This window comes from Punica granatum, chromosome 1 (genome assembly GCF_007655135.1).
Source record: "Punica granatum isolate Tunisia-2019 chromosome 1, ASM765513v2, whole genome shotgun sequence".
Taxonomy (NCBI): domain Eukaryota; kingdom Viridiplantae; phylum Streptophyta; class Magnoliopsida; order Myrtales; family Lythraceae; genus Punica; species Punica granatum.
The window spans coordinates 4,929,832-5,051,727 of record NC_045127.1 but is presented as its reverse complement, the minus strand read 5'-3'; the positions used below and the strand labels follow the sequence as shown (position 1 = coordinate 5,051,727).

Genomic DNA, 121,896 nt, shown 5'->3' with positions numbered 1-121,896 from the left:
ACACGATTAGGATAGAAGGGGAATATCACCCAAAAAGGAAATAATTTTGTGAAAATTGTAATCAACTCCAAAAATGGTAAGAAAAAGAAAATGAGTAGGTTTCCCCCTTTTTTCTTCTTTTTTTTTCCCAACCTTTTCCACCTAATCCTCTTTGTGGCAAATTTAAGTGAAATTGCACAAGCACCCCTCACTTTTTAAAATTACATTTTTTGGGGTGAATATTTTTTTTTTCTATGTAAACCATGGTATTGAAAGTCCTATTGGGCCACGACTAATTCAATCGAACCGTGTCGACTTCTGTGGGGTAAATCTCTTCCAGCGTGGATTTTCTTCATCTTTTTTTGTTTGAACATGTTATATTACTTTTTATTTTTAGAGTCGATTACCATTGTCGCCATCTATTTATTCATTAGCAACCGTTTTTGCTAATGACATATTTTTGCCATCAATTAGCCCAAACGTTGGCATTCCGTCTATCATTTATACCATTCCGTAACGGAAAAGTGACGGAAAAGGTAACGTCGTCCATGAATTTTCCGTCACGAAAGTTAACGAATGGTATAAATGGTGGACGGAATGCCAATGTTTGGGGGCTAATTGATGAGAAAAATATGTCAGAGACAAAACGATTGCTAATGAATAAGTGGATGGCGACAATGATATTCTACTTTTATTTTTATAATTACATCACATGTTTCCCAAGTAACATACTAATATTTTGTTTGGTAATAACTCATTATAATTTTTATTCATCTAAAACATTATCTAGAAAATAGAGGTGCAATTTCGGTAAAACTCGAAACATTATTTGTTTAATCATGTTATATTCAAAATTTACTATCTTTTTTATATATATAAATTCAGCGAACGAGTAATTTGTTCAATAACTTCTAAAACTCATGATTATCGACAAAGCTATTAGGATAGTTATCATGTTTGCATAAATAGAGAGAGATATTTCGATGTTTTTTGCATTTACATATCAAATTTCAAGTACAAACAAATTCTCATAATTTGTTGAAGAAAAATCATGCTGGTGATCCTGTCGTCCAATTACTCTTTTTTTCCTTTTAATTTCAGAAACAAAGAGAAAAACTTCTTTTTTTCTAAAAAAGAAAAGAACTTCTTAATCAGGGGTTGACCTGCAAATTAATGAAATATGAGGGGCGTACGACAATCAAAGTTATTTGCCCATTGCTTTATTTCTAACCAGATCCATAAATCAATTTTTTTTTTTAATTTCCCAAAAGAAAACGTTTTTTTTATAATTTTCTTTTTCGTTTTGTGGGAGAATAATCGCCACCTTACCTTAAAAATTTTGAAATTTTTTTTGGTCTGTAACGGAACAGAAGAGAAGCTTTGAAGCAGCGACAACAACAAAAACCAACAACTCTCTTACATCCGAAGGTTGTTTGTTTTTTTTTTTTGGGGGGGGGGGGGGGCAACCTTTCACTTCTCTTCTCATATCTCATCATCGTCTCTCTCCGCTTCGTTAATCTCTGCGATGTTGATCTTCCAGGAGGAGGGCTTCTCTCTTCTAACAACCTTAACCTCTTCTCGTCACTCCTAACCTCGTAACTCTCGCTCTTCAGTTGCAGAAAAAACCTAACACCAATAATCCTCGTTCTCGGCAAATGCCCGGTTCTCAGCTTCCCCCCCTCCCCCACCCTTCTTCCCTGCTGAGGTTTCTCGGAATCGTGAATTATTGAAGCCGAAGCTTTCCCTCAGCTCCCTCCGTGCATCTTTCTAGGTCGAAGATTTTCAGCTTTATTCCTCTCTGCTGTAAGGAAAGCCATTTCCCGGTAATTAAAGCGAAGCGCTGCTGCGATTCCTGACTTGATTTGGGGTTTTTGTGGCTCCGAGTTCTGAGCAATGCGGGCTCGGATTTGCTGAAATTGAGGTGAGGTGTCCGGGTTGCGAGCACTGGGAGTCACTTCCTCCCCGGAAGCTCGAGTCTTTGGAGGAAGGAACAGGAGTTTCGATCGGAGTCTTCTTCTTATTTTTTTTTTGGGTTTCGAGCAGTGCGGCTCTGAATTCGTTGGGATTTCGATAAGGAGCTGCCGTTCCGAGATTTGGGAGTCAGTCGTTCTCCGAAAGTTGGAGCCTTTGGAGGCAAAACTTTCACCGGAAGTTTCTGATCGGGGGATTGTAAGGGTTTTTGAGCCAGGATGATGTTGTCGGCGTCTCCCACGTCGATGGCGCGGAGCTCCCTGGAGGAAATGCTTGATTCGCTCCGCCGCCGAGATGAGGCCGAAAAGCCTAAAGACTTGCCGCCTGCCTTGCCCGCGAGGCCCACTTCGAAGGCCCGCCTTCCCTCGTCCAGGCAGCGGTCCTTGCCGATGAACTTCAAGGTTGAGAATGGTAATAGCAATAATCCCATGAACACTAATAATCAGCTTGATTTTACTTCGAGCGAGGTGAATAAAGCAAAGGAAGATTCCAAGAGGAAAGAGAAAGAATTGGGTAGCAGTAGGAGCAGTTTTGGGAGCAAGAAAATGAAGAAAGATCCGAATGTGGAGTCCCCTTACGGAATTGATGTAGACGAGAGAAAAGGGGGGATCGGTTGTCACACAGTTGGGTCAGATGCAGATTCGGGTTTGGCTCCGAGGATAAAGGAGCCGGACTGGGAAGATAACATTGGCTACTTTATCAAGAAGGTAACTTGTCTGGCGATCACTTTGATTTTACCTTCTTTTGCTCATGTTGATTTGTTGCATAAATAGTTGAGTTCAAAGGAAAATAAGGTACTATGGACAATCAGAAGGTCTGCAATGTTGTTCTTGGTGTTTGTTTGTAAGGAAAGGCGTGTTCTTAACAATCATACATGCCATGTCACTTTTCAAGAAGTTGCATTCGTTATATTGCAGTTTTATGTTTCAACTCCAAATTATCTAGTGGTTTGTGTTTTATTTGATTGTGCAATGGTTCAGAAACTCTCTATTTGGTGCCGATTAGCTAGCGGCCAGTGGGAGTTGGGAACGATATTATCAACTTCAGGAGAAGAAGCTTGTGTTTTGCTTTCAAACAGAAATGTAAGTTCCCTAGTTTGCTGTTTCCAAAAAGTTGCATGACCAATCTTATAATCCTTTTTTACTTGCCTTTATTTGAACTTATACGGAGTAACTGCCTTAGAATATTAAAGTGCCAACGGGAGAACTTCTACCTGCAAACCCTGATCTCCTTGAGGGTGTAGAGGATCTTATACAGCTTAGTTATTTGAATGAGCCATCTGTACTTCACAACCTCCTGTACAGATACTCCCGGGATATGATTTATGTGAGTACACTCTTCTTAATTTAAATCGATCTTGCAAAAGTAGCATTTCATTTTACCATTGATTTCTTTTCTTACGCTTGTCCTTTTATGTGGAATAGAGTAAAGCAGGGCCGGTATTGATCGCAATTAACCCGTTTAAAGATACACAAATTTATGGGAGAGATGTCATTGCATCTTATAGACAGAAAACTGCTGGTAGCCCTCATGTTTACACCATAGCAGACACTGCTTATAATGAGATGATGAGAGGTAGACGGTGCCTTTCATACTGTTGTTTACTGGCTTCCTCTTGTTTTTCTTATTTGCTTGATAAAATTCTCCATTGACTTGTTTCTGATACATTTTCTACTCTTCCCCCCCCCCCCCCCCCCCCCCCCCCCCCTTTTGTTTTGACCTTGCAGATGAAGTAAATCAGTCTATCATCATAAGGTCAGTAGAAATCTTCCCTGACGGTTGTCAAGCTTCTCTTCGTGAAATTGTGCGAAACAGCCTGTGTGACTAATATAATTTGTCTCGCAGTGGTGAAAGTGGAGCAGGAAAGACAGAAACAGCCAAAATCGCAATGCAATATTTGGCTGCTCTTGGAGGTGGCAGTAATGCTGGGATAGAGCACGAGATCCTTCAGACAAGCTGTATACTGGAAGCATTTGGAAATTCAAAAACGTCCAGAAATGACAATTCTAGCAGATTCGTATGTTCTCTCTCAATTTCTTAGAGGAATTTTAAAAAATATTTACTGATTGTCTGGCTCTTACTTTAAATCAATTGGACTTATGAACCTTTTGCGGAATTATTATGTCGATTATTAGACTGACTATTTGAAACTGGTGCAGGGAAAGTTCATTGAAATCCACTTTAGCACATCGGGCAAGATTTGCGGTGCTAAAATCCAAACTTGTAAGGAATCTGAAGATGGCTTTCCATATGATTACACATTTAATATGCCTGCCTGAACTCTATGGACTGATCATTTTACTTTTATCTCTTGTGTGCATCTCTAATGTTGAACCTCCCCATATTTGCTGTGGATAGTTTTGCTAGAAAAGGTAATATACTTTTTTGCGGTTGAAGGCTTATCCACTCTGTTTTTATACTACCATCTTCTGAGAATATTATGCCCTGAGTTGCTCTCCACATAGTTATACCAGTCATCTGAAAATGTTCACTTTTAATTGAGCAGTCTAGAGTTGTTCAATTGGCTAAAGGAGAAAGATCGTACCACATATTTTACCAACTCTGTGCTGGTGCTCCTTCATCTCTTAAAGGTTTGGTTCTACTGCACATTTCTTTCTTAAATAATTCCTACGAACACAGTTGCTTCTTTTTTGGTCTACCCAGCAGCTTATTTTGATCTAATCTTGCAGAAAGACTACACTTAAAATTAGCACATGAGTACAACTACCTACATCAAAGCGGCTGTTTGACGATTGATGGGGTTGATGATGCAAAAAGATTTCATGACCTTTTGGTAATTATAGATAATGAGATTACTCCCTTTTGTACTTACTTAAGCCTCAGTATAGGTCAGTAAATTTTTTCCTGATATTTATATTTGATTATCTCCAGAAAGCATTGGATATAGTGCGGATACCAAGAGAAGATCAGGAACAGGCGTTTGCAATCCTCGCTACAGTTTTATGGCTTGGGAATGTATCATTTCAAGTAATTGATAATGAAAATCATGTGGATGTGGTAGCTGATGAAGGTAACAATGTACTTTCTTAGGAGTGATTGGGTTTGATGGAGTTCTAAACTTCAGGGGATAGGACTAGATTATAAATTGAATTTCATCGAAAAGTCTGAATCTGATTCGTTTGTTTTTTGTAATTTTCTTAATCTCACTAAATTGTTGCAATTTTCCTGATGTCACTAAATGGTTGCAATTTTCTTTTTCTGGCTAGATAATTGCAATGTTCTGGTCCTCACTGAATATTGCTCATTTAAATCTTTGAAAATATTAATGGAGAATAAGTTTTTGATGTTTCCCCATTTGACAGCTGTCACCATTGCTGCAAGCTTGATGGGCTGCAGAGCTGAAGATTTGATGTTGGCTTTATCTACCCGTAAAATTGTAGCTGGGAAAGATAGCATTTCTAAGAAGTTGACTCTGCAGCAGGTAGGCCCAGGTTCCATGAGGTCATTGATCTTTACATTCTCAGTCATCCATAAAATATTGTTGGATAGCTTTACTATAGTTCTTGCAACCATAAATGAGTAATTCGGACCTCAACCTTTGAAATTTTCAGGCAAACGATACGAGAGATGCATTGGCAAAGTTTCTCTATGCTGGCTTGTTCGACTGGCTCGTGGAACAAATAAACAAGTCACTTGCAGTGGGGAAACAATGTACTGGAAGGTCCATAAATCTCTTAGATATTTATGGGTTCGAGTCCTTTAAGGTATGCAGATTAAATTTGTATGCAATACTAGATTTTTGCTTTATATAACATAGCATGCAATTAGTTTTCTAACCATAATTTAAAACATTTTCCAGAAAAACAGCTTTGAGCAATTCTGTATTAATTATGCAAACGAGAGGCTGCAACAGCATTTTAACCGACATTTGTTCAAGCTGGAGCAGGAGGTTCTATTCTCACTGTTGCTTTAATTGATGAGGTGTTTCCATGTCCGGTTTTATTGACCAATGATACAAGCATCACTGATAATCTGTTTTTTCTGCACTCAGGATTATGAAGTGGACGGAATAGATTGGACTAAAGTTGATTTCGAAGATAATGAGGACTGTTTGAACCTGATTGAAAAGGTATATTAGGTTAATGGAGTAATATATCCTTATTAAGAATTCTCATGATCCACATTTTATGTAACATTACTGTTGTTTCTTGAGTATATTGTGTCTGGATCGAGTAAGGTATTCTTTAGTTTTTCATTCCTATTGCTTGAGGTTCCTCTGTTAGCTGTTATAGAAACTAAATTTAGGTACTTGTTGCTCATCTTAACTTGTATGGCGGATTCTGCAGAAACCATTGGGTATTCTATCTTTGTTGGACGAGGAATCAAATTTTCCCAAAGCCACTGATTTGACCTTTGCAGACAAACTCAAGCGGCATCTAAAAGATAATCCTTGCTTTAAAGGCGAAAGAGATGGGGCTTTCTGCCTTCGTCACTATGCTGGAGAGGTATGCTATATACCTTTCCCGTAATATTTATCTTTCTGTAGTTGAAGTATATTACAACAAACATAAATTTTTGTTCAAATGGGGTTTAAATCAAAGATCGACCTGCCATTTCATTATAAGGTTACTAAACCATGGAGCTCTTTTAGGTTCTATATGATACGAGTGGTTTCTTGGAGAAGAACAGAGACTCCGTGCTTGTTGATTTAATTCAATTCCTCTCTTCGAGCACTTGCCAATTGCCACTGTTATTTGCATCAAGAGTATTCGGTCAATCCCCTACAGCAGGAAGCCCATTGAAACACCCGAGTTCAATTGATTCTCAGAAACAGAGCGTTGGTATGAAGTTCAAGGTAAATGTAGTGTGGCAACGGTACACTGATACGATATTAAATACTTAAAAAACAATCCTTCATGTAGAGCAGTTCGCTTTTTCCGGAAGGTAAGTTGCATTGTTTGTGTTCCTGCAGGGTCAACTTTTTAAGCTTATGCATCAGCTGGAGACTACGAAGCCTCATTTTATACGTTGCATAAAACCGAATACGAAACAGCTTCCAGGTCTCTATGAGAAGGACCTTGTCTTACAACAGCTCAGGTGTTGCGGAGTTCTAGAGGTTGTCAGAATATCGAGATCGGGATACCCAACTCGAATTCCTCATCAGGAATTTGCTGAAAGGTATAGTTTTTTTAAATGTCTCCAATCTTTTTTATTTTCTTATGAATTGTAGGTTACTTCATTCCTGCTGTACTGTGGTTGTCATTTAGGTATGGGTGTCTACTTTTGGATACAAATGTTTCGAAGGATCCATTGAGTGTATCAGTGGCAGTCTTGCAACAGTTCAACATCCTTCCTGAAATGTATCAAGTTGGTTACACCAAGTTGTATCTTCGAACAGGGCAGGTGAGTTTTTTATTTCAGTATGGGAAACCATTTAATTTAAACATAAGATTATGCACCGTGTTTTGCTGATGTTTAATTTTGCTGAATGTAGATTGCTGCACTGGAGGACAAGCGGAGACAATTTCTGCAGGGAATAGTTGGTGTGCAGAAATGTTTCCGAGGTTGCCAAGCTCGTCATCATTTCAGCGAACTTAAAAACGGGGTGACTGCTCTTCAATCATGTAATGCATTGACAAGCTTTTATTCTCTGACTCTTACGATTTTTGCAGTTGTCGTTGTTGTACTGAAGGATAACATTAATAATATTTTAAATTGCAGTTGTCCGTGGAGAAATTGCACGAAGGAAATTCCAGGCTTTGAAAAAGAAAGGCAGAACTTCTGCTCCTGAAACATCACTTGAGGCGCCACAGAAGGAAATAATATACATACAGTCCGGTAGGCATTTTAGACTTTTGATGAGTAAGGTTGTGACTGTCTGATCATTTCGTCTTATGTTGAGGTTGTTGTCCTGCAGCAATACGTGGATGTTTAGCTCGTAAACAATTGGATCACTTGCGCAAGATGAACACATTAGGTTCCGAGACTTGGAAGCCTAAAGCCAAGTCTAGCAAGAAAACGTCAGAACTGAAGGTATTTTGTTTTGCTTCTGATTTCCTGAGTAAAACTTTCTCCACGTCAGAACTGAAGGTACTTTTTGGGAAGGTTTTTGCATGTACCAGTCATCTAAAGACTGGGTTAAATCTTAATCATTGATCACCGTGGGTCCTGCAGCAATCAATGTGGGACCTAGAGCGTGCAATGCTTATGATTGACTTCACAATCTATAGAAATTTTTTTTGGAGTTGCCTTGGCAAGAATTTCAGGCATGTAGAAATTGGCTTGCCCTTCCGCATTGGTGGACTTTAAGGTATGGTCAGTTCATGCAGGATGCAACAAAGGAACAGGTTCAGGTGCTTCCGACTGCATTAGCGGAGCTTCAGAGGCGAGTCCTTAAGGCAGAAGCAACTCTTGAACAAAAAGAAGAGGAGAATGCTGCATTGAGAGAGCAACTCCGACAGTATGAGACAAAATGGTCGGATTACGAGGCGAGGATGAAATCTATGGAGGAAACGTGGCAAAAGCAGATGGCGTCCTTGCAGGTGAGCGAGAACATTATTGCTTCTTTTTTCCTTTTTATTTTTTAACGAGTGAATGAATTATCTTAAAATTTTTTTTTTCGCATAGTTTCCCAACTGCCTAGTAAATTATTGGACCTAGGATTACTAGATCCAGACAATGCTGTACGCTGTCCAATAGGGTAATCATAGATTTGCTCAAGTGTGTGGTTTGATTTATTTGCAGATGAGTCTAGCTGCTGCAAGAAAGAGTCTCATAACCGAAGATCATAATTCAGTCCCGACGAGAAAATTCGAGGCTCCCAATTCCCCTCGTGATTACGACTCCGAAGATACCGCCTCCATGGGATCTCGGACTCCAGTAGGAACTGGAAGCATGCCACTCAAGTTTTCCGCTGCTATTCCCGACATCCGATCTGGTCGGGAGACCAACACCAATGGAACCTTAACTGCTGTCAATGATCTCATCAAGGAGTTCGAGCTAAGGAAGCAGACATTCGATGAGGACGCCCGATCTCTGGGCCAGGAGGGACATAAACCCTCAGAGCTTTTGGCCTATAATGCTAATCCCGAGGAGGAGCTCAGGAAGCTGAAGGCGAGATTCGAGTCTTGGAAGAAGGACTACAAGGTGCGGCTGAGGGAGACCAAGGTGCGGCTCCACAAGCTCGGGCACTCTGACGCTGATAAACGCCGTAAGTGGTGGGGGAAGATGAGATAATTACCATTGTCTTGCATGTGCTCATGCCCGTCTGTAACTCGTAGTACTGACCGCGGTTTCCCTTTGGGTGGCTTAGAGAGGTGGAAGATAACTGACCCAAAAAGGGCTTGCTTCGGTCCCACTCTTCCCATTCTAAGCATCCCGGCCGGGGTTTGTAGGGATAGTTTTTAGAGGAGGGTGGATAGAGAGGTGTGTGTCCCTACACCTCCCGATCTTCGACAATCGGGAAGTGATGGCGATGAGAGTTTTGTGTATAGCAAAAATAGTTTATTGTTTATGTAGGTTGTAAATTCTGTTGTTTGTTAAATTAATGTTACTAAGCCTTCTGTATCTTTTTCGAGCTTATATGCTCACCGACTGTAGAACTCGTAAGTCTTCATACTCACCTCACAGAAAACGCATTTATCGACGATAATCGAACCACCATAATCTGTTGGAATTCTGCTTTATACTGCAGCTATGATATTGCATAATGTACACGATACATACACAACCGTTAATATCATCGATCAATCCACGAATTAGGTTTCTTCTTTCTCATCCAATATGATTGAAAATTTCCAGAAACTTACGAACCAGGAACAAATTTGGTGGCGTAGACCCAAGCATTGTTAGCTACCGGGTTGTCGAGGTGGTCCAACAGGTTCTCGAGTGGGCCCTTCCCGGTCACAATGGCTTGAACGAAGAACCCGAACATCGAGAACATGGCAAGTCTCCCATTCTTGATCTCCTTCACCTTGAGCTCGGCAAAGGTGACGGGGTCATCAGCAAGGCCTAGCGGGTCGAAGTACTGTCCACCGGGGTAGAGGTCGTTGCCCTCTCCGACCCCAGGGAGCCCGTTGATCCGGAAGCCCTCGACGAGGCCCATGAGGATGACCTGGAAGCCGAGCACCGCCAGGATGCTCTGGGCGTGGACCAGGTTCGGGTTACCCAGGTAGTCGAGCCCTCCCTCCGAGAAGATCTGGGCTCCAGCCTTGAACCAGACCGGCTCCTTGAAGTCAACCTTGACCCACTTCTCGAGCACCTCAGGGGTGATGCAGCCGAGCGCCCCGAGCATGGCCCACCGCCCGTGGATCACTTCGAGGGCCCTGTTGCGAGCGAAGGCCTCGGGGTCAGCGGAAAGTCCGGCAGTGTCCCACCCGTAGTCGCCGGGGAACTCTCCGGTCAGGTAGGAGGGAGTCTGGGCCGAGAATGGGCCCAAGTACTTCACTCTGTCTGGCCCGTACCACAACTCATTCCCCTGATAAAGAGAGAGCCAGAAATCGATGAAAATCCTCTCTATGTAAATTCTACTAAAATTAAAATTTTCCCATTTGCGTCCTAAGTAGTAAGTCCATTATCATGTCTAATGAGACCATATCATTTTTCATGCCCCAACATTGTCCCAACTAATTTCTCGAGCCACCCTTAGAATAGTTGGCACGCCGTAGAGTCGGTTTAAGTCATTGTACCATGGCTCGTACATACAACTATACATGCAGAATCAGATTGGACGAAACGGCACTATCTACGGTCAGTTTCTTCTACGCGACCCATACATGGGAACATTTGTACATAAAACCATTCAAACATATCTCGACACGCTACATCGGCCTTCGTGTCTCGTGATTTGGCATCTCCTATCTAACAGATCAATTAAGAACTAGGAGGAGGGAGGGAGGGACAGAGCGAGTGCACCATACATACCATGGTGTATTTGCCGGACCCCATAGAGACGCCATCCCTAAGAGGGTTAATGTTGGACCGGCCTTGGCCGAGGAACGGGGTGGTCGGCTTAAGGAGGGAAGTCCCAGAAGCAGCAGCTGCCACCATCGAAGCCATTGATGATCTCTTTTTATCTGTGTCTTCTCGAGCTTCCTCTGGTTCAACTCTGTACTTCAGACACCGGTCAGTGTAATATATGGGGGGTGAGGGAGAGGAAGGTTGAAGACAAAGGGACACGTGGATGGCTTTGAAGGGGGGATGGGAATCTATGGTAGGGAATGTGCAGCGTGGAATGCACCAATCAGAGGGCTCCAAAGGATTTTAATGATCTACTCCCTTGATATCCTTCTATCCACATTCTATCTTTTGTCTTCCCATAGATATTTGAACAAGTTTAATTTAATCTAGGATGCTGTTTTTTCTTGTCGGTTTATTTCGATATTCGGAGGGCCGGCCCTCTGTGGCCGTTAGATCAATTTTCTGTTCCACGACATAAGGTCGATGCGATAGTCGAAGTCCCCCGAACCGGTTCTCTCTTTTGTTGGGCCTTGTCTTAGCTAGTTCAGATCGGTCCATTCAAGAAAAGAGAGTTCGGTATCAGCATCGTACAGGCCCAGCCCATTTATGAGGGATTTTCCCCCCAAAAAAACAAAAAAGAATCAAATGCCTCATCGAGGTCTCCATTGCGATTGGCCTCGCGTGGCCTAATGGTGGCACCATCAAAGGTTAATTCCGGCATAGAAAGGCTACATTCTAACTCGATTCCGGCCTATAAGGGCCGTTTTTGCCAAAGCTGACATGCCAAACTCGGGTCAATGTTTAAGGACAAGTGTATAAGAATGTACGTACATATGAGAAGAACTGATACAGGATTCGCAATTATAAATTTTAAGAAGGAAAACTTTTATGTGACTCTTCTAGAAATTATTTTTATTCGACTTTGGGACATGATGTATTCATAAAATGCAAACTGTTTCGATAAAGTTTGTCCTAACTTCTAGAGTTCAGATCGAAATGATTGTAATAAATAGTATATATTTTTGAAAATTACAATATACAGACTGTAAGAAGTAAAAAAAAAAGAAAAATGGAAAAATAATAACAACTAATGTTATATTTCGTTTAAATAAAGTTTCAAGGTTGATTATTATGAATAAAAAAAATTCAGGGTTAGAAGTGTTTTATTGTTAAATGAACCGACTCTGGCTCAAATCTAGATTCGCTGGAGCTAATTCATATATATATATATATATATATATATTATTGAACGAGGATTTATTCAAATAAATGGAGCCAACAATACCATTGCTAGTGACTCGACTGTATTTGTGCTCAACGTACAAATTCTTACAGTATATCTTCAACCGCAGGCTCCTGTAGGAGCCGAGAAGTCAGTCGCCATGAATATGATGTCTACCGAGCTTCATCAATCTGGGTGAGCTGAGAAATTCGCAGCTAGAGCAGAGCAGCAATGCCGCCCAAGAAGGCCGATGATCACTGGTCCTTCCTGGTAATCTCCTCCTTCCCCTATCGATACACGCAGTGGATTCCGCGAGTTCATGCATTCGCTATTGATGTCCTAGAAGGAGGAGAGTTAAATAATCTCCATTTCTCTACATCCGTGTTTTGCTGGAGTGTTCGGTTAGGGATTTACGTGCTGTGTATGAATGAGATCGGCTCATTTGTGGCTTTGGATTTCATTGAATGAGCTCTACTTTATGAGCTATGGACGATTTACTGCTTTTTTGCTCTCTGTGGTGATGATTACACTAGTGAGAGTTGAGGAAGATTAAATTCCGCCATTTTTATGTCTGTCAGCACCTCTGGTTGTGGTTGTGGATACTGAGCCTAGTTGGATTGATAACGTAACGTGACACGATGTCATGGCTTTTCTATACCACTGTTATGTTGATCAGACGATTTGATTGGTGTGCAGGAAGAAATTGAAGCGCCGATGTGGGCGGATCTCACATTAGAGGCTGAGTACAGTGGTCAGGATGTGTAAGGATTCCTCAAGTTGTTTCTCCTCTATTGTCATTGTAGATTGTGGATTCACTCACTAGTAAAACAATTGTTCTTGTTGCTGCAGCGCAGAGGAGTGGTTCAATACAACTCACCTGTGAGACTATCCTGTCCTATACTCGGCATTAACTTTATTAAATTCGTCTTTCGAGGTACAGATTTATTGGTGTTGCATATGTTTTATTTTTTTTAAATTTTTGTTCTTATTTTTTTTTCAGGTTTCACCAATGTTCGTCTTGCCAGTTAAAGTCTGGTTTCTCTCGTCATTCTAAGGGGAGGCCAACCATGGACTTTGACCTTGAGGGACCACTTTCACCTAAGCTGGCATCCTCAGTTTCACGATCGAGGGGAAAAGATTACAGGGAAAAAAAACTGGGACGTGATAATTGCGAATGGATGTTTCTGAAAACTCACCCTTTGAAGGACATAGGTAGTAAATCTTCACACCAAAGACTGGGTTCTTGTCAAGGAAAAAAACCGAGAGTAACCCTGACGAAACCAAAGGGATCTTCCATCTCGAGGACAGCTTTTGTTCGTGAAAATGGAGAGTCCCATTCTCTGAATGCTAAGTTCACTTCCAAGAGTTCAGTGAGTGGCGTGCTTACAAGTTCTACATCAACCAAGACAAGTGGAATGGATAGTCAAAGCGGAATTACATTTGAGAGCATTCAGATGCAGCAGCAAAATGTACTAGATGTTTCAAGTCAAGCATTTAATAACTCAAGTGGGCTTTTGTCTATCGTGAGAAGAGGTCTCAGGAAAAGCTGTGTCACAAGACAAGCATCAAGAATAGAGATCAGAAATGATTCAGATCAAACAAGGGGATATGGATCTTCATCTGGAAAATCCAGCGTGAGTTCATCATCATTTCCTGGTTGTGATGTGAGAACTGCAAGCTCAACATCAGCTGAGGGCAAGGAGACTACCCCAGATAGCAGACATGTGGCTAGGATGGGCCAAAAAGATAGGTGTGGATCAAAGTCCTCCAATATCTCCAAGATGCCACCTGTTTTTGTACTAAAAGGAACATCTAATTCTGGCCGAAGAGGTATAACTGATTTTGCAAAACCAACTTGCGAGAAAGCTGCAAATGTAAAGGTGAACATCACTTTAAGTAATTTTGTTTGTGTTGTCTTTTGTCTTTGTTTTCGTGTAATACTTGTGCTTCCAATTCAGTGAAATTTTTTTAGCTGGACTGAGTGTGATATGATGAAGTGAATAGGTGGCTTTATTATCAGCCTACTGTATTTAGATGTCCTGTACTTTACATTGATTAAACTTCAAAATCCTGATGATATATGCATTACTGAAATCTCAGGTGCAACAGTCCCTTTCTAGAAAAGCTCTGCACCCTCTTGGAGTTAAGGGCCAAGAGGTTTCAATTAGCTCTAGGAAAGATAAGGAACCTGCGAAAATTTCCAGTTCCAAACGGCTAATGGGCAATGGTAAAGAGAATGCAAGAGGTAAAATGGCTTTGACTGATAGATTCAATGGCAAAAAAGGAGGCAATGGAGGGGTCAACTGGGGACAGAAAGAGAAAAAACAGGATTTACAAACTTGTGGCGGGAGAGCGTTGGCTGATTCAAAGGTATGACGTCTTTCAGTATGTGAATTCTTGGTTTGAGGAAACTTCTGTTGTATTATGTTGCACTAAAGATATTGGTTTCCTGCTCTGGCATCTCTTTTATACATCTTGTTTTAGAAGATAAAACTCCTCTATATAGTCGAACTCATGAAATGATCGATATGAGGGGAACTTTTGTCTGTTAAGAAGTGAAAAATGATCCGTGCCTCATCTAACAACCTTAATGATAAACCATGCCTCATCTGACCTGCTGAATTCTGAATTACACCTCTACTAAGAGCTTAAGCTTGCTGCATATTGCATGTCTTACATTTTATTTCCTCAAAAGATTCGTTGTTAGATGAAAGTGGATATATTTCTTGGAGACTGGACATGTAGAAAGGAACAATTAGTTTTATCCTTCTCGTCCCAATCCAGTTCATAAATTTGCCATTATATTTTCGAAATCTCAGTGCTCTTCACTATATTATGTGTAAACTAGCTTATTAAAATATAGCAAGAGCGCCATAAAGCTTATTTACCCATTGAAAAATATCCGGGGCTCATTGCTAGAGCTTCTACATCATCATCCTAATGGTAATGGATCAGTTTTTTGTGGTCACTACGCGACGACATGAAGACATCATACACTCTGAGAATAATAGGGCATATGTCTCACCCTTACGAATGAATATGCATCCTGTCCTTGTAACTGAAGACATTGTATTTGAAAATGGTCTCATAGATAGATGCCTTTCCCTTATATATCACAGGGGGGTGAAATCAGCCACTGTTAGGTACCCAGTTGTTTAGATTACCACCGTAAGATACAAAATTTGTACAGACAAGCCACCAAATATGTTGATATCTCAAGTTTTCTGTACTATCGAATCTGTATCATCCATTGATTGTACCAGTTGTTGAAGGGATGTATTAAGTCAGGCTGTGATGGTAGAGCTTTTCTTTTCAGGACAAGCTCAAAGCTCAAGTTGGAAGGAAGATTAGCAAGATTGCAACTCAAGAGGTGTACGTTCGTTGATGGGCAATCTGTAAATGCCATATCTAATGTTAACTTGACTGAAGGTAATATGGATGATAGTAACAGAACTAAATGCTTTCTCTTCCCAATTTTGGATGCAAAGCATTCTCTTCCCCTTCTTTTACTGATCTCACTAGCTACGGTAGATGTAGGTTGGTTTTCTGATGATTGAATTGAAGCTTATTAGAGCTTGGGAGGGGAAAATGGAAAAAAGTTATGGAAAAGCCAAATTGCATTGCCAAGAAAGAAATTTTCATTAGTATTTAATTTATTTTGCAACATGTGTCAGGCTGCAGGTTTCTTACTGTGGCAAACTTGCTACTCTAGAATGTTTCATTTGGATGGGAGGGAGATGAGGGAGAGGTCCTGTCCCTTCCTCTCCGATCCAACCATAGGATTAAGGAGGGGATAAAGGAGAGGAGCTATTACATGTTGTCTTGACCAATATCTCAATAGTGAAGGAATACTAGTAGAAGTTTTTAAGTCATAGATGGAATCGCTTGAGCTAAATATAAGTCAGTTTTGCACTGGGTGCTTATGGGTCATTTAAGGGGCTGATACTCGGGTTAAAAGCTGTGCACTAAAGCACCCTCAAAGAACGGTATGATTTTCATGGGGGCATGTTCGAATTCTTAAATCCTAAGGTAGGTGCACATGCTATGTCGGTAAGTCCTCTAATAGTCTGATGCCGAGCATTGACAACATTTGGTTCCATTTCTGTGCAAAACAAGTTCCTGTTTGGTCCATCAAACCTTGCATTGTCTTTTAATTATATCTATAAAAATATGGAAAGTCTATAAGTTTTCTTCCACAAATAGCACATTTACTATACTCTATTACTAGATCCGAGCTGCATGAGCCCACCACAGAGCATCTATCTGTTGGTCTTTCATCTTTTCTGAATCATGATGCCATCCTATGAAGGAACCTCTTTCATGTCTTATATTAGGGCGAAGAAAGGAGGGTTCAAGTTGAATTAAACTTACAAATGTATCTATCGAGAAAAAAAAAAGAAAGAAAGAAAAAACTTACAAATGTTCCTTTTCTAGTCCTCATGATGTTTTCTTACCGATGAAATAATCATTATGGGTATGCAGGGCAGCAGCATAATCACGTGTGCTGCCAAACGAGCGTTCGACAAATCCAGCAAAAGAATTCTAGACTTGCCCGTACAGTCCCTTTGTCATGGAGCAACAAGTCGCTTTCGCGGGGGTTAGTGCCGGCCTGAGGTAAGCCGTTGTTCTCGAGCACCCACTTCCTGGAAGCGAATCTTGTTTTGTTGCAATAGGATCGCAAAAACAAAACTTGCTTTCCCTCCCCTGTTTTGGTTTGGATTAAGGAGAGGGTGAACGAAAAGTTCTAAGGAGAGGCCGAAGCCGCGTGATGGAGAAAAATAAGATTCCTGATTACGAGCTTGCGTTCTCTCTTTCTCTTCCTCGTTGCCTGTTGGTAGAATTATTGAAAGGTTCCGAAAGACACCAAGTGCTTGAGAGGAAACAACAGCTTTTCTTAGGAAAACACCAATGTGGATGCAGCCAAAAGAAGGCATTGGCTACAATACAAAGGAAACACCGACCCGGACTTTCTCATCTTCCCTGCTGACCCCAGACTAACCCTGCATTTCCTCCCGCGCTCGGGGCCCACCGATGTGCGAGAGTCGTGGTGCAATGGTATACTTTAGCGAGGTGAGGCAACCTTACATCAACTGCCGATCATCGTGGGTGTCGTAGTATCAGCTAATGTGGCGCCTCACCTGGTCTGTTTAGATCGCATATGATCCCTGTTCAATGGCAGGCGTGATATATGAGCATTGATGGGGTGCAAACATATGCATATATATCCTGTGGCTGTGGGGTCCCCAACCATGCGTTAGCGGATTCCCAGCCTGCAGAAGTAGGCGGGGTGTCCATTTCGAAAGATGTCGTATAGCTTGGCCTGATATCATAGGAGAAGCCGAGAAGGGATGTTTGCAACTCTGCTGAACCCATTAAAAGTCGAGGGGGGAAATACCCGACGTGGCATTGTGATGGCCATCCGATCGATCGATGTCCGAAATCTCGCTCGATCATGTGGGTCCCACCCTAGAGAGCGTGGTCGCTCTCCATATAATATCATCCTGTTTCGCATCTCCATCTACATGGTCACTCGTACGAGTAAATTGATTGATGTGCGAGGAGGAAACATCCAGCATTTTCATGACTCTGCGGACCGATAATCGATTGGATAACGTGGATTCACAGGACTACGAAATTAGGTGATGGTTGCAGGGTCATGATGGCGAAATCGATGGCTGAAGAAACTAAACCGCTCGCGGTACGGCCTTTTCTATTCTTGGTTGTCTGCGTCCATGCATGTTGATGTGGGGCAGGAACCCGAACCAAACGTGGAATGCCAATCTCTTTTACAGTTATGCATCATAGAATGATACTATGAATGTGGGCCTCGAAGAATAAATCGATGATGGTAAATTGGAATTTACCCATATTGCACCAAATGAGTAACACTGAGGGGACGTGTCTGTCTAACGTCAAATTTTATCGGCTCTTTCTCCTCATGTAAGATAAAACCATTCAATACTATTGCATGGTCAGTCCAATGAACGATAGAGGTGCATGTAAACCTCTCGAGACACGAGAGGTAGTTGCAATCGCATTCATCTCTCTGCAGAGGTTACGATCGGCACATGTGCGGTCGATTTATATATATATATATATATATATTCCGATGTCCGGATAGATATAGCTTCAATCCTTCAAAGAGAAGTCATATTCACCAGTGATAAGATGCAAAACAGGTTAGAGAGATGTGTATAGAATGATGAGAAGAGGTCGATTGAAGTTGATAGATTTCCTTTTTCTTTTTATCCTTTTTTTAAAAATAAATAGATTTTGGAATAGGAGAAATTGATTGATGAGGAAGCAAACAAAGAGAGGAAGCTGCAGGGAACCTGTGTCGTTCGAACTTACTCCAAAAACACATATACACATATATATACACGCATTATATGTATATATATTTTCCGATCATATCATATCATCATCGGTCCGTCCGGCTGACCATCTCTCTCCTCTGCGTCTCTCTCTTCTTTTTTTTCCTTTTCGTTATAACCATCCAAATTTTCATCTCTTTCTTCCCCACCTCGATTTGCCCGTTTTGCCCTTCACCCTAACTTTTTTTCGGTGTGTGCCATGATATCTTAAATTCCTTAACCGGTTAACCTAACTAGCTTAGCTATATCATGATATATACATTATATATATATATATATAATTAATCAATGGATCCATGGATGACAATATTTGTCATGAATAAGAGCCGAAGTTAGAATTAGATAGAACGAGGGGGGGCCCTTAGGTTGAACTTTGAAGATTAAGGGTTCTTTGCACCCCTTTTCATGTTAAAAATGTGCTAATTCATTCACATCTTGAAATATTAGATTCCGAAGGAAGATTGCCCTCAGATCTGTTTAATCATCCACATGATTATTCTTCATGCATGCACGCGTTCAATATATGTGTGTGTGTATGTGCATGTGACACAACAATTAATCTCGAGGTCATCATTCATGAGTTAATGTTCTTTCATGCACGCATGGGATTAATATCATAAGGCTAAATACCAAATTAAAACGAGTCGACTAATTAATTAGAATGAATGATTGCCCTTCAAAGTTCTGAGCCCCCTCTTCGTTTCTCGTTCTCCATTAGTCATTTATGCAAATGATGACAAACTAATGAAGAATATCATCATGAGATATAGCTATCAGGGCATATATATATATATATAGGGCTTCTTTACTATAGCTTCTTTATAATTTAATTATTATTTGCTGATGATTCTTGTTTCTTTAATTAGTGAGAACACGTTATCTATTGTTGTAACACACACGCTTTGCGGAATATTTAATGATATATGGTGCCACGTTTTGTGGCACTGAAACTGGAAAAATATTAAATATATGCTTATAATGATCAAAACCATAATCAGTTAATCTGGTCAGGTAATTTCTTCTTTATTCATCTTTTTTTTTCCCACTTCTCATGAAAAGAAGACTTTTGATTCACGGAGTAATATGTGAATCGACTATGCATGTATATATGTACTAGTGGAACTATGGCTTGCATTGATTTAGATATTGAAGTCAGCATATTGTTCCAAATCTTACTAAAAGCAAAAATAAATGGGTTAATTCATTCACCAAAACTAAAGAAAGGGAAAGAATCAACAAATTGGTCACGTATATATACACACACCCGCACCAAAAAAAATAAAATAAAAAATTGACTGATCGTGCAAGGCAGTCAAAATCGAGTTTCTAAGTAGAGACGGTTGAAGGTCCACAAAATTGAAACGTAAATCGAATCATAGAATCATAAGTTTTTATGGATAATGAATATAGTGTATTGAAAATAATTCCATACATATTTTCATGAATTATAACCTTATTTGAGGTAAAATTGAGTATCATTTTTCATTTCTACTAATATCCTATGAAACAAACCAAATATTTTATTTTTGTTATAATTTCTGAACATCAATTTTGAACAAAGAGTGAGGGTACAAGAAGTTATAAATTAGTTCTCCATTTCTAAGTTGTGAGAGCTAAGAAATCAATCTATCCCCTTACATTGGGATGAAAATAATAATAAATTAGTTCAATAATTGAATTGGTAGAATCGAGTTTCTACTGATTTTACTGAACATACTCGTATTTCTACACGATTATACTAAATTTAAGTTTCTATGGCAAGTTGACTTGCTATGGAAAGTAAAAACGTAAAATCATAGGTTTTTAAAGGTCAGAATCGAGTTTTTGATAGCATTGCAGCTGTGTATCTATTATTAGGAAGACAAATTATGGTGCTTGTAGTAATTAATGAGAGGCATAATCTATATATAATATATAACTATAAGATTGTAAGGAGAATTAATGTCGTGGCTCCAAATTTGTCATGTTCCACGCTCCTGAGGGTGGCGGCGCAACAACCGCCGGTTCCTGAGCTGGGAGACAACTACATCTCTTGGGCACTTGAACCCTCGGGCATATTCTCGGTGAAAACAGCTTATTCCTTGCTTGCAGAACCATTGTGGAGTATGAAAGAGCCTATTTGGCGACTGGTATGGCAATGGCGAGGCCCCCAAAGGATCCGAATATTTTTGTGGCTTGTGGCTCATGAGAAACTACTGACAAATAGCCTGCGAGTATCACGACATCTAGCAGTCTCAGGGCTGTGTGACTTCTGCTCCTCTACTGCAGAAACAATCCTACATGTGCTAAGGGATTGTCCAGGTACACGCTCAGCATGGTACAGACTAGTCCCGAGGAATATTCGTGATCGGTTTTTCTCAGAACCCCTTAAGCCTTGGTTGATGTTGAATCTGGGGAGTTGTGACGAGAAATGGTCAACTCTGTTTGGTGTGGCATGCTGGTTGTTATGGGGATGGCGTAACAAAGGCCTCTTCGAACAGGACTTCGTTCGACCAAGGGATGAAGTTCGAGCTATTCGTGCAACAGCGCACAACTTCGAACACGCAAGGGATCTGCGGTCCAACACCTCTCAGCCGAGGAGGGAGTGGAGGTGGATTCAATGGAGGCGGCCTCCCCCAGGGTGGGTTAAGGTCAATACGGACGGTGCATCGCGAGGTAATCCGGGAATTGCAGGGGCTGGAGGTCTACTACGGAATGATGACGGGCACTGGATTTGTGGATTTTTGCACAATGTCGGCTTTGCAACCTCGACGATAGCTGAACTCTGGGGTGCTCTGGTGGGACTACAGTTGGCTTGGGACCGTGGCTACCGGCACGTAGTCTTGGAACTCGACTCCCAAGTGGTTCAGCGACTGCTATCAGATGGTTCTACCCATAATCAATGTCTCGAACCGCTAGTGAGCAGCATTAGCGATATTCTCCACCGTGACTGGCATCTAGAAGTTAGTCATACGTACCGCGAGGGCAACGCATGCGCTGATTGGATGGCTCGATGGGCGGTTTCCTTCTCATTGGGTTCACATTTCTTAGTTGCTCCCCCAATTGGTCTTCACGCTCTCCTTGAGGGCGATCTTGCAGGGGCTTCCTTACCCCGTTATTGTGTAGCGTAGTTTCTTTTTGTAAGGGCTTTCGCCCTCCACTATCACCGAAAAAAAAAAAAACTACTCATTGCTCAGCTCTTCATGTATCCCTTGACCTTAATTAAGCAACTTCATTTAGTTCATTGTTAACATTAATTAACCAACAACACTAATTAACTCATAAAAAATCCAAATAAATAATCAAATGTTAATTAAACCATAATATTAATTTAATTCATGTACAAATTAATTTTGAATTATTATCTGATATAAAATATATAAGAAAATATAAAATAATCGAAACATTCACTAGAATATGTCAATTTGCTTAGACATTAAATATCAGCTTTTCATTAAAAAAACTATAGACTATGGATTCTAAGGCATGTCTTTTAGGAGGATTTAGCTTTTTTGTCGGCTAATATAGCTAATCAAATTATTCCTAACTAGAAAACGTGAATGGCAAGCTCAGAATATTAAGTGAAACTAAATATTACAAATAATTCCAATAAATGGAAGTAAATTCAAGGAAAGAGTCAATGGAGAATTGGAAAGGGGAAAATAGTAATTGCAAGCTCAGCAAATTATTTCTTACTTCCAGTGCCCTCTTTTTTTTTTATTTGATAACTCCAACTCCTTTTCTTAAATTGCAAAATAACTACGCTGCACAAGTACTACAAAATTCTGAAGACGAATAATTTTTTTTTTTCGGTGATATTTAAAAAAATTTCGGTGATAGAAGACGAATAAATTTAAATTTAAATTAGAAATAGCGAAAATTCAATTATTATTTGCTTAAAATAAGTTAGATACAACAATAATGCAAATCTAATATAACGTTATAGATATTAAGAATGAACTTTGATCAAGAATGACGAATAATAATCAAGGGCAACGTGCATGTGAAGTGACTAGATTCATTTATGGCAAGCTTGTGTGGAACCACCTCTTAATTTTTTTACGTGTTTCATTAAGTTAATTACATAATTAAGTTAAAAGAATTCCTTTAAATTGAACCAAATCTCTCAAAATTCACTTGAAATATTTTGGTATGCACCCCCAGTATACAAAGCTAAATAGACTTCGACTAATTGAGGTTCGAGCAAGATGGCCAATAAGAGATAAAATTCTTATAATAGTAGATTTTCTCTATTAACAAAACTCGAAAGCGCGACTTTGTTTAAAAGAAATAGATATTGAACTATCTGAATTTATTTCAGCTCAAATTTTTATCTCAAACTTGAACTAAAACAAGAATTTCTAAACTCAAAAATTAAAGTAAGCAATTAGTTGACGCCAACGGACATATAAAACCCTCTAAGGAGAATTTAATTTCTGCAAGTGAAGACCCTATTGATATATTTACTAATCACAGGGGAAAAAAATAAATATCGAAGGGGGTAATATGGTCCATTCACAAGCTTGTTTGTCGCCACATACAGCATATATTTTGATATTGCCACACCAATTATTGCCCTTTTCTCATGTATGCAACATTTATGATTCTTCCTCTCTCCGACCTCCTAAAACCTTAGAGGACATATATTCCCTCCTCAGTAGAAAAGGAATAATTAATATATATGCATATACTGTATATGTAACTATCTATATAATATTCATCAGCATTCTCCCTCTTACTCGCTTATCATGGCCAGCGCCGAGCAAGAGCTCTCACGCACATCTCACGTGAGATACTTCACAGATGACGGCGACGACACCGACGACTATGAGGACGACGATGAGGAGGAGCTAGAGGAAGAATCATGGAGAGATCGACGGCAGGACAACGTTGGTGATGAAATGGCAGAAGGGCGAGAGGGCTTGGGGATGATGGGTTGCGGTGCTTGCTTCTCCTTCCCGAGCGGGAGGAGGAGGAGGAGAGCGTCGGGGTGGGGGTGGTGGTTGGGGCAGGTGCTGGACCCGAGGGCAAAGTGGGTCCAGGAATGGAACAGGGTGTTCCTGCTGGTCTGCGCGACGGGGCTGTTCGTGGATCCACTCTTTTTCTACGCGCTCTCGGTGAGCGACACGTGCATGTGCCTCTTTGTCGACGGCTGGTTCGCCATCACCGTCACAGTCCTCCGGTGCATGACCGACGCCCTCCACGTCTGGAACATGTGGCTCCAGCTCAAGATGACCAAGCGCTGCGGCCACTCCTTCTCCTCCTTCATGGCCAAGGAGGCTGGCGGTGGGGATGACGCGGCGAAGGGGGGAGGCATGGCCGCTCGCGCGGTGGCACTCCAATACCTTAAGGCGAAGAAGGGGTTCTTCTTTGATCTCTTCGTCATCCTCCCTATACCTCAGGTTGGCGTTCTTCCTGACCTTTTCCACCACTTTTCTTTGATAATTACAAACCTAGACTAATTTTAAATCATTCTTTTTAATTTATTTAATTTTTTAAGATCACGCATTTCTCCTATAAAATGACCAGTCAAATGGAGTCCAAAATTTAAGGAATATATATATATATATATATATAAAAACACTCGCGCAAACATAGATCTTCTGTTTCTCATAATAAATTAATAATACTCATTAAAATTAATTCTGTCCTTTCTATCTTTGAATCTTCGATGCTATAAGTATCGTTTCTAATAGAGGCATGCCTCTGCTGAGTAGTGCAAAATGGAGGAATCACGAGTTGTCCCATGCACAAATGAGGAAACTAAGTTAACGAAAACAATGCACAGAAGGAATGCGTCGCAACGTATTAACCTGTGTATCTATATATGACGAGTATTTCACGAGCTAGTCTAGCTCTAAATCCAATTGTAAGCTATGGATCTTATCATGAAACACATGTAGGTTGATGATGACCATATCATTCAAAATAGCTCCTTTTTTTTAGATAGTCCGTAAATGATATTATTTATCAGATCATGGGCCATGACGAAAATTACGATTTTTTTTAAGAAGTTTGTATGTAAATTTAATAAATTAATTAAATGTGACCTGGTGAACAGCTAATGCAACATTTATATTACAATATGTGATCTCTAGTTAGGGTAAGTAGTGAGTGGTCACTTAATAGCCAAGATGGTCTCATTATGCATCACTTTTGTCGTCCTCGTCATATGTACCATAATTGATCAAATAATTAATAATAATTCCCTAAAGAAAATAAAGGAGAGACATAAAATATCAGACTCTACCGTTGGGCAAGGGGTAAAATATCAGACACTACTCAACCATAAGTGAATGATGCAGGAAATGACGGATGCAATACATGGGAGGGATTGCATGCAGTTAGAAAGAACATGCACTGCATGTGACACAACCATTGTCTTCTTCTTCTCCTTGTTGCGAAACCTCTGCTGGAAACTAGGGACATAACGGGCCCTTCACAAATCCTTTGTTACATTCTGAAAGTGAAAAGTAAATATAATATATATAGTGAGGAATAAATAAATAAATATAGTTATATAAAATATACGTGTATATACATATATATAAATATAAATATATATATCAAACCATTTATATATATATATAGACACAGTGGAAATAATAAAAATGGCATTACATTTGTATGGAAGGTTTTTCTCTGGCACTGGGAAGACACAGAAGTTTTGCTGGGTAGGGAAACAATTGTCCTATATTTCCATATAATTTATTAATTTCTGATCAAGTGACTTTTTTTTGGTGGAATTATTGATCAAGTGCTACCAACGTGAGTTAGTTCAAGTAGTTTGGTGTTTGTTCACGTTAAGTATTAGTCGGGGTCCAACTGAGTTTTCAGATACAGAGCTCGTACCGAAAAAATTATTGATCAAGTGCTTTATTATTTTTGACATCAATTATTAAATTTTTATTTGAAAAATGTGAACTTTGACAAAAGCTCACAAAGCCGGGGACATTGATGTCATTCCATATTATTTTTCATCCGAAAATATATAAAATTATCATTATCTTTATCATTAGTGGTATTTTACGTGTATACTTCAATTATGCCTCATTAATTTGTACATTTTCAATAGTTTTTTATGTTCTAATGGGCAAACATATTATATGTTTATTTGTGTAAATTCATGCAAGCTTCTACGAATTCATACCCATAGTAAAAGGAAAATTGTGTATATCTTCACGCATTTCGTATAGAAAAATCGTTTAGGGGAAAAGTCCACAGTCATTAACAGATACAATAAGGATAAATGTCATCTAGTCAGTAATAGATGAGATCAGATGGCTTCTGGATCTGCCACAGTCATTGTCGTCTACAACTGAAATGAAATGTTCAGGTACGTAGGGCAATGGGAACTGTTGATGGATGTATTGTATTGTCCATTACTGTACCGAATGCGGTATGAATTAAGTTTCCCAAATACAAAAAGTCACAATGACCACTGTGACCAAACTTACGGCATTTGTGTTTCCGATCTACAAATCAAGGAGTGGCTAGTTCGGGTCGTCTAGAAGGTTTCGTGCTTCTCTCCCTATGGTCCTTAGAAGCATACTTTGGCACTGGGAAGCAATTTTTAAGAAAACATTAAGTACACATACGATGTATATGCTATGCTTGAATTGGTCTGGATTAGATGGCTTAACCCTAGTGCAAAAAAGCCAATAGGTACACCTCGACCACCACAGAAGGGGAAATACGATGTAGCTCAATTGGTTAGCAAATCATGTAATGCAGGTGGTGCTGTGGGTGGTGATACCTAGGTTGCTGGATCGAGGGTCGACGACGGTGGTGATGACGGTGTTCCTGATAATGTTCCTCTTCCAATACCTCCCCAAGATCTACCACTCCGTCCGCCTCCTCCGCCGCATGCAGAGCCTCTCCGGCTACATCTTCGGTACTGTCTGGTGGGGCATCGCCCTCAACATGATCGCCTACTTCGTCGCCTCCCACGTAAGTCATGGCACTTTATCACGTACATATATATCTTTTTTAATTGAAAAGGGTGTGAGGAATCAGGTTGTTCTTGATCAACTTCAAAGTTTATGCTCTTTATTTCAAGGTCTCATGTCCAATTGAAATGTGGGACTTGAACTCACTATAGATGACAAGCTCAGTCACATGATATCCGGCAGAAAAAAGAGAGACACAAAAGCTAGGTAAAGAAATCCATAAACGGCGGTAGATTCATCTTCCATTCCCACACACAGATTTTTTGGGTGGTGAAAAATACAATATTAACTTTCCCCTAATTAATTAATTGATTATTTATGCATTATATATATTGGCGATCCATTTGTGATGATGGCGATGACAATTTCATAAGTTGAAGTTATTGTACTGATTAGTTATCCCATGTAGTAATTTAAATATGTATATGTGATAAAATTTTGAAGCTTCCTCTGTAGAAATCAAAAGGACAGTCGTGTCTTGTAGTAAAGTACTAATTTGGCTTTTCTTAATTAATATGTCTCTTTTTCATCAATCGAAAGGTGAATGTTCCTTTCACTTTTGCCCTCTTTTTTTTTACTTGTTGAGAGAGACTGCCTACATATGCATTTTTAAAAAAGTAATAATAATTTCTGTATATATATTCGATGCAATTAAACAACTAAATATTTATGTCAAATATAATTAGACTGCAAGATATAAGGAGGCATGTTAATTAATTGCATTATGGCTACGTATATTAATGCCGATGAATTCCTGCACATTTTCGCAGGCCGCAGGAGCGTGCTGGTACTTGCTCGGGATACAGAGGGCTGCTAAGTGCATGAGGGAGCAGTGCCGGCTAACGCAAGGGTGCTGGCCGAGGATCCTGTCCTGCAAAGAACCGATCTACTATGGAACCACGAGCATGGTGACCGAGAAGGCGAGGCTTGCCTGGGGAGAGAACAAGCTGGTGAGGTCGATGTGCATCGAGAGCCCCAACAACTACGACTATGGGGCTTATAAGTGGACCGTCCAGCTGGTCACCAACGATAGTCGGCTCGAGAAGATCCTCTTCCCGATCTTTTGGGGACTCATGACTCTTAGGTATGTACCTATATTAGTTCCCTTGTACATACATCAGCATGCTCTCATCAACATGCATATGACTCATCTAGCTCTATCACTGTCCCGTATTAAATCATAGACGATCTTTCATCGATACTAAAGTCCATGTGTTAAACATGTGTTCAGCACTTTTGGGAACTTGGAAAGCACGACCGAGTGGCTAGAAGTTGTCTTCAATATCATTGTCCTCACCAGCGGGCTCCTTTTGGTCACCATGTTGATCGGTAACATCAAGGTATATTATCGACTGTTTTTTTAGTTTCTGCCCATCTGTTCGGCCATAACTAGCTCGCACTTCTTGGAATACTGGAGTCATTGTGTCAATGACGATGAGGAATAGATTAGCCCTTGAGCAACCGTATATACCTGCTCCTAATAGACATATTAAACTCTTTTAGGGCATCTATATGCTAGCTAGGGATCATTCATATTATTCATATATTGAATGGGCCCCCCCAGCTATTAGGATTTGGAAAATTGGATAAGTACAGGACCAATTTCACACTGAAAAGAAGAATATTTAGCTCCCAATATTCCAAGCAAGGATTGGACTTGACTTTCAAATCACTTGTACGTGCCTCCAACAGAGAGCTATTAATTACTAGCTCCAAGCAGATAGAGCTCAGTAAGTGAATTTTTTTCTGAGCTTAGGTTAAAGAATGACTAATGATGGCATTCAAATAATTTATAGCCTTTCACTATATATAATTGCTTTTTGTTGGGCAATTCAGTCATTCAATCTCAGAATTTTTCCGGTGTTTTCCCTTAACACTTACTCATCTCTGGTCAATTTTACCGAGACATTATATATGTTAGTCTTTACATTTCTTTCGATATATCCCGGCAAGCAACTATATATTTGTTAGCGATGAAGCGAAATTGTGACGTTTTCAGGACCTCGTTGATGTTAACATATTGGTGAATGAGTTTTGAAATTTTGTCCAACCTTAAGATCATTTCACTTCTCTATATTTTCATAATATAGAAAATTAATTAGACTATAATTTGTAAACAATTATTGAAATATGTGAATATAAAATGTTTATATATTCATTATTTTTTTCGATTGCAAGAGAGATAATCTAATAAAAGAAAATAAAAAATTTAATAAATAGGAATGGATAATTATACGGTAAGAAATCTTAGAATCCATAAATTATAAGGATCTACACTACACCCCTATCATATATATATTCATAATTTAACATAGTCTAATACTGATATTGTGATCCGTTGCAATCAAAGAAACAATAATTGCAGGAACCTCATTTGTTTATAATTCCATGACATGATGCCTAGAATCTTGTGCCCTTAAAACCTTTTCCCTGTGGGAATGAAGAAAAATTGTGAGATTGATAGGCTGAATTGCCAAGCACTAAGCAAACGGTGACTATTGCTTATTTGAATGCCATCATTAGTTATTCTACCCTAGATAGGTAGATGTGTCAGGTACAGATTGGATATTGTTAACTGATAAATTATAGTTCAGAATTCATGCTAGACTTAAAATATATAATGATTTTATCATTTTGAAAAAAATGCGATAGATAATCGAAGAATATTTATGTCATACGTAAATGATTTGCTGATTCCATATAGCTCTTGCTCATATATTTGCTAAGAGGGCTAGTATGTATCTCGTGGAAACGTGCAAGAATATTTGAAATCATAATCCATTCAAACCCTTGAGTTATTGCCATTGTGGGTGAGGTTTCATTCACTCTAACAAAGATTAATCATCACTTTGTATCAACGACCTAGTTCTTTAGTATAATGGAATGGCCAACGCTTTTACGTGATAATCAAGAGATTTCAAACTCAGTACTCATTGGGGAATTGCCCCTTGCCCTTTTATTATCTATTTAATTATCTATTTCATTATTATTGGAGTATTTGTTGAGAGTAAGAATCCCACACGGAAAAATTAAGAGTAATTCAATGGGTTTATACGAGACTAGAGCCGTATAAGCCCAATGAATTTTCAAAAGTATCAACCTCCCTTGTAACCGAAAAAAAACTAATCCTTTAGTTAATCTCAAATTTTGTCAAGGACAATATTACTGCGATTGCAATACCTACATCGTGTCATGCAGGTGTTCTTACATGCGACAACCTCGAAGAAGCAAGCGATGCAGTTGAAGATGAGGAACATCGAGTGGTGGATGAGGAAGAGACACCTGCCCCCAGGGTTCCAGCAGAGGGTCCGTAACTACGAGCGCCAGCGCTGGGCGGCGATGCGAGGGGTCGACGAGTGCGAGATGATAAGGAACCTGCCCGAGGGCCTCCGGAGAGACATCAAGTACCACCTCTGCCTAGATCTCGTCAGACAGGTATGTATACGATAAATTGAGAGAAGATTTTCTCTACAGTCTTATGTTATTCATCAACCACTCCTAGGAAAGAGCCGATTCATCGTAAATGTGCCGGTGCAAGGTCTCCCGAGCAGTTTGCGTCGTGGGGACCAAAGGAACTTGGACTTATTATATGTGTGTCCTATCAACTTTAAGTTTCCCTACAGAAGCATGCATAAACGTTTTGCTTTCAAATGATGATTCTGAGGCTCCCTTTTGAACTTCTTTAAGCATTCTCAAGAATCCCACGTGAAGCTGTAAATTCTCCTTTCTCTGTAGGAAAGCGAATGTTGTCCGTTATCCTGAAAAAGGTGACAGTTCCGGTCGGGGAAAGGGTCTTTTTTTTTTTTTCTTTTCTTTTTTACGGTCGTAAGCTCCAATTCTTATCATAAACATGTCCATCTGTTTGAAATTACAGCATACGCCCGGTTTTGATAGGTAAAAAACAAACAAACAAACGTAGTCATAATAGAATCATTACTCAGCATATCTTATTGGAAGGGCATCGGATAGAAAAAACCCAACAAACGAATATTTGAATTTACGTGGCCCACTAGATATGAGCCTAGGCCCACTAAAGATGGGCCCAGGTCCACTAGAGTTGTGGACTGATGGGATACTTTCCTTTTGTTTTCAGGTGCCTCTGTTCCAACATATGGACGACTTGGTGCTCGAGAACATCTGCGATCGTGTGAAATCTCTCATCTTCACGAAGGGAGAAACCGTAAGCTCCAAACAAAGTTTATTCGATTTCCTTCTTGCAATGATCGCACATGTGATTGTGCATCGATCGATCGTGCAGATAACGAGAGAAGGCGATCCAGTTCAGAGGATGCTATTCGTGGTGAGGGGCCACCTCCAGAGCAGCCAGGTCCTAAGAGACGGAGTGAAGAGTTGCTGTATGCTGGGGCCTGGAAACTTCAGCGGCGACGAGCTCCTCTCATGGTGCCTCCGACGGCCATTTATTGAAAGGCTGCCACCATCCTCGTCGACCCTTGTGACTCTTGAAACCACGGAGGCATTCGGCTTAGAAGCAGAAGATGTGAAGTATGTGACCCAACATTTCAGGTATGAGCAGAAACACTGACACCCACAATAATGAATAGAGTCTATCAAATCTATACCAGGGCTTGGGCCCAAATTGACCACCTCAGTAAAATTACTCTCGACTCGGAGCTCGGGCTGATCCGCAAAAATCTGCATGATTGCCGACGATATGAGTTGTCTCTATGGTCAATGTTTCTATCAGGTAATAGTATGTTTTCGGTTACTGTAGATATACGTTCGTGAATGAGCGCGTGAAGCGAAGTGCAAGGTACTACTCGCCGGGGTGGAGGACGTGGGCAGCGGTGGCGATCCAGCTGGCATGGCGGCGTTACAAGCACCGGCTCACCCTCACCTCCCTCTCCTTCATAAGGCCGAGGAGGCCGCTGTCACGGTGCTCGTCTCTCGGGGAGGACCGGCTCCGCCTCTACACGGCCCTGCTGACTTCTCCTAAGCCAAACCAAGAGGATTTTGACTTCTGAAATATTCCAAAAAGCATAAATATGTCCATAAACAAAAAAAACTCTTGCAGGCGTGGAATTTTACTCTATTTATTTATTCCTTTGCTTCTTTATCTATTTTTTCAATCAAATTATCGAGTGTGGGTTGTTTGGACAAGGCGAGAAAGTAAAATAAAAATGTTCTATCTATATCGTAGAAAGGATAAATATGTTTGTTTATTCCTCGTGTACACCATAAGATTCTTCAATATTGAGAATATGCGGGCAGACTAGATATCGAGCACGATAAGAACATGAACAATTTCCAAACACCTCAACCACCCATCGATGTTCTTTCTACGTACATATTTGTATGCTCGATTTTCAAGCACTCTAAAAGTTAGAGACACGGATAGAAACCCGAACACGTTCTATACCGCTCTGGTAATCTGATGCATGCCTACTGATATGAAGAAGCAGGCAAGGCATCTGCAATGAAATGCAATATAATGGAGGAATATTAACTCGAAACCGAACCTTAACGATCGAGCCGCGCAGCAAGAACATATACTAGGGAATTGATCATCTATAAAGAGGTAAAACTAGCATTGGAATGGACTCAAGAGTTCAAGAACAGGGCTGGAGTTTGCCATATCATCTCAAGAGTAAAAGTGGTGGAAGGCATGCTGATCATGAAAGCTCAAAACCGCTCTTTCAAATCTAACATCAAATTTTACATGATACTAGCATCCACCGAAGCAAAGTCGAATCAAAATCCTCCCAACCCCAGCCATACAGAATTATTCTCCTAATGATCAGTAATAAGCACAAATACCTGGATAGCTCATTTCTGACCAACTGGAGGAGTACCGAGGAGGCTGGCCTGCTGGAGCTCTAGATCGTTCAGCTGCTGCTCGCGGTCCATCTCGATTATCAGAGGTACGACCAGGACAAGGAATGTAGTTCCGGCGATCCAGGCAGCCTTGCCTGTGGACTTGAGGAGTTTCTTGGCGACGACCGCAGAATCGCCCGCAGCTTGCCTGCCTCGGGACACAATCTCTGACTGGGAGATCCTCGAGATGATGCTAGCAGCTCCGCCTCCACCAGACCTGGGGTTCCGCCGCTCAGGAAGGGAGACTCCGCCTCTTCGGGATTGGGATGCCATGAGTCACACCTTTATTAATCACCAAAGCAAGACAACCAACTTAGGTTCTAGCAAAGCCGCAAGTATGCTGACATAAGCTTCCGAATACCGCTCTCTGATCCAACTAAACGAAAGCTCACACAATCAGCAACTAAGAAGGTCACAGAATCAGTATTGATCCCTATATAAAGACCGAGCAGAAGAATCCAGGTTTATACATCACGACATGTTATGAGGCTCTAAAGCAAAATTGCCAATATAACTTTCGGCAAAACACTTGATACCGCCATGAGAATCTCAAAGGAAGTCACGGAACAATAACGGGCGCGACCATCTCAGGCAGGCGCATATACATCCTCTTTCAACGTCATCCCACCGGCGTCCAAACAAAGAATCAGTCGAACAGAAAGCATACGAATGAGAATCACATCAATCGAAGAACAGAAATCGAGCTCGAGATGAAGAGAGCAGTATTCAGATCTACAAGTTAGCATAAATCGAAGCACGACAGCATGAACAGCATAGAATCAAGCTGATTGAGCTCGAGATCTCACCTGGAAATGGCGATTCTGAAGCGCCAGAATGTAGAGCGAGCGAGAGAGAGAGCAGAGAAGGAAGTGAATGTGGAAAGGAGAAGGGTTTAGGGTTTGCAAATTCCAGGGCGCTTCCCACTTTTTCCCGAGATTGCCCCTCTCTGCGTCGTCACGGGTGGGTCCTCCTCTGATCCGGCCCGGTAGGATCTTTCCGGTTCGACTAAATACATTACAATTTTTTTGGATTACAGTATAGGCGCATTGACGAATAATAAAATAGAAATTCTAATAATATTATATTTTATTTCTGGGGCCGATAACATTAGCAAATAGGAATGCGCCGGTGAGGGCCCCCGTATTATTTGTGATTGGCTGAGGCATCTTATGAGACCATGATCGTCTATTTTGATGCTTTCATAGTCTAGTTCGAATCACGTTCCATCGATAGCTGAGAAGAATTATGTATAATTTTTCACATTAAAGAATGTCCTCGGTTGTTGTAGACACACGTTTGGAATCATCAATCGAGAAGCTCGAGTTGATAAGTAGTAGAGTCAAAATCTCATATAAATTAAATCTATGATTTTTTTTCTTCCTTGGTCAGTTTGGATTTGTTATTGTTCATCTCTCAACACTTGTTCTGATGTGATAATGTGTAGTCTCGAGTTTTTATTAACTAATGAGCCGGACTTCCTCCTTTATGGTAGGGTAAGGGAATAACATCAGGCGCTTGCATCAGATACTGGACTTAACGTGATAAGCACTGCATGGACATACAACCTTACTTGGGTACTATTTTAAATTTCTACTGGACTTTCATAAATTTCGACCCATCTCCAAGTCAAAAAGATATTTTTAGGTCCATCTCCAATTGAATATTCAATCCAAAATCGGGTTGTAAACGAGCTGGGCTCGAATCTACAAGGCTCAAGCTCGACTTGTCACTTAAATTGAAGACTCGGGCTCGTCAAATTATATCTACTTCATTCAAAATAACAAACAAAATAATAATAATAATATTGGTCTGGTTAGTAATAGTATATATGTATATTAAAAAAGTTCATTTAGATTCTCAAATTTTTCAAGCCGAATACTATTGAACTCAGCTCATTTGCTTGGCGAGCCGAGCTGACTCAATAAGATTGAGTTGAATTCGGATTTTTATCAAGTCGAGGTCGAATTGTTCGCAAATCGTCTCATCTCGCTTACATCCTTTATTGATAGGGTTGAATTGATAGAGGGTAGTATTCAAATTGAAATTTAACATAAGCCTAGATAGCAGGACTTTTGTCTTTCTTGTCCACCGTGGGATATCGCCATCTCGGGAATTCCAAGGTTAGTTGAAACTCAAACAACATCCAACCAAAAAAATTTGGTCCAATGTCATAATTTCACGTAGTTGTTTTCTCACAAACATTACCCAATCTGCAGCCGACAAATCTTAGAAGTCTCGCCGACATCAGGAAGCGAACCGCGTGACTTTGATCTGATCTTTCTTTCCAAATCCATTTTCTATCCGCTGGATTTTTTCACCTTGACCTTTTGGTTATAATATGAGGGTCACAGCTTAATACAAAATTTTTTTAGAAAAATTTAAATAAAGGGACATGAATAGTCTCATCAATAAAAATCAAATCTAAAATTTCTAAATTACTAGGTGAGTGCGTTAATCACTGAACTACGTCACCTTTCTCTTTTAGGTTGGACTTTGAATCATCAAAAGAGGTGAACATTCTTCCTTGCCAAAATCCATCTCCTCTTCCAAACGGAAAACATGGCGTTGGAGCTGCCATGGCGCTGATGTTATACTAAACACTGACAGCTAACGTGCCACCGACCTTCCCCCCGCCCCTCTCACCTATTTATTTATTTATTTTTAATATACAGAAAAGCAAACATCAACGGTGATGGTTATGGAAGATGATGATGAATAAGCAAGCCATGGACGACGCAGAGGTGTAACTAAGCAGAGACAGACAGAGGGAACCTCTTCGTTGGAGCCTCCTTCGCCACCTTTGTCTCTGTACCTCCCACTTTAATCCACCCCCCCCCCCCCCCCCCCCCCCCCCCTCTCTCTCTCTCTCTCTGCGATTCCATTCCTTCTTCCTCTCTCTTTCCTCCTCTCTGTTAGATTCTCTCTCTCTCTTTCTCTCTCTTGTAAATTCTTTAATTTCTGGGTTTTTGTTGAATCTCCATTTTCCTCCGCTCTCTGATCTCTGCGGCAGAGATCAGAGACAGAGACGTTAACAAAGACAGCTACCGGGGTAGTGCCCAATATGGTTCGGGGCCTCCTCTCCTGCTTTGGCCGGGGCCACCCCTCAGCCTCGTCCTCCTCCTCCAAGACGTCCCCCGCCGGCGACCACCACACCGTGGCGGCGGAGGAGGCGCCAGGGGCGGGGGCAGTGCTGGTGGAGCTGTTCTCTTCGCAGGGCTGTGCCACCTCGCCGGCCGCGGAGATGCTGATCTCGAGGCTCGGTAGGGGGGACTTCGAGCAGGCGCTGGGCGGCCGGAAGGTGGTGGTGCTGGCCTTCCACGTCGACTACTGGGACTACATGGGGTGGAAGGACCCTTACGGCTCCAGCATCGCTACCGTGAGGCAGAAGGCCTATGTGGAGGCTCTGGGACTCGACACCATGTTCACGCCCCAGGTGGTGGTCCAGGGCCGGGCCCAGTGTATGGGCAACGACGAGGACGCCCTGTTGGCCGCAATCAACAGCGCCCCAAGGTTCCCTGCTCCGCCGTTCCAGGTTGGCATCCCTCCTTCGAACTGCTGTTTCAAGCTTTCTCCAGCCTTTTTTTATCTAAACAACTGAATAGGTCTTATTTTTTTTTTTTAGATAAATGGTAGAGACTTTCATTAATCAAAAGGATTTATATCAAGACCATTTACCCTGTACATCATCAATAACATCAAAGAACTCCCAGTTTACATTCCAAAAGAAAATTGATTAACTATTAGCACTATCAAGAGGGTAAAAGATGTGATGGACTATGACAGAATTTACAATTTTGTGGGAGAATCGGAGGAGCACATATAACTTTGCTTTTACGTCTGCAAAGATCTTTCGAACCATAGCCGCTGTAGATGAGGTTTGTCCTTAATAGATTCTAGCGTTCCTCTCTAGGTCTTATTTTCCTATCTGCGTGGAAGAAAGAATCTCGATATGATAGTGCGGTCGAGATGATTGTTTCATGGAAAATGGTAAATTGGAACCCTGGAGAAAGCTGTCGGTTTTAAGACCAAAATCTAGATCCATCCGTATCAATCGGTTTTAAGCCGGAATCTAGAATGATGCCAGCTCTTTTTCCATATCAGAGCTTGAAACTTTTCGTTGTACATGAGACCGGCTCAATAGTAATGCATGTGTGACTTCCAAGAAGATCACAGTACTGGAAAAATAACTAGATCGGAGTCATTCCTTTCAGTCAATGGGAGATGTTACGTGATAGGGAACCCATACTCAATTGTTTGCCCTTCTCTGTTGAGATGTAGAAACTGCAATGTCAATGCATATAAAATATATTTAAACATGTATTTTAGGCTTCTGATGGATCGTGCCTGCAGAAGAAACAAGCAAGAACATGATGTGGTTCAGTTTAGAAAGTTTTTAATTGTTCGTCCTAGCTTTTGTCCAATTGAAAATTGGGTGGTTGAGATGGGTTGAATGTGGCCAGCAGAACCAACAGAGATTTAGACCCTTTCGGTTACTAATGTTAATGATACAAAAACAGCTAGTAGAATGACACCATTTCTCGTAACGATTCATTAGATGACTTGAAATTCTCATGGAGACGTAGAACCACATGCAGTACATTTAGTTAGAATAGCCCGGAGTACTTTGCAAGATTGCTCATCGTCTGTAGCGGAGGACTAGGATTCGGGTTTTAGTTTTCTTGACAGCACGTCTGGTTACCTTCACTCGAAAGCATGTACATGTACTGCGTTGGACAGATCTAAGATGGCAATGAAACATAACTAAAATAAAGGAGAGATGTTGAAGCGGTTGGGTGGAGCCTACCTAGCAAAGCTGAAAGGCATAGTCGATCTGTAAAAAAGTTACTATAGGTAGACCTTTGCTTGAGAGTGGAGAAAATAATCGAACATACATACAAACTCTTCGAGATCGAGGAAGCTCTGCCCGGTGACTCGTCCGAGAGATGATTAATAGTTTACCTTGGAAGATCCGAACATTCTTAGCTGTTATGATGTTACTGATCATATGTAATTTTCATTTTCAGGCTACTTTCCAGAGGCCTTCACCGGACTCCTTGCAAGTCAACCTGACCGGATCCTTGCGGACCAAGGTGGACAGCAACGGTGTCAATATAATGGTGGCTCTGTACGAGAGCGGATTGGTCACGGATTGCCCAGCTGGAGAGAACAAAGGGCGAGTCCTGTCGAATGATTTTGTGGTCAGGAAGCTCGAGAAGCTCTGCTCCGTGAAGGACATCTCGCCCAAGAAGACGGTCTCAGGAACCGTTAACTTCTCACTGTGGGATGGTTTCAACTGCGCGAAATCTGGGATCGCCATCTTCGTTCAGAACAACTCTCATCAGATATTCGGTTCCCAGAGCTTCCCCCTGCCGCAAAATATATGAAAAGGATTAAAGATTACGACATCTGTGTACAGTGTTATCCGGCTTGGGTTAGGATTATTAATGTGTTGCTTTCATTCTTCCTCTTGGACAACTCGTTCTTTTTCTTTTATCCGGACATGATGTATTGTAGGAGAGAGGAATTTGCGTTTCTTGTGATCTATTTTTTAGCTGGCCTGGAAATGGTTTTCTAGTTTGGGATCGAGTGATTGACTATGCCTATGCTAAGCATCCCGGTTGGGTTTTCTCGATCGGATCTTCTCCCTGTCAATCCGGGGTTCGAAATACATTCTATGAATGTACTCATCTAGGTCATGAATACTGGTTCCAGGACGGACACCGGACATTTCCGGGACGGTTCCAGGGCAAACCAAAAAGGCTTGTTCCGAGGAACTATAGGGGAATGTCCTAATAGGTAGGGTTCTTCGAGGTGCAGTTTGTCGAATTCAGGATGCTTGCCCTGTTCCAAGGATTTCGCCCGGCACACAAAACATTCCAATCGGTTCGGATTCACGAAAGCTTACAATTCCTTTTTCCGACATGAATTTTATTTTTTTATGGAAGTCGACTTCAGATCTAATCATATAACTAATAGACAAATAATAGTTTTACAAAGAGGTCAGTACAAAAATGTCAATAATCTTTCCATCACTCGTAAGATTTTCCCTACTCCGATTCGCTTCAGCAGCCCAAAGTACACAGCGAAGGATTCTGGAATCCGAAGCGCCCTAAAACCGGGTGGACTCGGGGCCCCAGCAGCTGAGTTCCATGACCTTACGGTGCGATTCCTCCGGCCGTCTCATCCTCCGCTGCGCCTTCACCGCGTCGGACACGACCCCGGAGGACGCGGAGAGCTTGGTAGCGGCCTGGGAGTAGGAACTGGAGATTTTGGACTTGGTGTGCTGGTGAAGGGACCGGAGGGTGTAGTTCCAGCGGCAGAAGCCCTGGTCCTTGAGGGCCTCCACGGCAGCTATGCTCGCCGCCACGATCCACGCCCTCGCGGCCGCAGCCGAAGCTGATGATCTGCTCATATCTTTCTTCTTTATTCTGCTTCTGACGATGTCGTAACCGATTACCGATGCGAAAGAGAAAGGAGGAGGAGATTGTTGATGTGAAATGCTGCAGGCAGCTGATGAGGAGTGAATGGTGTGGCGATAGCTTCTTATACGGCGGGGGGAGGAAAGTGCGGCAGTGGGCAGGCAAAACAACCGGCGGAGCCTCAATGGGGCGCGTCTGGTTTTTGCAAATTGCAACTTGGAACGGCCGCGGTATTATTAAAATTCCATCAAATTAATGCTAAGGCTAAAATTGTCATTTTCCCTAATCAGCGCATCTAATTCCGCATTGTTAATCCGTTTGATTTTACAATCATATTTTTTAAATTTTAACTTTAACTCTACTTACTATACAATAAAAATCAATAAGATAATTATTACTTTTTTCTATTTTCTTTAATTTTTTAACCATTCCATTCAATTTTTAATATTAAATTCTCTCAATTATCTATTACTTTTTCCACAATTTCATTACTTTTTTTTCAACTATTCATTACTTTTTCACAGTTTTTTTTCATAATTCAACAACGCAATTATTACAATTCAATTAAAATCAAAACTCAACTCTACATCACTCTAAAATCAAACGCACAATTACCATCCTTGAAGTTTCTAAGGAAATATCCAAGATTACTGCGGTTGACTGAAAAGTAACTACGGTGGTTTTTTTTTTTTTGGTCAACGGTCATAGAATTTCCAACGGTTTTGGAACAGGTCCTACACAGGGAATTGGGATAAACTCCCAATAGTGCAAATGTGGTTATTTCCAGCGTTTCACGGATAAAGTTCAGGTCGAGTGGCAATGTGCTCATAAGCTTTAATTTTGGCTACAGCATAAGTTTATGACAATCTATGGATCTTTCCAGTAAGATTTATTCGTAATATTTGGTACTAGTTTATCAATACAATACATAGCGAGGGGAAGGAATTTTGGATCGTTTAGATTTCGAGAAGGCAAAATTAGAATAATCAGATTTCGATCATATCAAGGACGGATTCTTGTGATTGGAAAGGGAAGATGAGATACTTTGATCGGTAAATTAGGAACTTGAGAGATTTTTTTCAGTGTGAACCTTAATATTTAAAAGCTCAATTAGACCCTAACTAATCCAGTTGAGCCGGATCGATTCACTAAATAGTAAAACTCTTACGGCGTGAATTTTCTACATTCACAAGGATTCGAATCCGAGAGCTTACTTAAGCAGAACAAACGTCGAACCGCTTGAACCAATTCTCGTTGGTGTGAGAGATTTAAATTAGGTTAATAAATTTTATATGGATAGGAAAATATTAATGAGATATTGGTTGGAAATATTTAGAATATTTAGGCTTTGTTTTTGAAGTGTTATTTTTAGGATTCAACTTTCTTATTTCTTATTTTCAGTCGTATTAGGATTCTGGTTTTGAATTTATTTGTCTTGTAGGACTATGTTCATTAGGGGAAAATCAAGATCAATGATATTTTTTTTTGAGAGTTTTTTCTTCTATCATGACCCGCTTGAGTGTTCTTTTTAGGGTTAGCCGAAATCTATTTCCTTCAGGTCTAATTTAGATTTGAGAAACCGTGATCCAAAACTGATATTGATTCACTCTTCGAGCTCACTCAAATAAAGAAAGAACCCAGCCAGGCGACAAGTGGAATGACCTCGCCTAGAAATGGTCATCGTTGACAGTGAATCAAAGATTTAAGATAGGGATCAAATTTCCAGATTGATGTGATAATGATCCATTCCTCTCTATGGCTCAAGAAGAAGATGGAAATTAATGACATGTTTGTTTTCAAGGTTAAAATCACAAAAATTTTAACTTTAATTTTAACTCAACACACTACACAATATTTGTCATTTTCCATAATTAAAATCAAAATTACTTTAACTCTGAAACCAAACGCACTATAAGAATCTACAGATTCGGGAAAACAGATGGCTGCGAAGTGGCTTTGCTCGTAATATAATATACAGCCTTCCTTATTCATCTGGCTCAAAACCGGACTGTGTTAGGACCCCAGCAGCTCAATTCCAAGACTCTTCTCATGGAGTCCTGGGATCTTCTCACCTTCTCTCCTCTCGCTGTAGTATCTAGGAATTCATCGGAAGAGGACAACCACGACGACCGTGAGGTAGGAGAACAAGTATTGAAGAGCAGTCTCTGGGTCCAGTACAAGAACTGAATTGCGCGGTTCTCGGCGTGCCGATGAAGTATCCTGAGAGGGTAATTCCATCGGCAGAACCCAGCCTGATCCTTCATTGCTTCGACTGTCCCGATGCTAACTGCTATAGTCCACACCTTCCCTACCGGATTCATTTCTTCTCAGTTCTCGCTATTTCCCCTGAGACTGGAAAGGAACCGAATTCCGGCTTTCCTTTTCCTCAATGTTAAGGTGCGAGGTGCTTATGTGATCAGGGGAAAACTACGAGACAGAGCTGTTTGAATTTAAAAGAAAACCAGGGAAAGTGACAATCCGGAGTTTTATGAAACATCTTATGGTTTTTAGGATTAGAATATTTTACTTCGTGGAGTACAATGTGCTGTTTAATTATGTAACGTAGGCGAGACAAAATCTAGACGTTGTGCACTATAATAATAGGACAATTTCTTGTGCTCTGAACACGTAAAATATACGTATTCTATAGTAGGTTTGATTTCCCAAGTATGAGGATGGATCCTTGTATCCGTCTTTCCCTCGTGGGACAAATTCAATGACAGGCTACATTTTTATTAATAGGATTCATTAATTACTTCTCCGGAATGTCGTGAATGAAGGACCGGAAGCGGAATCGGGAGCCTGCGGAATGGTGAAATCCAGTGGGTTCTCGGGTATAGACATGCCCCTGATACGTGTGAAGGCCGTTTTTGTAATGTTGTGCTCCTTCAGTCACACCGAGAATTGGGGTAACCTAATCAAGCAATCTACATTTAGCATATTGGTACGGGACGGTTTCTACAATCGTGGGCAAGCTAAGCTAACCTTGCCATCGTGCCAGCAATAGCAACGATCACGGAGTCAGCTTGTCCAATCTTCGCCAATAACAGACACTCAACTAGCTAGGATCACTTTACAGCATCAAATTGATAAATAGATCACATCATGCAGAAAACTGTAAAATTTTCCAGCAAGAACAGGTGGAAATATGCCTTGTCGCTGCACGGCTTGATGAAGAGGTCTCCCTAAATCGTCCCTCTGTATGCTAGATTTGCTGTTTCTCGTGGTCGTCTTCATCAGGGTAGGTGATGGGTGAAGAAGGGTCAGATGCACTCTCGCAATGGGAGAGGTGGGTAGCTAGCATCTTCACTTGTCCACAATGGGAAATGTCCACGATAACAATATCATGGTCCACGGGCAGGGGCTGTTTCCATGGTTCCCCATCGATCCTCATGTATGTATGATCTCTCGCGCCCTTTCTGACCTCGAACTGAACTCTACTCGTCTGCATTGGAATAAGGTGGAAGAAAAGGCTCTTATTGCGTGAGCGAGGTGAACACTATTCAATTCCAAGATTCGTTAATGTTGACCTGGGCAAGACGAGTCCCATGTCCTTTTGGAGCAAGCAATATAAGCCCATGCCAAGCATCTCTAAAACCGACAATCTCGATAAGGCCATCATCAACAAATGGAGGAGTCAAGTCCCTCTGTGTGGATAGTAATATGAACAAAGCGGTTAAGTCGTGTCATTAGGAAGATATGATGGCTAATTTGTGCAACCATATTCTTCCCATGCTCCACATTTCAAATGAACAAACCTCACGCGATTTCTTGGGGTCCGGTGTTCCCCACGGATTGAGCCCGCCAGAAAAACTCGGCAGGTTGAGACAAACAATGGACCTGATGCTGTGAAACAGAGAAGATGTTTTCTTTTCAGACAAAATCAGGCATTAAAAGTTAAACCAAGTCACTTTATGCAAGATGCTGCCAAGTACAATGTTTGAATGCAAATACCACCATAACAAGATCATAAAAAAATTCACGAGAAGAAAATTTCATCATGTCCAAGAAAAGGATGCACAAGTAAAACCTCTGAGGGATGTGCAGATACTCCCAGAGGCCATTTCTTCTCAGTATCCTGACTTTTGCCAGCTTCGCTATGTTCCTGCATCGAATTAAGATAATCGGCAGAGTTTCAAACATAAGGCTTTCAATTCCAAAAGATATGCACTAAATTTTATGTTAGGTATAAAAACCAATTGAATTGTCAAGAGATGTGCAAACAGGAGCACGTATGGAGTACTAAGAACATATGAGGAAACTATACACAGCTGCTGGTTAAGGACTGAAAATAGACTCACTGTGACGAAGGATGGAAAATGGAAGCGCAAAACCATCCTTGAGTACATCCAAGCTTCAAGTAAGTACTCTGAGATTTGAAAAGAGAAGAGGCTAAGGGTGAGAGTTGACCATTACACAATCCCTTTGTCTAGGCCCCAGGTCGGTAACAAGAGAAAATCTCCAAGAAAGCTTGATTGGCGTACAGTAACGTGATACTTGAGTTACATCTGACATGAAAGTGTGTCTAAATTCAGCAGTCGAACTAAATAGATGTGCATCGCTGAACAGAAAGGAGTCGGAACAGTGAAAAAAAACCAGCAAGGTTGAGTATTTTCTTTTTATCTGTTACAGTGAGCATGTGGGCTCATGAATTTTCTGGGAGAGTTACTTGTGATCTTCTAAAAACGTCACGGCTTACCTTCTGACTGTATTCATTAAGACTATCTCCGGCAAATTGGACCATTTTAATGTATGAATTATTAAAGTTACTATGGTAGAGAACATACTTGATTAACCAATTGCTTCTTGTACTTTTCTGGATGAAGTTCTCGCTTCGAGTGAAATGCATATGACACTTGAGCATCCATTCCTGGTAAGAATAACATTTAGCTAACCGAAATAAGCAGCAACATTTACATTAAACAGAATATGATCCCACAGCTAAATATGGACAAATTAAAGTTTGCAAAAACAGCAGATTTCATTTTTGTATCTAAATTACATTCATCTTCACTTCTGTAAATTTACCAACCGTTTGAAAAATTTTCTGCTTTTGCCATCTCTCCCTGGCAGCTTATGAGGTCAAGCCTATATCACACCACAAAAAGTCACAGAGCTCAAATCCCCTAAGGCCCACGATTCACACATACAAGAATATTTGTGCCATTGCGAAGCATCGGGCCACGGTTTTGCTCACCTATGGTAAAGTAGTTCCAAAATCTGCCTTGAAATGTGTGGAATCCGTCCTGATGATCATAAACAAAGACCAGAAAGCAGTTATAACAGCCAGCCTTAAATTAATCCTAAGAATCAACGGAAAGAAGGTACAAAAAGCTCCCTGGGTATCCAGTGAACATACTTTTAAAACTTCAAAGAACTGCAGGGATTCTACATGCACCATCACTATAAAGATTGAATTTAGAATACGCGCTCAACAGAAGAGACCATGTTGACGATGCCTACGAATGGAAGAAAGTAGTCACACATGTTAGATGAATGAACTTGCCATGTTTAACTTATCTGCGTCGGGGACCCTCTTGAATGCGTGCAATGAACTGATCTTTTCACCTGGCGCAATGGGGTCATAAGAACCTTGTTCAGGGGTTTTCATTCTCATAATGATTCGCCAGCTGAAATGTACCACGAACCATCACCATCTCAACAAGGCATTGTATGAAGTTAGTTTTTTTTCTTTTTTTAATATGTAAAATTGAAATTCGGTATTGGTGGAAAAAGAACCGCTACAAGCGCATAAATTTACCCATCAAGTTTCATCTTCTTTGCAGTTTTCACTTGATTCAAGAATGACATCGCGGATTGCTTATTGGTGGCTTGGTTTTTCTTCCCCTGCAAAACCATTATAGTTGATAATGATGAAACGATACCAGGTTCTTATTGTCCTAGAGCGCTTTCAAGTAAACAAGGGAAGTTCAATGCTTCTTTCGTTGTACCCATCCAAATGAAAACGGAAGGTTATTTCCAGTTCCCAAAGGCACGGTGGCAATCGGAGGTGGCTGAGGAAGTCTGAGATCAGAAACCACTCCAAGAAGCCAGTTCGCTGTACCATCCCCACCTGCAACCTGCAATTTCAGCACATACAGCAATATATATTTCAGTGAAGCAGGCCAAGGGGTACATCAAATTTTCGCTTATGCAGGCAATCTACATATTAAAAGGACAAGGGACCCTACGATAATTCTCAGTCTCCTCTGGATTTCACCCGCCAAGGCATCTCCGTCATGCTTTAGCCTCTCCAGAGTCAAGTATAGATGCTGTAACACCTCATCAGGAGCCCTTTCCCCCAAATCGAAAACCTGATCAATCAGACACCTCCACATAATTCTAAGACTTGCAATGTCAAAGTTTGCTGTCGATATTTTTATTATAGATTGTACAATTGTATATATTAGGAACTCGTATATTCGGTATTTGATATAATTTTCGTGATAAAATGATACCTGATTCTTATTAAGAAGGGATCGGCAACTAGCAAGAAGATCTCCACCTAGCTGTCCACCGCTTTTTGAGTTAATAAACACAATCACCGGACAGGCAGGCAAATGGGATCCATTCTCGGCAACTGGTCCTGCCAGTCCAAGCACATAATCAGGTATCCAGTAGTCCTTCAGGAAGTCCTCTGATTCAGATGAACCGCCCATGATGAACTCTCAGCTGCATAATAAATGAACGGAAAGATATGTACCGTCAAAAACTTATGACAACTACCGCGAACATTTCTTGCCAAAAGGTTTTGCAACCTAGAAATCTACCCACACAGATGAGATCCTCCAGCTTTTTCCTCCGCAACCCGGGATGGGCTGGAAGCTACAGCTATGATCACAGCAATCAATTCAACATAGATCATATCCAAAAGATACCTTAACCAAAGGTGGCTCGGTGACTACAGCCTGAGTGAGTAGATTCATATACCAAGCAGCGCGCCAATCACTGGCCCAACGCAACACTAGGACCTTAACAGAGCAAGCACGTATCCTTTCTCAACGGACCGGGAGTTCTTCGAAACCAAGAGGTGAAACCGAATTAGATATAGCAAGAAAAAGATGATACCTTGCTTGAAGGCGTCCCCTACTTCACTGGTAACCAAACAGAACAGGACACGATCGCGAGTACGACGAGCTCAAGCAACCCTTTTGAGCCCCTCAGCTCCCTTCATCTCTTCCGGGAGCAGAAGCAGCATTCAGTGAAAAGAGAGACAGACGTTCGAAGGTTCTGGCACCTGTCTTTGCGGCCGGACAAGGACAAGAAGAATGGAGTGTCAGCAGGGAGAGTCAGCAGACTGGCTGCTGTCGTTTTCAGAGATTGCTTGTAACGTGCGCCTGGCGCACGTGAGCGCAGGCTGATCGAGTGGGTCCCGCGTACCCTTTGGTGCGGTCCCTTTACCTGCAGTTGGTGCACCGGGAGCTTCTACGGTAGAGTGCATACTAAGCGGGAGCTTAACTGAATTATGAAGATAATTACTATTTGGCCTCCAAAGTTATGAGGTTTTCTTATTAGGTCTCTTGACTAGTTACTGCTTCAATCAAGCCCTCATAGTTTACTAAAATTCCAGTGGGGTCCCTAGTTAAGGCCCCTCTGCGTTTTGATTAGTCTTGCCCGGTCGGAGGCTCGGAGCCGAGAGCAAGCTCAGCAAAAATGGCGGCTAAGCTGTTCCTCAGACCTCACTGTCTCTCTCTTCCCATTCTCCTCCACGCTAGACCCCTCTTATCCCCTCTACCCGCACTCCGACCCTCCCTCACAGCCGCCGCGACCTCGGCCAGGGCGGCCTCCTCTGCCCATACTCAGGCAAGGATCCCTTACGGACCCTCTCTCTACAAAGGCGCGAGGCCCCACCCAACAGATGAGGAGCAACGAGAGCGGGAAGAGGAGGACGAGGAAGAGGAAGAAGGGAAGCAACCCTTCGACGAACAGAGCTTCACTCGGGTTTTCAACGTGGCGGCCCTTCGAGTCCCCTCGAAGGACTGCTTCGCCCTGGAGAGCCGCCTCCGAGGTCACCTCCTCAACTGGCCGCGCGTCCACAATATCGCCCGAGTCACTGGAGATGAAGTCGATCCCGATATCGTGAAACTCGTCGGGCAGCGGAACGGTGATGAGGGCAATTTGGAGGCTTTGGAGAGGAGGGTTTATGGGAAAGCCGAGGGGGATGGGGAGGAACTGGGCCGGGTCTTATACAGGGAGAAGCTCACGAGGACATTCAATTCGCAGGGGTTCGCGAACTTTGGGAATTTGGCGAGGATCACAAGGCCGAAGAAGAGGAAGAAGAGGGAGGATGATGGGAATGGAACAAGGCAGAGGGACAGGAGTATTGGGAGAAATGAGGCTGCAATGGTGGAGGTCGTGGAGGATGAAGGGGAAGGAGATGATCTAAGGGGTTTATTAGGGGAGGGATTTAAGAGAAGTAAATGGAGGGGTTCGACGAGATTGCTGCTACTTGATGAGCGATACGCGAATGAGGGGTTGGAGGACTTGCCTGAAGCGATCGAGGTGGTGGATGTTCCATTTCTTTTAATCTGATGCTCAAAGTAGTTTGGACATTAGAATTTCCGAGCTCTATGTTGTTACTTGTTAGTGATTCTTGCTATTGCTGAGCAGTGAGCTTATGTTTGAGCCATATATAGTCTGCGAAAGAACTCTTATGATCAAGCATGCTCGTAACATTCCCATTATGCACAAAGCAGACCTAACATGGAGAAATTCCTTAGATTCTGTGGGGCGAATTCATTAGAGTTTAGGGGCGGAAAATAAGAATGTAGGAGAAATTTGCATGTACAAAGTCGAATATAGGAAGTTCAATGGATGGCTGTCCCCGTATGCTCCCTCTAGATAAATTCCTGGTTATGAGGACTTTAAATTTTATATGATTTTCATAATGTGGAATGAAGATGTAGAAGTTTTCTTTTTGGAAACGTGTTGTAAAGTTGTGGAGCTCCTGAATAGATTGTAACGTATATCTCACTAGCCCATGGTATTATTGTCAAGTATGTTCTATCTTACAGTAGCTTTTTTCTGGGGCTACGTTTCAGGTTATGTTTAGAGAAGATACAACCGATGCACCCCATCCAAATCTTGAGCTCGTGTCCTGCAAGCTGACGTTATTCTATGATTACTGGTCTATGAATGAGGTAAGTAAACCGTCTTTAAGGTTCTTTGAGGTCTGCATATTTTTGTAACTAGAAAACCCTCTTCAGAAATAGGTCTGAGAAAATGTATTACTGTTAAAATTATTAAAATTTATAAGAAGGAAGATGATACTGCTGGAAATCATTATTCTCGACAATTTTTGTCTCTTCAAGGTTTTGGAGGTATTGTTACCCAAGGGCATGATAGTTCCTTCAGCATTTGAGACTGTGGGGCATATTGCCCACCTGAACCTCAGGGATGAGCATCTACCCTATAAGAAACTCATTGCAAAGGTGCTCAGCTGTAGAACTTAATTTTCTAGTCAACTGTCCACAATCTGAAGATTATTTGATGAGAGTGGCGTATTGTCTTGCAGGTGGTTCTGGACAAGAACAAACCAAAGATCCGAACTGTTGTCAACAAGATAGATGCAATTCATAGTGATTATCGGACGATGCAGCTCGAGGTTTTAGCTGGAAATAAATCCCTTGTCACTACTGTAGTTGAGAATGGATTGAAATTCACAGTTGATTTAGCCACAGTGTATGTTCTCATAACCTTATACGTATATAAGTAAGATCTCTTGAATTTTAGAATTTTGTTGCTAAGTTAGCACATCAAGAAATGGTATTACTTGCACTAGTATTTTATTGAAGCTTAAAATTTCTTCTCTTGCACCTCATCATATATATTCCTTAGGAAAGAAGTATCTGATATTATGACACTGGCGTATCAATTTTGTAAATTGTGTTTTAGGCTTGATGGTGTCCTTGGGCAGGTACTGGAATTCCAGACTTGCGATGGAAAGGCTACGGCTTGTCAGCGGCTTTACTCACGATGATGTTGTTTGTATGTCCATGCTGTAGTTACATTCATTTGTGCTCATTCTGTCGTTTGTATAATAATGCGAGTGAGAGTTTTGGATTTTATTGTTGTAAATTTGTGTTCTGTAGGACCAGGTAGGGATTCATGTCACTGGTTTCAATTAGATTTCTAAACCAAAATGGTTGAAATAGGGAAAACTCAGATGGAAACGGTGGTAACAGAGGGCACTCAGGTAGTGACTGTATTTCGTTCAGATTGTTGTCATAGACATAACCTATTTGAAGTATTAGAGAAACCACCAAAGCCATGCATAATTTCATTTTTCTGCTGTCCTCAGATCATATTCATGCTTATTAGTTCTTTTTGGTGATCATGTTCACTGCTTATTTATAATCTGTTCTCTTGGTAGAAATGTTAGAAGAGGACTGAGGTTTTATTTCTTCTGTGACAGGCGATGTTTTCTGCGGAGTTGGACCAATAACCATTTCTGCAGCAAAGATAGTAAAACGTGTTTATGCCAATGATTTGAACCCTAGTGCAATTGAGTACTTGGAAAGAAACAGTGTCCTAAACAGGCTTGAGCGGAAGATTAAGGTAGTTAAGTTATATTAAGTTTTCTTGTTTCAAAAACAAATCCTGTTATTGCATCTGTTTTGGTTATTCTTTTATTAGGAAGGGAAGCCAGTTAAAAGTAATTGCTATTCTGTCATTTGTACTGTAACCTCTCTACCGATAATCTATGGGAAAAACCACCATGTTAGCATCTTAGATGGCCTCATCTAATTTAAGATCAAATTTTTAGCTTCTTCGGTAATGCTCCACAGATTTTTAATATGGATGGAAGGAGGTTCATAAGCTTGATTTTTGCAAGCGAGAAGGCTCTGTCCATTACTCAAGTGGTAATGAATTTGCCCAATGATGCTGCCGAATACTTAGGTATCTGCAGTCACTTTGTTTCTTTTAAAGTTGCTTTTACTTTGACTCATGGAAGTTCCAATTGATATTTTCTATTCACCTGCAGTCTTGCTGCATTGATATCTCAAGGTTTACCGACATCTTCTTTTTGGTCTCCTTCTTCCCTATACTGACAGATGCATTTAGGGGAATTTACAGTAATAAAATGAGAGGGGATGTTCGTAACTTGCCAACAATCCATGTCTATGGATTCTCGAAAGCTGATGACCCAGAGTTCGACTTTCATGAGGTAATTACCTCACTCAATCTCACATCTAGCACAGGAGCATCATATGTGGATTAAAATACCAAGAGATAAGCAAGACCTTTTTCCATGACTAGGCCATATTGAATCTGAAGCGACTCTCTGATTATTACATAATCCAATTTATGAAAGTCTAAAACATGTCCCGAACATTTAGTTCTCTCGGATTGTTAATGGCTCCTGCAATGATGATTCTTTTTTTCATTTAAATTCAGCGAATAAGGATTACCCTGCGTGAGGTCGAAGTTGATGTAGAGATGCGTCGGGTGCGACTGGTTGCACCGGGAAAATGGATGCTCTGTGCAAAGTTTACACTCCCTCAAAGTGTAGCATTTGCTAGAAACGAAACTCTTCCACTGGATCGACTTTGAGTGATGGAAGGTTCACCCACCCCAGCTATTCTTTGTTCCTAATTGAGGTGACTTTCAGAAATGTTCCTGAGATAATGTCAAATGTAAGCTCTAGCTAGGAGGGAGCGATCCCAATCTACTTGGACATGTTCTGATTCGGTCGATGAGGATCCACACCTTCATTGACAACAGAGAAATCCAAATGCCTGATCCGCTCAGACTTTGAAGAAAGTTACCAGATGAGATTCATGAGAACTCTTGTCTTGTATTACAATTTGTACATATAAATCGAGAGTGGAGGGATTTAGCAAATGAGTTTGTTCCGATGATCTGTGCTTCTATGAACATCGAGGGAAAAAAAAAAAAACCGTGGACGGCAGGATTCGAACCTGCGCGGGCAGAGCCCACATGATTTCTAGTCATGCCCGATAACCACTCCGGCACGTCCACCTTGGTGTGTACAAACCGCGCAATTATTATTTTATTTTTAATTTGACAACAAAACGACAAAACCAGCCCAACCCAATAAAAAGATGGGCTTTTCGGCCCCGATGGTCTTCGCCGTCAATACCGCGTCGGCGTCGTCATCGTCCGTCTTCTCCGCCTCCGCCTCTCTTCTGCGTCTGCGTGTAGAGCACATTAAGCAAATAATATTCCCTCACAAAGCCCACTGAACTTCCCCTCCTCCTCCTCCCCCCTTCTCACTCTCCGGAAACCTTTCATTATTGCATTTTCCTTCTTCTTCTTGCTCTGTATCATCGACGAGCTCCTATCAAACCCACCACGTCGACAGGCAGGCAGGCAGGCCATTCCCTCCCACCATGAACCTTCAGGACTCTTCCTCCTCCCCCGACCCCCACCTCCCCACCATCAAAATCCACCACCCCTCCTCCCCCCGCCACCCCTCCGCTGCCTCTTCCGCTACCCCTACCGCCGGCGCCCGCCGCAAGATCGGCGTCGCTGTCGACCTCTCCGATGAGTCCGCCTTCGCCGTCCACTGGTCCGTCGACCACTACATCCGCCCCGGCGATGCCGTCATCCTCCTCCACGTCAGCCCCACCTCCGTCCTTTTCGGCGCCGACTGGGGCCCCCTCCCCCACCTCCCCTCCGACGACACCAATAGCCACGACGACCTCCAGAAGTCCCAGGAGGACTTCGACGCCTTCACCGCCTCCAAGATCTCCGACCTCGCTCGGCCCCTCAGGGACGCCCAGATTCCTTTCAAGATCCACATCGTCAAGGACCACGACATGAGGGAGAGGCTCTGCTTGGAGGTCGAGAGGCTCGGCCTGAGCGCCGTGATTATGGGCAGCCGCGGTTTCGGGGCCTCCAAGCGAGGGAGTGACGGGAAGCTTGGAAGCGTGAGCGACTACTGCGTCCACCACTGTGTCTGCCCTGTCGTTGTCGTTAGATATCCCGACGAGAAGGAAGGCGGGGAGCCAGTTGTCTCAGTGAAGCCTCCTATACTGGAGGAGGATGAGGATGAGGTGGCAGCTGCAAAACCTGCCGTTGATGAGGCGGCCGAGCACAAATGATGAGTCTTGTCTTGTAACAGCAGGTAATACTAGCCATCACGGTTTACTTTATCGCAATAATGATGCTGTGCATTGGTGGTGCTTCTATTCGATGATTGATTCGTAGTTCCGTGACTATGGATTAGTTTGTTTGTTTGTTAATATGGGATGGGATTGCTGTGGTTTGTTGTTGTATTGCCACTGCTGTTATCTAACGCTAAAAGAAGGATTGATTGAGCCGAAACATTTCAAAAGTAATTGAACGCGTGATCGGTTGCAGTTCTTTAGAGATGATGAATGAGCTTACGATAGCAATTTTCATGCTCCTATGATCAAGCTGATGAATTCGATAACTAAGAGATTGCGCCATGGGAAGTTCCTCGGAGCTTGTATGCCACTTAAAACTGTGAGTAGGAAAGAGTGATGCTGCTACTGTGTTCCGGAGTTTGCCATCGTGGAACTCTTACATTGCGTGTGATTTTCTAGTGAGGTTCTTGCTGGTAATGTAGTAGAGAGATGCTTTAATCAGGGGCAGTGCAGCTCTAATGCTGTATGGGCCTTTCTTCTCTGCAGCAGATGTTCAAGTCTATTGGTGGTGAAGCCTCTTTAAAATCTGTCGGTTCTCTCTTCCAAGTTCCTTATTGGGCTGTGTTTACGAAATGCACTGTAAGCAGTTGCTGCTGTCATGTGTTGCAAATCCAACCATTGACAAACTCAGTGACGTTAAGAACAAAGCTGTGCAATGGTTTTCTTGTACACATCTTAATTATGTTAGGAATAAAGTTGAGGAAGGTGTCTCTTTGAATGATAAATTCGATCAAGGGAAGAACTAAATTTTGTAGTTGTTTGTGTGCAAGCCTAAAATCCTATATGTGCGCAAAATAGTCCCTTCTTGGATGAAAGATCTACAATGGCTATATTCCAAAGCAAGAGCATAGTTAGTTTTTAAAATATGTAGTACAATAAATTAATTTTTCCGAGCTCCTACGCACCCCAATATGATGCCCTATGGTCAAAATAGATGTCTCTATGAGGATCGATGGGTTCTTTTGTTTTAGAGGAAAAGCTATTATTGATGGTATTGAGTGCAGATTGAGGAATTGTTACAGCAAAATATCTAGAAGATCTTTTCAATTATTCGAAAAATAGTGCAGTTGTAAAAGGAAGGCTGGGCATGTATTTGCAAACTAGATATCAAGAATCATTTAATGTGGTTGTCAGAACTTAAGAGGTACTCATCTGAAGTCTTGGCTTGATGAAGTTTATGATCGAGCCAGCGTGAGTATTTAGGTCTGCAGAAATTGCAGATGGCCATTGGCCAGCAGATCTTGTTTATCTGTGCTGAGTTAAGCCAAATTGACTTGCTTAGGAAATGCATCATTTCACTAGTTCCTGTTTGTTAATAGTGCTAACTGTTTTGCACTCCGTAATACCTTGTTGAGACTACAGAAAGTTAATGTTCGTACTGTTTTCAATTTTGAGGATCTCTTTGCTGTTCCCCAAGACCCAGTACTACCTGCTCTATGACATTGAGAGATTTGAAAAACGAAAAGAAGAGAGATTGGAGAGAAGGTTGTCATAATGGCCCAACTATGCAGTCAAATATAGAAGATAAGCTCTACGTAATGGAATACCTGCTTTGGGAAATATTTAATATATACAATCCACCAAGATACTCATCAAACTGTACTATTCATAGTATCTGATGCCTGTGATCTGATATATATGGAATGTGGCTTTCTTTCCTGTCCACTTGATATGTTAAACTGCTGTTCTTGGTGGAACCATTCATGGTAGGCTTCTGATTCCAGTTTGATAATTTGAATATATTAGTCAACTTTCGGCTGAGGAATCAGTGGGTAAGATTGGTTGGTTTAAGGTCTATTTGTCTCTTCATTTGTAAAAGTTGCAGACGTTTTGGTTTGTGCTGCTTTCCTGGAACGCCCTTAACTTTCCATATTTGTTTTGCAGCAGATGCTTGAGAGGGGCCACTCCCTGCGATAGAGATTCTTGTGTTGATCAAACTCTAGCTAAATTTGTCAGGATATTTTCTCTTGTGGGAGTTTCTCATTTTCTGCAGTTATTTGCACGTAACTGTATCCCTAGCTTATAGCCATCGGAACTTGAACTTCCTCTGAAGGGTCTGAAGCATGAGTAATCAGCCCATGCGTTCTTATAAATATCCGATATGTTCTGTATGTGTGTTTTGATGGATAATGCAGGAGTTCCTGTGCCAATGTTTGAAATGGACAATGTAGACCCGATCATTTGATCCTTTGTTTCCCAATGTAATACTCACATATCTGTCATGTTTGTATCGCTAACTTAGGACCCACCCTCGGTCACCCATGTTTATTGTTTGATACAATTCAGTCGATCATCTTTATTGATCAATCTAGGAAGAAAAATTGTGCAGAACTGTCCTTTCAGTCCAAAAGATTTGATTCTTCCATTACAACGTCGGAGAATTCCGAGGCAGTTGGACCATAATGCGCGTGGAAAATGTGGAAAGCTCTGGTCGATTTATGTGAATAGAAAGTCCTAGAATTTTGAGACTCCGGTCGAATTAATCTGTGTAAGAAAGGTGGGATAATATTAAGGCTATTCCCCCCCGAAGCAACGGTGACAAGCTTGTAGAAAAGAGAGAAACGCAAGTTACTTTAAGCTCAAGCAGCCTTTGTGGGCTCACCGACAGTGCTTTAAGTCGCTCAAGCAGCCCAGTCGGTGCGTTAACTCGCTCAAGCAGACATTGCGGGCTCACTTACAGTGCTTTGAGGCTAATACAAGTGGACTTTGAATAGTCCATCCTTCGATTTTGGCCATGGCTGCTCCATTTCCTGCGGAGAATTCAGTCTGATTCCCAGTTTCTGTTAGTGAACTGAATGCATTCCAATGCAAAAATGGCCAACATCTACGCGCCATGTATCTGCATTCGGCTCCCGCTCTGGGCGTGTTTCCTCATCCAGCTCTGTAATTTTGCTGCAGCTTCAGCTTCAACGGATACAATTATAGAAGGGCAAAGACTTGGTCATTCACAGACCCTCACATCCTCTGGTCAGGTATTCGAGCTGCAATTTTTCTTTCTGCAAAACTCCACCAATTCGTATCTCGGAATCTGGTATAAAAAGATCGAACCGAGAACCTTTGTTTGGGTGGGAAACAGGGTTCAACCACTCAAGGGCTCCTCCCCCTATCTTACCTTGAAGCAAGGAAACCTTGTGATCATTGATGATAGAATCACCTACAGCGTCAGTGACCTCTCCTCAGCTCAGAACACAAGGTTGACGCTGTTGGATTAGGGGAATCTAGTTCTGATTAATGGGAGAGATTTGAACATCATATGGCAGAGCTTTGATGATCCTACCGACACTTTCCTCCCTGGTATGAAACTTGGGATGGATAAAAGGACCGGAAAAGTTTGGTCACTTACTGCCTGGGAGAAGGAGAATGATCCGAGTCCTGGAACTGTGTCCCTGAGGTTAAGCTCTCCAAGATTAGATGAACTTATCATCCTGAAGGGGAATCAAACTTACTGGTCTCGTGGCTCCTTGCCGGAGATGAGATGGAACTATATCTACTATATCAGTTTCATTACCAATGAAAATGTATCCTACTTAACCTATTCGATGAATGATACTTTGGTTCTAAGTACGGGTGTATTATTCGCATCAGGGTAGCTGGGGACACTATGTTGGCTAGAGAGTTTCCAGCAGTGGAGGATTGTAGCGTCCGTTCCCCAAGACAGTTGTGATGTTTACTCTTTCTGTGGTCCGTTCAGTAGCTGCAGAAACTACAGCAAACCTACTTGCCAGTGCTTGGAAGGTTTCAGTCCCTCAGACTCCAAGCCCTGGGAACAAGACAATACCTCTGGTGGGTGCACGAGGAAAGTACCTCTGCAGTGAGATGAAAGCAGCTCAGTCAAAGGCAAGGAAGACGGTTTCTTGATGATACCCGAAGTGGTTCTGCCTCTATATCCCAAGATCACTTATGCTTTATCTCGGCAACTTTGCGAGTCGACTTGCCTGCGCGATTGTTCTTGCAATGCATATGCTTATAATGGCAGTGGAGGTTGCTTCTTGTGGAGTGGAGATCTCCTGAATCTTAGACAACTTACTAAAGGTGACACTATTGGTGGACAACTATACCTCAAACTTGCTGCATATGAGCTCCGAAATAATCAGGGTACAACTCCAAACACAAGGGCTGATAATTTTTCCTATCTATGATCACGTCCTGTCCTTGATCTTGAGGATCTTTTGTTTTTTGGCTTCAGGGGACAAAAGATCAGAAATTAAGAAACTTGTGGCTGCCATTGTTCCTTTCGTGTTGCTCTCAATTGCAATTTCTGTCTATTGCCACCAGAAAATGAAACAGAAATGTAAGCCCTCTTCCATATTCATCACTTCCGAAGAAACACGACTTGAGTTTTACTATTAGCAGACAGTCTTGCTCTTGAAATACAGGGAAGATGGAGGCAGCAGAGGACATGCTACAATTCAATGTGGATATGATGGGCATTTCGGCCCATGTAAGTGAGCATCCGTCTAACCAAACCAACAAAAGTGCAAAGAGCAAGGAATCTTGGTTGCCTCAATTTAGCTTCACGAGTGTATCTGCGGCCACAGATAAATTCTCTCTGAAAAATAAGCTTGGAGAAGGCAGCTTTGGTCTCGTTTATAAGGTAATTTTACTATCTTCGCTGCACCTATGCCATGGTCAGAGCAAGCCTTAGAACCATCAAGGCTCCAACAGCTGAGTTAGAAATTTCTCTGGCAGGGTAAACTTATGGTCAAGAAGTAGCTGTGAAAAGGCTTTCGAGGAAATCGGGCCAAGGGCTGCAACAGCTGAGAAATGAAACTACGCTCATAGCTAAGCTCCAGCACAAGAACCTTGTTAGAATCTTGGGCTGCTGTTTAGAAAAAAGTAAAAAAATTTTGATCTATGAACTCATGCCCAACAGAAGCTTGGACTTTTTTCTTTTCGGTGCGTTCCCCCAGAAGCTATAGGTCTCTCTAGTTTGATATGCTTTAGTTTTTTCTCAGTTAACATTAGGAACATATTTTTCTCAGTTAACATTAGGAACATATATTAGTGCAGATCCATTAAAGCAGGGCCTGTTGGATTGGAAGGCGTGTGCAGGTATTATCGAAGGAATTGCTCAAGGGCTTTTGTATCTTCATGAACATTCAAGATTAAAAATCATACATAGAGACCTCAAGGCGAGCAACATGCTGTTGGATAAAGATATGAACCCAAAGATATCCGATTTTGGGCTGGCGAAGATTTTTGGTGGAGACGAGTCCCAAGCAAACACGAATCACATTGTTGGGACATAGTAAGTGGGCATGCAGAACAAAGGTTATCTTTATATGTGCAGATATGTTTTCTTCTGATATCTAGACTGACTAGATGATTAATTCTATACTAGTGGGTACATGTCCCCTGAATATGCACTGGAAGGACTTTGCTCCATCAAGGCTGATGTATTCAGTTTCGGAGTCCTGCTGGTGGAGATAATTAGTGGCAAAAAGAACACCGGATTCTACCAGAGTGACTCGTTGAATCTTCTTTCCTATGTAAACAACTACTGTTATTGTGGAAGATTCACAACAGTAGATGGGTAAATTATTGAAGTGTTATTATATTCATGACATATCCCACCAATGGTCTCTTTCTTTGCAGGCATGGGAACTTTGGAGTGGAGGCACACCAATGAGGTTGGTTGATCATTGCTCCGATGATACAATGATGAGATACATAAATATAGCTTTGCTTTGCGTTCATGAGATCGCTGCCAGTAGACCATCCATGTCTGAAGTGGTGTCCATGCTGACCAGCCAGAATCTGGCTCTACCTTCACCTAAACAACCAGCTTTCTTGTACTCGCATCCCATGCCGACCAAGATGCACAATGGACCCAGCACCCTGCCCGAACCCAGTTCAAGGAATGATGTAACAATTTCTGTGGTGGAAGGTCGATAGCTATGCAGTGAAAGACTGTTGAGCTTCAGCGCATGCTAATTTCTTCTATGAGTAGCCGTGAATGATCTCTCTCTTTCATCATTCAAGATATAGTTTTCATCCTCTGTTCTAATTATTTGTCCAATGTAGAGATCATGGTTTTCGATGTTTTGATCGTACCTCTTCGTGCACTTTTTAATGGATAAAGATAAGTACCATGACAGTTGCTGACTTTTTTGTATGATTACTCTTTTTTTCCTCAATTAGCCAACCTATAACGATAACAAATACGATATCGTGTTACCGAACCAGAGACTGCAGATGTGAACTTTGATAGCCCGTGCACAGGAGCATCAGTATGGCTGTGGGCGTGTAATCTATCTATGGTTGTAATTGCGGGTAGCTCAGGTACCCACTGTAATGTAATGGATCGATCTCTTGGAAGTGCCACCTGAAGCTACTTCTGGACATATCACTCTATTCCTGAATCAAAGAACAAGTTTAGACGTTTAATTTAGTGCTGTCAGAGGTAAGATGTGGAAACATAACAAGGAAAGGTAAAAATGAAAGTTCCTTTTGGTACTAATAAAATATATAATTGAAAAAATTTATAAATTTTTCCATTTTCTTTCTTTAATGAATATGATGAATAAGAGCAAAGATATTTGGAGTTGACTTGACCCTCCTCAACTCAGTAATTGTTGGGTATCCCTCCAATTTGGAGGAAGTTGGGCTTAAATTGTATTGGGCTTTTATCGGACTTTAATAGGCCCAAGAACCCACTTTTGTTAGGGTTAATTTTCAGCTAAATTAGCTGGGTAAGAGGCGGCAGAATTGAGACAGCAGAACAGTACAGAGAAGCAGTAGAATACAGAGAACAGAGAGCTGTTTTTCTGTGCGACTAGAGCTAGATCAACCCTCGATCGGGACGTCAAACGAGCTCCGATTGGGACGAAATTTTGACAGCAGCTTCACAACACGTGGGACTAAGTTCTGAACGGTCAGAATTCCTATTAGAGCTCTGTAGGTGCTGTTTCAGTTGACTTTGTGAACTACCCGGTGTGGGTGACGAATTTAGTGTTTGGGTGATTCAAGAGAGTGTTTCTCTTGAGTTTGGTGATCCAAGGGTTTACCCTTGATGAAAGACATTGTATAACCTTCATTCATAGTGGATCGTTGATTCGGAGTTGGTCCCGTGGTTTTTCCCCACATCGGGGTTTTCCACGTAAAATTATTGGTGTTCTTTTACTTTACTGCTTGTTGGTTGATTTGATTAGTTCCTATCTCGATTACACTAGTAGGGGAGGAAGATTAATCGCTGCGTTATTGTTTGGTTGAGTACATCCATTCCCAACAAGTGGTATCAGAGCCTCGGGTTAGAGAAGTTTGAGTTTTTTCGGTGTTTTCGAGATGGAGGAGTCTACAGGATCTATGTTCAAGTTGAATGCAACCAACTACTCTATATGGAAGTCTCGGATGGAGAATCTTCTATTTTGCAGGGATTTGTACGATCCCATTGAAGGGGATTCCGCGAAACCTAAAGATAAGGATGACAAGGCTTGGGAACGCACAAATCGGAAGACTATTGGTTTGATTCGGCAGTGGATAGACAATAGTATTTATCATCATGTTGCTCAGGAGACAAATGCGAAAGCTTTGTGGGATAAATTGACAAATCTCTATGCGAGGAAGACACCGCAAAATAAGGCATTTTTCGTGAAGAAGCTGGTTCATCTTCGTTACCATGATGGAGGTGATATGGCTGTGCACATGAGTAATTTCCAGGATACTATTAACCAGTTGACGAACCTGGACATAATATTACCCGATGAGTTGCAGGCTTGTCTACTTTTAGGGACTCTACCGGATAATTGGGACACACTTGTGGTTGCATTAAGCAATTCTGCGCCAAACGGGAAGCTATCTCTGGCTACGGTGACAGACAATTTATTTAATGAGGAGACTAGAAGGAAAGGCTCGGGGATTTCCATTCAGTCTGAAGCTTTGGTTACTGAACAACGGGGGAGAAGTCAAAGCAGAAATTTCTCTTCCAAGCATAGTAACTCACGTGGCAAATCGAGGGGTAGATCAAAGTCGAAGACGAGGAAAGTGGTCACTTGCTATCACTGTGGAAAAGAGGGACATTACAAAAGGGAGTGTAGAGCTTTGAAGAAAAATCAGAATGGCAACGGTGAGAGCAAGAAGGAAGAAGGCACTACAGCAGTGGCATCTGATGGAGAGACTTACATAATTTGTGATGAAGCCTATGTGAATTTCACTTGTCAGGACTCTACCTGGGTTGCAGATACAGGTGCCTCGTTTCATGTCACTCCTCATCGGGATTTTTTCTTATCTTACACTACCGGGGATTATGGTTATGTGAGAATGAGGAATGGACAGTCATGCAAGATTGTCGATATTGGTGATGTCTGTTTAGAGACCGAGCTTGGCTGTAAGTTGCTTCTAAAAAAGGTGAGGCATGTTCCAAAAATTCGCCTTAATCTAATCTCGACGGGTCAGCTTGATGATGAAGGCTACAGTAACGAATTTAGCAATGGGAGATGGAAGCTCTCCAAGGGTTCGTTGATTGTGGCACGGGGTCAGAAGACCGACACTCTCTACAGGTTGCGTGCCAGACACAACTCCGGTCAAATTAATGTTGTTGAGGATTATCCTATCGAGCTATGGCACATGAGACTTGGGCATATCAGCGAGAAAGGTATTCAAATTCTTGCTAGAAAGCAGTCTTTGCCCGTTAAAGGTATGCACTTGAGCACTTGTGATCACTGTTTAGCTGATAAGCAGAGGAGAGTTTCTTTTGTTAAAAGTCGTCCCTCTAGATGCGATCATATACTTGATCTTGTGCATACTGATGTTTGTTTCATGTCGGATAGATCTCTTGGTGGTGCTCTCTATTTTGTGACTTTTATAGATGATCATTCCAGGAAGGTTTGGGCTTACCCTATGAGAACTAAAGATCAAGTGACTGAGATTTTCAAGAACTTCCATGTAGCAGTGGAAAGAGAAATGGGCATGAAGTTGAAATGTGTCAGAGCTGATAATGGTGGTGAGTATAGGGGTCCTTTCGAGAACTATTGCAGGACTCACGGTATCAAACTTGAGAAGACGGTACCGAAGACACCACAGCAGAACGGGCTTGCAGAGAGGATGAACCGCACAATTGTTGAGAGAGTTCGTTGTATGCTTTCTCAGGCGAAACTGTCTAAGTCTTTCTGGGGCGAGGCAATGAGGTCAGCGGTTGATCTTATTAATCTTACACCGTCAGTTGCACTTGATGGAGATGTACCCCAGCAGGTGTGGACCGGCAAGAAAGTATCGTACAAGCATCTCAGAGTCTTCGGGTGCAGGGCATCTGTTCACATTCCTCGAGATGAAAGATCAAAACTCGATGCCAAGGCAAAACAATGCATCTTCTTGGGTTATGCACATGAAGAGTTCGGGTACAGGTTTTGGGACCCTGATAGCAAGAAGATCATCAGGAGCAGGGATGTTGTGTTCTTTGATGACCAAACAATCGAGGATTTGCAAAAGTTAGAGAATGCCAGAGTAGGCAATCCTCACGAGATCTCTATTCCTGTATCGATTGATGTAGAGCACCCAATGGAAGAGGTACCTGGTGAGTATGAAGAAACCACGACTAGGGGTGAGATTCCTCAGGTAGATGATGATGTGACTACGGATGATACAGGCTCGCAGTTACAGTTAGAGCCTGCAGATCTACCTAGACGATCTGATAGAATAAGACGACCATTTACAAAATATCCGCCTCATGAGTATGTGCTACTGACTGACGGGGGAGAACCTGAGTGCTATGGTGAAGCTGTGGCACATGAGCACAAGGAGCACTGGTTGAAGGCGATGAATGAGGAGATGAACTTCTTGTCTGAAAATTACACGTATGACCTAGTGAAGCTACCGCAAGGTAAGAGAGCATTGAAGAACAAATGGGTCTACAGGTTGAAGACAGAGAACTCGCGACCTCGATACAAAGCTCGACTGGTAGTGAAAGGTTTCAACCAGAAGAAAGGAGTTGACTTCGAGGAGATCTTCTCGCCCGTTGTCAAGATGTCATCGATCCGAGTTGTTCTCGCACTGGCAGCTAGTCTGAATTTGGAAATCGAGCAGCTCGATGTAAAAACAGCTTTCCTGCATGGTGACTTGGAGGAAGAAATATATATGGAGCAGCCTGAAGGATTCCAAGTTAAAGGTAAGGAGCATTTGGTGTGCAAGCTGAGGAAGAGCTTGTATGGTCTTAAGCAAGCACCTCGGCAGTGGTACAAAAAGTTTGACTCTTCATGTTGAGCCATGGCTACACACGGACAACTGCAGATCATTGTGTATTCGTGAAACAATTCTCGGATGGTGATTTTATCATTTTACTGTTATATGTGGATGATATGTTACTTGTTGGTCATGATATGAGCAAGATTGCAGAGTTGAAGAAAGAGCTCAGTAAGTCCTTTGCCATGAAGGATTTGGGACCGGCAAAGCAGATCCTTGGGATGCATATTTCTCGTGACCGATCAAGTGGAAAAATTTGGCTTTCTCAAGAGAAGTACATCGAGAAGATTTTGGATCGGTTCAACATGGGTAATGCTAAACCAGTTTCATCACCACTTGCTTCTCATTTCAAACTTAGCTCGAAGCAATGTCCTACAAGTGAGAATGAGAAAGAAGAGATGAAGAAAGTCCCTTACTCATCAGCTGTAGGGAGTTTGATGTATGCGATGGTCTGTACAAGACCAGATATCGCTCATTCTGTTGGTGTGGTTAGTCGTTTTCTCTCCAATCCGGGGAAAGAGCATTGGAATGCAATTAAGTGGATTCTGAGGTATCTCAGAGGAACATCCAAGGTGTGTTTACACTTTGGCACTGGTAAGCCGGAGTTAGTGGGCTACACGGATGCGGATATGGCAGGAGATATCGATTCCCGGAAATCCACTTCGGGATACTTGATGACTTTTGCAGGGGGAGCTATCTCATGGCAATCAAGGCTTCAAAAGTGCATCGCTTTGTCTACAACGGAAGCCGAATACATTGCGGTGATCGAAGGTTGCAAGGAGATGTTGTGGTTGCAAAAGTTTTTGCAGGAGTTGAGCTTGAAGCAAGAAAGGTATGTTCTACACTATGATAGTCAAAGCGCCATTCATCTTTGCAAGAATCCCATTTTCCATTCGAGGTCGAAGCATATCGATATCAAGTTTCATTGGATTAGAAATGTGTTGGAGTCCAAGCAGGTGAAGCTAGACAAAGTGCACACCAATGAGAATGGAGCTGATATGATGACAAAACCTCTCGCTAGGGAGAAACTTCATGTTTGCCGAAGTATAGCCGGTATACTTGAAGTCTCCAAATAGTCGGGAGGGGGAGTTTGTTGGGTATCGCTCCAATTTGGAGGAAGTTGGGCTCAAATTGTATTGGGCTTTTATCGGGCTTTAATAGGCCCAAGAACCCACTTTTGTTAGGGTTAATTTTCAGCTAAATTAGCTGGGTAAGAGGCGGCAGAATTGAGACAGCAGAACAGTACAGAGAAGCAGTAGAATACAGAAAACAGAGAGCTGTTTTTCTGTGCGACCAGAGCTAGATCAACCCTCGATCGGGACGTCAAACGAACTCCGATTGGGACGAAATTTTGACAGCAGCTTCACAACACGTGGGACTAAGTTCTGAACGGTCAGAATTCCTATTAGAGCTCTGTAGGTGCTGTTTCAGCTGACTTTGTGAACCACCCGGTGTGGGTGACGAATTTAGTGTTTGGGTGATCCAAGAGAGTGTTTCTCTTGAGTTTGGTGATCCAAGGGTTTACCCTTGATGAAAGACATTGTATAACCTTCATTCATAGTGGATCGTTGATTCGGAGTTGGTCCCGTGGTTTTTCCCCACATCGGAGTTTTCCACGTAAAATTATTGGTGTTATTTTACTTTACTGCTTGTTGGTTGATTTGATTAGTTCTTATCTCGATTACACTAGTAGGGGAGGAAGATTAATCGCTGCGTTATTGTTTGGTTGAGTACATCCCTTCCCAACAGTAATGAAACCTAAGGTCCTTTGCTAAAGAAGTATGAAAAAAGCGACAAGGATAAAGACTTGACTAACCATTCTCTACCCTTGACTTTCATTACAAGTAAAGATGTTGGATTCTGTTCATCAGCCGTATTGTGATATTTGCAATTGTTAGCAACCAATATCTGGCAATGATGGTTATCTTCAACTTCTTCTTATATCATGCGTGCAATTCCCCTTTTCGTATCTCCTGCTCTTTCGATTGAATAATCTATGAACTTTGCAGGAGTGTTCTGATTATTTGCATATGAGCTGCAATCTCTATTTGCCAATGAAACTCAAGATCTTTGCTTGGAAGGGCCAGAGTAATGTTCTGGTCCCACTCCATTGGATGGGTTGCTTTCTTCCATTTCCTAGCAGCCTCCAAGTTTGACTCATACTTATGGTCTTTTACTGTACATGAAAGATCATATGCTGTTCTTCTTAAACTGCATATCCGATACTTACACTTGCTCCCGGCAACAATTTATTGCAAATCATGAATCTAATTCCCTTTGCCTTCTTGCTGCTTTGGCCTTGTTCTTTCTTGCATTTGTGTAATGACCTCGTTGCAGCTTCAGCTTCGACTGATACGATCACAGAAGGGCAAAGTCTGAACCTTTCACAGACCATCACATCCTCCAATCAGGTATTTGAGTTGGGTCTCTTCGATACTGTTGGGACCATTTACCTGGGAATCTGGTATAAGGTTGAACCAAAAACTGTAGTTTGGGTAGCCAACAGAGATCAACCTGCTGCTGATTCCTCTACCAAAGTCACCTTAAGGCAAGGGAATCTTGTGATCCTGGGGAATGGATTCACCTATGCAGTGAGCAAGACTTCTACAACCCGGAAGACGATTGCGGTGCTCTTGGATTCAGGAAATCTGGTGCTGAGAGATGGGAATGCAACCTCGGACATCCTATGGCAGAGCTTTGACTATCCTACAGATACTATGGTCCCGGGGATGAAGCTTGGGACTGACAAAGTGACTGGAAAAGTTTGGTCTCTCACAGCTTGGGAAAACTGGCAAGACCCGAGTCGTGGAATTCTTTCCCTGAAATTAAACCCTCAAAGAAGGGATGAATTAGTGCTAACGAGAGGGAGTAAAAAATACTGGTCTAGTGGATCCTGGAATGGACAAATATTCCCTTCGCTGCCAGAAATGAAGCAGAATAATATGTATAATTGTAGTTTTGTTAGCACTGAAAATATGTCTTACTTCACCTATTCGATGCATAATACTTCGATCCAAAGTAGATTAGTCATAAATGGAACCACAGAAGCGTTGCAGCTACTACAGCGGGAATATGAGTATGTATGGAGTCCGTTATGGTCCATTCCTCGGGATAGATGCGATGATTTCACTATTTGTGGCCCATTTAGTAGCTGTATGAGCTACAACCGTCCTTATTGCAAATGCTTTGAAGGTTTTACGCCCTTGGACTCCACGTCTTGGGGACAGGGAGATACATCCCGTGGGTGTGTGAGAAGAACGCCCTTAAATTGCGGGCAAAATGGCTCACTCATAATTGATGGAGACAGGTTTTTAGCGATGCCCAATGTGGTTCCTCCTACGAATCCTGTAACCATATCGACCACATCTTCTGCCCTATGCAAAGCACTTTGCTTGGTTAACTGCTCTTGCTACGCATATGGTTACGGTGATTTTGGCGGGTGTACGTGGTGGAACAATGATATCTCAAATCTGACGCAGCTCGCAGGAGATGACCCCAATGCAAGGCGACTGTACCTCAGGCTTGCGGCATCTGAGATTCGAGAGAATCAAGGTACAACTATTGATTACACATTAGTATCCATGTGTTGAATTTGAGTTATCTTGAGGTTAATGACTGTCTCAGGCGACAAGAAATTAGTGAAGATAATTTCAGCTGTCACTGTTTCCATGTTATTCCTATGTCTTATCTGTTTCATCTATTTACGATGGACAAGGAGATGGAAAGGTAAAGCTCCTCCTTCCTCCATTTATAATTTTCAAGTACCTCATCAACTAATATATAACATGCAGTCACCTGCCCTTCAAAAATAGGGAAGAAAAAGGTAACTCAGGACATGCCACTCTTTGACGTGGACATGATGAGCATTGCAGCTCATTTAACAGAGCACCCTGCTAATGGAAAACAGAAGAATTCTAATTGGTTTCCCCAGTTTACCCTTGCAAGCACAACCTCTGCTACCGATAACTTCTCTCAGCAAAATAAGCTTGGAGAAGGTGGTTTCGGACCTGTATATAAGGTAATGGGTTTGCGGTAAATCGACCTCAAGCCTACATGACTGATTGATATATATATTCTTTGGAGATCTCACAAACTTTTACAAATAAGCTCACTTAACAAGAATAGTATGGCAGGGTGTACTTCCTAATGGTCGAGAAGTAGCAGTGAAACGGCTTTCGAGGCAATCTAGTCAGGGGCTACAAGAGCTAAGGAATGAAACTACGCTTATAAGCTCCAGCACAAGAATCTTGTCAGAATCTTGGGGTGCTGCTTAGAGAAGGGAGAGAAGATGTTGATCTATGAATACATGCCCAACGGAAGCTTGGACACGTTCCTTTTTGGTTTGTTCCTACACAGCTTAAACTAGCTAGTTTGATGTTTTCTCCTTTTGGATTCGTATCACCTCACTGGCTTTATTGGCAACATTAATTTGAAAACGAGACAGATCCAATGAAGAGAGGCATATTGGATTGGATTACACGGGCTCGTATCATCAAAGGCATCGCTCAGGGGCTTCTCTATCTTCATGAGTATTCGAGGCTGCGGATCATACACAGAGATCTCAAGGCCAGCAACATTCTTTTGGATGAGGAAATGAACCCCAAAATCTCTGACTTTGGTTTGGCAAAGATGTTTGGCGGAAACGTGTCTCAAGCAAACACAATTCACATTGCTGGAACATAGTAAGTGGATGCTCAAACAATTTCATTACTGTAACATAGAAAGTTCATCTTTATCCCATTTTATGTATACATCCTCTCATAGTCACATGATACTGAGACTGAAAGAAGTAATTTATGCAGTGGTTACATGTCTCCTGAATATGCATTGGAAGGGCGATTCTCGATCAAGTCTGATGTATTCAGCTTTGGGGTCCTGCAACTGGAGGTTATTAGTGGCAAAAAGAACACGGGTTTCTACCAAAGCGAGTCGCTAAATCTTCTTTCCCATGTAAATGCTCCTGTCCTATGCTTGCAGTAGTTGGGCCGTGCGTGATCGATTGCACTAAAACATTCATCTTTTCTTCCTCTCAGGCATGGGAACTATGGTGTGCAGGCAAAGCTTTGCAGTTGGTGGACCCAGCATTAGAACATGACCTTGATGCCGACATTACGGTGATGAGATATATAAATGTGGCCCTTCTGTGTGTTCAAGAGATTGCTGGTGATAGACTGACCATGTCTGAAGTTGTGTCCATGCTGACTAATGAGAATATTACCATACTTTCCCCCAAACAGGCTGCTTTCTCAAACTTGAGATCCACCAGGGTGCCCGTCCAGCCTATCAGCCCGCCTGAGCTCTGTTCACAGAATGGCATGACAGTTTCTGCAATGAAACCTCGGTAGATCTGAAGAGAACTGTTGGACCAATTGTCATCGTGTTATGGCTGGTTTATAGTGTTGAATGATGTAGTCTGTGAATAATTCAGAGGTTGTGTACTCTTCTCCAAGAAGGAGGTGATATACAGATAAATCAGCTATTTCCAACATATAAGTGAAAGAACTATTTGGCTTTGCCTTGGAATTCCATGACAAAGTGGAAATATTAATCAAATTGTTTGCTGAGACAAGTTTCTTCTATGGTAAGATTATGATGATAATCGAGATGCACGTCTGCTACTGTCTAAACAGGGTGTAAAAGTTCATCATCAATGTCTACTGGAAAAACAAAACATATTGTGAAAGAGATGGCATCAACTTTTTCAAAGTGAAAATGATTTGATGAAAAATCATATGTGGAAAATAAATTTGACTGAGTCCAACCTCAAAACCACTCTTATTCAGGTCGTTTTGTCAAATAACTATCTGTACAAAATGTTGAATTTTTCACACTCCGTGTCAAAATTCCATCACCATCCCTTTCAATTGAATTCGTCAATTTTATGAAGATTTTGAGAGACAATGGAGAACATATTTGAAGAATTTTCATGGAACTTGTTAGTTATATCATGAGAGTGAGAGGGAACGAGGGGGGCATTTGGGGAATCTGTGTTATGCTGATCAAAGTTTCTTTCGTTATGGTAATTCAATCCAAGCTCTAGCCTCAGAAATAGTCCGACAACTATAGTAAAGGTCTTCCATAAGACTAATATTAACACCGGGGGGGGGGGGGGGGGGGGGGGGTGGGCAGCAGAATAGACTGAAGCCCTCTGGTAATTCGTTAAAGAAGAGAGCCATCTTCAATGTCCTAGCCAGAGTTACTTTTTGGTTCATTAGATCCTGCAAATATACATGAGACTACATAAACATTATGACATTCCAGTCTTTACAGGAATCGAATGCTGAAGCTGCTAAGTTCAGTCTGAGGAAATTATTCCTTAGGTGACCTTTTGACGATATTTATCAATGTTCTCTTACAGCCCTACTGCTCGGACAATTTATTGTTTCGCTTGAAGGTAAGCTCTTTCTGTCTTCACAAACACGATGAAACTTCTCTGAAAATTGTTTCCTAATAATGCCCACCAAGTTTGTAATAGGCCGATGACCCCGGTTTTCCTCAGAAAATGCAGCTCGGGGGCTTGCTGCTCATCGTCTTTTCTTATTTGGCCTCATTCACTAAACCTCAGTTCTGCGGTCGATGCCATAACTCTGGATCAATCTGCCATCGATCCTCAGACTATGATCTCCTGAGTGCAGAGCTTCAAGCTAGGTTTCTTCTCCCGTGGCAAACATTAATAAAAATCTCCTTGTTTCAAGAAATCTTATAAAACAGGGGAACTGAAAACCTTTTTCTTCTCAAGGTTCATCGGACTTTGGATCCCCCAAAAGTAGATTGATTGCCGTAAACTACCAGAAAAGTTGATTTAACGTGCTTTTTATGCTTTATATTCAAAGTGCTGCTTTGCTTTTTCGCTGTTATTTTTCCAAATACAGATTATCAGTATCAGGAAAAATGATAAATGTGTACTTCGCATAACGGTTTTTCAAGTCTGAATATGGTTCATTCCATTGAATTTTGCTTTTAGAAGGAATATTTCTTCCTCGAATCATTTATCAGTTGCAGTCTTTTTCCATACATCAACAGTTGTACCTAAAAATTTCTGCTACTTCAACCATGACAGAAAAGGACATGAGTAGATTCTGAATGTCCTATATGGAAAATAACGATAGTTATTCGACTAAAATTCCAGGAAACACACGATACAGAAAAAAGAAAAAAGAAAAAGGATCATAGCGGCGGAGAGAATAACTCGGGTTTCATGGGGGGCAGTTAGGATCGATGCGTTTCATGATCATTAGTGACTCAATTTGGAAAAGCAGTCAGAAGGGAAAGAAAAACTGCAGCAAGGAAAACGAAATAAAATGTAATTACAATGTAAAACCTTGCAATGCAGCAAAGAACAAATTTATATCTCACTCCCTTCTGTGTATTGCATTCTGTGTGAGAACAAGAATTTGGAGACCACGCATAATATGGAAAAACCACGCAATGGGAGACCTGTTCATCGGCCCTCGAGTGCAGTGACAGTTATACCATTAGTGCTGATCGAGATGTTGTTTTTAGAGGTAGAATATTCCATGTCCAAGAGGTCCCTTTCGTTGAAGAATCCCGGCTCTTTAGGCTGTGGCAGAGAGATGTCACTACTCAACATAAGTACAACTTTCGACATGTTCGGCCTATCGTCCGGGCTCTGTTGAACACACAATAGCGCGACGTGAACAGATCGTAGCATCTCCGCCTCATTGCACGATTCCCTTATTGATTCGTCGATCAACTCATGTAACTTCATGTCCATAGAGAGCCTCCACGCCTGACAATTTTTTGAGAAGTTTGTCATTTTAATCCGAACCTTAGCAGGGAGCAATATGGATAGAGAGGTTATAAAATATTAGTTCAACTTGATTACACATACATGGCCTAGTAGGTTCATTTTGTGATCCGGGTGACTGAATTTTCGATTTCTTTTTCCACTCACTATCTCTAGGACCAGCACCCCGAAGCTAAAAACATCTGACTTCACTGAGAAGAGGCCATCAATCGCGTATTCTGGAGACATGTAACCACTGCAAAACCCGATTCAATAATTCAATCAAACAAGCAATCATAGCGATGACAATTAATGAAGAGGAAAGAGTCATTGGAAGTCCTTACTATGTTCCGACAACTCTATTCGTGTTCCCTTCAGTACTTTCGTCTCCTCTGAAGCTCCGAGCCATCCCAAAGTCTGATATCTTGGGGTTCATGTCCCGGTCCAGGAGAATATTGCTAGCCTTCAGATCTCTATGTATGATCCTCAATCTCGAGTCCTGATGAAGATACAGTAGCCCGCGAGCAATCCCGTTGATGATCCAGAAACGTTTTGGCCATTCGAGTGTCGCTCTTCGCCTTTGATCTGCCCAAGTTTCCGCTTTGTCAGCTTACTCACTAATGTACACAGAAAAATCTTAAGAGAGTATTAAGAGGCGGACCGAATATGAAGAAGTCCAAGCTCTTGTTTGGCATATATTCATAGATGAGCATCCTTTCCGCTTCATGTATGCAACATCCCAGTAGTTTCACAAGATTGCGGTGCTGGAGTTTCGATATACATAAAACTTCATTCTTGAACTCGCCGAGCCCTTGTCGGGAACGCTTCGAGAGCCTCTTCACCGCTATTTCTTGTCCATCAGTCAATATGCCCTGCAATTTACTGGTTGTGAATTCCCTTTATCCATTGATCCTCTCAAAGACAAATGTACTTTTTCCGGTGTATATTTTCTTTGTTACCTTGTAAACAGGTCCAAAACCGCCCTGCCCAAGCTTACTTTCCGATGAGAAATTGTTGGTCGCAGCCATTATGGTCCCAACATCAAATAACGGTAGCTCCAAATCTGTCTTCTCGCTCCCATCTGTGTCATCTTCTTCTGGATTCTGTGGGGTTATTGCTGCAAAGCCAAGCAGTGAAAGAAAAAGAATTTCGAATGATTAACTTATAACCGCGCATTCAGTAAATCGGACATGAATGAATATTACCTTCTTTCATAGGCTGCTTACTCCTCATTTTAAGGATGAAGAATATGAAGCAAAGCGCAAGGACTCCAGCACACATCACCGGGATAACGATCAGCTTCATCCGTTTCTTCCCTTTTGAGCTCCTGTATGCCTCTGAATCCACGTAAATTTGCTGAATATCAGAGTAATCCAAACTCCACTCAAAATTTCACTCTAAAATAATCATAAATTCTCACCTAATTCTGATGCCGCCAATCTAATGTAAACATCCTGCCCGTTCTCACTGTAATACCTTATATCGATCAGGTCCCCGAACCAAAGCACACAGCCACTACTTCCATTCCTAATGTCCATGTTCGCATAAGCCGTGCAAGAACAGTTCTTCAGGCATACCTTGGAACACTCCTTCAGATTCATCGTCTTGTTGTACCATGAATTCTGCGTATCAGGCACCTTAATCCCAGAATACTTCAGGAACCCTTCCCCTTCCCTACAATCAAGAGGCTTCTTCCTCGTGCACCCTCCTGACCAATCAGATATCGCCCAGTACTGCACGAACTTGGGGACAAACCCCTTCAGGCATCCACAGGCCGGGGAATTGTTGATGTCGCAGATCCCGTGTGGCCCGCACAAGTTGTAACGGTCGCAGTTGTCCGTCTGAGCCGTCAAGTAGAGATTCCATCCTTGCGTGTGGCTGATCCAGGTGAAGCGCTGCAGCTCGCCATTAGTATTCAAAACCATTCGTGAGACGACCGAGCTATCAGTGAGGTTGTAAGTGTAATACACTTCCTGGTCTGTGAATACGAACTGGAATTCATATATTGGGTTTGGTTTCAGGTTTGGCATCCCGCTGAACCGCAGTCCATTCCACGGCCCAGACCGAAACTGAATCTCTGAATCCTTCCTCATGTAGAGCTGCGGGACTCCATTGGAATCCATCCTGTTTGTGTATTCACCAGTGGATGGATCGTTGGGGCTCTTCCAAGAGGTCAAGTACCGATTCATCCCCGTAACAAGATCAATCCCGTACTTCATACCGGGCAAGAATGTGTCACCAGGATAATCAAAGCTCTGCCACAGGTAGTTCTCCGGGTCAGAGTCATTTTTCTGTCTCAGTACAAGATTGCCTGAGTCCAACAGCTGCGCAATCAGGTTGCCCAATCCAGGTCCTGACGAGTTGGAGGACCAGACAGCTTGATCATCCCCATTTAAAACTACGAGGGTCCTCTGATCGACGATCTTCACCACTCCAGAAGAATCAAACAACGGGGAATCCCTATTGGCAACCCAGACCACAGTACCGTTAGAAATCTCCTTGTACCATATTCCAAGATACCGTTTGGGAGAATTACTCGCGGGGCTGAAGAACCCGAGCTCGAAGTTGCCTCCACTCGAGACGATCGTCTCCCCATCTCTGATGGACTGAGTTTGCAATATCATGTCGACTGGCAGAGCTGTTGACGCTACAAAAATGAGGCATGCTCGTGACACGAAGAGAAGTAAGATAGAGCGTAAGATGAACTTCATCATGCTTTTCGTTTTCGAATTATTGTTTTCGGTTTCTTGTGCTATGCCATTTTCAGCAGATGATCATCATCAACCCATTAAGCAAGAAAGGTCGTGAGGAGAAAAGGATCAGATGAGAACCCACCAGTTTACTTTGAATATTATGTTACTTTGAATGTCAACGTTCTGGACATTTTCTTAGGATATTGAGGCAAAGTGTTTTTCTATGTGAGTATTGGTGTGTATGTATGGACCTTTACTATATTATCCATTTTTTCATATATAAAAAAAAAGAGCAATGTTGTTTGAGAAAGTCCAAATTTTTATGTTCATTCTTTTTATGATTTTTTATAAAGAACTTATACATCTAAATCAATCCAACCACCACTGAATTTTTTTTCTTTTTGAATTGTTTGGTCTTCTTATTTTGAGTTGACTTTTCCATCATTGGGATATTGACCGTTTGAATTTTCCATGAATTTCTTAATAATTGTAAATATGAAAATAATTTGATTCTATCATGAAGCATTATTTATGAAGAAGAATTTGGTTTGGGCACTCCTATCTATCACATCAATAAAACCTTTTATAGAATCGGGTTGAAAGCCACCATAATTGTAATGTAAACTAACCAAACAATAATTTTAAAAAGGATAAGGATAAATTGCGTAGGTAATTTTCGAAAATTCTCAATTTTATCATATGTTTTTAAAAAAATTTCAAATAACACATTATTTGATTTTACTTTCAGAGTCGCGTTAACCGCCGTGAAATTTGATGGTTAAATATTTCAAAGAAAGATCCAAAACATTTCACCTTTTTGTTTTTTTCCTCAAATCCATCCATCGTCAAATCTTACCATCGGAAACCACATGCTATCGGGGAGTTCATGCTAGTGTCAAGTGTTCTTACTCTGTAAATAATTTCGAACATGCAGAATATACATATATAGTTAAGTTATTTCTTCAAATTTATAAAACACTCGCACCGGGTCTTATTCGGCGAACTTGGTCGACACCGAAGGAATAGGGACACTCCTCGCATAATTCCAGCACCAACTCATCAATGATGGAATATGAATATGAATGACTGTGTGATGTCTTGTGATTGAGTCACATATAAACTACATTTAATGACCTTCCTCTTCTCAGCAGATCCCGAAAGAAAGGGCAATCTCCTTTCATGGAATCTCTCCTATGGAATTTCATGTTGTTAGTCTGTCAAATATTGGGGCATTAACGAGAGGGAACACCAAATTCTGTTGACTCGGACTTAATCTCCATTCATTCATTCACCCACCCACCCATCCAAATTGCCAGCTAACAAAATGTAATAAATTAATATAAGTTGTGAGAAGATCTGAGATTTTTTCTGTCAACAACAAATCGTTGCACGAATGCTTCTTTGCAACGAGAGGAATTGTTGTGTGGTCAGCACGTTGTGGGCATATATATATATATATATATATATATATATATATATTGTTGAAGTATATATATATGAGATTTGCATTTTTTTTTATGGATGTTATAGTCGTAAGTTCGTAACTTAAGTGATATCACCAATCGAAATGTTCACCGAAATGAAAAATTATCCATCTAATCAATATTGGAAAATTAAAAACAACTTGTTTAGGTAAGACTGAACATCTTGACGATGAACACTGCGCAATGGCAATATGAGGATGGGTTCATATACTGCGATGCATGTGATAGCAAATAATCCGTTTCACACACGTAGTTTGTCTAGGCGATTGGTTTTATTTGAAATTAGAGAGATATGTAAACTGATTAGAAAATTAAATAAAATCAAATTGCAATTATATATGGTGTATTCTTTTTTTTTAATTACGATCGCAGGAATTAGAAAACGCTCTTTTTCGACTTTTCCATGTTTATTCTCGTCTATTAAGCGGATAGGAGTTGTGCAAATGACCGAGCAAACCAGACCTTTTTCGGAATAAAAATGGCCTTCTATCGTATGTTCCCACCAGTCATTTCGGTCCATTCTCGAGTGCTATTGCTCCGACTTATATCGACATGACAACATCAACTACGATGGCTGAAGTTGTGCCATCCGACGACTGAAGTTATATGGTTACGGAGGAAGCCCCTGATAATCGATTGGACGATTCGAGGGTGGACGCCTTCCTCAACAACGATAGAAAATTCCATCATCCGGCTAAACATGTGAATATGGAATGTGGTGTTCTCATTGCAAGACTAACAGCGACAACCAGAATCTAGCTATTATTGTAGCAGTGAAGATACAAAGACAGCTGAAACGTGATTGTCATAACATCTTCGACCATTTCAGATGGCCGATTTGATTTAATTCCTTTTCCGCTTTCTATGGCCACCATACACAATATAATATATCAATATTGGTACATATATATAATATGCTCCGGATCAACTTAGGTTATGTTTTGTACAATCAAATTGAGAAGACAAAGAACAGTGTCATCGGGAATTTCACGCGTCGTCTAATTTTACACAAAACGAAATAATGTCATGCCATTTGTTTAAAATGGTATTCCGTGATTAAATTCTAACTCAGCGAGTTTAATGACACTGTCGTGTCTCTACTTGTGATTGATATAATAATTCCTATCGTGCTGGTAAGATTTTATGTTCATGGTCGTCGGCTCCATTCTTGCCCACTTTCGGTTTTTCCATCGGAGCTGACAAATTCGTGTTCCCACAGAAACAAAGCATCAAAATGACATAGATCGAATGCACTAGTAGCAGATTCTTATCGAGGAAGGAGTTCATTCATGTTAATTTCGTACCAAGTCCATTCTCTAAAGGCCGTAAATATGAGAAGTATGGGCTTGCAAATTGCCATGTCTATGCAGACCGATGCAAATTGCAAAATCCACCCTTTTACCAGCCCATTTTTCACAGTCGGGCTTGCTCAAATCCCTGTTCGTCCCATCGGTAGCCCGTCTAGAGCAGTGTCATGAACCATTGTGCACATCCCATGGTCGTAGCAAAGTGCCATGTTCCTCGACGTGGGATGTATAGGCTTGCAAAAGTAATTGAATATAGAAAGCTCATGGAATTGCCTCTCCGTCAATCACTCAGGCCCAAAGTGAACCTGGCTAGCGCTTGTAGGTGATGATGGCATACGATGGACTGACTGGCCATGCCCAATGCCATGTCTATGCAGACCGATGCGAATAACTCTCTACCTCGAGCAGCCCATTTCTCGCAGTCCGGCCTGCTCAGATCCCTCTTCGTCCCATTTGCAGCCCGTCCGTCCCAACTCTGTCCAACTACGGAGCAGTGTCATGGAACATTTTGCCCATCCCCCTGCCAGCCCGAGCCCCCCCAATCAGATCCCTTTAGTCTCATAGAAGCGAAGTCTTTTTTTCGTCTCTCGAATGGTAGAGAAGACCGACCTCATTAGCTGATTATCCTTAGGTGGGAATAATTTGATAGAATATTCGTTTTCAAGTCCCCACGGGCATCCCCTTGCCCCAACCTTTGGTACATATATATATTTTGGCAGAAAATGGAAGAGAGGGATCGGATTTCTCTAGCTTTTCATATAATAATAATGACCCAATAGGATGTCGTATGGGCTATTAACTCGGTGGTAAAACGCTATCCCAGTGCAGCTGTAGCTGTACCTGGCTGTGCGAGTAGTAATTTAAGAACCTAATGTCGTCACAATGCAAAATTTGATTGCTCTTTTAATTTACGTACATAATTCTTCATTGACCTAAGAAGAAGAGTCAGCGATCGTGTGAGAGAGATTGGAGTAGAAAAGGACATGAGAGAAGCTTCTATATAGTTGTCATCTTTAATGCGACCCGACCGATGAAAAGCCCAAACTGGGAGGCTGGGGTCTTAATTAGAAGGAAAAAAAAATTAATGCAAAGTGTCGTAGGATGCAACTTGTCCATGTCCCTCCTCCATCAAGACCCCCTATGACTCATGGAACTATGGAGTTATCTAACCTTACTGTCATGACTCAAGCTGATCCAAAATCACGTAGATTCAAATCGGTAAACGAGTGGATCACAATTAGGTGATTGCATTCTTTAAAAAAAAAAAAAAAAATTTACATGCTAAATGATGCATTAATGGAGGGGCGCTTATGGTTAGTAATCATGACACTATGTAACCATGCTTAGAATTCTCTAAGATGGAATGGAAAATCAGTTGGATTGCAAATCGATTGTATTAATGCGGATAATGTACATGGAAATCATGATATATGCGCATTAAACTAAACTGCAACTAATAGCCTTACCGAAAAAAAGAAGAAGGTACAGTTGATAGAATTCTAAAGGGAAAATGTCAAATTTGATCCTTAACCTTTAGCTCTTTTTCTATCTTAGTCTTAAACATTTTCTTTAGCTGAATTTCGTCCTCAATCTTTTACGCGTGGTATGAGTTCAGTCCTTCCGTCCAAAATTCCGTCCATTTTTCCTGACATGTATATTTGTCAAATGAGAGTGCGCCACGTGCGCGACAAATCACTGTTATTCTAAACCGGTTGTTATAGAGCAAATCCGATTTTTTTTAATCATATCAGTAAACCGGATTAAGATATTTCCAGTTCTTTTAGAATTTCAGCCATCGATTCTCTTTCATCGTCTCACGCATCGACATATGGCTGGAATCCTAAAAAACTGAAAATATCTTAGTCCAGTTTACAGGTCTGATTAAAAAAATAATCGAATTTGCTTTATAACAACCAGTTTAGAGTAGTAGTGATCTGTCGCGTACGTGACGCACTCTCATTTGACGAATATATAAGTCAAGGAAAATAGACAGAATTTTGGACGGAATGACTGAACTTATACCGTGCGGAAAAGATTGAGGACGAAATCCAGCCAAAGAGAAGATTTAGGACTAAGATAGGAAAAGAGCTAAAGGTTGATGACCAAATTTGACATTTTCCTAATTCTAAATTGCACATGTTATGTGAAGAGGAATTTGGCACTTGGCACATCAGCATCACGTGCCACTTGAAATTAAGAGGACATGAATGACCCACTTCTCATATCGTCTTCTAAATCCATGGGTTTTATTTGTATAACGGCGTTGTACTTAGAATCGGTTCAATTCATTTCATTTCATTTAAAGGCCACAACTACTATGAGAAATCTCACTTTAATGGAAATGTACGACCATCGGTCATGTCTTCCTTGGCAGTGACCCTGCTGGAATTGGCATTAATTCCATGAAACTACCCGCTCCATTATTGGCCTTCGTTGTTTAGCAGGGGGCAGGACTTTCTGATTCAACAAAAGAAGGATCACATTCGGCAAAAAAAAAAAAAAACAAAACAAAACAAAACAAAGATGCCGTACCGGTCTTTGTCAATCTAATTCATTGATCTTCTGCAAAATGAAAAAAAAATCTCCAAGGACCCAGTCTTTGTCTACCAAGTTCAGCCCTGCACTTTGAGGCCTTCTACTACAAGTCAAAGGTTGAAAATGGAAAAAAAACCTTCACCGCTATTCCAACTCTGCTTATTAAATCCTTCCAGGGTATCCCTTTTCCCCCCTGGATTAGGTAACCAGTCCATTTCTCCATATCTTGGATTTTCCTGGTCACATTAGGTCCGCTGCTACTATCACCATCTTCACAATATCCACAAGAAACACTCAAAGATCATCTAAATCCTTATACTCATCAACCAGCCCATGAAACCATCACTAACCAATGGATCACTCCTTCCTTGTCCTCGTCCTTCTTGTTCCTTGCTTGCTTTGCTTCTCTTCTGCGCTCGAGACGATCGGCCCGACTCAGTCGTTGAGTGACGGAGAAACGTTGGTTTCCCAGGCTGAAGTCTTTGAGCTCGGCTTCTTCAGCCCAGCGGGCTCCGCCAACCGGTTCCTGGGAATATGGTACAAGAAGATCCCCGACAGGACGGTTGTTTGGGTGGCGAACAGAGACAATCCGATCAACGGCTCTCCGGGGAACTTGACGCTCACCGCCTCCGGGAACCTCGTCCTCCTCAGCTACAGCAGCGACACCATTGTCTGGTCCACGAACACGACGAGCTCTAAGCCCATGAGCTCGAGCGTCCGGCTCCTAGCGACAGGAAACCTCGTGCTTCAGGATGGAAGCGACCCGAACTCGGAGGTGTACTTGTGGCAGAGTTTCGATTACCCTACAGATACTTTCCTGCCCGATATGAAAATCGGATGGGACCTCAAGAGGGGGCTCAACCGCCATCTTGTGGCTTGGAAAAGTCCCAGCGATCCGTCCTCGAGTGACTTCACTTGGGGACTTGAGCTCCACAGTTACCCTGAAGCCGTCGCTTGGAAGGGTAATCATAAATACTTCCGCAGCGGGCCCTGGAACGGGATCCGGTACAGCGGAGCGCCTGAGCAGAAGCCCAACAACCTCTTCTGGTTCAAGTTCGTCTCGAATGAGGAAGAGGTTTACTACACATACGGCCTCCAGGACAAGTCAGTACTCACTAGGAACGTTTTGAATCGGAGTAACGATGCCTGGGAGAGATCCGCTTGGAGTGATCCGACTCAGGAATGGAAGTATTATTCTTCGGTGCCAAAAGACAAATGCGACAACTATAACTTTTGCGGTCCCCATGGCTATTGTGACATGGCCAATTTGGGTTGCCAATGCCTAGAAGGTGTCTCAACATATTGTCGATACCATTCTAACATTTTGGACTATCAAGCTATTCAGATTTTGTTACGACAATTATTTACAGTCCTCGTTCTGCTTTCATGTGATGATATGCCTTCCTATAATCTTTCCAGCTTTCTGACATTTTTCGTTCCCCTTGTCGTAAGGTTTCAGCCCCAAATCACCCGATAAGTGGGCTGCCATGGACTGGACACAAGGTTGCAAACGGGACAAGCCGCTCCAGTGTGGGGACAAGGTTGGATTCAAGAAATTCACAAACATGAAATTGCCGGACACAACATCTACTTGGGTGAACGCGAGCCTGGATATCAAAGCATGTCATGAGAAGTGCTTGGGAAACTGTTCCTGCACCGCTTACACTCATTCTGATATAAGAGCTTCGGGAAGTGGATGCGCTCTTTGGTTCGGAGATCTACTGGACATTCGAACTTTCTCAGATGGTGGGCAGGATCTGCATATACGAATGGCAGCCTCAGAACTAGGTATTTACCAGGTTTTGGTTTGATTTAGGTTGCTTTTCTTCCTATCTGATTCTATGGAATCTTAATCTTACAGTGGAGTTTATTTGTTTGGAATTTGAGGAGGGGATAATGGAAATCGTTTGAAGATAGCAGTTGCAGCTGTTGTCGGGATCGTTGGAGCTCTAGGAATGGTCTTTACAATCTATTGCTGTCACAGAAGCAGGACGAAGTCCAAAGGTACGATCAGTACTGGTCGATCTGCAACTAGAAATGCTGTCAAATGCGTTCTGCATAGATTTATCTAATCTTTTGTCAAGGAAGAGAGAATGCAATCTGGAAAATTTTTCCAGGCTAAGCTCATTTTCTTCTTGCCCTGTTTGATTTTAGTTTCTGCCATTTCAAATCCAACTTTTAAATCCAATAATTTTCAGGAGAAACAGGAGAAAAAGGGGAAAAGGAACAGAAGAATGAGCATTCCGGGGAAGACATGGAGCTACCTGCATTTGACCTTGCTATGATTATCAATGCCACCGGCAATTTTTCGGCTAACAACAAGCTTGGAGAGGGAGGTTTTGGACCTGTATATAAGGTAAGCATGTAAGACTGATATTAAAAAATTTGATGACTCGAAAAACCAGCTCAAGAGGAGAACTTGTTATTCTTGAAATTATCAGGGGACATTAGCAGATGGGCAAGAAATAGCCGTAAAGAGGCTGTCTAGCAGCTCAGGACAAGGCCTGAAGGAGTTCAAGAATGAGGTTATATTGATCGCGAAGCTTCAGCACCGAAACCTCGTGAAGCTCCTAGGTTGCTGCATCGAGGGAGGGGAGAAGATGCTAGTCTATGAATACATGCCGAACAAAAGCTTGGATGCCTTCATTTTTGGTCCGAACTTTGTTCCATTTTCCATTCAAATATAGAATACAAAGAGAAAAATTTTAGTGCATAGTTCCTTCATTGATCCCGTTTGAGTTGGCTTTTGTTCAGATGACAAGAGAAGTTACTTGTTGGATTGGCCAACAAGGTTCAGCATCATATGTGGGGTTGCCCGGGGGATTCTGTATCTTCATCAAGATTCGAGATTGAGGATCATACACAGAGATTTGAAAGCAAGCAATGTCCTTCTCGATAAAGAAATGAAGCCAAAGATCTCGGACTTCGGGATGGCTAAAACGTTTGGGGGAGATCAGTCTGAAGGGAATACAAACAGAGTTGTTGGCACTTAGTAAGCAATGTTAAATTGAACATATTATATAATTGTGCAGGAAATTGTCATTCGGTTTCTGATACATTACATGCAACGAACGTTTTGGCAGTGGTTATATGGCACCAGAGTATGCCACTGATGGGCTTTTCTCGGTGAAATCGGATGTCTTCAGCTTCGGGATTTTGTTACTGGAGATTATAAGTGGAAAGAGAAGCCGGGGCATATTTCGATCGAACCAGAACCTGATCGGGCATGTAAGTGCATTTCAATGACAAATTGGTTCTCATTTCTCACCATGTACAAAAACGGAACCTAACAGAGGATTGAATTCTTCCAATAGGCTTGGAGACTGTACTCCGAAGGGAGGCCACTCGAGCTGATGGATCCATGCCTTGAGGACACAGCGGACTCGTCTTGCAAATTTTCGGAAGTGATGCGCTGCATCCACGTGAGCTTCCTCTGCCTCCAGCAGCGGCCTGAGGACAGGCCCAGCATGGCCTCTGTGGCCGTGATGCTGGGAAGCGACGGCCCTCTGCCCCCACCCAAACAACCGGGTTTCCTCATCGACTGCTCCGACGGCCCATCTGAAGCGGACTCATCATCGGGCAAGCTGTTGTCCCATTCAATCAATGAGATCACCATCAGCCTAGTACAGGCTCGGTGACTGTTCGCGATCAAGTTGTCGGAAAGCCACCATTTCATATAGAACCTACTGCTCGAATCATGATCACCTGTAGGATTAATTTAGAGAATGCCACGCAGAGTATCAAGCTGCTTCCTGCCATTTCCGAGACTAACATTTGTTCCTCGTTGCTAGTCGGTCATACATTTTTCATCGACAATGACCCCTTAATCAAGCTTAGAAACGCAGACTTTCAAATCGTGGGATCATGTGGACTTTGAATTCTTCGCGTCACGGATATGTAAATTAAGTTGTTGATATTGAAAGTAATGGGAACACGTCATGATCCCTTTTCTCCAACAATTGGGGTAGGCAAGGTTAGGTGAAATAAACCCCATCCTAAAGCAAAAGAGGCTAATCTTAATTATCAACCTTTAATTAATTATATACTTCACGTACACTTTCTTTCGCCGAATAAATTAATCTGCATAGATTTTGACAATCCAAAGGCGGGGGCGGAGAAAGGAGAACCAACAAACGCACTTGCGCTCAATTTGGATTCGATTCTTATCGGCGAAACTCGAAACGCTCTTGGCTGAGGACAGAAATTGAAAAAAAAAAAAAAAAGGAAGGAGGGGAGGGGGAGGGAATTTTGGTCAGCATGTGGTCTCTAATACGTCATTCGACGGGGTCTCATTTAACCCACAAATTGGGAAAGTTAAAAATCATAGAGCACCCACCTACCAATAAGAAGTTGGTCCCGCTCCTGCACTGAAGGGCCCATCATTTTCCAAATCAGACGGCTGAGATCGCCCGATCATCCATCGACCGGTTGTCAAGGGGCCAGTGATACGCATTTCGGGTGTCGATCCATGATTGATCAAGCGCGTCCCCACCTGTTCACTGAATTGCCGAGATGCATCTGATGAGAACCCATCCAGAGGGAAACAGCCAAAGCAAAAGATTAGGCCGCTTCTAGAAAATCATCCATAGATTGCTTGCAACAACCCATCATGATGAGCGTGCGTAGCAACAACATCCCATCATTGCTCATTAATGACCCAATTAATTTCAATCCCCTTATAATTCCAATGCCACACCACACTCCTAAATTAAATTATGCAGAAACTGAGAAGGGCGTGCTGAATATCGCGAAAAGGACATCACTTAAAAGTCTAGAAGTAAAAAAAAAAAAAACTCACTTTCGATTTTCATCGGTAAAACTTTCGGTTATTCTCCTCCTCCATCCTTCAAACATGCTCACGGCCTTCATCTATAGTAAAGAAAAAAGTGTTATATATATATATATCAAGAAATTCGAACTGATTTTTTCCACCAAAATTAATATAAAATCGAGTCAGAAGGTAAAAATCATATATTTATCAAAGATAACATTTTGTTTTTTTCAAAGAGAAATATTATTAAAGATTTTTTTTTTGGTGACGTTAATTTTTTTTTCCTTGAATAACAAGTTAAAGAGAACAATTTCTTAGAATTATTGATAGCGAAAAGGTGAGGGGTGTTTTCCCTCTTACTAGTACGAAAGTGAAAACTGTTTTCACTAATTGGATTTCATTAATTGACTAATTGGGTAATAATTAATCAGCTGAAATTTGAGATTTCTATCTTTTCATACAATTTGCTAAATCGTCCCTGAATTTTCTTAATTTCGTAAAATTTCCTCCGAATTTTTTGTGGCCACTCCTTTAACAACCCAAACCAATCCGCATAATGATGGCAGCTATAAATTGAGCTTCTCGTCTTCCACCTTCGATCGTCGGAGAGCAAGAGGGAGCGCAGAGGTGAAGCTCATTTCAATGGCGACGAAGCTGTATGTTGTGTAAGTACATGATCGGCTTCTCTCCCGCTTAGTCTTCTCGCGCATTTCGCGATTTCACTACCTTTATCGCCCACCATGCTTCGTTCCTCGGGTGGTCGTTCAGTTGTAGTGATCGCTTGATCTTATGTTCGCTCAGCTGAGTGATCGATTGGTGCTCGAGTAAGGAGATATTGCAGCCATAGATTACGGTTGCAGGGGCGGTTTGTGCTAAAAAATGTGATTTTGTTGTAGTCGGAGAATTATGTCGTAGGTTGAGCTGTAGCTGAGGAATGTTTGAGCAATTGAGCTGGAATTGATCTTTTCTGCTATATTTTAAGGTCTGATTGATGGTTAGAAATTGAGTTTGGCTATATTCATCTCGAGTTGCATGCATGCATGGCTGTCAGAGGGGGCAAAATGGAAGGAATAAGCTGCATTTAGGGGACTGGAGTTGAAGAAGCAAGTCCTGATTATATTGATTAATTTGAATAGTTGGTTACTGCTACTATCAGTGAATTTCTTGAATTTAGGAGCAGGTTTGAGTAGAGAAGTAGGGACCAGTGGATTGGGGCATGAATCAGAATGAGTTTTTTGCAGACGAATTCTCATCTTCTGGGGAGTTGATTTGAATGATGTAATGTAGGCCTCCTTGAGGCTTTAGAGTGTTGAGATGGGAGATTGAAGTTATTGTGTTGGGAGTGTCTTTATGACTTTGGTTCTAGTCCATTGTAGTTATAAAGTATGCCTTCAAATAAGAAATATAAGTTACATCAAGTATCTTGAAGGGGGTGACTCTAAAGAATTCCCATCAGAGAAAAGGACAAAATAAACAAAGTTGAAAAAAACTGGTACCTCCATAATCTCGCACACGAATTTATTCAATTACTCAGTATCGTACTCTGGGTATGGCTCTCATTCTCCACAGAATGATATGCAGCTCCCATTCTTCTTTTGTATATCCTCCTTTTTCCCCTGGAATCTACACATTATTTGTTAGTTTTATTATACCAGGATACTGAATAATGAATACCATAATGAGCTGGGCTGGTGCATAGAGATTTAGCGAATCCAATCTCACTGCATATAGAGCAACCACCTGTCCGGCATCTGGCAAAGCATGTCCATGTCAATCAAAGAGTCACCAACTACCATAAATTCCATATGATTGAACATTTGCATGAAGATGTTTCAATTTTGTTTGTAGATATGATTTGAAATGTTTTAGTAAATACGCATGCACATGTTTGAAAATATAATAATCAATTGTAAGTTGGTGCTCTGATTATTTCACTGTACAACATACAACGTCAAAGCCTCGGTTTGCATTAAAAACTTTTTGTAATATGTGACCAGGTACTATTCCATGTATGGTCATGTAGAGAGGCTAGCGGAAGAGATACAGAAAGGCGCTGCATCTGTTGAAGGTGTGGAAGCAAAACTTTGGCAGGTACTTTTATCATTCTTCACATAATCCTTCTTGGCTATTATGTAACTGTGAGCTCCTGGCATAGGAAATGTCAAAATTTTGTTGATGGGCTAGAATTCTTTCAAATGATGTATCTCATCAGTGCATAACGGAAGCCCATTTTATGATTTGTTTTCCTGGGTAGATGTCCTTCTACAATCCTAGCTTCTTGCGTCCTTGCTGTGCAAGTAAGAAGCATCTTGTCTTTGCAATACACTACAGAAAATGTAGATGAGCTTGAATTATAAGTGAATAACATGTTGCAGTGATAGAAAGAAATATTGCCCACGATCATTATCCGTCTTTAGTACTAATGCTCTGTAGTCCTGATTCGGCTCGATCCTGTTTGCCATGCATTTTTTCGGCTATTCTTTTGTCAAACTGTGTAAACCTTGTTTGTTAATGTAGTTTTCTCATTGCATCAGCCATCAGTTTTTATTATATTGTAACAATGTGCAATATTCCTGTCAAGTCTTAGCCTCCTGGGAGTTCCTACTGTTTGTTGATTTTTGACATTTTACAGAAGAATGCTCCCTGATTGACTATTTACTTGGATAAATGACTTATCTGGACTTATCCCTTGCTTTGGCACCTTTACAAATCCACGAGAAGAGCACTCACTCTATGTTATTAGAATCCAGCTAAGTAGCAAAGTAATTGAGTGGGGATGTGGAACAGGTCCCTGAGACACTACCAGCAGAGGTGCTTGCAAAGATGAATGCACCCCCTAAGAGTGACGTACCTAATATCACACCTAATGAACTCGCTGAGGGTGATGGGTTTGTTTTCGGATTCCCAACAAGATTCGGTATGATGGCTGCTCAATTCAAGGCATTTATGGATGCTACTGGAGGTTTGTGGAGGACTCAACAGCTAGCAGGCAAGCCTGCTGGCATCTTCTACAGCACTGGGTCACAAGGTGGTGGCCAAGAGACTACTCCGTAAGTACTGATTACTATTCGAGTGAATATATTACAATTTACACCATTGAATTAAAAGGAAGAAAAAATGATGCTGCACTATGGTTGGAGAAATGACCTTTTTAGGGAAGTAGAAAAACGACCTTTTAAGGTGGCCGTTATATATCTTGCAGCACTGGCTGTTCGGAAGTGGTTTCCCCAAGATGTTACTCAGAGTTGCTTTCGAGTGTCGATTTTCATAAATTATTGGACTGGTGGCTAGTAGATGGTGATAGGCAAATCATAAGAGGTACTAGTGTTGGTCAGCAGCAATAGTAGTTCGGTGAAATTACGTATTACATTCTTCCGAATAATTTCTAAGATGAAATTTAACGGGAAGCATTCGAAGCAAATTGCGTCTCTAATATAATATGCTCTCAAACTAGAACTGTGGTTGTTCAGGTTGACTGCCATCACACAATTGGTTCACCATGGCATGATATTTGTTCCCATTGGATACACATTCGGGGCTGGCATGTTCGAGATGGAACAGGTGAAGGGCGGGAGCCCTTACGGAGCAGGGACTTTCGCAGGTGATGGGTCGAGACAGCCTTCGGAGCTTGAGCTGGCCCAAGCTTTCCATCAAGGGAAGTACCTCGCAACCATTACGAAGAAGCTGAAAGGAGCCGCTTGAATCAAGAAACCATATAGTAATTCGACTTAAAGCCATTCACCCTTCTTCATTCCAAGACTTTTCTCCTTTCCTTTCTTACGAGATTCTCGATATTGTTTCTCATGGTGCTTGCAGTTAATAATTCTTGCTCAACTGAGCGATTGCTCTGTGAAGAAGTGTTGCATAGTATAGTGGTTTTCCCTAATGACATGAATAGTAGGTTGAATTTGCGAGGATATGGTTTCTAAGTGATTGTACTGGTGACTAGATTCAATGTAAATGTAAGATTGTGTTCTGTTCTGTTTAACTGATAGCGGTATTGGTCGGGATGGACTTGCACCGCTATGAATTTCATTCGGATGAGTTGCTGTTTCTAACGATGTCGGTTTCCAAACAAAGTAGGGACTCCTGTAAAATTCATATAGAGAAGCAGCCGACTGCGATTTTATCCTAACCTTGCGACAAACTATATATTCTCCGTGACACGCAGCTTTTTCACGTCTCATGAAACGTTCTCTCTCGACTTAAGGTGAACTAAATTTCTTGCCTGTTATGAATCAAATCCACCTAACATTATATCATAGTCAATAGTACCGATCTCACTAAATTCGTTCACCCATCGGTAAGTCCTAAAGCGATCGATGATGAGGTAAAGCAGCAAGTAAAGATGATACTAATTAATTCAAGTGTGCATATTTAATTGTTTGGGATAAAAGATCTTTAACTTTTGAATTGTACATTTTTCTCTTCTTTTTAGCTTTAATCAACTTTATTTTTACATGTTCTATTCTTCCTGTTCTTTATGTCTTTTAGGGAGAGAATCGCATAAAGTTCATTGTTATGATTAGTCATTTCTCCTCTTGAATTATTGTTACTCCGCTTTTCCTTTAAAAAAGAATTAAACAAACTCATCTTCTAATCTTATTATTTCCCGTAAAATAGTGAAAAAATTATTCCAACATTAATATGTTCACTCATGCGACTTGTCCTAAATGATTTTAATTTGCAATATTTATTTTTAAGATATACATTTCCAAATTCTCGGAATCTAAGCTTTATATTGCGATACATCGATCAGAGAATAAATTTGAAATTCATAATTTAAAACCTACAAAATTTTTTGATTAAGAGCAATATCTTGTTTTAGAAAAATATAAAAAAAGAACTGATTTCACCGGCTATCAACTTGAATTTATTGGTCAAATATCAACTAAACGGTTATATGTGTATATAATTTTATATGGTTATATATTTATATATACACCGAAATTGAGACATTGCCTTCCCTCTTTTTCATCTGACAACCCACAGGAATAAGTTAAAACTTCAAAGATTTCTCAACCATATAAAATAAGCTCTCTTCCTTTTCTCTTATCTATTTAAGTTGGTTATTTGTGAACATTATTTGTATATATAAACCCCAAGTGCGTTTTGAAAATTAATTTCCTTTCACAGTCAAATGAAGTTCGCTACTTTCTTTTTCTCTTCTCTCTCGATCATCAATACATTTAAGTTTTCTTTTTAGAGAAAAAGTTAATAGTACTTTCAATAATGGTATTAAAATATCTACCCGACTCTTGAAAAAAAAAAAAACTACTCCAAACACTGGATTTAGATATTGATCGACCGATAACATAATTCTGTTTCAGCACATTTCACTATATTTAGCATGACCAATGGATCCAATATGTCGAGTTTGGTCAAGTTTTAGATTTTAATTAACACGATAATTGGAATTTATAGTTCACAAAATCATATCATATGTATTTTAGAGTGCGTTTGGTTTCAGAGTTAAAGTAATTTTGATTTTGATTTTGATTGTGGAAAAAGACAAATGAGATGATATTATAAATTTGACTTGGAAAACGTGTGTTTTTGTTGTGTAATGGGTAGAGTTAAAATCAAAATCATGATTTTAAAATCAAACTCTAAAACCAAACAGGCCATTAACGTGGAGCCGAACATTATTACTAGCATTAAAGAATTTTTCTAACTTTTAGCTTCTTTGCCATCCAATGGAACCTCCTCAAAGTGTCCATTAGACCAAAAGCACAAAGGCATGCCCCCGATAGCATCACCGATACACCTCTCCAATTCTTGGTATCAAAATAAAATTAAAAATAAATAAACATATAAATATTTTCAAAAAATAACAGATAAATTCGAAAATAAATAAACCAAAAAAATATAATAAGAAAAGGTGGAGTTGTGGGCCTCCCTCTGACTTCCACTAACATATTCCGCAAATTTAAACAAATCGAAAGTGAGATTTCCAATCAAAATGGCATATCCCCACAATCACTCCCTCTTTCTCAAATTCTTTTTTGTGTAAATTCAATTATTCCATCATTGTCTGTCTCCTCTCATTCTCTCTGCTTCAGCCGAAAGCTGAAACAAATATTGTGAAAAAACATTATGCAAAACCCAATAGGATTGACCTCTGGTTAAAGAATGTGATTATCAAGAAGAAAGTTCATGTTTAAATCACACATCGGACGCCATGCAGGAGAATATTTCATTTTGAGCCACTTGCACAGATTGTGACTGGACTTACTTGTCCCGTAGGTTTATAGGGTATTCACGTGGATCATGGGAAGGTCAGCACCCTCGGTATATGAAAAAATAAAATGAGAAAGTGAAAAAAAGTGCAATTTTCAGTGAGGATGAAAAGGAAAAAGAAGAAAAATTATGCAATTTAAAAAAAGAAAAAAATTATGTAATTTTCGGTGAGATTATGTTGTATCTCCTCAACCTTGACCATAATTTTTTTGTTTTTTCCGATTTCAAGGGAGGTAATTCTAGTAACTAATAAAAGGGCACAAATAGTTCTATTGAGTATCGAATCTGAAACTTCTCAATTAACAGGCAAAGACATTGGCCAGTGTGCTACCCGATTTTTTGACATTAATACCCCTCTTCCTCTTTCTTTATTTCTTTTTCAATATTTCGTACATTTATCTCAGTTAATGAATGAAAAATGTAAATGATAAAAATAAGATTATTAAGATCTTATTGAAACAAGTTAACTTTACCAAATATATTGTGATACATTCATCAATAGTTGGTACATGTAGTTTTGGGGTCGACTTTTTTTCCATCGTCAAACGAACGTGAAAGCTAATGCCAACTCTCTCTGTACACAAAAAAAAGTGGCAAAGCTTCCTTTTATCATGTTTCCTTTTTACTAGAATCAGCTAATAACAACAAAATGTTCTATAAAGTAACCTAGAAATCATATCTTTAATTATGTTAATTAGCACTTGTTTTCAAATCCCTAAACCAAACCCTAAATCATGATTCTTCAATTATTAGTACAATAGTGCCCCTTGTTATGCTTCTCCCTGGTCCCATCATGGCTGTCCTTCGGATGGCCATTCCTTTTTGCCTCTTTTCTTCATTCTTTTCCCGGTTAAATTTCGTCACCAAGAGCTGTTGAAGTCTATAGCAGCTCGCATCAGCGAGTGGTTGCCCGAACTAGCTAGGTCACCCGTCAATCCGGAATTGGTTACTAATAAGCACCGTAGATTGATGCTCCTCCAAAGATTCTTTTCCCTACCATTGGTTGATGCTCCTCCAAAGATTACGCGAGACAGTAGAGCATTCGATGCTTCGCTCAACGTAGATATATAGCCATAGTTCCGCACCGTACTGAGTCACCTGAACGTCCCTCCAAAGGTAGGGTTCCAGAATTCGAGACTTGTCTCATGACTGGTGACATGGAAGGTGCTTGACAGTGGTACAAGACACAAGCCTCGACTTCTTAGGTCTTGTCGAGGGCCTTCAGGATCGACTTTCAATTTGTCAGTGTTCTGCACTCCCGAAGATGTAATACATATGTTCAGTAAAATTTGAATAAAAACATCTGGAAGATGATTATGAAGCTTAAAAGGGATATAGTTGATGGACCTAGAAAAAAAAGAGTCTACGCGAATACATCGATGGTTAATTACTAATTAATATTACTCATCTAGTCTGTCAATTTTGGAGTTCCATGTAGTTTATTTCAACTATCGAAAAGATATCTTGAGTGGGTATAATGAAACTAACAACAATACCTGATGATGTTGATGATGATGATGTTGTTGTATCGCGCCGGTTTTCATGTATGGACTGCTCAGAGCCTGTAATTTATTAAGATTAACATCAATTAGAATTGGCTTGTATATTGTGTTGTCATTGTACATAACTAAGTCTGCTGTAATCAGCGATAACTTACCGAGACTTGTTCATGGAGGAACTTGATGTACTCGATGGCTTCAGAAAGCACCGACGCGGTATCAGTCTACATGAAGGTACACGAGAACAACAAAAACGTTAGCATAACTCAATTGGAATAATGTCGTTTGCCTAGCTACGATTTCAACAAGAGAATGATATCTTACATAAAAAATTTCACAAGTAAAGGGAAATACGTACCTTTCCAAAAGGAGAAACCAATTGCTGGAGTGCTGTGATTCTGTCCCCCATCTTCTCTTTCCTCACCTAAATAGGGCACAACCCCAATTGAACAATTTGAACTTTTTGTTAGTTTTATATTCTACACAGAATTAAGTACATTATATATTTTCTCCCTTGTTTATTATTAATTCTAACTATAAGAAATACAAAATTTATTAACTAGACTTAATATATTTTCGGTTTCACCTTGAAAGCTGGCAAAGGAGACTGCGTACTTTCACTTCTAGGCCTTTTGTTAGCTCCTTCACCTCCACTTTTCTTCGTTGTGGTAGCCGAATCACCCCTTTCCAGTAAATTCTACATGAAAAAATTAAAATGATTTTCAATTTGATACTCGAAATTCATGAGTTAAATATATATGTGTTGGTTTGTGCACTAGCAGCACATATTCAAATTGGAGTTGGATATATATGGGACAAGATGATGAGTCAAGAATTTCTCCCAAATTTTGGTGGGTCTAATTGATAATTAGGAATCAATATGTAATGATGATGTCATGATAAAATCAAGGGCATATCTCTTGGAACTTGAAACCCTAATCATCATTTGCATTTGAGTCCAGGGAGATAGAAAAGACAAGGCCAAAATATATAAATAAACATACACACACATATATATCCTGTCAGATATTTGGGAGAACATGCCAAAAGGGTATTTAACGGTGGATTTGCAGTTGCCATTGTTTTCTTTCTGACAATCGAGAGGTCTGCAAATGCATTATAGTTATCAGAAGTGCATTCATTAATTATGCGATGTATAGGCCTATTCTGGGTCATACCTTTGGCTTCTCATCGAAAGACGGCGTCGGGAACTGAGCTTGAACAGGCGGGAAGAAGCTTGGTCTAACATCAGTTACTGCAGCCGCGCCACTCGTGGCATTCCAGAACGGCGCGTTATTGGAGAAGTGGAGCTGACCAGTACCATGGGGCTGTGGAAGCTGCTTCCGTGGCGAGTTCCTCAGGAACTGAGGGACTTTAGACCAATTGGATGGCAAGAACTGATGGTCGGGATGCTGATCGTTGGTGGAGAGGCCATAGTTCGCCGTTGCATAATTTGGATAACTATTATTAACTGGTCGGTTCTCGAACCCAGAATGTTGATGCTGATTATCCGACCCTAATATGCCGTGCAACATGTAGTTTTCTGATCTCCACTGGACCTGACCAGATCCTGTTCCAGCATCTTCCTGAAAGTTAGCGTTCGAGCTCATGTTATCTTGCAGCATGGAGCGGAAACTGCTATCGGCAGCTTTATCGCCTCTCCTGTCAAGCCAAGCCAACAGCATATGTCTTCAGAAATATAATTTTTATAACCAAGATATCTTATTTAATATAGTATTACAAATACTATGTACATCTACTTCCTTTTCTAAGGATTGAATCTTAATTACTTCCATATGTACTCGGGAAATCTTTAGTTATAACTATACTCGACAGTTGCTTCAAGGAACCAGAAGAACTCGGACATCGTTAAAGAGATTCAGGCATTGAATTTACAAGGCCAATCATATAACACTACTGAACTAAGACTCGGATAAAACCCACATGTACCATGGACGCGCATACATACATATGTATATAGGTGCTTGGAGATAAATTAAGGACTCGGAAAGAAATAGAAGTTGAGCTAATTAGGTTCTCACAATAAGGGCTGTTGCTGGTTCCAATCTATGGCTTGAGAAGAGAGTCCCAAGTTCATCATGTGCAAGCTTGTTTCGGCTAAATTCGAGCTGCTGGTGCTTTCTGCTCCCAAGCTCAGCTTGTTGTGCGCGTCATGGTGGTGATGAAACCCCGCCGAGGTCACCCCAGACCCCGAAGATGAAATCGAGATGTTAGGAGAGGAGTGATCTATAGAAGACCTAGGCTTCATGTCCCCCATGTCCGTGAGCCACCCGAAGCCCCCGATTGAGGTCAACCCAGAAGAGGAAGTTGAGGACGCCCCGCTCTCAAATCTATTCCTCGAGGAGGACAGATCCCACATATTCCCGCTCGCCCCGAACTCTTCCGCCATGGCTTGAGAGAGACCTTTTGCTTTGATGGACGTATGTGGGCTCTATGTGTGCCACTAGCTTGGCTCCTTTAAGCTTGAACTCTTCCTCTTCTTGTTCGTTCTTCTGCTTTTGGTACATAAAATGATAAAGGTGGTCCTAAGCATCTCCTGGTATTTATATTGAGGTAAAAGTGACTGTTTGATACAAGAAAGAGAGAGAAGGGCTAATCTATACGGTTGACATTTCACGGATTGCAGTGATTAGACAGCGGAAAAAAAAGTCAATTTGAAATCGAAGTTCTCTTTGGCCAAGTTCTCTATCTTTTCCCTTTCTTAATTTTTAAATTTTTATTAAAATATATTTTGGTTCATTTAGAGATGGTAAGTTAGTAATCTTATGAAGAAGGTTACCGCGGTCTTCAACCAATGCTAGAATTCATATAAATCATTACAAACGTTATGTCATAATGAGAATCAAATTAAAATACTTTAATAATTTTGAAGGGGAGATGAGTGTAGCAATGTATCAGACCCCATTCTCATGGCTTTCTCATATATTCTAGTACTACTACCATGTCTTTATGAGAATTGTAGTGTATACATGCGTACGAACATTCCTACATACATACATACATACATATATATATATATACATATTCTTTCCATTGGCATACTGAATTTGGATTTTTTTTAAAAATTAATAGTTTACTGTTGAATCAATAATAGAAATGAATTCCACCGAAAAGAATAATAGAAATGAATTGTCGTGCCGTTCTTCCGAAAGGGGCTTCATCCCATTATTTGCTTTTATAGTGCTGCATATCCCTAAATTGAAATTCCACAAGACAAAGGGATGTAGTGCAATTGCACATACTTTGGCCTAATAACTGAGATTTCATGTTTGATTATCACCAATAAAGCTACCTTTGCCCCTTTATTTAGATTTTGATTTTCTTATACTAGAGCATGGACTTTTTTGTAACTTGAAAAATTTCATAGGCCATATGCGAAGAAAAAAGGAATGACGAGCATAAAAATTGCAAGAATGTAATATTTTACTCTTTTTTGTCTTAAGATGCTAAAATAGAAACTGAAGAGTGAGGAGTACATTTTAACATGTTGCAAGAACAGTAAAACTACTCGGCCAAAAAAAAAAAAAGAGAGAACATTAATACTATATATGCAACATATTCTCCTGTCCTGTTTACATATATGTGTGCATTCTCAGAACTATCAATAAATCGTTAGTTCTTTTAATGCAAGTATATATGGTATGTATTGAAAGTCCCGAATAAGGTTTTGTTTCGCAAGAAATTTCTCAATGGCTCCTTAATTTATCTGAGGAAGGAGAACTTGTTTGGCCCTATTTACTTTATAGATTCCAGGGACTGATATACACTTCTCTGCACATTCCCTTGAAAGCCTGTCTTGTTCATTTGGCAGTTTTTCTGAAGAAGGAAAGAAATGGCATCTCATCTTGTCAGCTATGAATACCACACATGGGCAACCCAAATTCATTGTCACAGAAATCTGAATTTTTTGGCTGAGACCCTAAGGAAGGACATGTCTTCGATGAGAGGTCGAGCTCGTAGGAGCTCTCATTTTCACCATCCGATCTGTTCTCGTTTCATGGACGATAACGGAAATGTACGTATGCTTGCTTTCTTTTTGAGATCTTATCCTGCTCTGCTTGACATGAGCTCTACCTCTCTATAACCATTTACTATAATTGCTCGGAAATCCCTCAGTCGTCGAGTAATTGTGACATCAAGATCCTTCGTGACCTGGAAAGACACACAGCCCCTTTCACTTTTGCAAATTGCCATGAGCGAGCTGAGACCTTGCTGTGCCCACACTTACGATGATCAATATTTGCTTGATCTTAATCAACGACCGAAAACGCGTGTAATCTCTCGCCGCATAATTAAAAAAAATTGAAATATGTGTAAATAAATGTCTTGCATTATTAATATTTGCTTGATCTTAATCAACGACCGAAAACACGTGAAATTTCTCGCCGCGTAATTAAAAAAATTGAAATATGGGTAAATAACTTGCATTATTAATATATTAATTAACCCATGTAACTAAAATTTTACTTTTGGCAGCTTAATTTTATATATATATATATTATGACCAAGACTCATGACATCATCAGGTGAAAAATGGGATTTCCAACTGGTCTCAAATTGGGAACTATCAATTACCAAACAGAAAATATATATATAGTGGGAGAGTCAAAATTGGAGTTGATGGTTATAAATTATTTATAATTTGGGCTAAGCAAGACCTCAACTGCAACCCGAGCAGACCATATTGAGCAAAAATATCTATATTGTCGAATTAAATTAAGAAAAACAGAGGACAAACAAGTTCCTCGTGTTTCAGACTCATATTCCTCAATTATGTCGACAGAGGAATGATTGCGTGTGGCATAATCATTGATTAAGCAGCTAATCAAGTTTAGGTTAAGTATCGGATAAGCTCCCCCGTTGACATGCGCTAGAAAGTCAAACAACACTCACTATCACCAAAATTAAATTTTTTACTGTCTTATTTTATTGTAGAAAGAAAGCGTTTCTTTCCACCTGTACACGTGAACAAGAGTAATTCAAGTCAAATAAGACACCCATGTAATGATGCTATTGTATATGTATCAATCTTATTACGGTCATTCGAGATCTTGAAGAATCAATATGTGTAGGTGAGGACACAACGTAGCAGACATACAGATATACCAATGACAGATCTACACGATATACAAGAGATTCTACCGTGAAAAGATAACTGAAACATATTTCGTTAAATAAGTTATAAATAACTCTATATAAAAAAAAGTGAGTAACATTATTCAATTAGTAAAATCATTGAATTATTTAGAAATGGTTAGTTTATTTGTTGTTGTGTGAATATTTAGAAGATATAATTAATTGACTTAGAGGAGACTCTCAAAAGATTTCACTTGTGGGAAAGAGGAGAAAGACAACGGATTTTTTTTGCGGTGGAAATCCACTTGCTGTTGTCACTTGTCAATAAAGCTGTGTTGTTTTTCTCAGTGAATTTTATATGCTAAATCCCTTGACATCGACTTTATCAAATTGACAAATTGATATCTTATATAACCTTAGGCGTTTTCACTAGGGAGGCTTGCACTGTCAATTCAGGACGATGATAATAATATAATAAAATTGTAAGACAAACGATATCTTAAATTTATTTTTATTGCATCTAGCTAGCATCGATATTGAAAAATATTTGTCACAAACATATAACTATAACTATAATGTCAAAAAAAGAAGAAGAAGGTCATTTTGAAGTTTTTTCTGGTGCCCACGTGTTCAACGAGTCATGACTAATCAAGTTCATGTCTAATTATTCCACTAAGAAGTAAAGTTCTTTCAGTCCAATTTGAGTTGAGTTGATTAACTGATGGATAAAACTTTTCGAATCATTAATTTTTTTTATTCACAAGATTTGAACTCGTTACATGTGCAAAGAGATCAAATATTGAACCATTTGAACAATCCATGTTGATCACTTTGAAGTTTAAAGTGCGTGTACTAATGGAGTATGATTATGATTTTATTTAATTTCACGAGATAAAGACAAAAGTAGTTAGAAAAATTTATTATTAAATCGAATAAAAAGATAAAAAAAAGTAATAATTGTGTTTTTGAATAGAATAAAAGGTAAAGTTAAATTAAATTTAACTCATTTTTCAAAAGAAGGTCTTTCTTTCATAGCTTTCGAGATTCACCAAACAATATGGAGTCAAAAAGCCAAAATAAATTATTTTAGCCCTTACAAAAAGAAATTTGATTCTTGAATCCCTTTCACGGTCATGTCACGTCGAGGTACTGCCGAAGAAAAAACTACAAAATCCGATTCAATTTATCGTAATCGATTAGTTAACATGTTGGTTAATGATATTTACTTTCGGCAGGTCACTTTGAAGTTTTTTTTAAAGTTATGACTATAAATAAATTCAATATTTTGTGAATTTGGGGAAATTAAGGAAAACCTGAGGAGGTTTTGACTTGGAGATGAGCTGAGTAGGGTGGCGGCAAGAAACAAGAGATAGAGGGAGGACTCGGTGACGTCAGGCTTAGGAGAATTGACCCCCGCTGGAACACAAGTCAACGAATGGGGTCCACACGGCGTGCACGCGTGCCTAGACACGTGGAGCCCACTCCCTCCCTCTCTATCTCTCTGTCTCTATTTCCTTTCCGCGAGTCAGAACCCGAAAACGACTTTGATTTTGCAATCGAATTTCTACGGTTTCATCATTTGGCCTACCCCCACCGCCCGCCCCCCACCCCCTCCCCACAACTCCGTCACCAAAATTTTTGTCATACCTAAAACATTTTTAAGCATTACTTAACAAAAGTTGGTACCCGTGCATATAATTTTTCTTTTTATTATTATATAATGACAAAAAATATATTTATAATATGTTTAAGAATGAGATATTTTTAACTTCAAGATAAAGTTATTTTAAGCAATTTATTTTCTGAATAATATGGAAAACATAATTTTTAAATAAATAATTGGACTGAATAAGAAATAAAGTTAATTAATATATATAAAGGAACATCGATGGTTTTTTCAATACTAAATTCTTTCAACTATTTTACATTTTTTTCTCGAATCAACAACACAACCATTACTTCTTTATTTTTTCTTCAAATTCTCTCACATACTTTTCCCAACTGTTTTTGTCTTCGTCTTCTCAAATCAAACAAAATCAAATTAAATTAAACTTAACTTCGTTACCAAACGTTATGGATGTAATTGAAAAACAAAATGACGATGTTATATCTACGCTATTACATGAAACTATAAAAGGAAAGAGTTGGTGTCCTACAGCAGTTGCTTATTGTGTAATTTAACGAAATTATCCTCAAAAACTCACTCTTAATTATAAATATAAACAAAATAAACTATAAATCCAAAGGATGTATGGGTGATATCACAATATAACTTATCTCTCCTTACACACATGTTTGCTCTCTTTTACTCTCACCTCACACGAGAACAATGTCTACCATGCGGCCCTCTTTCACTCTCACACTCTCCCTCCTTTTCCTCTCATAGTTTTATTCTTTTGTAAAACCCCTAACTTTTCTTTAATTTCTTTTAACCCCACAATTTTCATTTATCAAATTGAATTCATGTAATCCCGTACGTAGCACGAGTGAAAACACTAATTATTATATAAAGGAGAAAATGTCATTTTTGATCCTCAACATTTGGTTACTTTTTGGTTTTCGTCCTAAATCTTATTTCTTGTTCAACTTCGTCCTAAGTGTTGCAATTTTTGTTCTGTTTGGTCCTACGTTACTTTTTCCATCCAAAAGTAACTTTTCTTTGTAAAAATCAATTTCGAAAAAAAATAAAAAATAAAAACTAAAAGAAGAGAAAAAAAAAAAAAAAAAACAAGAAGAAATTCTACAACAAAGTGGAACTGGTTCCTACTGCCACCCCCACCCCAACCCCTGAAACTTCTCTAGCGACGCCCCCGTTGCCACCTCCACCCCGCGCGCCTTCTTGTCCAGCCCCTCTAGCATTGATTGCAACTCCCTCCCGTATATTGCCACCGCGGCACCACTACTCGTGGGGCTTCCCGAAAACATGTAGTCACTGATCAAACTCTCTGTTTCGCTCCTCTAAAACTTGAATTCAAAGAATCTGTGGACTTTGGTGGTTTTAGCTTGTCTTTCTTCCATTGTATAAGTGGATTTCATTTGATTACTAGATGAGTTGTTTTGAAATATGGAGAATTTGATGATGGGAGATCTTTAGATGATCAAGAGCAGCTAGACATGAAAGCCACCCAGAGAGTCTAAGCTGCGTAGCCTCTTCATTGAATTTGAGCTTTAAATACCAGTTCTTAACTTCATTTAACTGGGCTTTCTGGGTTTCTCTTCTGGAAAAGATACGGAGCTTTACTCCGCCCTCATCGATCAAAGATTTCGACGAATCGGGGTTGTTTGGATTTTTCGCTTGGAAACACTCGATCAATCAACTGCAAGTGATAATCAACGGTCAATTGATAATATCATCAGAATTATCAACAAAAGAGGATAGATAGACGGTGAGATCCACAGTTGGATCTCGATTCGGAGAGGGACCTCGAGCAGCCACGCCCCTCCAATCTGAGGTCGTTAACAAACTCAATGGTTGCTAGCCCACTCGAGGTATCGGTAGGACCAAACAAAACAAAGTTAGTTGTTATTTTTTCCATTTTTGAAAAATAATTTTTATGAAGAAAAGTTAGTTTTTGATGGAAAAGGTAACGGTAGGACCAAACAGAGCAAAAGACGTAACATTTAGGACGAAGTTGAACAAGAAATAAGATTTATGACGAAAACGAAAAAGTAACCAAACGTTAAGGACCAAAAATGACTTTCTCCCTCATACAAACTTTAATTTTTCTGTGCCGCTAAATTGAGTTATTACGATAATTAATTAAGTAGCAAATAACCACCCAACCTCGCCATCCATTCCACTCACTCTTTTCTCGCAACCATCATCCCTCTTTTTTTTTCTTTTGATGAGTAACCCTCACCCCTTTCTTAACTCTTCTCACGGTCTCTCATATATGAAAACCACCTTTTTTAATTCTTCCTATACAATTCTTTTATCAAATGAGTTTTTTAATTATATATCATTACTAATAGAATATTGTTATCTTAACATATTGCAAATTACAGAAAATATGAAAAATGTTTAGCATCCCGCATAACGAGGGCACAAACTCTAGTGTATGATAAAATTAAAAATGAGCGGCAGCAGTTGAGGAAAGTGAAGGGTCCTAATTGAAGTACTTACCTACAACAATCGGGTACATCTCATTAAGATCAAAACTGGGGATAAAACAGAGACTGGTAGTTCAAGGAAATTGTTCGGAAGAAATATGATTACCGTTCAATTATATAGTCACTAAACCATAAGGGAAAACCATATAATACACCATGTTCATTTTACCTTCTTGTTGCCACTGAATGAAAGGGCGGAATATCCAATTTCTGTTCCCATGGCTACTAAGTCTGTATATATATATATATATATATATATAGATATATATTCTATTATCGATAAAGATTGGTTCAAGTAGTCCGGTCACTTGCTCTCTTTAAACAAGATTTAAGGTTCGAGTCTTGTGAAAGGAAAAAAATTTCGATTGAGAGAGTTTTATCCTTTAATGGGTGGTTTCAATTCGATTTGGATTAATTGGGCCTGTTGAATTTCTAAATGTAAGGTTACACTAAAAAAAATCTAGAAATTTTCTTTTTTGTCAGCCAGCATTAAAAAGATTAAATTATCGTAAAGATCGTTAATCATATTCCCTTTTTATATAAACCGAAAAAGATCGTTATAACTTTAACATTTAAATATCTTTTTTCTGATCATGTGGTGTGTCGGGGACTGATCGTGTTGGGGCAATGGAATTTTTATATTATAGAAGCAAATTCATTGCTGCTAGCTCATAAAGGAAAAGGGACGAGCAGAAAAGAGGATGGCCCAAAAAAAAAAACAAACAGACACAGAAGAAAGAAAACAGATGTGAACACGGCTTGGTTATTCAAAACATCCAACCTATTGGATCTTTGGTGTCTTGCTTCTAATAATTCCTAGAGTTGAAATCTCTCTGTAGCACGAATTCTCTTGACAATGTATGATTAGGTAGAAGGCGTTTCCTTTGGTCATGATTGATCGATTTTATCATTTGATGAAACTCCTCATACTTAGCTAAATTGTATATATTATTGGTCAATATCTGATATATATGTGTGTGTGCGCGTTATCAATTTGCGAGAGCTACTTTACAGAAAGTTAATTTGCTAACCAGTAAATCTACAAAGAGCTTTTTTTTTTTTATTGAAAGGAATTGTTTTCCATCACTTAAATTATGACATTATAGCACATAAGGCATCAATGTCGATTGATGTGATTATACTACTTCTGGAACGCAAATGGTAAATTACCATTAATCATCAAAGCCATTAAGTCTACCACGACAAGGGTTAATGCTGTATTATCATTAACATCATTATTGATATTATCTATTCTCTACTCTTTTTTTAATCTCTTTTCTACTATTATAAAGGCAGAAACTCGTATTCATTTTCCAATGTTACCCATATTACTGCAAAAAGTTTCATTGATTAATCCCCATTAGATAAAGGATGTGACGGTAATTTTGACCAAATAACGTGTACTGTCTATATTTATTCCCTCTTTCCTTTTCTTTTTTTTTTTCCTTCTCTCTATTTCTTTTTCTCTCACTTTCCTTTTCTTTTTTTTTTCCATGACGATCTCTCCGCCCATTCAATTCTTACGTAGGTGAGCCTTTTCTTCTTTTGATATTTAGCATATTGTAACAATTTTATTAATTTTTCTTTTATCATTGTGGAGACCCATAAATTTAATTGAAAATAGAGGAAAGAAAATCAAGAGGTATAATAAACTAAACTAATAATATTTAAATTTGAAACATTTTAATTTCAAGGAGAGACGAGTTTTCCTTATTTTAAATAATATTCCTCCTCTTCTTCTTCTCACAATTTTCTTTAGTTCAAAATTTTCTTTAAGTTATTTTTAAATATATTTACTCATTTATGCTCTCTTACTCTTTTGGCATGTTCACTCGCACTCTTCATTAGTTTTTCTTCATAATTTTTGTCTTATCATAGTGCTATATAAATTATTTTGTTCTTACTAAAAGAGAATAAAGGCTAACCTTCCCTTATTGGAATTTATTTTATAGTAATTTTTTTGGGTGAAAATTTGATAGTAATTTAATATTAAAAGGACTAACCACACGAAATATAAGCTTGTATTGTATGTATAGATAAATATAGCTTGTGAAAATATAATCAAGTTATGAATACAACAATCGATCAGAAAAAATAAAATACAAGAAGGATAGGAATTAAACACATTCGCATAAATAAATCAACGATATAAGAGGATAGGTCGAGCAGGACAGATTAATATAATTCGCTAAAGTAGAAATTTACTACAAAAACACAATTGGAACTAATTGTACTATTGATCAGACCATCAAGGATTGCCTTTTGTTATTGAAAATGCGATATGCTTTTTAATTTCCGATCTGCATCACCGGATACAAGAAACCCAATGGATCTCGACTAATCCAAATTCGAATAGAATTGGCTTACTAAAAGATGAAATTTTCCGAAACGTGAATTTTCTTATTTATAAAACTAAAATGCGAGACTTCATTTAAAAAAAAAGAGTTAAGAAAATCACCTAAACCGATCTATGTTGACAAGATTGAATAAGCTTTCTATATTCTCAAATATCGATGGAATCAAGGAAACCATCATACACCATAAGAAAAACAAAATTTGATCTCAGTCCAAACTGGCTCAGATCGTTGGCATGACGGTTCTCAGAACGAGAAATCCAAGTACAACGTCAATTCTTAACTCATATCCCAACGGAAACATGGATAATCAAACAATGAGATGTATATTATAGACTATAAGATAATTAAGGAATTATGTTACATGAGAGGGGGAGCTGATGTTGGAATGACGTGAGATTACATAGTACAACAAGCTGACAAAGTCGAGGGAACAATCAATCAAAGACGAGAGACCCCAACAGGGCACTGAAAGCGAGAACACACTGACTAATGCTTCCTGTTCTACTCTGGTCCACACGTGTTGTTGGTTTTTTTTTTCCCGGTATAAATCCGACCCACGTACGTTTCGGCTGCTCCCTCAATTTTGTTTTTCTCGTTTTGTCTTCCGTTTCATATCCAAAATGAACGAAGCCTCCCGTTTATGTGGGATTTACATCGGGGAGTACGACACGTGCGTTACTAATCAGAAACAGATCGATTTGGGTTTAGAGAGCGACCTCTTTAAAGGGTAAATATGATTGTAGTTTTTATGAGTTATTGGAGCGAATATAAGAAATTTTTTATAAAAATAAACAATAATACATAAATTTTCCTTTAGGACCGAATATTTTTTTTTTGGGGTCGTTAATAATAGAATTTTGATGACATATTATTATCATCCTGAGATGAACTAATTTTCCCGTCAAAAAGTTGAGTATAAGTCTGCATTTATATTATGGTATCTGCTTCACCATAAAAAAAAATCGTAATTTAGTCATTTCGGATATGGATTACAAGTTTTATTCCCTGTGGTGTGGTGCACTGGACGAGTAATTGTCACGTAAGTTCCGCCCTGCATATAACACTTGAATCCCATTACAACAGTATTCTGATGAATGTAACGGAGTTAAATTCATTAACAGGAATATATCATATTTTTATGGGATGAGTGATGAGTGAAGAGATCAGTCAAACCACCCGGTGGGTCATATTCATCCATTCTCAAAGTCAATAAAAGTTGGATCCGAGTCTGAGTCTGACCAATTTGAGGGAAGTCAACTTTATAGGGGTGATTTATTAGGAGATTGACTTTTGTTGGCTCCCACGATCCGACGGTGAAACTATCAAGACAGCAATTTGAGTGGTTCAGAATGACGCGCTTTGATCAATCTTCGGAATTTTTATCTAACCAATTAGCTTCTAGTAATATATTCAACCCATCTTCCCTTCAAACAAGATATTTACGTGGACGGCGCTCGTCATTCGGAAAAAATATATATATAGGAAACCTTTAGATCAATCCAATCGTGACCATTTGATACTCTTTTAATGGACCTTTACCTTGTAAGAAGAAGGAGAAGCTAATCGGTAAATCACTTATCTTTTCGATTATAAGGAAAGTCAATGAGTTTGATATAATAAAATATAAACCATAATAAATAGATACGGAGAGTCTCACTAAATATCGAATATGATATCTTAAATACTCGAAGGCATGTGTCACTACGTTACACCTTTTTTTATAAGTATTCGTGTAATTTTCACTGATTATCTAACCGGCCGTCATTCTGTGGGAAAGATAACATTTTATATATCAATGATATCTACTTACTTTACCAAGCTAGCATGCTAGACTCAGTATGGATATTAAATTGAATTCTTCGAATTTACACGAAAAGAACCGGCGGGATGGAAGTGTTCTAATCACATAGATACTCTGTACCAACCCAACTTTTGCTTAATCATACCCGTTGGTTGACAAAATTGAATACCTGAATAATATAATTAATAATTTAATCATACCCGTTGATTAAAACCTATCAAAAAATACTAATAATAATATGATTAAATAATGGATTTTGCTAACATGATTCCGTGTTATCGTGACACATTTAATACTTTTAGTTCAAGCGTTTAGTACTTCAATTCAAATATTTAGTATTTTTAGTAATCGTGATCAATACAAGTATTTTTTACTTCTACTTTCAATTTAAGTGTTTAGTATTACAATTAAAATGTTCACTATTTTGTGCAATTCATTACAAAAAGTAAAAATTCTAAATACTTTAATTAAAATACTAAATGTTTGAATTAAAACACGAAGCGTGTCATAATGACACGGAGTCATATTAGAATTTTCCAAACAATTTAAAAGGGAAATCATGATTGTTGAGACAAAATATTATATTTCTTCAATTCCAAGCGGCTTTAAACCGGAAAGAGAAGCCGTCGGAACTCAAATAATAACTATTAACTGATGTATTTTAAATGTTCATAATGACCAATCAATAGCGAGTAAGGGCACGCTGCCACACGTTTTGAGCTTGTCAATTAAGTTCAAGAACAAATCAAGGTCAATTGAGATCCGTGTCCACCGTAGATTGTAATCAAGATATGGATCCAAGCAACATCTGGTCCGGCCTTCCATACGATAATACCTTAATGATGCATCTTCGTTAGAGTTGGATCGTCATACATATACAAACGAAGGTGTTATATTTTTCTGTATAATATATATTATTTTCAGAATTTTCACATGATATATCAAATCAGACACGAAAAATACAAAAAAATATGTGAGCGGGCAGAAATACAAAAGGGAGTTTGTACTTTTGTGATTTGCTACCGCCCCACTGAGATCGTCGTATCGTACGCTGGACTTTGCAGACAGGTAGGATCTCCACCGCCGCTTCAACATCGAATAGATAGAAAGACATAGCACCCCATTATTTTGTATGTATGTATATATTAAATATATGATAAAATATCTATTATTTTGTATGTATGTATATGATATTATTTAAGAGGACAACCGAATTAGCTAGCTAGAACATCTGCATGGTAAAACTCCAATTTAATTTGAAGACCAATGTTTCGCAGTTAGCATTTATATTGTATATATATTATAAGTCGACTCAATCGCAAATTCGCAATACATCCAATTAATTAAGGACGTCCAAGAGATTAACGGGACGAACAAGCACAAAATTTGCTGGCCCTCAGCCTTTTTGGCCTCTCAATTGGGTGTAATTTTATCGCAAATGCTTAAAGTTACGGTTCCAGCTCTGGATGGTAACCTTAACTATGTGATAAGAGCCAGCCTAAATTAACCAACCACGAAGTCAAGTGCAAATTCTATGAATTGCCCATCCCTCGTTGGATTTGACTTTTTTTAATGAATAAAAGGGGTCAGGGCCGATCAAGTAACGGTACTCCCTCACAGGGCGTAATAGTATGAGCCTGAACCATGCCGCGAAAAGGTACACTAGGGCTCGAGTGTTTGGACTCGTTACTGGAATCCAATAAAATTTTAGAGGTACAACACTATCCATCCGCAAGCCTATAGATAAAGTACTACTACCACAAGCGAATTCAACAACAAATAGAGAAATCTCCCCGCCTTATTTGATCTCATACTTAGAATACTCACGCTTTACTAATTAAACTGCACCTCATTGGTTTCGTTGCTCTTGACTTGTTTGAACTATGTGGTCGACTTTGAAAATTATCATTTTATCTTGATTGCAGTCCACCATTAAAAAATCAATTAAATAATTAATTGAGTTAATCTCTTCCATTAACTGATCAATGATGTTACCGGAATAAACAAATTAATTATATATTTGACTTGATCGGGTTTTCTTGGTGGGCTTGTTATTCTTTGTCACCAAATTATTTGGACAGGTCCTCCTTTAATCCTGAGTGGGTTGACATGGATTTTGACCCTCTTAGATGAAACATTCCTTTTGGTCATCCCTAGGCCACAAACACATCTCAAATTAGTCAATTTGCTTCCAATTCCTACAATGTTTGAGAGCATGGGTTGAAATTAATTAATTAGTGTTCCCAATGTACATATCTTGCTTGTCCTCTTATGCCTAAAGTATGAGCCTATGTAATTTGATACATGAGACGTAAAATCATTGGTCAACTGATATGTACGTGTTTACCAAGATACACACACACATATATATATATCCGCTCAGTATTATCTCATGTTAAACACACATTCATTAGTTGTTTATATCACATGTTCCCCGTCACATGAGACCATTGTACGCAATTATCAAAACCACTCGATCCTTGGGATCTACTATATAACAATCGAGATGCGGTTATGATGTAGACTTAGGTAAAGAGTCAATTAAGTTGCCAAGTAGGATATAAATTAAGTGAAGTCATAATCAAAAGTCGTAGCTTTGTTGATACACACGCACATTTATATAAACACATTGTGATTATTGAATAATATTAGATGTTGATGCTGAAAATGTTTTGCCTTCGACCACTCCACTTAGAATGGTTTTCATTCCCCGATTGCACTCAAATTGCTCTATGATGCAACAAACCACTACACAACACGCGTACTACAAAAGTTATTTTGTCATATATGATATACATAAATTGTTATATAATTATTAATTATGTTTAATTAATGGGGTACTTATCATCAAAAAGTTTAATTAATGGGGCGAGGACGACGAGAACTGATATTATAAAATTTCTTATAGATCTTCCCCAATAATTTGTTACTTTCGCTGAAAAAATGTGTCCAATGAGTTTTGCGTCGCACAAGCGTTCATCAACAATTAATATTTGCTCTCACACACATCTACCTGCGGAGAAGCATTCTCTATTGCTCATTTTTATGTTCATTTTCTTCGGAAATCTGCATTCATATTCACCGATCTTGTGTCACTTGGTGTTGCAATTGCTAGTGAAATTAGAAAAATATCTTGTTTCACCATTGAAATTCGGTGAATTTGAGCACGAACTATCATTATGAGCATGTGCACTCAATGAAAGGGAAAGACAATAGACTGGTGTCGCGATTTTTCTTTTTTCCAGTGAATAACGGGGTCGTGGCCTATGAAAAACAGAAAAAATAATAAAAAGAACACTTAAGAAATACGGTCACAATCTCTTTCCATTTTCTCCTACCAAATATTTCCTATTTTTCTCCAATATATGGTGATCTCAGATAGCATGACCTCACAAGTGCATCAGAGTTATGGCATATTCACATTTCTTTTTTAATTTGCTGGTCGAAGAATGAAGAAAACGATATGAAAATGCGGAGGCGATCCCGGCCTACCGATCGTTATATGTATGCAAAGTGCAAACAACATAAAACGAAAATTTCTAGGGTCCCTACTATCTATTTATACATAGACATATATATCTATGTTCATTTCTTCAGCTTTGTAATGATTTGATTGATGCACTCGCATACACAAAATATTCTTTCTATTTCTTGAAATAGCAGTAAAAAATATTTACTGAAATTCTCATTTTATTTTTCTACTATCTTAAAACATGTCCTTTTTTTTTATTATTTGAGAAAGGGAATTTGACGTAATAACATAATCCTCGGGGCCTTGATTTAGGACCAACAAATTCCGGCTTCAATTTATCATCAGAGGACTCTTTGTCCCCTTTATTAATCATTACCCCCATCATTTCCCTTCACCTATCTATCCTCTTCCGCCCGCGGACTCTTTTTAAAATTGAAAGGAAATATATTCCTTGGGCCGGGCTCGGTGAGGCTCAAATGGTGGAGATTATCTTGTGGGCTCATGACCATGGCCGGGCTGATCGAAGCCGTAACGGTCGCAAATGCAAGCCACATCGATGGCCATAAAAATTCCAAGTTTTGCTATCGATCTGATCAAGGAATTTTTATTCTTATTCTTCTTTTTTTCCCTCGGTTATAAGGGAGATCATAGGCCTAGCACAATGACCTAAATATATCTAATAAAGGGACACCGTAGTCTCACCTAAATATCGAACCTCAGACCTCTTGATCACTAGGTGAAGGTATACGCCACTTCGCTACACCTTCTTTGATATGAATTTTTCTTGTGTTCAGGTTTTAGTGGGTTGATTAATACGATATATAACATCGCGCTATGGTACCAATTAGGTCGGAATACAACATCTCAACATTGAGGCTCAAAGCAATTAATCAAGAAAAGAGTGAATTTTGGCAAAGATCCAAACGATAAAATGGACAGAAGAAATCGTCGTTCTTATAATTTTCAAGACGTTCCATGATTTTTTAGAGTCACTTTGTACGCGCATATGTATGGGAGATGAAGAAGTACGTTTTTCTTGGTTGGAGATTGATGTCTGACTAGTCAAGGCCACGGGCTAAGGATCGTAATGTGATGGTGATGCAACTTTGATCTGTTCATAAATATAAACCCTACATATTTAATTCGTAAGAAACGACTTCCATAATTTCTAGTATTTTGCCTAATTGTAGCATATATCTCTGGCATTGCTGGTGAGCGGGATAACCTGGTTTTCGATCGTATCGATTACCGTCATCACGGCCTCACTTGGCTCCACATAGGATCCGTAAGCATTACACCCTCTCAAACTCGTAATGGCATCGTCAAACTTTGTCGGGGGCTGAGGGTAATCACTTGGATCGGGGGGACGTGCCGCCCCTCCTTCATGGCCTGCCGGATTGAGAGCATGCCCATCTTCACAGAGTCGACGCAATGACTGACTATGCTCACAGAAGGTTCATCGTCCAGACTTCGAGAGACCTGACAATGTCCAGGAAACGTTGAGGGTGGCTTGGTAGGAGAGCCAGATCGCCCGGTTGCAGAGCTTCCATGGATTGGACTGGACGCTGAATGCGTAGATGGAGAGGGTCTCGTGGCACAAGTCTTTGTTTCCCGTAACACGGCACGAATCCCTGGTGAAGCTTGTGTCCGCTACCGGCACAGCCGGGGCAGGGGCCCCTTCCCGGGGAGTACAATTATAGGTTTTCTGTGCGACGACTAACAAGGACGAGGCTAGTAGTAGTGTCAAGAAAGTCGACATGACATGGATAGGAATGGTAACAACGGTCTCTCAGATTTCCATATTCGTCCCTCTACCTCAATCCTTTATAGTGTATCGATATATGTGACCGGTGCGGAATCGGAATTAAAGTGATGGGCCTCGGTCGACTTTTTATATATAGGCTGCAGAAGCTGTAGTGAGATTGCTCGAGGTCTGGTTCTATGATCTCGTCAGGACCATAACTTTAAATTAACTGGATTATGAATTTTAATGAACGTAATGAATTAATGAGTAACGAATGTAGCGGCCAAATAAAATTGATGACCGGATTAAATGGTAAGTGCAATTTAATTGAGTACTTAAACCATGATTTATCCAATTAAACGACAGGTTACTTTTCTCAACTTTTATCGCCCCCTTCTTTCTCTCTTAATCTTAAATTACTAATTATGTCGGGTTGAATGTTTCGATCGATTTATATCGATTGATCTGAGGTATAGGATCGATTGATTCATTGAGATACGTACTTACCCTTTTGGATGCCAATAGTATTGTCTCGGTCGTCGTTGAAGCTATTATTTTTTATCGCAATACGGATTGGGCCGATCAGAAATTTAGTAAAGTTCGATTTGATTCAAGAGGGCTTCAGTTAGAAACAATTTTACATGTCAATCATAAGGTCTCAAGAAACCAAATGGACCGATTGAAAGCATATAAATAGCTCTTGCCCAAAAAAAAAAATAAAAAAGCATATAAATGGTGGCCATTGCCCAGATCTGCGCAACGATTTACATGTCTTGGGCCTGTACTTGTCTTTCTGTCAAGCCCGACAACTTAAGGTCCATGTGGTTTTGGAAATTATCCTTTTGATCCTGAACATTTTGAAAATGTCAAAATTTGCCCCGAATCATTCGAGCCTTTATTTTTTTCTACCCTTTTACGTCCGAGGCGCCGTTTGGCTTGAGCTGCCACAAACGGTGACGGAGACGGACCAGAACAGGCGATCTCTCTCCTCTCTTCCCTCTGGTAATGGACCTCCTCTGCAGCGCTTACTCGAACTCCGACGTCGACGGAGACGAACGGGAACCCAAGAAGCTCAGACCCGAGAACCCGATCCCAGTGACCAGCCACCACCCGAAACCTCGACCATGGAACGTGATCGGTCGTCAGGGAGAAGCCCCAGTTCAGGGCAACACGAACCGGACACTGGAACCCTCCGGCTCTACGTTTGGTACTTGCTTCCCAACGTTGACATATTTGATTTTCGTGCAAATGTGGTGATGTTGGAGCTCAGTTGTCTGAAAGTTCAGTTCTTTTTTCTTTCCTATATCTGTTGGGCAAGAGTTCATTTGTTGATGTTAATGAAGTTTGATGCTATTCCTGGGGAAAGTTTAGTGCTTTTCTTATATGTTTGAATCTGATTGAGTCAAATATGTCTCTGTTTTCGGAATTTAGACTGTAATTGTTTTGCAACATAGGAGTGTAATTTAGTTAGGAGCAAAATGTTAGTACGATGTCTTGGTAATTCTTTTGGCCAATTCCATTAGATTCCTGGACTGTTACTCTGATCTCAACAATAGTCACCAATGGCATTAGTGTTCGGCATTGGGTGGATGCGATTTATTAGATGTGCACCATCAGCGGATTGATATATAACGGAATTGTACAGAATACTCGTAAAACTTGGATAGGACCTGTCTGTTTCATGGCTGAAAAAAAGTTGAATAGACACAATATCTTAGCAAAATATGTCAGATTGTCATAAGTGCTAGGTGGATTGAAGAAATTGTTTTATTACCAGTTCGTGTGAAACAAACGAGCCCTTCATTTAGTTTTTGTTTAAGATGTAAGTTCCCACTTCCATTAATGAGGTTGTTTTAATCCTTAAACATGCAAATTAGTTTGGATGATGTTTGGCGTTTGTCCAATGTTTCAGTATGGGTATCAGCAAGGTCGTAATGTGTCAATTACAGGAAGCTAACAGAACTGCCCTAAAAAAAAAAATATATATATATATATATATATTTCTTTTTGTTGCTGAGACATAGAGGGAAAGGCCGTTTCTAACGAGGCTGAATGCCAGAAAAGCTGTCTGTGTCTCTTAATGGCCATAAAAAGGTTATTAATGCTCTGGATTGATCAACAAGTCAAGGTGAGATCTCATTATGGCACTTTTGTACAGGTTTCTTATGCATACTTTTGACTTTCTGTTACTCTTTTCTTGATTTCTTCAGCTAATGCGTAATCAAGACTCCTCATATACCATGGATTTGAGGCATAATGTCTTGGGGAATCACTACTGAGTTGCTTGATTTTCTGCCATATCCAAAGCCATGTTCTTAAATTCATGGATTTAGTCGAGGTTCTGAAATGTTTGCTAGCTTAGGATAACGGTTACATGCCCATCAACTTTACTTCCTTTGCTTACAAGCTCAAGAGCACCTATGAAATTGATTTGTGCATATGGACTCTGGGACTTTGTTAAGGTTATCAAGCTCAATTATCAACTCGAAACTCTTCAGTGAAACTGTCTAGCAATGGCTGGTAAATTAGGAGGTCTTTAGGTAATTGATGAAAATTATCCTAGCGCATTGGATAGGGAAACGATCTCTGTATGATTGAACATGCATGTTTTTAGTACTTTTAAAAATATGATTTTTGAATATTCATGGAAAAAAAATTGTTTTCTGTAGACATGCTCCAACATTTGCATACTCTACAACCATTTATTACTTATTAATTAATCAGTTGATTGACATTGGTTTGCAGCTCATCTTCTCATTTCTGCTGGGATGGATCACACTGTTCACAAATGGAATGTATGGAGCAACAGCAAGAGAAAAGCATGTGTCTGGAACTGTCACAACTCTGCAGTTAAAGACATGAAGTGGACGAAGATGGGTTGGTTCATGCTTTCATGTGGATTCGATCTTACATCAAGATTAGAAAGTTGATGTTGAGAAGGGCTCAGAGATTTGTGTCTTCAAGGAGGATCAAGTTGTTAATGTTGCGAAGTTTCATCTATAGAATCCGAACCTCTTCCTTTCGAGTGGTGAAACTGAAAAGGTTCCCCCTCAGATTAAGGCCGGGTCAAGTGGTACGAGTACATTCAGCAACCCGGTCCAATTCTCAACGTGGATTTATCTCATGATGGCAAAGAGTTTGTTTCTCGAGCAATGTCCCCACAGCAACATAAGTGAGAATGCATTGTAGTTTGGGATCTAACACGCGAGTTTTCCCTTTCCAACCAGGTATGTACCTCATTCTTGGTGAATGATTTGACAATTGTCAATCAAGTATGCAATGCAAGGTTGTCTTTGATTTTGTAGTGCTAGAAAGAAACTGGAAAAGTCTTCATGAGCGAGATCGCTCTCACCCATAGTTGAATGGCTTAATAGTTCTTGTAACTTCTTATACATTTGCCTTCTGAGCTTGCATTAAACCAATTCTTGAGACGATGTGTTAGTCGTTCTTATGGGTTCAGGTCTATGGGGAGGCTTACACCTGTCCCTGCATAAGGCACCGCCCACTTGAGCCATTTATCGTGGCTCAATGAAATGTGAACTCTATTGCAGTATTTTCTTGGCTCCATTCAGGCTCCAGAAATATAAAAGACGTGAGTGTCATGGAGTCTCTGGGTTTCCCATCAAGTGCAGCTTCAGCTCAGATGGGGATACTCTTGCAACAGGCTCTGCAGAAGGTTCCATATACTTGTACAATTACAGATCAAGCAGTCTTATTAGGAAGACCAAAGCATACTCTTCTCCATGCAGAGGCATCGGGTTCCATTCACCATCTCTAATGTGGTTGCTTCCTGAAGTTGGATTGGAGATCTGTCGGTGCTTATGAGTGATTTCTTTTTGCTCGTTTGATTTGCTAAATCATTCAGGTTTGATTGTTGAGAAACTGAAGACTTGATCAGGCATTAGATCTGATCCCAGGCTCAAACCTCGGTTGGTGTATATATGTAAATGAAATATTGTGTTTTTGCTGGGTCATCTTTCCAGATAGGCACGACGTAGTGCGGCATGGGTTCACCTTTGCATGTGTTGCCCCCTCGATGATTGTTTTAGGAAGATATTGTCAGATTAGTTGACATATCATGCTTTGCTTGAGTAAATTACGATGCTTCTATCGGCAAGATGAGGCTCTTTTTTATCGTTACTTCTCTTAATCGATGCATGAGAAACTATAGTGCAGTCACAACATATAATACTGGTGCGGAAAAAGCGAGGTCATATTTCTTTGGTGATAATCGTGGAGGTTGAACCATCTCGGTCGATCGGTCACCCTTTTGTCGTGTGATGTCATTATGCCGAGAGGAAGGAGACATCTTGCGTCGATGAGAAAATTTGAGGAGCACGAACAAGTTTGTTCGTGCAGGACATCTGCGCGCAGGAATACGACTTAACGTCTGTCCCCGAGCTCCATTAACTCCATGGTTTGCGCTATCCCCACACTCGTCCTTGAAATTATGCATGTTCCGAGTCTCTCGCTTCATGTTGGCTATGGAAGAATTGCACAGCACTATTGGGGAAATGAAGATGAAATAATTGAGAGTCAAGTGGGTCCTATATAATGTTTCACCATTAATCCAAATCCGAAATTAAACTAAGAGAGTACAAACAAATTGGATCTTATATTATACATATTCATAATAAATTCATATATCACATAAATATTTTTAAAATCATAAACTATATCTAAACAAAAAAGATAAAGCGGGTACAATAGTTTTGAACTGCGATACACATTAACTAAGTCATTCCTACTCATGTAATGCACTGATGCGTTATCTTCTTTAATTGCTCTCAATAATTCATCCCACGTACCCTTCTACCACTTCACCTCAATGTGAAAGATTTTGGGAAATCTTTTTTCAGTGTGAACCTCAGCTCAGTATCCGGAAGCTTAATTGGACTCCAACTAATTTAGTTGAGCCAGTTCAACCTACTAAGGAGTAAAACTCTCCCATGGTGGATTTTCTGCATTCATAATGACTTGGACCTGAGACCTTGCTTAAACGAAATAAACGACGAAACGCTTGAACCAACCCACATTGGTTTGGACAATCTTTTCCTTCTCGTTATGTTCAATAAATGATCCTTTCTATGGCGAGTTTCCATTGGAAGCAATATGGTGCCTAGGTACTCCTAATCCAAACCTACCCAGTGGATGACACATGTAGAGGGATTCAATTTTTGTGTATGGTGGGGGCAATTTAAGAGAGGGAAAAAAAAAGAAAAGGCTGAGAATAAATTTGTCTATCCCACTTCTCTTTTCATTCGGGGGGGGGGGGGGGGGGGGTTGTGGTTTGGAGAACGGCAAATTGATACATAGCACAAGACATAATCATGAATTTCCCTACATCTTTCTTCATGGGGCCTTATATTTTCTTTTTTACGTGCATTTGTCATTCGCGTCCGTAGAATCCAAATAATACCATATGATTCAAAAAATCTGTATTGTGAAATTCATAAAATTGTTATGAATGAGACTGATTTGGTTAGTCTTATATGATTGACTCTATGGTTATAGTACGCCTGACTGGACACGAGTGATAAGAATGCCACGGTGGTTCACTCTGGATCACTTGGATCCCTTCAGTAAATAGAAAGTTCGATCTACATTAGATCTAGCCTAAATCGCCCCATCTATCCTCTTGATGAGAGGTTTGTTTCAAACCTGGTTCGAACAGGAGAAGTATGCCATACTAATATGCCTCAGATGATCTAGATATCAGAGTCAAGAATTAGGTCGAAGACAAGCTGATGAAATGAAAATAAAATATTTTATTATGTTGTATGATTATTTATGTCATATATTTAAATGCTCAATGCCACTATCTAGACAAGCCTAGCAAAGTCTTTTGGACGCAGGGCATGGTCCACGGGTCCCTCTAAGGACTGTTTTTATTGGAAGGCAAACGTACTGCAATCCTTAATCCCTATTTAAAAGCAGCAAAACACTGTAATACCCTCCTATATGCCTAATCCAAATTTTCTTTTCAACTAGGATATAAATCTGTTCCCCACCTGAGTCGGTCGGTCGACTCAAGGTGTCCCTGCCTACCATACGATCTTTCCCCGTCGCACGCTATACTTTTATACAATTTCCTCGACAGGAATTATTACTAAAACTTAGTCACCTTAATATATGAACACTAAAAAGTGAGAAATACCAGAGAAAGATTTTATACGTTGAAAGCGAAACTGTAATAATTAAAAATTACTGTTACAAACCTCCTTTAATTAATGAAAGATTATGAAACCATAAAAACCGAATATGATTTTTCTGAGATCACATGATGGAATAGATGAGCAATAATAGGAATTGCAATTTGAGGTGAGTCAATCTCTCACTTTCCCTCCAAATTAGTAAGCCCTTACTAAGCATAAGTTCTCCCCCAAATGGTTGCAATCATCAGCAAAAAAAGAGAGGGGGAAGAGTTGGGTTGGTGTGTGTGATTTTGGTCAAGAAGATGTTTTATGGCCCCAAGTGTCCCACTCGTGCTACCCAAATGAGAGACATGAAAAGATGGAGCTATAAAGTGCTAACTTATGCAAATCTATCACTTGGATTGGTCTAATTTGACATCCAATTTGCCCCAAAATCACTTCATTATATTACACTTAATTCACTGTTTCATCAGAACATCTAGTCTTTACATACATAAGCTTCGTGCATCCGCCTGTCGAAAGTTTCAGTAATTAGATCCATATGCATATATATATATATATATATATATATCAGGACTTATCATGACGAGAAAAAAAAAAGACCTGATAGAAATTGAATAACTTATCTGATCAGTCTCGTGAGAATCATATTAAATTTCTTGTTTTGTCCCCGCTGTGTTTGTGATGGCTTGTGTTTAACCCCATGAATGACATGAGACGTCCAATATTCTAGCTAGCTAGCTAGCTAGCTGCCCTTTTGCAATCCATCTTGTCAACTTTTCTTTTGTAGGAAAGTTAAAGGGAGAGGTGAGCTTTTGAATTTGAAAGCTTTATATCTTCTCCTACATGCCAAGCCACATTCAATGTCTTTCCAATGCCCCCAATCCAACCCAAAAGCATGTCCTTCAATCCTCGCCTCGAAAGGTGACCCGACAAACTCATTTTATCTGTTAAATAAACCATGTGATTTATGCCCACAATGAGAGTCAATCCATTTGGGTTTGTTCTGCCTTTTCCTTGCATTAGCGATTCAAAGATAACCCGTTTATTATTATTCTATGCGTATGTGCTGGATTAACCTAGAAAAAAGAAGCAGCCCTTTCTTGGCTGATTGATTAGTTTAATATTAATCGGTTTCATGCCCAATTTGGGAAGCATTCCATTTATGGCCTCTAGATGTAGGGCTGTTGCCAGTCATCGACTGCTGTCGTCCCTCCATTTCTTTAATCCAAATATCCATTGTTTCTTAGAATTGTTCATTATGGAGAGAGAGATGATTAATTGGCCTAAGTTGCTGCTCACACTCCAAATCTTTATAGGTAATGATTTTGTGTAAAGACATTCTTGCAATATGTTTGGACATTGATGTCGCTTATTTTTCAAACCCATTGTCTAGCAAATGCTGATCACACCACCTAATTAAATTAATCTAAAGTTTCCCACTCTTGCCATGTACTAGGAATTCTTGTTGGATACGTGCGCAAGTAAACCATCTTATAATATTCTATGTCACCCAGTTACTGATTACGTGAATCTTTACGCTACTTTAAATCTTTGAATCCCTTTTTTAAAGATTCAATTTCATCTCTTCTGATTCTACTCAGACATTTTGAGGAAACATAAATTGGCTTCTAATTTTTAATAGCATCCTATCATATACCAGGACAAGGTTTTCGTTGATTATGATTCTTGTTGCATTGCCAACATCCTAAGTAGTTTTTTCATTGGTATACAGCGATTGATTCTTTTCAAGCACATTTCTTTATATCAATTATCAATCATCTCAATATCCTAGCTATCTAGGATGAACTACTGTGTTGTATTATATCGACACAATCATGTGATACCATTTGAACTTTAGAAGACCACTAGTTAATTAATTACTTAGGTTATGTTTGGTACACTGGAATCTAAAGGAATTGAATGGAATGGATATTTCATAATTTCTGCCATTTCCTTCGTTAAAGTTTCTTTCATAAGTTGGAAAGAGCATTCCATTATGATGATTTTTTTCTTCAACTTGATGGAATGATATTTTCTTCAAAAAACTCGAATAATGATTATTCCATCATTTCAATAAGCTTTTAAAGTATGATATATTTTCTTTGAGGTACATATATCTCAATGTATGTCTAAATTGAAAATTTGATAAATAAGTTCATTATTTTTTAATTACATTCATCCACATTTTAAAGTTCAACAAGAAAAGTATCAATTTTCTCTTAATAAAATGAGCAAATATTGGGTGAGTATTACTCATCCACTTGGATATATAACATCCAATGAAAATGCCTGAAAGTGAAAAACTGGTCTCACAATGGGCCCGTAGATTCCCACTTACAGGCATTTTGATTGGTTCTTACTCATCCAAAATTGATGAGTAAATTTGGATGAGTAATACTCATTGAATATTTTCTCTAATAAAATTGTATTTGACATTATAGAATCTAGTTTCATTCATTTCCGTTATATTCTGACGTACTAAACGTGACTTAAGGAATATATAAGCATTGTAAATGAAAGCCTAGTTTAGCTTGTTATTTGTTTAGCACTATGTTGTCTTTTCGAGAAGGATTAATTTTTTTTAGCAAAAAAAAAAGAATAGGATTAATTATTTCGTAGACTAAGTAATAGTATTTTTCAAAGCCTCACATGTCTATGCATAAGAGTTTTCGAGCATTGATTCGTTCGACCATATTCCAAACTGTGCAGGGGTTAAAATGTATGTGTCAGAGTCGGACACACTTCATGTCGACTTGAAAACAACTAGCAATGGACTTGACTTCAAAAGCATGAATATAATGTGCCCTAATGGTCTAGTGCATATCGGGGGACAAAAGGTTGCTGCACAAACAGTGAGTATGGATAAAAAGAAAGATAGACTTTTTTTTTTTGGGGGGGGGGGGGGGGGGGGGGGGGCGCGGCAGAGGAAAGATAAATTCAGCATCACAGTTCATTCACGGCCAGGAGAAAAATAAATTTAATGGGAGAGTGGCTATATTACAAAAAGTAGCAAACAGTGCAGCACACTAATTCTTCATGCTAGCTAAATGATGGAGAAAAAGTCACCATGAAATTGAGGCGTTAACGAAAATATATCAGATAACTCTTTTTGGGGTCGAAAATAGGCTGAAGCAAAAGTAAAATGAACAATCCGACATTTCTTCTTTTTTTTTTTTGTTTATGAGAATATAGAATGATTTCATCTCATTGACTCATACTAATCTTATGAGAACATTAAGATTCGTTTCTTCATGAACTTTTGAAAACTCAATAAACGTTGTCCAACACTCGTAGCATGCATATAAAAATCTCACGTACAATCACGGCTGAATGCTATGTTAATTTGAATTACGAAGAACAACCAATAAATCCCAACGTCGTTGTTTTGCCTGAGATATCCCAACATTACTATTTTTGTTTCACCAACTATCCCCTGAAATTAGATGGTGACATCAAATTAGCAACATTGTGATATTTCAGATAAAAAATCGACGTTAAAATAGATTTAAGAATATATATTAATATTATGTTATATAATGCAATATATCTTTTTTCTTTTGAACAACATCTTTTTTAGAGATGGTCCGCTTACGGCCATATCGGTGCACCATGCATCCACAACTCGACACCGCAGATTAAAGTTGGCGTCCTCGAAGAACACAAAATCATTTCATCAAAGAAAAGAAGCAGGAACAGAGATTTTCAGAAAAAATAATAAAGAAAACTTCTCTTTTTAGGTTTTTTTTTTCTTTTATATCTCTGTGAATGGTTCTACGCAGAGACACGTCCTGAAGAAGAGAACAAAGGATGATATCGATGGGGCAAAACGTACAAATTCAAGTACTGCAAGGCCACTCATTTTATCTGATTTTGATTCCTTCCTCCTTCCCTTTATTTGTCTCTCTTTTCCTTTTTTCTGTTTTCTTAGTATGTGTCGTTCAATGGTATTGTCATTTCAATCGTATCTCTCCCCGGATAAGAGACATGTGAAAGTGGGCATAATGTGCATGTCCCGTACTTCTTCTTTTACATGTCGGTGAAGACCACCAATTTTTACCTTATCCACACACAACTTTTTGCCTTTCGAAATTTTTTTTGCCAAAAACTCTTAATTCAATTCAATGCGAAGAGAAAACCATGAAACTACGAGGTATGATGCAATTATTGAGTTATATTTCATCCTTGGTGAATTTTCGATGTGTACTATAATATTCAAAAATCTCTAATCCAGTTTAAGTCGGGTCGACCCATTTAGGGTTAAAACTCTTCTAATCAAGGATTTTCTTCATTTACAAGACTTGAATTCCGGACCTTACTTAAGAAGAACAAGCGCCGAACCGTTTGAATCAATATTTGTTCGTACTTGGCAGATTTTAATTGTAGATGCATTTGCAGAGATTCAGAACTTACGGAAAATACTCATTCAACTAGCTAAGGCGATATTTAAGCGATGATTAGCCACACGAATAAGCTGAGATAAAAACACTTTATGATTTAAAAAAAAAAGCAATAAGAATTTGTCTATATATGATCAACACTAACATAAATCTTATATATTTTCTAAATATTCATAGTAAGCGTTCATAATTCTGAAAAAAGGAAGAAAGTATTTGTTTTGATAGTACAAGTCTCAAAATTCGCGCTATGTGCGGTAATAAGTGTTTTTTACCATTTTACAAGCACTACAAAAATATAATTACTTTGTTAATTTTTAAATATGTATACATTTTTTTTATGAATAAATATGTATACATGTATATATATCTACATAAATACTAGAAAAGAAATTGTGAAATGGTAGTCAAAGAGAGGTAGCATGAGAGAGAGAGAGAATCGTGGAAGAAGTATTAGGGGGTGGTCATAAGTAATATTTAATTCACTGATTCATAATTAAATGTGTTATTTTCCAGTTCGCTAAAAAATAATTTTATTTTTAATGATAATATTGGAAATAAAAAATTACACCATTACTTCCTTATGCCCAATATAATAATAATATATAAATTTCCCTTGAAATTATTGACATGTCAGATTTTTATCACACGATTAATATTTCTACACCTCATGTGAAAAGTTGCATGCTGATGAATAATTGGAGTGACAAGACATGTACAAGGAAGTCGCTCAAGACATCTTGTCCAATAAACAATGATAATAGATAAATTTTCCATGAATAATTTCTTTACATGTCAAATTTTTAACGAACGAATATATTTCCTAACGTCATTTGGAAAAAAACACGTGGTGATGAATAATTGGAGAGACAAGACTTCTACAAGGAAGTTGCCTAACTTGTTCCTCCAATATAGTAATAATAGATATATTTTCCTCGAAATCGTAGACATTAAATTTCTACCATACGATTATTTTTTATCCTCATGTGAAAAGGATTCGTGGTGATGAATAATTGGAGAGACAAGACCTCTACCAGGAATTTACACCACTACTTCCTCTTTTACTAATATAGTATAGATAAATTTTTCATAAAATTATTGACATTGTTAAATTTCTACCAGACTGTTATTTCGGAATGCTCATGTGAAAAAGATGCATGCATGGTGATCAATGATGGGAGAGATCGATAAGACCTGTACAAGGAAGTTGCCCAAGCCATCATATTCCCCCAATATAGAACTAATAATTAAATTTTCCTTAAAATTATAGACATATTAAATTTCTACCATATGATCATATTTGAATCTCCATGAAAAAGATGCATGGCGATGAATAATTGAAGAGATCAGAAGACCTGGACAATGAAGTTACACCGCCACTTCCTATTTACCAATATGGTTAATAGATAAATGGTAATTATAGATAAATTATAGATAAAACTATTAACATGTCAAATTTTTACAAGACTGATTATCTTTGCACCTCAGTGAAAAAGATGCATGCTGGTGATGAATAATGAGAGAGACAAGACCAGTATAAGGAAGTTGCCAAAGACATCCTAATAATAATAGATAAATTTCCCTTGAAATTATAGATATGTCAAATTTCTACCGGACGATTATATTTGAATATCATGTGACAAGATGCATGGTGATGGATAATTGGAGAGATCTCAAGTTTCCCAAGACATCCTGTCGTCCCCCACGATAGTGATAATAAATAAAATTTCCATGAATTTATATTGACATATCAAGTTTCTAATGAACGATTATTTCCGAACTTCATTTGAAAAAGACGCGTGGTGATGAATAATTGGAGAGACAAGACTTCTACAAGGAAGTTGCCCAAGACATCATGTTTCCCCAATATAGTAATAATAGATCTTTTTTTTCTTGAAATTGTAGAGATGTCAAATTTCTACCATACGATTATTACTGGATATCATGTGAAAAAGATTCGTGTTGATGAATAATTAGAGGGACAACACTTGTATAAGGAAGTTACACCACTACTTTCTCTTTTCACAATATAGTAATTTTCATAAAATTTTTGACATGTTAAATTTTTACTTAAATTATTTCTGAATCTCATGTGAAAAGATGCACATATAGTGTTAAATAATGGGAGGAACAAGACCTGTACAAGGAAGTAGCCCAAGCCATCCTATTCCCCCCAACGTAGTAGTAACAATTAAATTTCCCTTGAAATTATAGATATGTTAAACTTCTACTAGACGATTATTATTTATGAATCTCATGGGAAAAAAGATGCATGGTGATGAATAATTGGACAAGGAAGTTACAACGCTACTTCCTCTTCCCCTGATATACTAATAATAGATAAATTTCCCATAAAATTATCAACATGTCAAATTTTTATCGGATGATTATTTACGTAACTAGTGAAAAAGATGCATGCAGGGTGATGAATAATGAGAGAGACAAGACCTGAACAAGGAAGTTGCCCAAGGCATCCTATTCCTCAAATATAGTAATAATAGATAAATTTCCTTGAAATTATAGACACTTCAAAC

At 39.9% G+C, this 121,896-nt stretch overlaps 18 protein-coding genes, 1 non-coding gene and 1 pseudogene across 31 annotated transcripts; 13 read left to right on the top strand and 7 right to left on the bottom strand.

Annotated features, from left to right (window-relative positions):
- The first annotated feature begins 1,415 nt into the window (after positions 1-1,415).
- On the top strand, positions 1,416-9,477 carry LOC116215874 (myosin-2). Of its 2 annotated transcripts, none has more exons than XM_031551688.1 (24): positions 1,416-2,657; positions 2,931-3,032; positions 3,133-3,276; positions 3,375-3,525; positions 3,678-3,705; positions 3,796-3,967; positions 4,110-4,173; positions 4,309-4,322; positions 4,457-4,541; positions 4,641-4,744; positions 4,843-4,981; positions 5,274-5,392; positions 5,523-5,675; positions 5,771-5,860; positions 5,963-6,040; positions 6,258-6,416; positions 6,563-6,766; positions 6,884-7,089; positions 7,179-7,314; positions 7,406-7,535; positions 7,633-7,749; positions 7,829-7,944; positions 8,241-8,453; positions 8,656-9,477. In XM_031551688.1, the coding sequence occupies exons 1-24, from the start codon at positions 2,169-2,171 to the stop codon at positions 9,145-9,147; spliced, it is 3,705 nt and encodes a 1,234-aa protein (XP_031407548.1). In that variant the 5' UTR covers positions 1,416-2,168; the 3' UTR covers positions 9,148-9,477. The 2 variants fall into 2 exon arrangements, with proteins under 2 accessions (XP_031407548.1, XP_031407540.1); XM_031551680.1 differs by having other exon boundaries at positions 8,232-8,453.
- Positions 9,478-9,575: 98 nt separating this feature from the next.
- LOC116215982 (chlorophyll a-b binding protein 13, chloroplastic) lies at positions 9,576-11,035 on the bottom strand. Its single transcript, XM_031551832.1, has 2 exons — positions 10,834-11,035; positions 9,576-10,387 (listed from the first exon to the last, which is right to left on the bottom strand). The coding sequence occupies exons 1-2, from the start codon at positions 10,966-10,968 to the stop codon at positions 9,716-9,718; spliced, it is 807 nt and encodes a 268-aa protein (XP_031407692.1). The 5' UTR covers positions 10,969-11,035; the 3' UTR covers positions 9,576-9,715.
- Positions 11,036-12,143: 1,108 nt separating this feature from the next.
- On the top strand, positions 12,144-16,906 carry LOC116215931. The gene is made up of 7 exons (XM_031551754.1): positions 12,144-12,361; positions 12,788-12,852; positions 12,941-12,970; positions 13,092-13,971; positions 14,192-14,461; positions 15,408-15,520; positions 16,574-16,906. Exons 1-6 carry the CDS (start codon positions 12,323-12,325, stop codon positions 15,474-15,476), a joined length of 1,353 nt encoding a protein of 450 aa, XP_031407614.1. The 5' UTR covers positions 12,144-12,322; the 3' UTR covers positions 15,477-15,520; positions 16,574-16,906.
- Positions 16,907-20,333: 3,427 nt separating this feature from the next.
- Positions 20,334-21,575, top strand: LOC116192475 (putative ribonuclease H protein At1g65750). The gene has a single exon (XM_031521036.1). The coding sequence runs from the start codon at positions 20,334-20,336 to the stop codon at positions 21,573-21,575; it is 1,242 nt and encodes a 413-aa protein (XP_031376896.1).
- A 1,458-nt stretch (positions 21,576-23,033) lies between these two features.
- Positions 23,034-31,485, top strand: LOC116201474 (cyclic nucleotide-gated ion channel 4). Its single transcript, XM_031532727.1, has 8 exons — positions 23,034-23,846; positions 26,179-26,394; positions 27,164-27,477; positions 27,625-27,733; positions 29,592-29,828; positions 30,487-30,573; positions 30,652-30,917; positions 31,126-31,485. Exons 1-8 carry the CDS (start codon positions 23,193-23,195, stop codon positions 31,373-31,375), a joined length of 2,133 nt encoding a protein of 710 aa, XP_031388587.1. The 5' UTR covers positions 23,034-23,192; the 3' UTR covers positions 31,376-31,485.
- Positions 31,217-33,186, bottom strand: LOC116201485 (mitochondrial import receptor subunit TOM9-2-like). 3 transcript variants are annotated; one of them, XM_031532756.1, is made up of 3 exons: positions 33,032-33,186; positions 32,169-32,507; positions 31,217-31,343 (listed from the first exon to the last, which is right to left on the bottom strand). In XM_031532756.1, the coding sequence occupies exon 2, from the start codon at positions 32,496-32,498 to the stop codon at positions 32,178-32,180; it is 321 nt and encodes a 106-aa protein (XP_031388616.1). In that variant the 5' UTR covers positions 32,499-32,507; positions 33,032-33,186; the 3' UTR covers positions 31,217-31,343; positions 32,169-32,177. The 3 variants fall into 3 exon arrangements, with proteins under 3 accessions (XP_031388616.1, XP_031388605.1, XP_031388598.1); XM_031532745.1 differs by lacking the exon at positions 31,217-31,343 and adding an exon at positions 31,522-31,822; XM_031532738.1 differs by lacking the exon at positions 31,217-31,343 and having other exon boundaries at positions 31,905-32,507.
- Positions 33,187-34,757: 1,571 nt separating this feature from the next.
- On the top strand, positions 34,758-37,857 carry LOC116192248. Its single transcript, XM_031520736.1, has 2 exons — positions 34,758-35,757; positions 37,250-37,857. Exons 1-2 carry the CDS (start codon positions 35,287-35,289, stop codon positions 37,607-37,609), a joined length of 831 nt encoding a protein of 276 aa, XP_031376596.1. The 5' UTR covers positions 34,758-35,286; the 3' UTR covers positions 37,610-37,857.
- Positions 37,858-38,115: 258 nt separating this feature from the next.
- On the bottom strand, positions 38,116-38,850 carry LOC116192249. The gene has a single exon (XM_031520737.1). The coding sequence runs from the start codon at positions 38,635-38,637 to the stop codon at positions 38,335-38,337; it is 303 nt and encodes a 100-aa protein (XP_031376597.1). The 5' UTR covers positions 38,638-38,850; the 3' UTR covers positions 38,116-38,334.
- Positions 38,851-41,548: 2,698 nt separating this feature from the next.
- Positions 41,549-45,891, bottom strand: LOC116213746 (diacylglycerol kinase 5-like). Of its 3 annotated transcripts, XM_031548813.1 has the most exons (14): positions 45,713-45,891; positions 45,523-45,615; positions 45,103-45,316; positions 44,836-44,958; positions 44,596-44,724; positions 44,406-44,491; positions 44,151-44,274; positions 43,842-43,890; positions 43,432-43,514; positions 42,946-43,013; positions 42,675-42,749; positions 42,403-42,490; positions 42,175-42,291; positions 41,549-42,089 (listed from the first exon to the last, which is right to left on the bottom strand). In XM_031548813.1, exons 3-14 carry the CDS (start codon positions 45,301-45,303, stop codon positions 41,850-41,852), a joined length of 1,383 nt encoding a protein of 460 aa, XP_031404673.1. In that variant the 5' UTR covers positions 45,304-45,316; positions 45,523-45,615; positions 45,713-45,891; the 3' UTR covers positions 41,549-41,849. The 3 variants fall into 3 exon arrangements, with proteins under 3 accessions (XP_031404673.1, XP_031404656.1, XP_031404664.1); XM_031548796.1 differs by lacking the exon at positions 45,523-45,615 and having other exon boundaries at positions 45,713-45,890; XM_031548804.1 differs by lacking the exon at positions 45,713-45,891 and having other exon boundaries at positions 45,523-45,692.
- A 353-nt stretch (positions 45,892-46,244) lies between these two features.
- LOC116213737 (tRNA (guanine(37)-N1)-methyltransferase 1) lies at positions 46,245-50,488 on the top strand. Its single transcript, XM_031548783.1, has 9 exons — positions 46,245-47,146; positions 47,686-47,784; positions 47,956-48,075; positions 48,159-48,325; positions 48,561-48,631; positions 49,059-49,201; positions 49,432-49,543; positions 49,699-49,811; positions 50,042-50,488. Exons 1-9 carry the CDS (start codon positions 46,298-46,300, stop codon positions 50,195-50,197), a joined length of 1,830 nt encoding a protein of 609 aa, XP_031404643.1. The 5' UTR covers positions 46,245-46,297; the 3' UTR covers positions 50,198-50,488.
- A 56-nt stretch (positions 50,489-50,544) lies between these two features.
- Positions 50,545-50,626, bottom strand: TRNAS-AGA. The gene has a single exon. It is a non-coding gene; the product is annotated as a tRNA-Ser (tRNA).
- A 121-nt stretch (positions 50,627-50,747) lies between these two features.
- Positions 50,748-53,999, top strand: LOC116213791 (universal stress protein PHOS32-like). 3 transcript variants are annotated; one of them, XM_031548877.1, is made up of 2 exons: positions 50,748-51,734; positions 52,264-53,442. In XM_031548877.1, exon 1 carries the CDS (start codon positions 50,998-51,000, stop codon positions 51,709-51,711), a length of 714 nt encoding a protein of 237 aa, XP_031404737.1. In that variant the 5' UTR covers positions 50,748-50,997; the 3' UTR covers positions 51,712-51,734; positions 52,264-53,442. The 3 variants fall into 3 exon arrangements, with proteins under 3 accessions (XP_031404737.1, XP_031404729.1, XP_031404718.1); XM_031548869.1 differs by lacking the exon at positions 52,264-53,442 and adding an exon at positions 53,662-53,977 and having other exon boundaries at positions 50,750-51,734; XM_031548858.1 differs by lacking the exon at positions 52,264-53,442 and adding an exon at positions 53,665-53,999 and having other exon boundaries at positions 50,758-51,734.
- A 147-nt stretch (positions 54,000-54,146) lies between these two features.
- On the top strand, positions 54,147-57,874 carry LOC116213766 (cysteine-rich receptor-like protein kinase 10). Of its 4 annotated transcripts, XM_031548823.1 has the most exons (7): positions 54,147-55,872; positions 55,964-56,068; positions 56,154-56,371; positions 56,467-56,673; positions 56,788-57,025; positions 57,119-57,266; positions 57,373-57,874. In XM_031548823.1, the coding sequence occupies exons 4-7, from the start codon at positions 56,640-56,642 to the stop codon at positions 57,670-57,672; spliced, it is 720 nt and encodes a 239-aa protein (XP_031404683.1). In that variant the 5' UTR covers positions 54,147-55,872; positions 55,964-56,068; positions 56,154-56,371; positions 56,467-56,639; the 3' UTR covers positions 57,673-57,874. The 4 variants fall into 4 exon arrangements, with proteins under 4 accessions (XP_031404683.1, XP_031404691.1, XP_031404698.1 ...); XM_031548831.1 differs by having other exon boundaries at positions 55,964-56,371; XM_031548838.1 differs by having other exon boundaries at positions 54,147-56,068.
- Positions 54,591-55,635, top strand: LOC116192447 (G-type lectin S-receptor-like serine/threonine-protein kinase At2g19130). The gene is made up of 3 exons (XM_031521005.1): positions 54,591-54,938; positions 55,038-55,338; positions 55,469-55,635. Exons 1-3 carry the CDS (start codon positions 54,591-54,593, stop codon positions 55,633-55,635), a joined length of 816 nt encoding a protein of 271 aa, XP_031376865.1.
- A 5,956-nt stretch (positions 57,875-63,830) lies between the features above and the next one.
- Positions 63,831-67,532, top strand: LOC116213730 (annotated as a pseudogene).
- A 1,507-nt stretch (positions 67,533-69,039) lies between these two features.
- Positions 69,040-72,583, bottom strand: LOC116213713 (G-type lectin S-receptor-like serine/threonine-protein kinase At4g27290). The gene is made up of 7 exons (XM_031548754.1): positions 71,121-72,583; positions 70,906-71,037; positions 70,660-70,817; positions 70,362-70,572; positions 70,045-70,285; positions 69,806-69,956; positions 69,040-69,703 (listed from the first exon to the last, which is right to left on the bottom strand). The coding sequence occupies exons 1-7, from the start codon at positions 72,412-72,414 to the stop codon at positions 69,395-69,397; spliced, it is 2,496 nt and encodes an 831-aa protein (XP_031404614.1). The 5' UTR covers positions 72,415-72,583; the 3' UTR covers positions 69,040-69,394.
- Positions 72,584-77,872: 5,289 nt separating this feature from the next.
- On the top strand, positions 77,873-81,636 carry LOC116213722 (G-type lectin S-receptor-like serine/threonine-protein kinase At4g27290). The gene is made up of 8 exons (XM_031548766.1): positions 77,873-79,008; positions 79,172-79,507; positions 79,607-79,723; positions 79,918-80,075; positions 80,161-80,371; positions 80,474-80,711; positions 80,803-80,947; positions 81,034-81,636. Exons 1-8 carry the CDS (start codon positions 78,072-78,074, stop codon positions 81,355-81,357), a joined length of 2,466 nt encoding a protein of 821 aa, XP_031404626.1. The 5' UTR covers positions 77,873-78,071; the 3' UTR covers positions 81,358-81,636.
- A 1,366-nt stretch (positions 81,637-83,002) lies between these two features.
- Positions 83,003-86,531, top strand: LOC116192902 (probable NAD(P)H dehydrogenase (quinone) FQR1-like 1). The gene is made up of 4 exons (XM_031521601.1): positions 83,003-83,155; positions 84,488-84,581; positions 85,278-85,540; positions 85,961-86,531. Exons 1-4 carry the CDS (start codon positions 83,133-83,135, stop codon positions 86,190-86,192), a joined length of 612 nt encoding a protein of 203 aa, XP_031377461.1. The 5' UTR covers positions 83,003-83,132; the 3' UTR covers positions 86,193-86,531.
- A 2,667-nt stretch (positions 86,532-89,198) lies between these two features.
- LOC116207820 (transcription factor bHLH123-like) lies at positions 89,199-92,768 on the bottom strand. The gene is made up of 7 exons (XM_031540950.1): positions 92,272-92,768; positions 91,408-91,891; positions 90,816-90,926; positions 90,588-90,653; positions 90,388-90,453; positions 90,227-90,292; positions 89,199-89,980 (listed from the first exon to the last, which is right to left on the bottom strand). The coding sequence occupies exons 1-7, from the start codon at positions 92,637-92,639 to the stop codon at positions 89,825-89,827; spliced, it is 1,317 nt and encodes a 438-aa protein (XP_031396810.1). The 5' UTR covers positions 92,640-92,768; the 3' UTR covers positions 89,199-89,824.
- A 16,777-nt stretch (positions 92,769-109,545) lies between these two features.
- Positions 109,546-112,784, top strand: LOC116192888. Of its 3 annotated transcripts, none has more exons than XR_004154166.1 (2): positions 109,546-110,017; positions 110,723-112,784. XR_004154166.1 is itself a non-coding variant. In XM_031521581.1 (2 exons), the coding sequence occupies exons 1-2, from the start codon at positions 109,816-109,818 to the stop codon at positions 111,738-111,740; spliced, it is 387 nt and encodes a 128-aa protein (XP_031377441.1). In that variant the 5' UTR covers positions 109,725-109,815; the 3' UTR covers positions 111,741-112,784. The 3 variants fall into 3 exon arrangements, 1 of the variants encoding a protein (XP_031377441.1); XR_004154165.1 differs by having other exon boundaries at positions 109,573-110,938; positions 111,556-112,784; XM_031521581.1 differs by having other exon boundaries at positions 109,725-110,017; positions 111,556-112,784.
- The last annotated feature ends 9,112 nt before the right edge of the window (positions 112,785-121,896 follow it).

Excerpts from the sequence above, each read along its gene's own strand:
- LOC116192249 (XM_031520737.1), bottom strand. The coding sequence starts at position 38,637 with ATGAGCAGATCATCAGCTTCGGCTGCGGCCGCGAGGGCGTGGATCGTG.
- LOC116192888 (XM_031521581.1), top strand. The coding sequence starts at position 109,816 with ATGGACCTCCTCTGCAGCGCTTACTCGAACTCCGACGTCGACGGAGAC. Across the intron at positions 110,018-111,555 it reads ACCCTCCGGCTCTACGTTTG|CTCATCTTCTCATTTCTGCT; the intron begins GTACTTGCTTCC and ends ATTGGTTTGCAG.
- LOC116207820 (XM_031540950.1), bottom strand. The coding sequence starts at position 92,639 with ATGGCGGAAGAGTTCGGGGCGAGCGGGAATATGTGGGATCTGTCCTCC. Across the intron at positions 91,892-92,271 it reads AACCAGCAACAGCCCTTATT|GAGAGGCGATAAAGCTGCCG; the intron begins GTGAGAACCTAA and ends TTGGCTTGACAG. Across the intron at positions 89,981-90,226 it reads ATCATCATCAACATCATCAG|AACACTGACAAATTGAAAGT; the intron begins GTATTGTTGTTA and ends TCGGGAGTGCAG.
- LOC116192248 (XM_031520736.1), top strand. The coding sequence starts at position 35,287 with ATGGTTCGGGGCCTCCTCTCCTGCTTTGGCCGGGGCCACCCCTCAGCC. Across the intron at positions 35,758-37,249 it reads TCCCTGCTCCGCCGTTCCAG|GCTACTTTCCAGAGGCCTTC; the intron begins GTTGGCATCCCT and ends TTTCATTTTCAG.
- LOC116213766 (XM_031548823.1), top strand. The coding sequence starts at position 56,640 with ATGCCCAACAGAAGCTTGGACTTTTTTCTTTTCG. Across the intron at positions 57,026-57,118 it reads AATCACATTGTTGGGACATA|TGGGTACATGTCCCCTGAAT; the intron begins GTAAGTGGGCAT and ends ATTCTATACTAG. Across the intron at positions 57,267-57,372 it reads CGTTGAATCTTCTTTCCTAT|GCATGGGAACTTTGGAGTGG; the intron begins GTAAACAACTAC and ends CTTTCTTTGCAG.
- LOC116213791 (XM_031548858.1), top strand. The coding sequence starts at position 50,998 with ATGAACCTTCAGGACTCTTCCTCCTCCCCCGACCCCCACCTCCCCACC.
- LOC116213737 (XM_031548783.1), top strand. The coding sequence starts at position 46,298 with ATGGCGGCTAAGCTGTTCCTCAGACCTCACTGTCTCTCTCTTCCCATT. Across the intron at positions 47,147-47,685 it reads ACTTGCCTGAAGCGATCGAG|GTTATGTTTAGAGAAGATAC; the intron begins GTGGTGGATGTT and ends GCTACGTTTCAG. Across the intron at positions 49,202-49,431 it reads GGCTTGAGCGGAAGATTAAG|ATTTTTAATATGGATGGAAG; the intron begins GTAGTTAAGTTA and ends AATGCTCCACAG.
- LOC116201485 (XM_031532756.1), bottom strand. The coding sequence starts at position 32,498 with ATGGCATCCCAATCCCGAAGAGGCGGAGTCTCCCTTCCTGAGCGGCGG.
- LOC116192475 (XM_031521036.1), top strand. The coding sequence starts at position 20,334 with ATGGTGCTTGTAGTAATTAATGAGAGGCATAATCTATATATAATATAT.
- LOC116213722 (XM_031548766.1), top strand. The coding sequence starts at position 78,072 with ATGGATCACTCCTTCCTTGTCCTCGTCCTTCTTGTTCCTTGCTTGCTT. Across the intron at positions 79,009-79,171 it reads GGGTTGCCAATGCCTAGAAG|GTTTCAGCCCCAAATCACCC; the intron begins GTGTCTCAACAT and ends CCTTGTCGTAAG. Across the intron at positions 80,948-81,033 it reads ACCAGAACCTGATCGGGCAT|GCTTGGAGACTGTACTCCGA; the intron begins GTAAGTGCATTT and ends TTCTTCCAATAG.
- LOC116213746 (XM_031548813.1), bottom strand. The coding sequence starts at position 45,303 with ATGGGCGGTTCATCTGAATCAGAGGACTTCCTGAAGGACTACTGGATA. Across the intron at positions 43,515-43,841 it reads TTGGAACTACTTTACCATAG|GAATGGATGCTCAAGTGTCA; the intron begins GTGAGCAAAACC and ends TATTCTTACCAG. Across the intron at positions 42,750-42,945 it reads ATTTTCCATCCTTCGTCACA|GAACATAGCGAAGCTGGCAA; the intron begins GTGAGTCTATTT and ends AATTCGATGCAG.
- LOC116215931 (XM_031551754.1), top strand. The coding sequence starts at position 12,323 with ATGCCGCCCAAGAAGGCCGATGATCACTGGTCCTTCCTG. Across the intron at positions 12,853-12,940 it reads GAGTACAGTGGTCAGGATGT|CGCAGAGGAGTGGTTCAATA; the intron begins GTAAGGATTCCT and ends TTGTTGCTGCAG. Across the intron at positions 14,462-15,407 it reads GAGCGTTGGCTGATTCAAAG|GACAAGCTCAAAGCTCAAGT; the intron begins GTATGACGTCTT and ends TTTTCTTTTCAG.
- LOC116201474 (XM_031532727.1), top strand. The coding sequence starts at position 23,193 with ATGGCCAGCGCCGAGCAAGAGCTCTCACGCACATCTCACGTGAGATAC. Across the intron at positions 26,395-27,163 it reads CCTACTTCGTCGCCTCCCAC|GCCGCAGGAGCGTGCTGGTA; the intron begins GTAAGTCATGGC and ends ACATTTTCGCAG. Across the intron at positions 27,734-29,591 it reads TGTTGATCGGTAACATCAAG|GTGTTCTTACATGCGACAAC; the intron begins GTATATTATCGA and ends CGTGTCATGCAG.
- LOC116215874 (XM_031551680.1), top strand. The coding sequence starts at position 2,169 with ATGATGTTGTCGGCGTCTCCCACGTCGATGGCGCGGAGCTCCCTGGAG. Across the intron at positions 5,393-5,522 it reads AGAAGTTGACTCTGCAGCAG|GCAAACGATACGAGAGATGC; the intron begins GTAGGCCCAGGT and ends TGAAATTTTCAG. Across the intron at positions 7,750-7,828 it reads AATAATATACATACAGTCCG|CAATACGTGGATGTTTAGCT; the intron begins GTAGGCATTTTA and ends GTTGTCCTGCAG.
- LOC116192447 (XM_031521005.1), top strand. The coding sequence starts at position 54,591 with ATGGCCAACATCTACGCGCCATGTATCTGCATTCGGCTCCCGCTCTGG. Across the intron at positions 54,939-55,037 it reads ATGATAGAATCACCTACAGC|AGCTTTGATGATCCTACCGA; the intron begins GTCAGTGACCTC and ends ATCATATGGCAG. Across the intron at positions 55,339-55,468 it reads GAATGATACTTTGGTTCTAA|TAGCTGCAGAAACTACAGCA; the intron begins GTACGGGTGTAT and ends TGGTCCGTTCAG.
- LOC116192902 (XM_031521601.1), top strand. The coding sequence starts at position 83,133 with ATGGCGACGAAGCTGTATGTTGT. Across the intron at positions 83,156-84,487 it reads GCGACGAAGCTGTATGTTGT|GTACTATTCCATGTATGGTC; the intron begins GTAAGTACATGA and ends ATATGTGACCAG. Across the intron at positions 85,541-85,960 it reads GGTGGCCAAGAGACTACTCC|GTTGACTGCCATCACACAAT; the intron begins GTAAGTACTGAT and ends GTGGTTGTTCAG.
- LOC116215982 (XM_031551832.1), bottom strand. The coding sequence starts at position 10,968 with ATGGCTTCGATGGTGGCAGCTGCTGCTTCTGGGACTTCCCTCCTTAAG. Across the intron at positions 10,388-10,833 it reads GGTCCGGCAAATACACCATG|GGGAATGAGTTGTGGTACGG; the intron begins GTATGTATGGTG and ends TCTCTTTATCAG.
- LOC116213713 (XM_031548754.1), bottom strand. The coding sequence starts at position 72,414 with ATGATGAAGTTCATCTTACGCTCTATCTTACTTCTCTTCGTGTCACGA. Across the intron at positions 70,818-70,905 it reads TAAGCAGCCTATGAAAGAAG|CAATAACCCCACAGAATCCA; the intron begins GTAATATTCATT and ends TTGGCTTTGCAG. Across the intron at positions 70,573-70,659 it reads GTTTTGGACCTGTTTACAAG|GGCATATTGACTGATGGACA; the intron begins GTAACAAAGAAA and ends AGTAAATTGCAG.